Source organism: Gopherus flavomarginatus, chromosome 2 (genome assembly GCF_025201925.1).
Source record: "Gopherus flavomarginatus isolate rGopFla2 chromosome 2, rGopFla2.mat.asm, whole genome shotgun sequence".
NCBI lineage: Eukaryota > Metazoa > Chordata > Testudines > Testudinidae > Gopherus > Gopherus flavomarginatus.
This window is the reverse complement of record NC_066618.1, coordinates 5,735,076-5,879,254: the sequence shown is the minus strand read 5'-3', so window position 1 is coordinate 5,879,254 and position 144,179 is coordinate 5,735,076. Positions and strand designations below refer to the sequence as shown.

General features: G+C 46.6%; 1 protein-coding gene across 6 annotated transcripts; it reads right to left on the bottom strand.

Annotated features, from left to right (window-relative positions):
• Positions 1-47,161: 47,161 nt before the first annotated feature.
• On the bottom strand, positions 47,162-138,536 carry CCDC12 (coiled-coil domain containing 12). Of its 6 annotated transcripts, none has more exons than XM_050942822.1 (9): positions 138,407-138,536; positions 116,133-116,195; positions 86,671-86,741; positions 56,710-56,789; positions 52,629-52,690; positions 52,471-52,505; positions 50,506-50,582; positions 48,242-48,325; positions 47,162-47,540 (listed from the first exon to the last, which is right to left on the bottom strand). In XM_050942822.1, the coding sequence occupies exons 1-8, from the start codon at positions 138,509-138,511 to the stop codon at positions 48,246-48,248; spliced, it is 573 nt and encodes a 190-aa protein (XP_050798779.1). In that variant the 5' UTR covers positions 138,512-138,536; the 3' UTR covers positions 47,162-47,540; positions 48,242-48,245. The 6 variants fall into 6 exon arrangements, with proteins under 6 accessions (XP_050798779.1, XP_050798780.1, XP_050798784.1 ...); XM_050942823.1 differs by having other exon boundaries at positions 47,162-47,535; XM_050942827.1 differs by lacking the exon at positions 116,133-116,195 and adding an exon at positions 99,866-100,010 and having other exon boundaries at positions 138,407-138,453.
• Positions 138,537-144,179: the final 5,643 nt, after the last annotated feature.

Below are 144,179 nucleotides of genomic sequence, written 5' to 3'. Positions count from 1 at the left end.
GGGGTCTTAATATCGAAATCTGTACTCCACCCCGACGAGGGGAGTAGCGCTGAAATCGGTTTTGCCATTTCAAATTAGGGTTAGTGTGGCCGCAATTCGACAGTATTGGCCTCTGGGCGCTATCTAACAGTGCAGCATTGTGACCGCTCTGGAGAGCAATCTGAACAGCTCCTCCTAGCTTCATGGGGGGGCACATAGCATCTCCCAAAATACGCTAGTAGGTGCAAGACCAATTGTAGCAGATACTGGGCCTGATCTGATCTCATTCACACCAGTTGCATGCTGGTATGATAAATACCTAGCTCTTATATAGCATTTTTCGTCAATAGATCTGAAAGCACTTTGCAAAGGAGGTCAGTATTATTATCCCCGCTTTACAGATGGGGAAATTGAGGCACAATGAGATGAAGAGACTTGCTTAAGGTCACCAAGCAGACCAGTAGCAGAGGTAGGACTAGAATCTGAAGGGTTAAAATTCAGGTGCATTTTATATAACAACCTGGTATATGGATTGTGCCAGCTCTTTTCCAGATCCAAAGTCCAGAGTGTGGTCAAGAGACCAGAGGACTAGCAAATAGTGATCAGCTAAGAGAAAGCTAGGGTAAACAGATAATCTTGTTTTGCTAAAATAAGACTAGTCAGCAAATTGCCAGGTGTTGGAGCTAAGAACTAAATAATTGTGTCTTGTTCAGAGTTGCAGATTGAACAAAGAATCCCTGTTCCTATTGTGTTCGTTTCTTCTGTAGGGAGACGTTCTTCCCACAGATCCAACCTTGAGTTTATGAAAAGTGGGCACATGTCAGTATAAGATATGGCATCCTCCCACCTCCCCTTCCAAGGGACCAATGCCTGCCTTAAGACACAAAGAAGACAATCTTTATTGCCATATACTTTCACTGTTTCTTTGTTTTAACCCCTAGGAATGTATCTGCTGAACAATCGGAGGAGCTACCCATTCCTATGGACCCCAAATCAGAAGTCAACATATATATTTTATACTAATAACATTTTATCAAAGTATTAATTAAATGTTAACTTGCTAACTTGAGACCATGGGTGGAGACATTATGTAACCTGTTAACCACTGGCTACTGTGCTATCTTGTCTTGCTGCAAAACCTATCCCGGGGTGTGGAACTGCCTACCCCGTCACTTTCCCCCGCCCATGGAAAATCCATATAGTCCATTGTAATCAATTGATTGACAGTGTCTCTGAGCCTAATAAGCAAGGTGATACTCGGCCAGTTCTGTGTGTATTTATGTCCTTCAAACCCACATTTCCTGAGTCTCTGTTCAGGCCGCTATCCACTAGACCACACTATTGACATCAGCTGGGTTGCTCTTCCCACCATGTGAGATGAGAATCAGGCCAATTGTCTTGAAGAAGCAGCATTATTCAGTGGGCAGGTGGCTCAGCTGGGACCGGGAGACCTAGGTTCTACTGCAAACTTTGTTACCGGCCTTTCTGTGTGACCCTGGGCAAGCGGCTTTGTCTCTTTGTGCATCTGTTTTCCCTCCTATCCTTCATCTGCCTGGTCTAGTCAGATTTTAAGCACTTCATGACAAGAAATGTCTCACTATATGTCTACAGAACTCAATGCTGCAGGATGTTACCAAGGCAAAGAACTTACAAGATGCAGAAGATATTAGCCATCTAGGAAAAAGAATAGCTGGTAAAATCGGATGTGTTTACAAGGGCTATCACTCCTCATGCTTCAGGGCATAAAATGATCACCAGATGGGGTTAGCAAGAAATTGTTTCTCTTTATGTTTTAGTAATACAGTGTTCGGAGCACATGATAAGGGGAAGTGCATTATAATTTGCTGCAAAGCATCCACCAGTAACCAATGTCTAAGACAAGATACCTGAACTGATGGACCATTGGTCATATATATATATATATATATACACCATCACATCAGAATTACAACAAGCTTCCAAGCTGAATTGAAGGAATTAGCTTAGCCATATCCTGTAAGAGGCTTTTAGCCTGGTGATCGGACATAGGTAAGGTCACCTTATATACTTATGTTGCATGCAGGTCAGGGAACAATTGGGTTGTAACTGGATCCCCTGATACAGTTGGATTTGACAGACCATAAGGCAGAGGTTGTGCTATGAATGACCAAGACATGTTGTCATAAACAGATAGCTAAGGGTTAATGTCTCTTTCACCTGAAGCACCTGACCAGAGGACCAATCAGGAAACCGGATTTTTTCAACTTTGGGTGGAGGGAATTTTGTGTCTGAGGTCTTTGTTGTCTGTCTGCCTGCTGTCTCTGAGCTTTGGAGAAGTAGTTTTACTTTCTAATCTTCTGTTTCTAAGTGTAAGGACAAAGAGATCAGATAGTAAGTTATATGGTTTCTTTTCTTTGGTATTTGCATGAATATAAGTGCTGGAGTGCTTTGATTTGTATTCTTTCTGAATAAGGCTGTTTATTTATATTTCTTTTAAGCAATTAACCCTGTATGTGTCACCTTAATACAGAGAGACCATTTGTATGTATTTTTCTTTCTTTTTTATATAAAGCTTTCTTTTTAAAACCTATTAAAGTTTTCTTTACTGGGAAATTTCAGGGAAATTGAGTCTGTACTCACCAGGGAATTGGTGGGAGGAAGAAATCAGGGGGAGATCTGTGTGTGTTGGATTTGCTAGCCTGATTTTGCATTCCTTCTGGGTGAAGAGGAAAGTGCTTTTGTTTCCAGGACTGGGAACGGAGAGGGGGAGTCACTCTGTTTGGATTCACAGAGCTTGTGTGTGTGTATCTCTCCAGGAGCACCTGGAGGGGGGAAGGGAAAAAGGATTATTTCCCTTTGTTGTGAGACTCAAGGGATTTGGGTCTTGGGGTCCCAGGGAAGGTTTTTCAGGGGGACCAGAGTGCCCCAAAACACTCTAAATTTTTGGGTGGTGGCAGCAAGTACCAGGTCCAAGCTGGTAGCTAAGCTTGAAGGTTTTCATGCTAACCCCCATATTTTGGACGCTAAGGTCCAAATCTGGGACTAAAGTTATGATATGAGTGGCAGCGGTTATGGGATAGACAAAATCCAGAAGCCAGTAGGAATATTATTCTTTTCTCTCCTCTGCTAAGGGCTTTTTAGCAGAGAGAAACAGTTTGGGTTTAAAAGAGAATTTTTTTTCTGCTCTCTCTGGCAGTTTGGGGCTTGCATGTTAAGCAAGAAGCCATTACCAGACTGTTAAGGGTCTTTTGTCACACAATAACCCTCCCATTAGGAGGCAAGTACTAGCACTATATACATGCAAATAAAGTGGTTTTTCTAGTTTACGCTAGAGGAAGAAAAGGAAATAAGCACTTGCTAGGCAGACTTCAGGAGGCAACAGAGAACCTGCAGTTCTGAAGATAAACACCGGAGGGCACCCCAACACAAGAAAACAGAAACTATGTCTACCAAGACAAAAATGGAGGCCGAAGAACAAATCAAAGAAGCTGAACACAGGCGACAACTGGAAAAAAGACAAAAAGAGGTGGAGCTGAAAGAAAAGGAAGAAAGCATCAAACTGGCAGCCTACCAAAGAGAACAGGCAGCCAAAGAGGCAGCACACAAAAGAAAACTAGAAGAAGAAGAGGTGGCCCACCGAAGGAAACAAGCAGAAGAAGAGTTGGCCCACAGAAGGAAGCAAGAAGAAGAAGAGGCGGCCCACCGCCGAGACATGGAAAAACAACAAAAAGAAATGGAAAAACAACAAAAAGAAAATGAAGAGAGAATGTTCCTTCAAGGTAGGAGACCAGGTTATGGTCTTCAAGGCGCAACAGGCCCATAAGATGAAAGCATCATGGGAAGGGCCATTCACGGTCCAAGAGCGCCTGGGAACTGTAAACTACCTCATAGCATTTCCCAATTCCTCCCTAAAGCCTAAAGTGTACCATGTTAATTCTCTCAAGCCTTTCTATTCCAGAAACTTACAGGTTTGTCAGTTTACAGTCCAGGGAGATGATGCTGAGTGCCCTGACGGTGTCTACTACGACGGGAAAAAAGACGGTGGCGTGGAAGAGGTGAACCTCTCATCCACCCTGGAACGTCTGCAGCAGCGACAAATCAAGGAGCTGTGCACTAGCTTCGCCCCATTGTTCTCAGCCACCCCAGGACGGACTGAATGGGCATACCACTCCATTGACACAGGTAATGCTCACCCAATCAGAACCCCACCCTACCGGGTGTCTCCTCATGCCCAAGCTGCTATAGAACGGGAGATCCAGAACATGCTACAGATGGGTATAATCCGCTCATCTACCAGTGCATGGGCATCTCCAGTGGTTCTGGTACCCAAACCAGATGGGGAAATACGCTTTTGCGTGGACTACCGTAAGCTAAATGCGGTAACTCGTCCGGACAACTATCCAATGCCACGTACCGATGAGCTATTGGAGAAGTTGGGACGTGCCCAATTCATCTCTACAATAGACTTAACCAACGGGTACTGGCAAGTACCGCTAGATGAACCTGCCAAGGAGAGGTCAGCATTCGTCACCCATGCGGGGGTGTATGAATTCAATGTCCTTCCTTTCGGCCTTCGAAATGCACCCGCCACCTTCCAGAGGCTGGTAGATGGTCTACTAGCTGGACTGGGAGAATTTGCAGTTGCCTACCTCGATGATGTGGCCATTTTTTCGGACTCCTGGCCCGAACACCTACTACACCTGGAAAAGGTCTTTGAGCGCATCAGGCAGGCCGGACTAACTGTTAAGGCCAAAAAGTGTCAAATAGGCCAAAACAGAGTGACTTACCTGGGGCACCAGGTGGGTCGAGGAACCATAAACCCCCTACAGGCCAAGGTGGATGCTATCCAAAAGTGGCCTGTCCCAAGGTCAAAGAAACAGGTCCAATCCTTCTTAGGCTTGGCCGGATACTACAGGCGATTTGTACCACACTACAGCCAAATCGCTGCCCCACTGACCGACCTGACCAAAAAGACCCAGCCAAATGCAGTTAAGTGGACTGATGAGTGTCAAGAGGCCTTTACCCAACTTAAGGCAACGCTCATGTCTGACCCTGTACTCAGGGCCCCGAACTTTGACAAGCCATTCCTAGTAACCACGGATGCGTCTGAGCGTGGTATAGGAGCAGTGCTCATGCAGAAAGCAACAGATCACAACTTCCATCCTGTCGTGTTTCTCAGCAAGAAACTGTCTGACAGGGAAAGTCACTGGTCAGTCAGTGAAAAGGAATGCTATGCCATTGTGTACGCCCTGAAAAAGCTACGCCCATATGTTTGGGGACGACGGTTCCAACTACAAACTGACCATGCTGCACTAAAGTGGCTTCATACTGCCAAGGGGAACAACAAGAAACTTCTTCGTTGGAGTTTAGCTCTCCAAGATTTTGATTTTGAAATTCAACACATCACAGGAGCTTCTAACAAAGTTGCTGATGCTCTCTCCCGTGAGAGTTTCCCAGAATTCAGTAGTTAAAAAGTGTTCTTAAAATGTAGAAGTCTGTTAGTTGTATACTTAGTAGTATATGTAAAGGTGCATGTGTTGTAGTAATCTGTTTATTTTAAAGTTCTAGAAGGAAATCGCCGCCAGTGAGCTTCCCCACTGTCTGCAATTTGGGGGGCGTGTCATAAACAGATAGCTAAGGGTTAATGTCTCTTTCACCTGAAGCACCTGACCAGAGGACCAATCAGGAAACCGGATTTTTTCAACTTTGGGTGGAGGGAATTTTGTGTCTGAGGTCTTTGTTGTCTGTCTGCCTGCTGTCTCTGAGCTTTGGAGAAGTAGTTTTACTTTCTAATCTTCTGTTTCTAAGTGTAAGGACAAAGAGATCAGATAGTAAGTTATATGGCTTCTTTTCTTTGGTATTTGCATGAATATAAGTGCTGGAGTGCTTTGATTTGTATTCTTTCTGAATAAGGCTGTTTATTCATATTTCTTTTAAGCAATTAACCCTGTATGTGTCACCTTAATACAGAGAGACCATTTGTATGTATTTTTCTTTCTTTTTTATATAAAGCTTTCTTTTTAAAACCTATTAAAGTTTTCTTTACTGGGAAATTTCAGGGAAATTGAGTCTGTACTCACCAGGGAATTGGTGGGAGGAAGAAATCAGGGGGAGATCTGTGTGTGTTGGATTTGCTAGCCTGATTTTGCATTCCCTCTGGGTGAAGAGGAAAGTGCTTTTGTTTCCAGGACTGGGAACGGAGAGGGGGAGTCACTCTGTTTGGATTCACAGAGCTTGTGTCTGTGTATCTCTCCAGGAGCACCTGGGGGGGGGAAGGGAAAAAGGATTATTTCCCTTTGTTGTGAGACTCAAGGGATTTGGGTCTTGGGGTCCCAGGGAAGGTTTTTCAGGGGGACCAGAGTGCCCCAAAACACTCTAATTTTTTGGGTGGTGGCAGCAAGTACCAGGTCCAAGCTGGTAGCTAAGCTTGAAGGTTTTCATGCTAACCCCCATATTTTGGACGCTAAGGTCCAAATCTGGGACTAAAGTTATGATACATGTCATGACATAAATCACTGCATCGTGATAACATTATGTCACTGCATCTCTTAATGACAACATTGTGTCAGACCGAAAGACATTTTGGGATTGTTTTAATGCCGTATAAGCCCTACAAACAGAACTTGGAGCAACCCTAAAGAACTGTCGTTCCCCGTTTACTCTCCCCATCCACTTCTGCCCCAATGCCAGTTTGTTAACCATGCACCTACGATGAACGTCGGATCTGCTATGTGATGCCTAAGAAATCCAACATGACAGAATCAAGTTTTAAAAGGGTGTAACAAGCTCCTGTTATCATAAATTTATTTCAATGAGTATTTTCTGCTTTAAACACAAAGAAGAATGGGACAACCATGACGAGTGGATACTTTGGAAGGCCTGCTCTGCTTGGCTAGAAGGACCCAATTGGAAAGGGCTCAAGATTCTGAGTAAGTAAAACTTGTGTGAGTAAAAGGAGAATAAGCCCGGGGGTAAGCTGGTGAAATGTGTCATCGACTCAGCAAGAGGAAAGGCAAAAACAGAGCAGATATTTACTGCAATATGGCAAGTGGAACAGGAAAAAGAGGGTGAGTTTTCAGGAGGGTCCTAGTTTGGTGTGACACCATGAGCATCAGGCCTGCCAGCTGGAGCCAGGCTGCTAGCAGACAAACACAGGTTTCTTGGCATGTAGCACCAGCCCTGTGCATATTCAGTGAGAAGAGTTGTAGGAAAGAGATCTTTGTTGCCACATGTCCTATTGCTGATGAAACACCTACAGGCTTGGAGAGAAAACAATGCAGTCAGTAACCACTAATTGCAAAATGGCCTCCATAGACATCCAGCTGCCTGGCTCTAGAAAATATAAAGACCAGCATCAGAAAGGCATGCTGGGAAAAAACAGGTCTATAAGATGACAACTCTACCCTGGGGAGAATTAGTAGGAGCCAAAAGTTGTTAAGGGTACACAGATACCGGAGCTGGAAGGTGTAACTTCCAACTCAGGTAGACGTTTCCATGCTAGCTCCATCAGGGCTAGCGTGTTAAAAACAGCAGTGTAGCCTCCATGCTGCGAGTGGCAGGAGAAGTCAGCAGCTCTGTGATCTCACCCAAGACCCTAAGTACTTACTCAAGCAGCTAGCCCCTTGCACTGCTGCGGCTACATGTTATTTTTAATGCATTAACTTGCTTGGGGTTAGCAAGGGTATGTCTACTTGTGCTGGAAGTTATTCCTGCCAGTTCCAGGGTAGATACACCCAACGTTAGATGCTCATAGGGAAGGTGCTGAACCTATCACTGAAATGCACGACTTGGAATAGAGAAAAAAATACAGGAACGATATGCACCTTGATTTAGATAAGCGTCAAACCATGAAGAACGACCTACAAGTATCTCAAGCACTGCACAATCCTTCAAAAATGTTATTAGCTGTGGTCGCAAGTCTTAAAAGAAACTCAGCAGCCACTTCATTAACTCCATCTTTCTTCAAGGCTTGCCACTTTATGTTTCTTAAAATATATTGAGTAATAAAATATTACGCTCTGATTGAGAGAGCGACTGCAAGCAAGATGGACGGTGTTGCTGGGTCTTATTTTTTAGTTTCCCAGACCTGGGATGTGAGAAAACATTTTTTCACAACTCCTCTAGCTCATGAGTTTAATTTTCTTCTTTTCCATTTGCAGCCAGAATTTATGTAGCGATTTATGCTCAGCTGAGACACCAATTTGGGAATGGAAAAACTGGAGGGGACGATGGAGAGCTGAGTAATAAAGGAACACTCCTTAAGATGTGTGAACAGCACTTTTGTAAAGTGAATTTAGTGCTGGCGAAAACATGGCTGGTTTGGAAAGCCCTGCAGAACAAAGTCCTCTGTTCATCCACAGAACAGATAGCCGAGGTGCAAGCTTCCCACTACTTCTCCATCAATGTGGGCTAACACTGAGCTGCAGAGATTACCTCCGAGTGACTTGGGCAGTCTCCATAGCCCACGTCACAATACAGGGCAACTGCACCAGTGTTTCTCCTCAGTGGTTCAACAAGGGCATTGACTCTCAGGCTTCCAGGACCCTAGCAGTTGCATTTCTTGGGTGGAGACCTGCATCTCTCCCCATCCTGACTGGGATATTTCCAGGCCGAACAGTTCTCTGCCTACACTGTTATTCTTAGCAAAAGACAGTCTGCCAAAACAGCCCTGCTTGCTTTCTCTTCGGAAAGTAACAACAGTGTGACTGCCACCATTCTAAATTACCACACAGCACTTCCTTCTTAAAGTAGAAAGTATTACAGAGAAAACAAATTCAGAACAATCCAAGAAACTACACGCATGCTAATAAGCTCATCGGAGAACACCACAACCCAGGGGCAGCTCCAGGCACCAGCGCACCAGCGCACCAAGCGAGTGCCTGGGGCGGCAAGCTGTGAGGGGTGCCCTGCTGGTCGCCGTGAGGGCGGCAGTCAGGCTGCCTTTGGCAGCATGCCTGCAGGAGGTCTGCCGGTCCTGTGGTGTCGGCGGCAATTTGGCAGCGGGTATGCCGAAGGCAGAGGACCAGTAGACCTCCTGCAGACATGCCGCCGAAAGCCGCCTGCCTGCCGTGCTTGGGGCGGCAAAATACATAGAGCCTTAACATTGGCTCTGGCAGAAGAAGTCTGTTTGCAAGGCGTTTGCTGGTGGTTTCAAATTCATCACAGCTTCACTTCAGAACCAGCCCACTGATAAAAAGTTTTGTCCATCCTTTATACAATTCAGAGGTCTTTGCTCTGGTTGATTCCAGATGGATCTGTCCTCAGGGCATAGCTTCAAAAGGCCTCCTAGAAAACCACTTCACTCATATTGTGTTGGACCCAGGCTACTAAAAGAAATGATGTGGGTGAGGTGATACCTTTTAGTGGGCGAACTTCTGCTGGTGAAGGAGACCAGCTTTCAAGCTACACAGAGCGCTTCCTAATATTTACATTAGTCAAGTTCCTAGAAAAGTTACAAACAATCCTACAATCGCACATAAACAATTGCATTTCCAATACAACGGACCCCAAAGGTATTAAAACCTAATTCAATAGGGTTTCACTTCATTCAATAAAGTTCATCTCAATTCCATAAGGTTTGTCCAGGATACTGTCCGTGCATCACAGCCCATTCATCCGTTGACCTGAGACTGCCAGCGGAGATTGTGGGTCCTGTGGCATGGACCCTCACCCATTGAGAACTTGACCAAGACCAGTAGGTAAATTTCCAAACAACTCTAAAGATAGTAATGAAGACTCCTGGTCACCCGGCTGAACCCCTGTAGAAGGAGTCCAGCAATGAGGAAGGGGAGCCTTATAAATGTGTGCAACAGAGCCAGCCAATAGATTCCAGCTTTTGGAAAATGTATTAAAGAAAGAAAATTAGAAAAAAGCTTTTTACCAAGTTTTTCCCTGTTTTCTGACCAGCTGTCAAGCCAATTGAAATTTTGAAATGCCAAATTTCAGCCCCGCCCAAGGCCACATCCTCTCTTTTAGAGCCTCCCTTAACCTGGTGATGCCTCCCTCCATGACGGGCAGCTGTACACAGATGTCGGCGTGTGGCCAGGTGGCTAGAAGCAGATTATGAGCATCTTGTCACAAGGTGCTGTAGCAAGGACTTGATATAGTACCCCATTACTTCTTTACAGCTACCCAATGGAGTCACCATGTACAATCGTATTTATATTATAGCCGCATGTATGTTATCCCTGCAAATAACTGACTTTCTTCGCCACTTCAGTTTCTGATGTGACACAAGACCTACACGTCAATGGCTTACAAAAAACAAGAAACCAAACGGACAAAGTAAAAGAGCTAATATCTGTGTGCTAAGTTATTATCTTCCAGCATTATTACCAGCACTGCTGAAGTGTTAAAAGTGTCAGCTATCTCCATTTTCCACTTGCAGCAAAGGGAAAGAAATACATGAAAGCTTGTTTGAGGAAATTAACTGGACCAGTGATGCTGAACGTTAACCTGCAGGAGAGGATGTATGTATTGCAGTTAGAAAAGGAAGGCAGCTGACTAGGATCTAGGCCTGACCTGTCCTTCACTGTTCCTTTTAGAGAGGACTAGATCCAGTCACTTTTACTCAGGATCAGATCAGTGGAACTGCTAGAGCAGTAAGCACTTACTCAGGTCGATATGGGTGACAGAATTAGTGCTACCGTAATTGGAACTTATTGAATAATAGAAACCAATGATAATTTGCAAATAAATGCGGTGAGTCTGTTCTGCTGTTATTCATGGATTCATATTACTCCTCATTCAGGAGTGCTCAGATCACCAGCTGTCTACAGTAGAACCTCAAAGATCTGAACACCAGAGTTACCAACTTACCGGTCTACCGGATACACTGGGGAACCAGAAGTAATCCATCAGGCAGCAGCAGGAGACCCCCCTAAAAAGAAAATACTGTACTGTCTCAGGGCTTTAGCCAGGGGCTCAGGGCTTCAGCCATGAGGGGGTTGGAGCTTCACCACAGGAGGAGGTGTCAAGGCTCCGGGCAGGGGCTCAAGGCTTCTGATTCTCTGGAGTGCTGGGGCTCAGGGCTTCAGCCCTGCGGCTCCATTCCCGGCTTCAGCCCCGCAGGGGTCACCTGGGCTCAGAGCTTCAGCCCCAGTGCTCCCCCCGTAGCTAAAGCCTTGAGCCCTGGTGCTCTCCGTGAGGCTGAAGCCCCAAGACTAGGCATTCCCCCAGCTCTAAAACCCTGCACCCTGGTGCTCCCGGGGAGTAGAAGCCCCGAGCCCAAGGCCCGGAGTCCTGGTGCCCTGAGGGTGAGAAGGCCCATCACACCCCCACCCCACCCAGAGCCCTGACCCCTCCTACCCTGTGACTGCAGCCCCAACCCCCCATGGCTGAAGTCCATAACTTCTTATTCAGAATTACAGAACATTTCAGTTACAAACAATCTCCATTCCCAAGGTGTTTGTAACTCTGAGGTTCTACTGTATTTGCAAAAGTGTCATGAATTTAGACAAACTATTGAAAACTTGTATCAGAGAGTAAATTGTTTGCCGCTATTGTTATATGGTAAAAGTTTCAGTCAACTAATCAAGGAAAGGAAAAATACCATGTGACTTAGAAGACCAATCACATGCCACAATACTGAATAGTCCAGGTGAGCAGTTTGTGAGAGCTATCAGCTGTAATTTGTTTGCACCAAGTTTTTGCCAAATATGTCTGGATAACATATATATTTGTAGATATCAGGATCATGTCACCTATTTATTAAAGGAAGAAACAGCTGAATTCTGCAGAGTTATCTGCTGTGAGTAGTTTGCACAGCTCTAATGCGGATTGTTTTATTTCTGCAGTTACTTGGGGCTTGTTACTCGGGGTCGCTCTAAGATACACAACTTCAGCTCCGTGAATTGACATACTTAGATCTACTTACTGCGGTGTTTTCGCTCCAGTAGGTCAACAGATGATGCTCTCCTGTCGACTCCGCTTGCATTTCTAGTTCTGGTGGAGTACCGGAGTCAATCGGAGAGTGCTCAGTGGTCGATTTATCGCATCTAGTATAGACGCGATAAATCAACTCCCGCTGGATCGATCTCTGCCCGCTGACTATTTTGGGGAGTAATTCAATTGGCTCTCACAAGATAAGCCTGTTTAGGACACCTACACATTAAAGACAAATGCTGCTAGAGATCGCAGCTTGGGAACTTCAGCTGACTTCAGCTGCCATGTTGTAACAAGGACAGAGACAGCCAAAATCCAAACCATTTAGGCAGGGCCGGCTCTAGGCACCAGTGCCCCAAGCACATGCTTGGGGCGGCACTTTGCAAGGGGCGACATTCGAGCGCTTCGGCAGCGACACTCGGAACTTTTTTTTTTTCTTTGCTTAGGGCAGCTAAAAACCTAGAACCAGCCCTGCATTTAGGATGTTAGAGGTTAAAGCCGACCCCTTGAATTGTGCCTGGCAGTGAACTGGCAGCCAGCGCAGATCACGCAGGTAATGCATTCCCTGCAGTGGATACAACTAAGTAGTGTAGGCAAGGGTGTTCTGCACCAGCTGATACTCCAGAGTGTTGTACAGGTGTAGCCCTATGCCGAGTGCATTGCAGCAATCCAGCCTCTAAAGGGACAAAGGCATGGAGAGCTATGTCCAGATTCAGAGCCCAAAGGAGCAGTCAGAGCCCCTTCAACAAACGCAGATGGGAAAAAAGCTGCCTCCACTCTTGCTACCTGGAATCCAGTATCAACTATGGATCCAGTGAGCATGTAGATAAACAAAGACTGGGAACATTCTCTAATTCAAAGGGGTGGACAGAAGCTCTCTCTTCTCTCTCTAACCTACCAGCAACACCTCAGGTTTATCCAGATGAAGCCTCAGCCAACCCAGTCCTCAGCTAGCCAGCAGTGATCCAGACCCAGCAAAACAGACACAGTCTCAATCCAGTCTCGAATGGACAAATGCTCACCTCACGCTCGCAACTAGCAGAGAGACAAAGAACTGAATGGGCTGTGGAGTCTGTACTATCCTTTCATCCCTGCAGGCAATCCCTCCATGTGATGGTGGAGGAAGGTAGATAAGACCGCGTGTGGAAAAGCTTGCCCGGCTAGTCTGTGCTACTCCTGCCCCGTGGCTTCAGTCTCTGGAACTGTCCATCCAGAACTAAAATGCACTGTGGAAAAATAACGATTTAAAGAATGACTAGTTTACAGTCTGCAGATCACAGTGATTTACCCACTTCCCTCTTTCCAGCCTTTGGAGAAACGGCTTCATATTGTCTGTCGGATAGCGCGCAGTTAAATAAAAGCCCTGGTGAGAGGTTAACGGCAGATGGCAAATGCCCCCTGCAAACAGATGTGGAGATGTGCCTTCGCCTTGTTCGCGAGTGATAAAGCTGGACTCATTCCAGAGCCACCAGGACCGAGGTGGAAAGAGAAGCTGTTTGGAGGCAGACTCTGTCTACTGTGAATACTTGGCCAGTGGAACCTGGCAGCTGGTGGGAGGGAGATGAAAAACAGCTATTTAACAGAACAAAAAACCCAGTGGGTAAAAGCAGCTCTGTTTTATGTTCCTAGCTGTGCTTCCCAAAGTTCTTTTCAAGCCTTCTCTGGCGTTTTTCTTTAACCAGCGACTGGAAGCAGCTCTTGTCTCTTCTTCTGGCTCCTAAGGTTTGTCTACACTACCGCACGGGGTTGATCTAAGATACACAGCTTCAGCTATGTGAATGGCGTAGCTGAAGTCGAGGTACTTAGATCTACTCACCACAGTCCTCAATCAATAAATCAATCAATCCCAGCTGGATTGATCGCTGCTGCCAATCTGGCGGCTAGTGCAGACAAGCCCTTAGGAAAATGCTATTAGATATTTCAAAGCAGCTCCAGGCAGGAGCAATTCTAGACATTTCGCTGCCCCAAGCACAGCGGCATGCCGCAGGGGGCGCTCTGCCGGTTGCCGGTCGCCGGTCCAGCAGCTTTGATGGACCTCCCGCAGGCATGCCTGTGGAGGGTCCGCTGGTCCCATGGCTTCGGTGGACCTCCCGCAGGCATGCCTGCAGAGGGTCCGCTGGTCCCACGGCTCCACCGAAGCCGCGGGACCAGTGGACCCTCTGCAGGCATGCTGCCCTCCCAACGACCAGCAGAGCGCCCCCCGCGGCATGCCGCCCCAAGCACACGCTTGGCGTGCTGGGGCCTGGAGCCGCCCCTGGCTCCAGGTTCATCTGGCATTTGGGATACGGGCTATTGCACCTGCAACTAACGCTATGTTTACACTACCACGGTAAGTCAACTTACTCTATGCAACTCCAGCTACGTGAATAACACAACTCTAGTCAACGTACCTTAGGTCGAGTTACCGCAGGGTCTACACTGAGGGGCGTTGACGGGAGACTTACATTATTCTTCTTGTCGGGGGTAGAGTACAGGGATCGACTAGAGAGTGATCGGCAGTTGATTTGGCTGGTCTTTACCAGAGCAATCCCAGACTCACAGAGACAGGAGCCAGTATTGTCAGTGTCAAGCATTCAAAATCTTGAATCAGGCCCTCCCACAATCTTGAGTTTGGCTTAAAATCATGAGATTTTAAAAATAAATGCTGGGGTTCTTTTTATTTGCCTTCTGTGTTCTAAGCCATCAAATATAATAATAGTACTATCCTAGCTCCTATGTAGCTCCCGTCATCAGTAGATCTCAAAGATCTCGAAGGAGGTCAGTGTCATTAGGCTCCAGTTTACAGATGGGGAAACTGAGGCACAGCATTTCCTTACCTGACGGGGTAGAGTGAGGTGCTCAGATGCTATGGTGGCAAAAGCCATATAAATAACATGCGTGTGAGAGAGAACTGCTGACAAGTAGCGTTTGTGCATTCTAAGACAACCAAAAACCGCTGCTCTAAACCTATCATAAACAATAGAATTGGTCTGAAAATGGTCAACTTTTAAAAACCTTGGTTGTCATTTTTTTCAGAAATGTTCATGGGGTTTTTATTCTGGGTTTTCAATGAAAAATTAAAAACCTAAAAGTTTTACTGAAAAATATTCAATTTTCAGTTTTTCCATGGGGAAAAAATATAAATACATTTGGTTTTAGAGGAAAATTTTCTGCAAAAAATTCTTTGGAAAAAAGGCCATTTTTCGTCAAGAAAAAGCTGATGGAATATTTCCAATCCGGTCTAATAAATAAAGAGAATATACACATACTCGTGTCACGCTGTCTGGAATGGCTCATAACTCTGAATGCCTATCTCAGGGCAGACTGCTAGAAAATGAAGCAGACACTCCAAACTGATGGTATGTTCTATAATTAGATTTCACCAAGTCTGTGACAAATGTGAACTCCTGGATCACTACATCAGTCCTACCATAGTGTCACAGACAGTCCCCTTAGACTGTTCAGGTAAAATATATGCACAGGTGAGTCACAGTTTGTAATTCCAAATGATGGCAGTGATGTAATAAACTGCCAGTTTCCCAAAAGTCTTGTCAGGGTTCGCAGATTATCTCTGAGGATCTCCGCTTTGGATCCAGGACACTTCCCTGTAAGAAACAGCCCAGAGATGCAGGATCTCTCCTCAAATCCATATGTATAACTTCTTCGAGTGATGAATGCATTTCGAGTCTTTGCCCTCCAGTCATCACACATAATGACCACTTGCTTTGAAATGAGCTCTTTTCTGTTAGAGGTCCTCATTTGCATTTTTTCTCGTTTGATGGGTTATTTAGTCACAGCGGTATACACACAATGCAAGTAAGATCCCACTCGTTTTCATGACATTTAAACACCAAATACACTCTCAGACATTTAACAATCACTTTGATCTATACTAAGCCACAAGTGAATTGGCCAGTGGCTCTGGCATGAGGTGGCACCTGGTCTGCCAGCATCACAACTTGAAAATGAGAATTTCAAAACTCAGAGGAGCAGTTAAGACAGGACCAAGTAAACATAGACCTATCCCTGAAAGGTGTTTGTCCAAACTGTTCTTAACAATCTCCAGTGATGGGGATTCCACAACCTCCCTTGATAACCTGTCCTAGAGCTTAACTACCCCTAGAGTTAAAAAGGTTTTCCTAATATCTAACCTAAATTTCTCTTGCTGCCGATTATGCCGATTACTTCTTGTCCTACCTTCAGTGGACATGGAAAAAAATGGATCACCATCCTCTTTACAGCAGGCCTTAACATATTTGAAGACTTATCAGGTCCCTCCTCAATCTTCTGTTCTCAAGACTAAACATGCCCCGTTTAACTTTTCCCCGTTACATCATTTTTGTTGTTCTCCTCTGGACTCTCTCCAATTTGTCCACATCTTTCTTGAAGCGTAGCACACAGAACTGGACACAGTTCTCCAGCAGGGGCCTCACCAGTGCTGAGCAGAGTGGGACAATCGCCTCCCACGTCTTACATAGAAAACTCCTGTTACTACACAGGGGCAACTCCAGGCCCCAGCATGCCAAGCGCGTGCTTGGGGCGGCAAGCCACTGGGGGCGCTCTGCCAGTCTCCCCGAGGGTGCCAGGCAGGCTGCCTTTGGCAGCATGCCTGCAGAGGGTCCGCTGGTCCCGCGGCTTTGGCGGACCTCCCGAAGCCGAGCGACCAGCAGACCCTCCACAAGCAAGCCGCCGAAGGCAGCCTGCCTGCCCTGCTTGGGTCGGCAAAATGCCTAGAGCCACCCCTGTTACTATACCTAAGAATATCAATCTTCTTTGCAGCCGCATCACATTGTTGGCTCATATTCAATTTGTGACCCACTGTAACCCCCCCAGCTGTTTTTCTGCATGACTCCTGGGTTGGGCAATGCTTGAAAGCACCTGTTACGTTCCCTCCTGCTTGCACTGAACATACTGCTCCGTGTAAGGCTTTAGGAATAAGGCCATCCTGTGCTGTATCGTCTCCCAGGCGTGCACAACATTTGCTGGCAACAAAGGCCAACGTTTTCAAACTCAAATGAGGCACCTAAATCCACATTTAGACACCTAAAATGGCCTCCGTTTAGAGGAACCAAACATTCCTGGCTTCCATCGAAGGTCAAGTGCTAGGGAGCAGTCATGTGTACTTTACTAGTAGCTTAGCTCCTATTTGTACTGGGACCCAGCCAGTCTGGCTCTGCCCAGCCCTCAGCGTTGTCTTCTTCACTCTGGACACTCGAAACGGTGCTGTTTGCTTCTGAAGTTAGACCTTCGAGGTCTCAAGAGACGCATCCAGCCTGGGGCCTGTAACAATAGCCACTGGAGTTGGTGGACAATGACTCCTTCATTATTATTTGCATTCCTGTATTACCAAGAGGCTCCTGCCCAGATCAGGGCCCCACTGCGCTAGGTGCTGGACATGTAGTGAGAGTTGGTTCATGCCCCAAATAGTTTATCTTCTCAATAGAAGGCAATATTATTATCCCCATTTTACAGATGGAGAACTGAGACACTGAGAGGTTAAGTAACTTGCCCAAGGCCATACAAAAAGCCTGCCGCAAAACTGGGGGTCCTGGGTTCTATTCCCAAGTCCCAGGCCGGAGACTTCACCGTAATCATCTTTCCTGCAGCCCCTTGGCAGCTAACCTTGATCCCTGTCATGTGACTGCATCCAGGAAACAAAATTCAATCTCTCACCAGCGCTCCTGAGTGTCACACCTTATTCCAGCTCCCAGAGAGACAGTTAGCAATGAGAGGTCCGGACTCCATTTGGGATCACTCCTGCAAGTGACACTCTACCCCATTTTCAGAGCCATTTCGCACGGAGGGATAAACCATCCTACTCAGCGTGGAAGACCCTTAAGAAAAGCAATCAGACCTGACCTGACGTTTACAGCCTAATGTGCGCAGAACCCATCATAAAACACTTTGCACAATTAAACTGCCTGAAGCAGCCAATCGCCTGTGGAGTGAGTGGCTGGAAAGAAAACAAAGAGCCCCCGAGTGCTCTCTGAGTGGGCTGGTTTGGGTCTGAATATATGCTCAGTTATTGGCCGTGACAGCTCCAGCTGGTGCTATGAAATCTGGGAGCAGACAGCCTTCTGGCTCGGAGGCACTCACTCACAGATGGGAATGAAATGCAACCAAGCTTTTAGCAGCACTAGCAGAACGTTTACAAACATTGCATCTTTTGGCTTGGACTCGCCAGTCTCCTCCCTCCAAACCCATCCCGCCCCAGACCTCCCAGGCACCTTTTACAGCTGCTCAAATCCTGACGCCGAGCTGTGCTGTCTGCCACTCACAAATGGCCTGTGCGTGTAGAAAGAGACAATAGAGACATCAGTTATAAAGCCAGAAGGGACCGTTGTGATAATCTAGTCTGACCTCCTGCATAACCCAGGCCATAGGGAGTTCCCTAACTTAATTCCTCTTGCAGCGAGGGTTGCCAGGCGTCCAGTTTTCGACCAGAACACCCGGTCGAAAAGGGACCCTGGCTGCTCTGCTCAGCCTTTACAAGTCCGGTCGGCAGTGCAGCAGGGCTAAGGCAGGCTCCCTGCCCGCCCAAGCACGGCACAGCTCCCGGAAGTGGGCAGCATGTGCCTGCGGAACCCAGGCGTAGGCGCTGCCCCTGCCCTGAGTGCCGCCCCCTCAGCACCCATTGGCCAGGAACCACGGCCAATGGGCACTGCGGGGGCAGCGTCTGCAAGTGCAAGCAGTGCACAGAGCCACTTGGCTGTGCCTCCTCCTTGGAGCCAGACAGGCCAGCTGCTTCTGAGAGCCATGTGGAGCCAGGGCAGGCAGGGAGCCTACCTTAGCCCTGCTGCACTGCCGACAGGGAACTTCCCGAGGTAGGTGCCACACGGCTGGAGTCCGAAACCCCTCCCGCCTCCCAACTCCCTGCCCCAGCCCTGAGCCCCCTCCTGGATCCTACACACCAACCCCCTGCCCCAGACCTGAGCCTGCTCCCGCACGCCAACCCCCCCAGCACCAGCCCCTCCTGCATCCCAAATCCCTCATCACTGACCCCACCCCAGAGCCTGCACCCTCAGCCGTATCCCTCACCCCCTCCTGTACCCCTGAGCCCCCTCCCACACTCCAACCCCCTGCCCCAGCCCTGAGCCCGCTCCTGCACTGCAAACCCCTCAGCACCAGCCCAGAGCCCCTCCTGCACCCCAAACCCCTCATCCCCAGCCCCACCCCAGAGCTCACATCACTGGCTGAAGCCCTCACCTCCTCCAACATCCCAACCCTCTGCCCCAGCCCTGAGCTTGCTCCCACACACTGAACCTCTCATTTCTGGCCCCAACCCAGAGCCCTCAACCCCTCCTGCACCCCAACCCCCTGCCCCAGCCCTGAGCCTCCTCCTGGAGCCCACACCCCGCACCCTTCCCACACCCCAACCCCCAGCCCCAGCCCTGAGCCCGCTCCTGCACTAGAAAGCCCTCATCCCCGGCCCCACCCCAGAGCCCTCAACCCCTCCCGCACCCCAATGCCCTTCCCCAGCCCAGTGGAAGTAAGTGAGGGTGGGGAAGAGGGAGTGACGGAGGGAGGGGGGATGGAGTGAGTGGGGGTGGAGCCTTAGAGAAGGGGTGGGGCAAGGGTGTTCGGTTTTGTGCCATTAGAAAGTTGGCAACCCTAGTTGCAGCTAGAGCATGGCTTTTAGGAAACAATAAGGGGCAGGCTTTCAAAGGCACAAACTGCGATGAAGTGCCTAACTCTCAATGACAGTCAATGGGAGTTGGGTGCCGCCTTCTCCTTTGGGCCTTGAAGATCTCCTCTGCAGGCCCCATCTATGCTACAGTTACATGCTGATCCGGTGTGGTGGGGGCGCCTGTCCATTAGGTTGTGCCAAATTCCCATCCTTGTCGCCTTGTGAGGGAGAAGCCTCAGGGAGTCGTCCCCAGCCAGCTAGTGAGCAGGGACCTCTTATTAAAAAGCCAGATAAGGAGTCACCCCCACGCCCCCGGCTAACCCCAGCAGTATGACGATAGGGAAAACAGCAATACATTCCCCAGGCCTCGCTGATAGATGAACTCTAAACCAATAAACAGTCCGAACGGCCCCGCTCCAGCCCTAATCCCCATCTGACACACGCTGCCGGTCCATGACGTCAACAGGCCAGCCAGGGATTCCTCTCAGGAGCTGCTGCGGATGTGGCATGGACCAGCGTCATACTCACCGTCCTTGCCTGCAGCTGTGCCAGCTCCTGCTGGCCGTACCAGCTCTGTGCTCCCCCTCCAAGTCTATCAACCTGGGGCCAGGTTCCTTGGAGGCTGGGCCAGCTTAAGGTACTTCCCTCTATTGTCACCTGGGATTTAGCTGAATCTTAGCCAGCCACCCCTGCTCATTATTGCCTGTTTCAGGTTGCTACATGGGCGGCTCTCTGATGCCCAACCAGGGTCTACCTGTGCATATCTCCCTGCATCCTTGCCCACTCTGTGCTTGGGCTGTTGTGCCCCCATCCTGCAGCCCAAGCTGTCGGCCCCCTCTGTAAGCCCCTGTTCAAGGGCACCTGAGGCACATGCTTCAAGTCAAAGGAGGGATTTCCTGCCAGCTGTCTAACCATGAGACCACTGGTGGCAAGGCCAGGGCCATCACAACCAAGCAGCCGATGCGTGGAGCAAGGGCTCTACAATGGGTGACATCATGACTCCATCCCTGTGGGGCAGGCTGGGTTTTGTTTTCTATACACAAAGGGAAGCCACGAATGAGTTCTTTATTTCAGAGTAAGAGAGAACAACAAAAGCCCAGTCGCCATGGAAGGAAGTGGGGGTGGGGGTGAGCACAGTGGGTGCAACTATCTCTGCCACGTGCTGCCTCTGAACTGAACACAAAATGGCCGCTGTCTCCAGCAGCCAACAGAATCCTACAATTTAAAGGGGCAGGAGAGGCAGAAAACCAAATCAAAACAGTTCCATAGTACTTCTAATCTAGCTAGGATTGGGCAAGTGACTTCGCCTCTCTGCACAACATTCAGCCCTACTTCAAAAGAGTGCTGTGAGGATAAATAGATTAAACAGAGGTGATCAAAGGTTTAGAAACCCTGACCCATGAGGAAAGGTTAAAAAAAATGGACATGTTTAGTCTTGAGAAAAAATCAGGAGGGCCTGATAGCCATCTTCAAATTTGTTAAGGGCTGTTACAAAGAGGACTGTGGCAATTATCTTTACTCCTCTCTGGTGTGGTCTTTGTCACTTTTTTTTATCCATGTGTCCTTCCTCAGGTCCATAACATTTTATGTTCTGCTACTTACCATATGGATGCTGAGCAGTAATAGATGTTGGAGGAGAAATCAAAGTTTTCTTACAGTAACTTGCTTTATTCGCACCGTATACCCTAGTCCTGGAAGACAGGTGGTCACCAAAGCATGCGGGCCAATCCCGACTTTCAGAGATTTCTGCCAAACACCAATGCCTGGTTTCCTGGGAGTGACTCTACTCCAAAGAATTAAATCTAGTTAGATATTAAGGCAGAGAGCAAGTTCTCTTGCTCCTTCACACAGCTGCCTCAATGAAACAATCAGCCAGTGACTCCTGATATAACGACATGAACTTAGGACAAGGGACATTTGGAGGACAGCTGAAAAGGTTTCATTTAAAAGAAAAAAAAAGAAGCAGGCTTGCAAATTTAATTGCCACCAGCTTCTTGGTAAACTTTGGGCCCTACAGCAACGACAGGCACTACATGCCTGCTCTGCAAACTTTGCTTGTGCAGGAAAGTCCAGGAGGGAGAATGCAGCTTGCCTACAGACTATGGTTCACTCAAGTAACCATGGAAATTGTTCTTCATAGGCTAAGCCCCATTTAATGCATTACTCTCCGAGCGGAGTTCTGGAGGGAGCAGTACTTTTATATTCAGTCTCTTCTCCAGTCGAAACGATTCCTTTCCGACTTCCCTGCAGCAAACAACACAACCGACTGGTCTGAGGGAATGTGGTCAAGCTCACATGTTCCGCTCCAAAGGAAGGGAGCGAGATGTTCCGTTCTGTATGAATCTGAGAACACAGCCTGGTAACTAGGATGGCGCACTTGGGTCCTGCAGGACTGTAACAGCCTCAGTAGTTAGAACTATGATTTTCATGGAGTTTTGGCCACAGAGAGCCCTTCGCGGGGCTGGAATACAATCAGAGCGGCTTTTCTTCCACTTGGGTGCTGAAGTTCCCGGAGGAGCCAAGAGCGTGTGTTACTTTAGCCCCACAGAAATGCTTTCTGATAGCATTTAACATAAAAACATAAACCGTCTACACAAATCCAACACAAATACTAGTAACCGCGAGGGTGTTTGATCTCCTCGGCGCTAAGAGAGGTCAAATAAGGAGCAGGGGAGGGGGAGGATGTAACATGTACTTACCAGCCATTAGACAGGGATGTACTCCCTTGCAAAATGGTCCTGCTGTTTGGATTTGCCAAATTTTAAGGGCCAGCTGCTGAAAGGCATGCGGGGAAATCAGTGTCTGCACTAGAAATGGTTACTTCCTGGTCCCTGATAATGAAGGATTTATGGGCTCAGAGCCTCAAAGGCATTCAGGTGCCCAACTCCCTTTGAAACCAATGGCAGGTAGGTGCCTAAATACCTTGGAAGAGCTGGGCCATGCTCTTTTCTCTATGCCATGTATGTTCCTATTGATAACTATTACAGAGCAAACCTCAATCAATGACAGCATAAAGCATTTAAGTGGCATCGCTCATAAAGAAGTGAATCTCTCTCAGACACCAAAGATGTCAGCCTGCCTACATTTTTCCACGTAGCTTCAGAGGGCTACAAAATTCTTTACTTCCTACGCTAAAACTGTTGCTTTTATTGTTATTATTACTGATTATTGAATATTGATTTGTATTACCATAGTGCCTCGGGGCTCTAGATATGGACCAGGACCCCACTGTGCTAGGTGCTGTACAAACACAGTCCATGCCCCAGAGCTGCCAATCTAAGGCTATGATAAGAGACAACCGATGGATACAGACGGATGGGGAGTACAAGGAAACAGTGGGACAACACTGACCAGCGTGACACGCAGGGATCTCCACACACCAGCAGCCTAGTCGTTGTCAAGTTGTTTGTAGGCTTCCTGGCAAAGAAGAATTTTTGAGGAGGGATTTGAAGAAGGGCAGTGAGGTGGTTTTGTGGGTGTTCAAAGGGAGCTCCTCCCAAGAGTGAAGGGCAGCACAGGGAAACGCACGAAGGTGCTTGTTTGACAAAGCAACAAGTGAACAACTGAGGCTGGCATCGTGAGCTGAGTTGCTCTATGCTTGTAAAAAGCTGCTGCAGCCTACCACTGAGATGGCTGCATTTCAGCAGCAGGTGAAGTGACCGGATCCAGTGAACACTAGATTTGGGGAACATGGTGGATAAGCAGCTGAACAGGAGCTCTCACTGCGACGCTGTGGCCACAAGGACTAATGTGATCCTTAGATGCATAAACAGGGGAATCTCGAGCAGGAGCAGAAAGGTAATTTTACCTGTGTGTCTGGCAAATGGTGAGACCGCTGCTGGGAAACTGTGTCCAGTTCTGGTGCCCGCAATTCAAGAAAGATAGTGATAAATTCAAGAGGGTTCAGAGAAGAGCATCAAGATAGATTAAGAGATTAGAAAACCTGCCTTACAGTATCAGAGGGGTAGCCATGTTAGTCTGGATCTGTAAGAGCAGCAAAGAGGCCTGTGGCACCTTATAGACTAACAGACGTATTGGAGCATGAGCTTTCGTGGGTATCCAACAAAGTGGGTATTCACCCACAAAAGCTCATGCTCCAATACGTCTGTTAGTCAATAAGGTGCTACAGGACTCTTTGCTTGCCTTATAGTGATAGACTCAAGGAGCCCGATCTATTTAGGGTAACGCTAGGGTGACTTGATCACAGTCTGTAGGTACCTATATAGCAGAGGAAAGTACAACACAATCCAGTGGCCGTGTGCTGCTGGCAGACTAGGTGCCAGTTCATGCCAAGGTCTGTAGCGGTCAAGCAAACACTATCACATGCGTAGCTGGAAACTGGTCTGGCTCACCTGTGGGTTAATGTTGCTAAAATAGATCTTAGCCTTGTAACAATGTGTTTAGACTTTATGAAATGATTGGAAATTGCTACATGCCTCAATCTCACTTAGACTCTCTGCAGCGCATGCTAGACAGTAATATAGTTCTGGAACCGTAAAACTGTTTGCTCTGAAACTGTAAATCCAATCAAGACAGAAACATCACCCAGTGTGAAATACTGGTTTGCACCCAGGAGGAGGGGTTAGCTCCGGCCCATCAGGAAGGCCTATTGAATCCAAACGGGCCATTGTAAGCCATCAAAGAACAAGGAGTTTGCTGATTGCTTCCTGGACACCCATGAAGAGGGGGATGTGTAGAAGCACTCGTCCTGTCAGTTTGGACTTTAGGGAGAGGGGATAAAAATCCCTGACCAGAAGGAATCGGGGTCTTTTTATGCTGTTTGGACTCTCAGGGGCAGAGATTCCTAAACATAAGCATGAGATCCCCAGGATGAACGGTGGTTAGCACTAAAGGATGCATAGAGCTGGCATATTTCAGCAGCTCTATCACCATCTGAAACCATTTGTGTGTGTACGCTTATCACTTAACCTGGTACATAACTCTCTTTTTTTTTTCCCTAGTTAATAAATCTTTAGTTTACTCTAGGATTGGCTACAAGTGTTTGTTAGTTTTGGGATGTGAGATCTAAGGTGCAATTGACCAGATGCAAGAGACTGGTCTTTTGGGATTGGGAGTAACCTGAATATTGCTGTGATTTTTGGTGTAATCACAGAGTCAAGTTTGCCTGGGTGGCAAGATGGATCAGAGTGCACAATGGGGCTGTCTGTGACTCCACATATAAAGCCACGTGTTGTGCCTGAGGAGTTCACACTTGGTTGGTGAAACCCAAATATAGACCTCACAACCAGTTTGGGAGTTGTGCCCTGCTTCTTGTCAGTCTGCCCCGAGGGTGGGTCTCTCGCTCCTAAGCCACTCCAGACAGTGTGACAGGTCGGAAGTTGAAGCTAGACAAATTCAGATGACACATCAGGTGTAAATTTTTAACAGTCAAAGTAATTAACCACTGGTACAATTTACCAAGGGCCGGGGTGGATTCTCCATCACTGACCATTTTTGAATCAAGACTGGATGTTTTTCTGAGATCTGCTCTAGGAGTTATTGCGGCGAAGTTCTATGGACTGTGTTATCCAGGAGGTTGAACTAGAGCGATCCCTTATGGCCTTGGGATCAATGGATCTAGGTGTTGTGGGAAGCAGTTCTGGAGATGCAGCTTCCCTCGGGCAGCTTGCCCACAGAAGTCAGGCAAAGGGGCAGACAGTGCAGCAATTGCTCCTCTCCTCTTTCCCCTCACTGGGCAGAGATCCTGGCATGAGGCTGTGGGTGAGCTCAGTCAATCAGTAAACTGTGGTGCATCCGTCTGCGGGCCCTGCTAATTCAGCAAAGGAGCTGGGCGGGGGAAGGGCTATCTGAGCTTTGCCCCTCTCATCCTTTCCGTTCACTAGCATCTGACCGAGGAGCCAGCCAATTTAGCAGGGTGGCTGTGGGGAGCCGGCATTTCACCACCGCCCCGTGATGCTGGTTAACTAAGTGCCAGCAACGGCCAAGCCTGTAGGCAACTGACAAACTCATCGCCGGAAATCAAACGAGCTCACCTGTATGTTAGTTTTGTTGGAAATAGGTATTCGTGCTAGAATCATAGAATCACAGAATCTCAGGGTTGGAAGGGACCTCAGGAGGTATCTAGTCCAACCCCCTGCTCAAAGCAGGGCCAACCCCAACTGAATCAAGAATGTGTTATAAGAATGTATTTAGTGTTTAGACTTCAACATTTCAGCTTGGAAGTAGCTGTGTGCACCCGTCTCATGAGTAGTGTCTGGATTCTGCGCTATAAGGAAATAGCTGAGTTTTGCTTTATAACTTTGACAATGTTTGCTCTGACTGTGTGAACCCAGGCACGGGAATCACCCCTTGACCCCCGCCCCCGCTTATCCTGGAGGACTATCAAAAATTAAGTGGGCCATTATCAGACAAAAGCTTTCTTAATTGCCCCATCCCCCCATGGAGAAGTACAGGCAGAAGGCCTCATCCCATTGGCTTGAGTGCTGGAAGAGGGAAATAAAAATAATTGTCTGCACTCTCATAGGGCCAGTGGCATTAAACTAAAGTGGAGATCACCAGGGGTTACCCCTGAGTCTGCCCTAAAAGACATTTTGAATTTACAGATCACTACAACTCTGTGACGCTTAGGATTTAAACTCATTTGTGTGCATGCTTGCTTGCTTGAACCTGTAACGACGTCTATTACTACTTTTTCCTAGTTAATAAACCTTTAAATAAGGTCTTACAGGCAGGGCTGAATTTCTAATGAAAACGTTGCCGGGGCTCAAACAATGTATTTACTTTCATAACTGAGGAGGCAAATCAAGAGGGTTGCCAACTTTCTAATTGCAGAAAACCGAACACCTTTGCCCCACCACCTGCCCCTTCCCTGAAGCCCCGTCACCCACTCACTCCACCCCCCACCCGCTGTCACTCGATCTCTCCCCTCCCTTGCTCACTCGCTCATTTTCACTCTCAGGCCAAAGTAGGCACCAGGAGAAGGCCAGGAGCTGCAACAATTTGACTGTGGCAGATGGATCGTGGGATTCAAATCCCTTCACCTCAACGGGGAGAGATTTTAAACACTATTGTAAAATGAATTGCTCCCCGAAAGAGTCCCACTCGCTCGCAATGAGAGAGACTAAAGAGACTACTGCAGGAGCTTGATTTTTCTTGCTTTCACCCAGCTGTCCTGGCAGGGAATCCACTAGTGCTGCAGCCACTGACTGACTCCTGCCCTACCTGACAATGAACAGCATAGCGGGGGGGTGGGGGGAGGTGATGCTGCTCCATGTTTAATGACTAGTTAAATTGTTGACATGTATGGTTTAATAGACAATAAAATGTCATTCATGCTGCAGAAACTGACCCCTCCCTATTTTCCCATCCTGCTAACCAATAGCATTGGCCTCTTTAGCACTACAAAAGTACTTTTCCCTCTCTTGATATTCACCCCTTCTTGACAACTGTTGCGAATAGGCCACTTTCACCTTAATTGAATTGGCCTCGTTAGCACTGACTCCCCACTTGGTAAGGCAACTCCCATCTTTTCAGGTGCTGTAATATTTTTACTGCTTACTGTATTTTCCACTCCATGCATCTGAAGAAGTGGGTTTTATGCTTATGCCCAAATAAATGTGTTGGTCTCTAAGGTGCTACAAGGACTTCTCATTGTTTTTGCTGATGCAGACTAACACGGCTGTACCCCTCTGAAAACTGGTCTCTGATAATTAGAGCTGAAGCACAAGGTCTAATAGACCTTCCAAAATTGTTATCATCCTTATTTATAACAACTTGGGCTATTCTTAAACTCATTGTCAAATCTTGCTACATTATTGGTCTCAGTGACATACCATGGTCATGAGTTCCACAGTCTAATCACACATTGCATGAAAATATATTTTCTTGTTCTGATTTTGCCACTTATTAATTTTATTGACTGTCCTTTGTTCTTAGGGAGGGGGACCAGAAACTCCAGATTTACCTTCTCTTGACCATTATTTTATATATTCTTATCTCCTATGTGATATTCTTATCACATCTTACCTTCGTCATTTCTTTCCTAAAGTAACAATCCTCAATCTCTTCATACGAGAGTTTTTCCATGCCCCTAATTGACAAGGTCTAGAACCTACACCTGCCAGTCCTTGAGTGACTCAGAATCATCACCAGTAATGAAAATTTTGCAGGGCAGATTAAATCCTCGGTGACAATTGGGCAATGCAATTAAAGAGGATGAATTTGCAGCCAACACAGACCCTGAATTCGTAACTTAATTAACAAGTCTGCTTCTGCTGTATGAGTCAGAGGAGAATCCAGCTCCTCCGCTCAGAGATCTATAAATTGAATAGGAGTAAGAAATTTTAAAAACCAACTTATTATTGTCACTACGGTAATACATTTATGACTGTAAAAACATGGTAGGAGCAGATATGCAGAATACAAAGAGGCTGGCGATTCAGACACTTTTTAGAGCCGATTGGAATTTCAGTATATTAATCTAACCTTTTTAAGTCAATGAATCATATTTGTTGCTCATTTAGATTATGGCAAACCCTTTGACCTCCATGGGACTGCACCAGTGAAAGAGCAGTGAATTTAGCCTACTGCCTGTGAATTTGGGATCTCTGAGCAGAGGTATGTATTTGTTTATATTTTATAACACTTCCATGCATTTAAAATCCTGAGGGAATCAGCTCATGAAAGTGTCAGTCTTCCACCTGAAGGTCAGCCCTGGACAGAGGAGGAATCCGGTTTAACTGTACACCTAGAGTGAGTAAGTAGGTTAATTGAAGCATGTCAATATGCATAATGATATGACAGCCAGGAGAAAAGATTCCAAATTCTCTCCAGCTGCCTCTTTTCAGAATTCAGTCTTCTGCATACAGAACTGGAGACATCTCCAGGATATTCTACTTAATCACACGTATAAGTTTAAAATGAATATATGATAATGTTCCAGACCAGAGGTGGGCAAACTACAGCACTCAGGCCACATTCAGCCTGCGGGACTGGCCTGCCCGGTCCCCGAGGTCCTGGCAGGGGAGGCTAGTCCTCAGCCCCCCCTCTGCTGTCCCCCCTCCTCCACAGCCTCATGTCACCGCGTCACCAGAGCTCTGGGCAGCACGGCTGGCTCTGGCCGGGCCACACGGCTATGAGCTCCTGCCACTCTGAGCAGCATGGTAAGGGGGAAGGGAGTGTGGGGGGGTGAATAAGGGGCAGGGGGTTCCGGGCGGCTGTTAAGGTACAGGGGGGTGGTTGGATGAGGGGGCAGTTGGAAAGGCATGGGATTTCAGGGGGGGCTGTGAGAGGGCGAGGGTGTGGATAGGGATCGGAGCAGTCAGGGGACAGGGAACGGGGGGGTTGGATGGGGGGTGATCAGGGATGGGGAGCAGGGGCAATTGGATAGGCATGGGATTCCAGGGGAGGGGATCTCGGGGGGGGGTGGATAGGGGTCAGGGTAGTCAGGGGACAAGAAGCAGGGGGGGTTGGATAGGGGGTAAGATCCTGGGAGGGGGCGGTCAGGCGACAGGGAGCAGGGGAGGTTGGATGGATCAGAGGTTCTGAGGGTGGCAGTCAGGGGGCACATAGGCAGCAGGGGCCAGGCTGTTTGTGGGGGGCACAGCCTTCCCTACCAGGCCTGCCATACAGTTTTGCAACCCCAATGTGGCCCTCAGGCGAAAAAGTTTGCCCACCTCTGTTCGAGACCCTCTTCTCAGCATTTGAAGATGCTAGTTAACATAAGAACGGCCATAGTGGGTCAGACCAAAGGTCCATCTAGCCCAGTATCCTGTCTACTGACAGTGACCAATGCCAGGTGCCCCAGAGGGAATGAACAGAACAGGGAATCATCGAGTCATCCATCCCCTGTTGTCCATTCCCAGCTTCCAGCAAACAGGATAAGGACACTCAGAGCACGGGGTTGCATCCCTGCCCACTCTGGCTAATAGCCATTGATGGACCTATCCTCCATGAATTTATCTAGTTCTTTTTTAAACCTGTCATAATATTGGCCTTCACAACATCCCCGGGCAACAGTTCCACACGTTGACTGTGCGGAGTATGAAAAAGTAATTCCTTTTGTTTGTTTTAAACCTGAGGCTTAATAATTTCATTGGGTGACCCCTAGTTCTTGTGTTATGTGAAGAAGTAAATAACACTTCCCTAGTCACTTTCTCCACACCAGTCAAGATTTTATAGACCTCTATCATCCCCCCTCTTAGCCCAATCTTTTTAATCTCTCCTCACACAGAAGCTGTTCCATACCCCGAATCATTTTTGTTGCCCTTTTCTCAACCTCTTCCAATTCCAATATATCTTTTTTGAGATGGCGCGACCACATCTGCACATGGTGTTCAAGATGTGGGCGTACCATGGATTTATATAGAGGCAATATGATATTTTCGGTCTTATTATCTCTCCCTTTCTTAATGATTCCCAACATTCTGTTAGCTTTTTTGACTGCCGCTGCACATTGAATGGGTTTTCAGAGAACTATCCATAACAACTCCAAGATCTCTTTCTTGAGTGGTAACAGCTAATTTAGCCCCCATCATTTTATACGTATAGTTGGGATTATGTTTTCCAATGTGCATTACTTTACATTTATCAACACTGAATTTGATCTGCCATTTTGTTGCCCAGTCACCCAGTTTGGTGAAATCCCTAGGTCATTCTTCACAGTCAGCTTTGGACTTAACTATCTTGAGTAGTTTTGTATCATCTGCAAATTTTGCCACCTCACAGTTTACCCCTTTTTCCAGACCATTTATGAATACATTGACCAGCCCTGGTCCCAGCACAGCCCCCCAATGACACCACTATTTACCTTGCTCCGTTCTGAGAGTTGACCCATTACTCCTACCCTTTGTTTCCCGTCTTTTAACCAGTTACTGAGCCACCAGAGGACCTTCCCTCTTAGCCCGTGAGGGCTGTTTGCTTCAGAGACAGCAGCCAGGCTGGATTATAAAACAGTGTATTAGTGACACCTAGTGGTTACTTCTGGATTCTTAAAAATTAGGGGTTTTCTACACACCAAAGTTGTGTTGCTTTAACTATACTGATGCCATACAACCATCCGGCGCTTTACACTGGTATCGCTACTCCCATACAAGGAGAAGAAGCAATCCCAGTGTAAAGAACCATTACCACTGTGTCCACCCTATAGATGTACCAGTATAACTTGACTGGCTTAAAAACACACACACACACACACACACACACACACACACACGCGCGCGCGCGCTGACAGTGCTCCCAGTACAAAACCTGTGCGTAGACCAGGCTTGATGTACTCAGAGCCTCGGAGGTTTGACTCCAAGTTAGAACTAGCTGTCCCCCAAGTCTCTTGCAGAATCAGCTCCAAAACCACTTGGCTCCCATGGGTGACGGGAAGTCACTAAAATAAGTATTACAGAATTCACATTCCTCATGGAGGCATATTAACCACGGCAGCCAATGAATTTATGCTGCTCTATCTCACCCTGCCAATTCCCTTGGTCTCACAGGCCTGTTGCCTCTTCTCTTTTAGGGTAGGTCTACACTGCCATCGAAGGTGTGATTTCAGCACAGGTTGCCGTACCTGCATTAGCTTTACCCACACTAGCAAGGCTAAAATCAGCCATGATGACGCAGCAGCACAGGTTTCAGCCCCGGTTGGCAACATGTGTATGTAGCCAGGGTCCCGGGCAGGTTCGTACAGCCCAATGGTCACGACATCTTCCCTGCTTCTATCAGCCATGCTAGCTAGAGAAAAGCTAGCAACAGCTACACCCAGGCCCACCGACAGTAATTCCAGGCCCCAGGGCAGCACAGGCAATGGGGCCCCTGGAAAGGGGTGGCTGCCACTGCCGGTACTACCCTGCTCGAGCGATTTAAAAAGGCCCAGGGCTCCTGGCCGCTGCTACCATGGCAGCAGCGGAGGCTGGGGACCCCGGGACCTTTTAAATTGTCCAGGCCCCTGAGCAATTGCCTCCTTTCCCCCCACCTCACCGCCATCAGTGGGCCTGGCTACGCCTGCCCGTGGTGCAGTCATGTCTCCAACTGCACTGTGGACGATCCCATGGGTTGGAAGCTCCTTTGGATAGGAGCTGTCTCTTACTACATGTACACACCCAAAAACACCAGGCCCCCTCCTGTCCAACACCTCCAGGTGCAGCTGCACTATAACTCACAGAATATTCCTCTCTGGCACTAGTGCATGCAGACGCTGGGGGATAAACGCACAAGACACAGGCCGCTATAGATTGCACTGGGAGGCTTTATTCTGTTACAGAAAATAAATGATTGTTTTTTCATGGCCCAGGCCGCACTGAGGCTAGTCCTGGCCTGAGCCCAGCACATCTAGGAAGAGCAGGCAACCTCATCCTCACGTAGCCAGCAGCAAGCAAGCCTTCCACTAAAGCCTGGGGCAGCTGGGAGTAGTAGGGGATCTTCTCAGACTCCCTCCCATCATCCGCGAGAGCTTTCAAGACCAAGTGGACGTGGCTAGCAGGATGGCCACCTACTCCTTGGCCGAGATGCGGCCTCATCCTCTCCAGCCTTTGGGTACAGCTGCTCCAAGAGCGGTGAGAGATCCTGCGTTCCACCGGCCCTTCTTTTTCCTCTTCCCAGACCTCCGCACTCTTCCTCCCTGAAATAGACAAACAGGAGATTTAGAGACCAGGGAAAGAACAGGGTCAGCAAGAGCCTGGGTCTGAATTTGTGTCTGCTCCAGGCAGTTTTATTGCTATGCAGCAGGAGGGTCAAACTGAGCCATCTGCAGTCACAGAGCAGTGGGTAGCTTTGTGCATAGGCGGCAAGTTATATTCTTTTGTGGTGCCCGGGCTCCAGGAATATTCAGGGCCAGGGGCCCTGCTCCAGCAATATTTGGAGCTGGGTCTCTCCCACGGCCCTGCCTGGAGCAGGCCCCAGCTCCCGCCTGCTACTCATCCACCCCCCCGGGTATCCCCCCTTCCCCGCCACGTCCCTGCCTGAAAGAAAGCGGTACATGCCTCTCCCATGCCTGCTTGTGCTGCCGTTGTAGCACATTCCTATGGGAAGCGGTATCCTACACTACACTGCACCCTCTCCTATCCGCAAACTCCCTCCCAGAGCATGCACCCCTCACCCCCTCCTAACCCCCACCTCTAGCCCAGAGCCTGCACCCAAACTCCCTCCCAGAGCATGCACCCCTCACCCCCTCCTAACCCCCACCTCTAGCCCAGAGCCTGCACCCAAACTCCGTCCCAGAGTCTGCACCCCTCACCCCCTCCTACGCCCCCACCTCTAGCCCAGAGCCTGCACCCAAACCCCATCCCAGAGCATGCACCCCTCACCCCCTCCTAACCCCCACCTCTAGCCCAGAGCCTGCACCCAAACTCCGTCCCAGAGTCTGCACCCCTCACCCCCTCCTACGCCCCCACCTCTAGCCCAGAGCCTGCACCCAAACCCCATCCCAGACCCTGCACCTCTTCTGCACCCTAATCCCCAGCCCAGGACCTGCACCCCAGCCCTCCTCCCCCCACCCAAACTCCCTCCCAGAGCCTTAGACAGGTGGGAGGCAGAGTTGGGGGGGGCGGAGTGGGGAGGGCAGGTTCTGGGCACCACCAAAATTTCTACAGACCTGCTACCCATGGCTTTGTGCAATCTACAGCAGAGGTTCTCAACCGTTTTCCTTCTGAGCCCGCTCCCCCCCCCACCCCCCGCTAGAAAAACTCCACAGCCCACTTCTGCCACAGCTACTGTTTTTCTACACAGCCAGTAGATTATAAGCCAGGGCCAGCGTTAGGGGGTAGCAAGCAGGGCAGGGGCCACAGGGGGCCTAAGCTGCTCGGGCTTCGGCTTCAGCTGGCACGGCAGGGCTCAGGCCTCGGCTTCAGCCTGGCTTGGCGGGGCTCGGGCCTCGGCTTTGGCCTGGCTTGGCGGGGCTCGGGCTTCGGCTTCGGCCTGGCTTGGAGGGGCTCGGGCTTCGGCTTCGGCCTGGCTTGGCGGGGTCGGGCTTCGGCTTCGGCCTGGCTTGGCGGGGCTCGGGCTTTGGTTTCTGCCTGGCTTGGAGGGGCTCGGGCTTCGGCTTTCTGCCCTGGGCTCCTGCGAGCCTAACGCTGGGTTTGCTCTTTGGTTTATTTTGGAGGCCCCCGTGCAACCTGCTCACGGTCAGACTCCTGGATGAGAACCTCTGATCTACAGGGTTAGGGTTGGTTTTAATATAAAACTTAACAGCTCTCCCACCTACGTAGGAACAGGCTGGGTCCGAACATAGATGGAGGCCTCAAAGCCCACCCGGAAGTGGCATACTGCTGATGATTCAACATCAGGCATTCTTCCGTCTGGGTCAGCCCTGAACCAATGCCCCATTGTAGTTCTAGGGAGAGTGGCTGTTAAAGGTGTCATGTTTCAGCTGAATAGAAGTGAGGGCCTGACCACTGGTGGTCATTAAATACCTCATGGCATAGCTCAGCTGTTATCCCTGGTGTCCTGACCAAGTGACCAGAGAGGTCATTACATTATAGTGAGGACCTGGGAAATATTTATATTTTGATGAATATCATAGGCCCTCAGTGGATCTATGTGATACGTCCCTGCCTGGGTCAAAAGGAGTTGTTAAAGAAACCAGGCAGGAAAAGTAGAACCATGGGCTAGGTAAGGAGCATCCCTTCAGGGCAAGAAACCTGACCATGGTGTTTGAAGACAGTGACTGTTTAAAAGACCTGCCCTCCGGAGTGGGAGTGGAATGGTCAACACACCTAGGGTGACCAGATGTCCCAATTTTATAGGGACAGTCCCAATTTTTGGGTCTTTTTCTTATATAGGCTCCTATTACCCCCCACCCCATCCCGATTTTTGACATTTTCTGTCTGGTCACCCTAAACACACCTCTGAGACTGACAGACAGGCTGGCTGGGAGTCAGGGTCCCCTGGGAGATCAGGAGACACCAAGGCTAAGTCATGTCTAGCTAGGGGCTCAAGGGAAATGCCACGCACGGCTCAGGCAGCCTGCACGGAGGTGGCTTTGTTATTTTACATCCACTTCTCTAAGCCTTTGGGGCCAAGTAAGTAATCCTTTGTTTTGTGCTTGTGTGTCACTGCATCCTGGTGCTGGCCAGGCTCCTGAAGGCAGAGGGGATGAAAGGGGAGGAAGGAGTGAGCAGAGATAAACTGCTGACAGCCTGAGAGGTGTAACCCAGAGAGCCAGCCAGAAAGTGGTTGGATGGCAAGATTTTAACCCTAAAAAGCCGAGGCAGGGGTGCACTCGGGGGATTGGAAAAGGGTCTCAGCAGAGGCAGCCTTCCCAGGGCCTGTCACAGTTATGCCCGCTTTCTTCGGAGCCACTGCTCTTCACTTTCTGTCGTGAACTGTTGTAGAGAGGTGGTCACCGCCCCTTCTCTCCAGTGTCCCGCACTCCCACCACCTGGGTGTTTTGAGGAGAGTAAAGGAGCAGACAGAGGGGTCTGGTCTCATGTCGAAAGACGGGGAGCCAGAGGAGGAGATATTGGAGCAAAGAATGACTATACCCCATCTTCAGTTCCTCAGCACCATTGGCAGGAGATAAGGAACCAAAAGGTTAATTCAAGGTGAGAGGAGAAAATGATTAAAAAAAAAACCCACCAGATCTGAATTGTGTTTTTATGGAGGGAGGTTCCTTCATTTTCAAACTTCCTGTGGAGATTGTTAGTGTGTCCAATGGGGGTTATGGGAAGTAAAACTTGGGGTTGGTCGCAGTGACGTAAAAGGTGAGGTTCCTGCACAGAGACCTTTTGATCGCTAGGAGGCACCATGGAACGTTCATTCGAATTCCGGCAAGGGGGCAAGGAGTGCTGGGAAGGAGAGCTGGGTTGTCCTGGGGCTGGCTGAAGGCACCAGGAAGGGACTCTAAATGAGTTCTTTCAAGGAGTTTCTTATAGATAACAGAGTGTTTGTTAAGCAGGTCGGGGTGGAGCTGCGGTGAGTGGGAAGAGCAGCTGCCCTGTTTAATCAGACATCAGGTCACTCCCGGGGACATGGTCCTTATCTCACGGGAGCAGAGCGAGGGTGCCACAAGGTACAGTTTTTAAGTCCAAAGCTCAGCAATGACAGCAAACTGCCTGCGCCCAGGGCACAGGAAATGCAGGGCTGTACAACTTCTACTTTTACATCTCCCAAGATTTTGTAATTGTCATCAAACTGCAGCAAGCCCGAGCATGACAGACACCTGGTTCCCCCCCATCCCCACAGTGAAACACATGGCAATTTTCCAAGCTCCTCGCCCGTGAGTCCACCAGCACTCAGTCCCCAGTTCCTTTCCTCTGCTCAAACACAATCCAACCACTCAGCCCCTTTCACCCTCCCAGCACTGTTCTCTAGCTCTAGTTTGCCGACTAGCAAAACACCCCTCTGAGGTAGACAGGTGATATTTCCCCACTTCACCCAGCTGCAAACTGAGGCACAGAGAGGTTAACCCAGCTAAGATGACACAGCAAGGCAGAGGCGGGAACAGAACCCCTGACACCAGACTCCTCCTCTCCTTGCCTTTGATCACTAGGGATAGGAACACAATGCCTGGACACTGGAACAATTCAGCTTTGGAGCAGGCCTGACCAGGCCAGCCTCCACTGAAGTCACCGGACAATGCTCTGACAGAAATGCCACAGGTGAATATTCTTTGATGCTGCCCCCAGGGGAAAAGAAGCCTGTCTGTGTGGTTACCTGTGGGTCAGTCTGACACCAGGAGCCGAGCCATGCTGCCGATGCATCTGCAGCTTGCTCGGGGAGGCACGCAGAGAGCTTGGATGCTGGGGAGTGTGGAGATGTTAGTCTGGGAATAGCAGAAAATCACAACTTTTACCTAGAGTGAGTCCCACCTCCTCTCTGCTAGAAGCCCTGTGTGATCCCTGCATTCGCCTACCAGTACAGTAGTCTGATGGGTGTTCTGCGCTCTGGTGAGCAGCACGGGAATCCTCACACCACCCGAGATCTTGGGGGAAAAGCCTTTCAGTGAACAGGATTTTGCCAGCAAAGCTTCGCTAGCATTTCACAACAGCCCTTCGCAGAAACGGGAGCCATGTAGCCCCTGATCGTCCTGAGGCAAGTCCCAGTCATTATCCCTGTTTTGCAGATAGGGAAACTGAGGCAAAGAGCAGGGAAGTCACATGCCCAAGGTCACACAAGATGACACTGGGCATGTCACATTACATGTTACATTCCTGGCTCCCGGTCCCATGCTTAGTCCACACAACCCTACAGCAAGGACAGGAGCAGGGGAATGACCCATTCCACTTTCTTCTCCAAGCTCAACTTTTCATCAGCGAGGATTACATAGTGGATCTCATCCTGGATGTCCCCTCTCCTGCATCTTCCAGCAGATCCCAAGAAAGGGCAGACACAATGCAAACAACTTCCCCTCCACTCCTTATCCCTCCTGCAAACCATACCTTCAGCTGTGTCTGGAATCCATTCTCCTGGGTTATTGTTCTGGCATGTGGTCCTACTGCACCCAGATCTTCCACAGCCAGCAACTCCTGAGTGGTGGGACTAGCCATGGTGGCCGCAGCCAGCACCGCAAAAGCCAAGAGAAGCAGCAGGCGTCTCATCATGGTCTTAGTCTCCCTCTGGGGAATGCACAGACTCTCTGCTCGTAATCTCAGTTGGTCTGGAAGGAATGGCAGATGGAATCTGGCTGTAATTGGGAGAAGGGTTGTTTGACCAGATGATGCAATTGAAAGGGTTTCTTTACACAAAGACCTTTTTTGGTCCCATCCCAGAGAGGCTCCATCTGACCAATCACTTCCCCACCCCCAGCCCACACAATGTGCATTGTGCAATGCTAAGAACAAACAGATCAAGAACATGAACCCCAGCCGTGATGTCTGGCAGATTATCTACTGGGGGCTGTGTAATGTTTAGCAGGCACTCGGGAGGCAGATCAGAAGGTTGGAGAGAAGTCACCGACTTTGTTATTTCTTGCGGAGTCTGCTTAGGCCTCTGCAAACATCTGGTTCATGAGTCATACTGGGTCATAGCTGGGACATTATGAGCATAGCTTCTCGGACACGAACCGAATGTGAAATCATTTGCTGGTGCACCCGCTCCCTCACTGGCAGAAGTTGTGCTAAAATAGCAAGTAACGTGCTCCACTGCTCTCTCCTGGCTGGAATCGGAGCTCCTAGCGTCTTTGGTTGTCTTCTTTGGAGCGGACACACAAAAGAAAACAAAGGCAGTGATTGTTGTCAGCTGGACAGAGGAGAAGACACGCAGTCCTTCCCAGCGCTGCGCCCAGATTTAATTCTGTTTAGCACCCAGGACAGGGAGTCTCCAGTGCTTAAGGCACATAACAACGTAATTAACACAGTCAGAACAATGAAGCAGGAAGGAAGGAGGAAGCCCTTTGTTGGCTTCAGAAACAGAGCACCCCGTTTCTGCCAGCCCCCGACGTGTGGGCATCCCTCTACCAGTCCGCCAGGGAGAGAAAATCTAGCAAGCGCTTATGGGAAATCCACATTGAAAATAACAGTTTTACACTCTGGACTCAGAACAGGAAACATCATATTTATGACATTCTTGATAGCAAACAACATCCCACCAGAGGAACCCTTTAGACATTTCGATGATGCTCCCACAGTGAATTGATTTGAACAAGATTCCTCTCCATGAAACTATGAAAACAAAAGGGAAATCCCAGGCAGACTTTTAACAAGCACAAAAGTTTTCTGTAACTAGATGGTTACCCCGATGGCCATTACTGGGAGGAATTGCCAGGCAGCTGACCTACAAGCGAACTAAAGTTACAACTAATCAAGAAGTACTTTTTAAAAAGTGCTCGATGCTTGAAGAACCCAGCTGACAATGGGCAAGCTGTAGGGAATTAACAGGGTGACCGAGCGAGGGGTATGTCTGTGTTAGACTGTGAACTCCATCGTGTTCTGTGAACCCTGTTTGGTTTCCAGAGCTCTACTCTCCGCTGTGACCTTCGTTTTGGAATGTGACCTTCATGCTGGATTGCACTCTCCTTTGTGGGCTACAGCCTCCATTTTGTTGCAGGTCTTGATACCTAGCGGCAAGACTGTCTGTGTCTGGAAAGTTATGACAAAGCCCTCAAGGGCCATCGTCACTGAATGATGCTCCCCTCCTTGGAAAATGGGTTTTCCACCAGTGGGTGCCATTGACTTTAAAATGTCTCTCTACACGGAAGCTGACAGGGGTGGGAGACCTGTAACCTCCTGTCTGGAAGAAACCCAATTTTCTCTTTGGTTGGTGACAGATTTTAAAACCTATTTTCAGACATACAATAGAACCTCAGAGTTCTGAACACCTGGGAATGGAGGCTGTTCGTAACTCTGAAACATTCAGAACTCTGAACACAACGTTATGGTGGTTCTTTCAAAAGTTTACAACTGAACATTGACCTAATACAGCTTTGAAACTTTGCTATGCAGAAAAAATATTGCATCTTAATTGTAACCATCTTAATTTAAATCAAACAAGCACAGTCAGAGTTTCAAGCTCCCTCCGCACCCCAAGTGCCACCTGTGCCTGGGGAAGCAGGTCATTGCTCAACAGTCCTGTTGGCTGTGTCTGTGTGACAGACTGCGCAGTCAGAGATTTATCTACACGAATTAATCACTAAACCGCCAAAATATCGACATTGGCTGCAGCTACCATGAGACGGAAACTGGGACTTTAGTTTCCCACGCAGGGGTCCGCAGGAGCTTCTTGGTTGCTTGACACATCTTTTCTTCAACTACTAAGATACTGTTTCTATTGCTGTAGCATCAGCCCCCAGCTGGCACCTCCAGAGGCACTGATTCCCTAATGGCCTTATTTTTGCAGCCAAAATCCCCAGAAAGGGGGTCACCAAGGGTGGTGGAGGGAAAGACCTCCACATTCTCTGACCCTCAGGCCTGTCAGAGGCTGAGAACAAACAAAGATGCCGACAAGAAACTGAGACCGACTTGCCAACCCCAAACATTCAAAAAGTACCCATCAGGCTCCAAAAATTCTTGTCACCTCATCACAGGCCTCCAGGAGCTGGCACTTTAAGAAAAATGCCAAATATCGCAGGAGTCGTGATAAAAGCGTGAGAGCTGGCAACGCTGCAGAGAACTGCTGCTTTTGTCTCAGAAATGGAACTGAGCCGTGTTTTCCTGCCAGAAATGGGAGAGGCCTTTCAAGGCTCAGGCAGGGGTTTGGGCCGAGCCGGGCACTTGGGGAGCTGCAGTGACTGGGAGCATGGAGAAGCCAGTCTGGATGGAGGGATCAGAGGTTAGGGGCTGGCTGAGCAGTGGGGAGCCTGAGGTTTATTTGGGGCAGGGGTAGAGTTTGGAGGTGCTGCTGTGGGTCAAAGCCTGGGGCAGCCCCCCATTCATCCCCCACTTCCCATTACTCCCCATTTCCTTCCCCCCACAGCCCCAGCCATCCTGCCCCTTCAGCCCCCATTCACTGCCATGCCCACCCCTTTCACCCCCATTCCCTCAGCCTGCCCATCTCCCCCCCCCCCATTGCTCCATCTCCCCCAATACACTCCCCCCACAGCCAGTCACTGGGGCTGTCAGGCTGCTTCCTCCATCGACCCCAGGCTGCCTGGGTGACAGCTGGGGCCATTGAGAGCACAGGAGAGACCATCGCCAGCCTCAGGGCTGGACCCAGCTGCCCCATCAGCCAGGAGGAGGACACCTTGGGATGTGTCTGTGTGTCCCTGGCACTGAGTGTCCTGGGCTCTGAGATCCTCATCGCTTTGCAGACAGCAGCATGGGGGACAGGGGGGGAGCAGCTGCTGAGGGTCAGGAGGTGGGACCAGAGGGACACAGATGCTGTGCTCTCTCCTCTGGGGAGGAGGCAGCAAGAGGGGACACAGACCCCTTGGAAGAAGCATTGTCCAGAGGCCCCTGAGCAGGGGCAGATCCCACCTCTCCTCCCTCTCCCAGAGGAGCCCTTGGCACAGCCCCTGGGGCTGGGTGGCACCTCGCCCCTGGCCAGCAGGCTGAGAGGCTTACACGGCACCTCCACCCTGCACCTCCCCAGCCCAGTGCAGGCTGTGATGCTGATGCCAGCTCTGATCAAAACAGTGGGCTGAACTGAGAACTGATAAACTCGCTGCTGGGAGTCAGGCAATTCACTTGTGTATTAGCAGAGGATCAAAAATGGCTGCTAGATTGATATGAATGTATTTGGTTTTAAATTTCAAGACATGAACAAGATTTTGCATGGATCATTTTCACTTATCTGTATCTTGTCACTATTTTGCATTGTCTGCCCCCCTGCCCCCCACCTCTTCTCTAAATCCCCATCCCAACGTGAGGAAAGCCTTGTGCAATGCACATGAAGGATGCTTTGCAGAAAGGTTACACCTCCTGCGTACTTTGGAGCGAGTGGTCATGGTATATTGAGTTCAGACTCCCAATGCATTTCTCTCTCACAGCCACCAAAGCAGAAACCACTCATCTATCCTGTCCGATTGTCCTACGTGATCAAATATCAATATGTATACAAAGGAAAACCCTGCATCTCAGGAGGGTTTGGACTCGGTCAGGGCAGAACAACTGAATGAGAAGATGGAGAGCCCCAGGGGTAGCGTGGGTAGCCCTGAGCCACTTTTGGGAAAATAGCAGATGACGACCTCTCTGCTCCCATTTGGAATTACAAACTGTGATTCACCTGCACATAGGTTTTACCTGCTTTGACCTCTCAGGAAGTCTCTTTTTTTTAGCTAATAAACCTTTAGATTATTACAGAATTGGCTGCCAGCGTTGTCTTTGTCTGAGATCAAGGGTGCAGCTCTACCTGGGTGAGTGACTGGGCTCTTGGGCCTTGGAGTAACCTGGAATATTTGTGATTTTTGGTGTCCGTGACCATTTATCACATGGTCCAGTTTTCCTGGGTCGCAAGACAGGCTGGAGTGCCTGAGGGGACTGTCTGTGAGGCCATGGTAAGACGATTGCAGCACTTCAGGAGTTCGCATTTGGCACTGGGTTGGTTAAATTTAATTTTAGACAATACCTGCGGGGGGAAGGGGGGAGATCTGCCCTGCTTTTGTCAGTTGTCCCAGAGTCAGGCACTCGCTGTAATAAGCTGCTCCAGAGAGCATGACAAAGGCCATCTCCTCCCGCTCGCTGCCTCTCCCCGGCCCAGGCCATCTCCTCCCGCTCGCTGCCTCCCCCCGGCCCAGGCCGTCTCCTCCCGCTCGCTGCCTCCCACTGGCCCAGGGGCTGAGGAAGGACAGACGGGGAAGGGGAGGCTGGGTCACGCCGACTCATACCTGGGAGGAGGGGGGTTCTCTGCCCCGGGGGTGGGCTGGGCAGGGCACAGGCTGTGCCCACCCACCACAGGCTACGCCAGTCCTTGGAGTCTTCGTCCAGCCCCACGTCCCTGTGGGCACAGCCCCTTCCCGGCAGTGCATCGCCTCGTGGCCTGGCTGGGAGCCGGGGAACCGGCCATTCCCAACAGTGTGGGGACATAGAGTGGGTCCCAGCAGTCAGAGTGGAGGCCGGGGAAGGGGCTATAGTGCTGCCCATGAGCAGGTGGGAGGAGACTTACTCCCCACTGGAGAGGGATGGGGATGGGGTTACGGCAGCGGCTGGGAGCTCTGGGCTGCCTACGGGACCCTGCCCTGCGCCCCTTGGAGCCAGGCCGTTGGGAATGAGGGAGCCAGGCTCAGAGGTTCCTGCTTTTATTGGTGCAAGTGAATAAATACAAAATACACGAGAAACTCCAGGCTCAGCAAAGCAGGTTCATCGTCCGGCATGGAGGGAATGAGCCTCCCACGACCGACATGGCCCAGTCCTGGCCCCCGCCTGCAGCGCTCAGCAGGGGGCTGGGAGTTTCTGTACCCTGCAGCCAGCAGCAAGCTCACTCCTCATGTGTAACCTTTGCAGAAAGCTCAGCAGCGCCGGGGAACAAGTGCGGGAGGGGAGGCCGGCTGGGCCCAGCCAGAGGGGAGTGACCGGTGGTGCCGTCCCCTCCCCAGCTGAGATGCCTGTTCAGCCTTTCCATTTTCCACATACAGTGACCATGCCAAAGACTGCCAAACTGCCTGGATTCCAGGAGCTGCAGTTCTGCAGCCACGCGGCCCGTCTCACTCTCGCTCCCTGAAACACACACGGGCGAGACACGGCGCTCGCTCGGGGCTGGAGGAGCTGGAGGCACCGGCCTGCTCCATGGCTGCCCCCTCCAGGCTGGCACTAGGGAGACCCGGGGTGTGGGTCCCAGCCCACCCAGGCTGCGAGGCAGCAAGTCTGGAAGAAGCACAGGGCCTGCTCATTCCGCCCCCCTCCCTCTGTTGCTCCCTCTCCCCCTCCCTCGCTTGTTTTCACCCAGCTGGAGCACGGGGTTGGGGTGTGGGAGGGGATGCGAGCTCCAGCTGGGGGTGCAGGCTCTATGGCTGGGTCATAGGGGACCTGGGTGCAGGACGGAGGTTCCAGATTAGGGCTGAGGGGTTCATTGTGGGAGGGAGCTCTGGACTGGAGCAGGGGGTTGGAATGTGGGGTCTGGGCAGGAGTTTGGGTGCAGAAGGGTCTCCGGGCTGGAGCAGGGGGTTGGGATATGGGGTCTGGGAGGGAGTTTGGGTGTAGAAGGGTCTCCGGGCTGAAGCAGGGGGTTGGGATGCGGGAGGGGGTGGGGTCTGGGAGGGAGTTTGGGTGCAGAAGGGTCTCCGGGCTGGAGCAGGGGGTTGGGATGCGGGAGGGGGTGGGGTCTGGGAGGGAGTTTGGGTGCAGGAGGGTCTCCGGGCTGGAGCAGGGGGTTGGGATGTGGGGGGGGAGTTTGGGTGCAGAAGAGGGTTTGGAGCTGGGTTAGGGAGTTGGTTTGTGGGACGGGGTGCAGGGCACGGGCTCTGAGTGGTACTTTCCCGTGGAATAGCGGCCGGCATGTCGCTCCAGCTCGGGGGCAGCCAGGTGATTCTGTGTTCTGTCTCTGGTGGCAGGCGCTGCCCTCACAGCTCCCGTGGGCCGTGGTTCCTGGCCAATAAGAGCTGCGGGGCCCCTGTGGCTGCCTGTACACCCAGGAGCTGGAGGGACATGCCAGCTGCTTCCCAGGAGCTGTGCGCAGGGTTGGGCAGGGAGCCTGCCAGCCCTGCTGCGCCACCAACCAGACTTTTAACAGCCCGGTCAGTGGTGCTGACCGGAGCCGCCAGGATCCCCTTTGCATTGGTCCCAGCTGAGCCCGTCTCTTCCCAGTGCGGGCCGCGCCCACTGCTCTGCTGTGCCCAGGCCCTGTGCGTATTGCAGTGGGGGGCTCGAGAACAGGCCCTGCTCGGCCTCTGTCCCCTGCAGCTATGACTGGGCCCTGGTCAGTGTCTGGGCTCCCAGCGTTTAGGAGTCTGGGGGCAAAGCAGGAAACTCCCAGCTGGGGCTGGGCAAGGGAGACAGATTTAACCACATCTGCCGGGAGAGTGACGGGGGCGGGGGGAGAAGCGGGAAGGCATTAACTCACCACGGCAAACTCTCATTGGCCTGGGATTCAGGCCGGGCGCTGACGCTCCACAGGGACCGAGAGCGAATTACCCCTGTGGTGGGGTGACACTCACCGCACGCCCAGCAGGGGGTGCCCTGCAGCCGGGACGTCTCACACTCCCCCTGGCTTTTCCGGGCAGGTTTCTCCCCATTGTTCCCCCTCTCTCAACCCTTTGCCTCCTGCCCCCTAACGCTCAGGCCTGAATCAGAGTCTGGCTCGGGTCCCGGTTCGCATTTCCTGCTCTGAAGGGAGCCCCTTTGCCTGGAGCTGATGAGGAGCTGGCGGCCGATCCACCGGCTCACCTCCCCAGCTACAGCTGCCCTGTCCACAGGGAGAGGGCAGAGGAGGCTGGGTCTGCCCCATGCAGAAGGTTCAGCTGATCAGGGCAGGGGTCAGTGGGAATCTCCATGGGGCAGGGTCATTTCTGGGGAGCCGGGGATCCCCTGGGTGGGGAGATGTAATTCCCACAGTGGGGACAAGGGGAGGGAAGGTCCCTGCCAGAGCGACCCTGTATCCAATCCCATCCCAGTCCCTGGGGATTCCCAAGAAGCAGGATGAGGTAAAGAGCCTCCCTGCAGGGACGTGCTCAGGGCCCTGGGCGCGGGACTCACCGGCTGCTGCTGTTGGGCTCCATCCACCTGGGCTGACGCCCCATCACCCGCTGCCACCGCACCAGGATCCTCCACGCCCAGTGGCTGCTGCAGGATGAGCCCAGCCAGAGCAGCCCCGGCCAGCACCAGAACCAGCAGCATCACCAGCCACAGATGCCTCATCGTCCCCTCGGGCTGAGTCTCCTCCTGGGACTGTCGAGCTCTGCTACCACTTCCCCTGGGAGAAGGGCCTCGGTCTCGGGTTTGTGTGAGCGTGAGGATTTTAACCAGACCTTCTCTACTCAGAAATTCCTCCCTCTCCAAGGGAAACAGGAAGGGCCTTGGTGCAATACGCTGAAATCCCTTCTGGGTTTCCTCACCCCACAGATGCCTGAGGCAATAGGCAGTTACCAGCACTGACCCTGGCCTCTGCCCAAAACTGCCCTTTGTGGGGTTTTGTGTATGGCACAAGAGGGGCACAAAGGGTAGCAGGACAGGCAACGGTCACATGCTGTTACACAGGATCCTGCCTTTCCAACTGGCCTGTGTCTGACCCTACACCTCCCAGCACCTCTGTTCTGACTGAGATTTTCCCTTTCTGTCCACTGAAAGGCATGAGTGGGCACCAAGAACACCCGGGTCAACCATCAAGTCATCGCTTGAGAATGGGACACAGGCCTTTTATATCCACACCACCAGCACAAGTATGGTCAAGCTCAAGTGACCGGAAGTTACCAGTGGATGGATGACTCTGACGTAGCCTAGAGTGAACTGAGTTGGGGGGCACAGTCCAGTTTCCCCCAGAACAAATGGCCACATCCCAATGACACTCTTGGTAATTCTGTTTGGCAGGTGTTACCGGGTGGCGCTCTCATAGTCTCCTAAGAGTCTTTTCTTAGTGTGCGAACAAGTTTTCAGCTTTGGGAAGACATGCTGTGTGTGAGTTTTGTGCTACGTTAGCTTTTGGTGTAAAAGAGAGCTGTGTGAGCAGCAGGAGAATTTGCTCTCTGCCTTGGACTCTGATTAGAGAAAATTCTGGAGAAAGAGTGGCTATTTGGCCATCTCCATTTCAGGATTGGTGTGTGCATGTAAATAAAGCACGTTACACTTAGAATATACCCAGATTGTCACTGATTTCTCCTCCACTGGGAAGCCAACCTGCAAAGCCCCACACAGCTGCTATCGCTCGGCTGAGGGGCAGCCCTGGTATCAGAAGAAGGGACAAAACTACTTCAATATCCTTGGATCAAAGGCCCAAGAAGAGCCTCAATGTTTCACAAACAAACATCAACCATCTGCAAGGTAGGTGACACCTCCCAGTACTGAACCAGTCCCCTCTGGTGTGCAGAGAGGCACCACACAACAGGACCAGCCAGGACATGGAGAACACCATAGCCTTATCCGAGGGGGAATGTAAGTAGCTAGAGCGAATTTACCAGTTTGGGAAGTTAGCCAGGATTTTGGATTCACACGCTCCATCTTTTCTACAGCGTCATGGAAATTTTAGTGGCCCCAAATGGTCAAAAACTTGGTTTTAATCCTCATTGGAATGGCAGTGCCTCCACCAGTACAGCAGCCTCTCACCACCTAGGCATGGCATTCCCACAGCCGATGAGAGGAGAGCCACCGACTGAACCAGAGCCACTTCCTGCGGAACCTCGTCTTCCATGGAAGTTGGCCCTCCGAGCCGGCACTGACCCAACCCTAGTTCACTTGTGAACGGAGACAGGACCACAGCACAAAGTTCAGTAACTGGGCTCAGAGTAATCAGGGCTGCAGTGGGCATGAATGCTGAGCCTCTTGCAAATAAAGGTGCCTGCTGCAGGTCAACGCCGAGGCACACCCATGGGATAGCCCTGAAGAAGTGTGAATCCCTGCGTTCCGTTCTGCACCTGAACTGCCGACAGAAGACTGATCTGGAGATTTTTAACCCTGCACCTTTCCCCAGGTGCTAGCAGGGACACTTATCTGTATCCTGTGTAAACTCTGCTCTAAAGATCCCTGTTAAATTTTTACACACCAGATATTGCATCTCAGGAACTCCAATGCTTTTAAATGTATATAGGCTGTTCAGCATATCCCATGATGATGTCACGGCATCATGTCTGTTCTCTTGTGGCTGTTTAGTCTGATCAGTGAATAGCAAAGTCACAAACTGATGGGAAAGTGCAGGCTCCCACTGAGGATTTGGCATGTCACTTGGCCCTGTTTTTCATGTCTGTCTTCCTCAAAGTGTTTACAACCTTCATCAATAGCTGCTCTCTGGGATAGGTCTGTCCTTGACAATGTCTCCAAAGTGACCAGAATTTCTACCATACAAAGTGAGCTTTTAAATAAATCCCACACTTATGGGAATGCTGCTACCACAACTGTGATTCAACCAGGAGTTGGCTAGCCTGGCCCCGAACCCAGAGCCAACAGCTCACCATGCTCACAAAGGGCACCTAGGAATGCACCCCGACGTTCTCCAGGCAGTTTTGATGCTGTGGGGACCACTGAAAAGGATTCATTATTCAAAAAGAGCCAAAGCCAAGCTCCAGCAGAGCTGTGAATATCGACACAGGTTTTAGAAAACCACAGTAATAATCTGACACCGAATAGGGCGTGTTCACCGCTGCTGCTCCTCACCTGTGTGCTCCTGAGCTGATGCTGCCCGGGCACCACTCCCTCCCCACAGAGCGGATGCAGCCGGCCCACAGCCTAAACCCACTGTGAAATTAACTGCCTCTGCAGCACATGCTCTCGTGGCCTCCTCGCAGAAGTGATGCACCCAGCACAGGAAAGGGACATTTTGCACCGTTGCCAGGTCATTTTATTATGAAAAAAATACTTGTTGCAGCCCAGTTTTACCTATAACAAAACCCACCGATACAGCACATGCTCCACAAGCTCCTGTATGTGGGGGGATCAGAAAGTAAAAGGGAACAATATGAATCGTACATGAATCTGTCTGCTAGAATGCAGGCGAGGCTGTTTTTAGTGACCATGCAGAAAGCTCTCCAGCTGCACAGCCATTTCGGGATTCTTTTGTACAGTCATTGGTTTCTTCTTGCCCTCCACAAAGCCTCCATGCAATGGGAGGCTCCACCCCCCATCTGTTTAAGTGACGACAGCTCACCAGCCCCTCTTGTATATTACATAGTTCTGCCATGTACTCAGCTGTACTGCAGGAGAGATAAAAATGGTCAGCAAAGGAGTTGGCTCTATAGACACCCACCCACCTCTGCACAGAAACACGCTGTCTGTCCTGGCCAAAGAAAGCATTTGCACCTCTCCAGCACACTGCTCTGAGACACGGCTTGAGCTAGAGAGATGCTACATCATTCCCTGACCAGTGTGGGTAGGGCCACAATTCTCACAGGATTGCTAAGCACAGGGCTTTTCTTCTGGCTGTGTGGTGTTCCACATGCCACTCATGAGCGATTTGCTCCTTCAATCTGCTCCAGTGCTTCACCTGAGAACTTTTACTTCATCAAAAGTCCAGAAAAGCTCAACTGGACACCCCTGCCCTGCCCGCAATGCCAAACCACACACTGCAATGATCACCCCCTGCGAGGCTGAGCCAGAGAGCCAGGCACGCTCTCCAGGGGATGAGAAGGCAGTACACAGCATGCACATTGCATGGAGCATTCCCGTGTGAAATGCTCACACACAGCAAACACATGCTTGTGGGTCTAGAATAGAGTGAGGGTCTCCCCATATCTGCCCCTTTAGGAGCTGCTGTGCTGTGGCTAACGCATTCCCATCTCAGAGACAGATTCCCCTCTACCCAAGTCCAAGGGAGTTAAGGATTTTGTTAGCAAAGAGTGACAAAACCAATGTGACAAGCCCCAATGAGTCTGTGCTCTGAGGCAGCCAACCAGACCTCTTTAATCAGAATCACTTCCTTCCTGCTTTGCTGATCCAACAGCTGATGCCAGTTCTTCCTCTTGGCCTCTCAATCGCTCTCCTGTGCGGGCAACAGAAAAGCCAGTCAGTGATCATTGTGTAACCGGAGTTTAAAAGGGCACATGACGGGGGTGATCTGAACTGTGCTACCCAAACTTCCAGCATATCCACCAATCTTGCCAGCAAGTTCCCCTGCTCAGGTCCCAGTTATTTCTGGAGTGGACGTGAGTGTCACCCAAATGGTTGGGCGAATCTGGATTCTACTGTACAACTCGTACCACTAAAGGCTCTGGGCACATCCCACAGACATGTGTATCTGCCCACGGTGGGCAGCAATATTACCCCTCCCCAAATCAGCCACCTGCCCATCAAGGAAGCAACCAAGGGGAACTAACAATGGTTTTGACATATCCGGGGAAGGCTTGACTGGAAGCGTGCTCTGAGGACCAACACGTTCTGGCTGGCTGACTGCCAGAGGGAGGCAGCGTTACTCTCCACCCTAGACACCTCCTCGATGCTCCTAGAGAGAGGGCGCCCGGGGGGTGGAGAGGGGCGGCTCATTCCTGACACTATTCCACAGCCTTTCGTTTTAAAAAGTTAGACCGAGCTCCACTGAGCTTGCACTGGAGATCGCTCTCAGCCGTGAAATTGCTGGAGAACCCAAGATTCAGAGCAGAACCAGAAACAAAGGTATAGCATCAGTGCTAAGCGTTGTCCAGAGAGAACTGGCAAGTGAGCGCCAGCTCTCTACAAGTCCAACATGTTAAAAACACCCTCTCTGTTCATTTCCACTCATGTTGGAAAGTCTTTTCTGTGGCTTTTTAGACTGTGACCCTAAGCCCCGCTCTGTTCACTCTACACACGACTGTAATATGCTTTGTACAAAACACGCCTTGTGCAGCATCATTTGAAAATTAATCACTCACTGATCATTAATAGGCTTGTGTGATGAATGAGTTCTGGATACATGCTGGAATTATGACTGAAGTGTGTTTAAAGCAGGCATGTCCAGGGGAGTTGGTAAACAGGTCTGTCCTAAACAAAGGAATGGGCTTTTACCCCAATTGACATATAAGTAGTAAACGGGGCCATCAAACTAACAAGGGGAGGCGATCACAGGAAAGAGAACACTTTTCATTTTAGCAAACACCTGGAAGGGAAGAAAGAGCAGGGAGCTTCCTTCTCCACCAGACTCAGTGTTACCTTTCTCATAGCTTGAAGGAACTGTACTTGGAGGGTAACCTTCAGAAGAATCCATTTCAAGATTCTCTGGACTATAAAAGAAAGGGGCAGAAAACCCAAATTCTCTCTCTCACCTAACATGACACAGGAACCAGCACTTTGGGTTCTGGAGGAGATCCTGATGGGAGGAGCGAGGGGGGTGGTAGCCCCCATCTTGCCAAAGACTGGGCGAGAAACGCTATCTTGAACAAAGTCTGTATCTTAAGTTTTAGACTTTTAGATGCACGTTTTCACTTGTAGTTGCTTGAAATCAATTCTAACTTTCTTTCTTACACTTGAACTCACTTAAAATCCTATCTTCTTCTGTTCATAAACTTATTTTACTTTTAATTTAAACCCGCAGTGCTGTGTTCGATTCAGGTGAATGTTAGCTGCAGTTAATGTGGCAAGCTGTTTGGTTTTGTCTCTTTAAAGGAACAAACAAACCATATTATTTCTGTGAACATTGCAGGAGAGGGCTGACATGACAGAGGGCACGGGTTTGCGGTCACCTGCTAACATGAACCAAGCCTGGTAAAGACGAGAGTGTATCTGTGATAACTGAGGCCGGCTCTTGGATTCAGAGTGGTTGAATCAGAGCCGTAGAGCACACAGAACACGGCGTGCAAGCTGGCTGTGTGTGCGTCCCAGGCAGGGAGCATAAGCAGCGGAAGCATTTTGGGGCACTCGGGATTGCAATACAAGTGGTGACCCAACCTCCCACTGGAGTGTGACACTGACGATCAACAATATTTAATGCCTGAAAACGAGGCCACGATTTTCAAAGATAAATATGCGGGCACCTAAGTAAGTAGCCTGCTTCTCAAAGGGCCGAGCTCCCCCGCAGATCCCTCTGAGCTCAGGAGCAACTGCTGGGAGCACTTATACAGACGCATACAGAGCAATTGAAGAGCCTCATTTTTGTCTCCTGCCTTTGAAAAATCTTGGCTCCAGTCCTTCCCAGCCTATCACCATTTCCACGGCTCCCATCCGTTAGTTCAACAGCAGCAGTGCACTTACTTATCAATTCAGCAATTGCCCTTTGTGTTCTCTTCTCCAGTTTTTCCAGTTTCTTGGCTACGTCTCGCTTTAAATCCCTGGGGGAGAGGATGGTCATTTAGCAAGAAAGCCCAACACACAAGCACACACAGGGTACATCTACACTACAGGGTAATTTCGAATTAACTTAAACCAGTTTTATAAAACAGATATTATAAAATTGATTGCACGCGGCCACACTAGGCACATTAATTCGGCGGTGTGCGTCCATGGTCCGAGGCTAGCATCGATTTCCGGAGCGTTGCACCGTGGTAGCTAACCAATAATAACAACAACAATAACTTCGATTTGCGGCCACGCTAACCCTAAATCGATATGTTAATATCGATTTTAGCATTACTCCTCTCGTTGGGGAGGAGTACAGAAATCGATTTAAAGAGCCCTTTAAATCGATATAAAGTGCATTGTAGTGTGGACGGGTACAGCGTTAAATCGATTTAACGCTGTTAAAATCGGTTTAACTGCTTAGTGTGGACCAGGCCACAGACACAAAGCTAGCCCACCAGCTAGCCCAGCAGAAAGGATCCATGCATCTATTCAGAACCAGTCTGGGGTCTTGGATTAAGAACAGCCACAGAGACACTGTAAGCTCCTTGCGGCAGAGATTGTGTCTTACAGAGCAAGCTGCTGGCACTTTAATCACCATCAGAGCCAATGCAAGGGCCACGCAGACCAGTCGGATGGAATACTCCTGCCACAGGTGTCCCTAAATACCACTGCCAGAGCAGGGGAGCAGCAGCAATCCATCCAATTCCTGTTTTAAGGGAAAGGGTAAGAGAAGTGCCAGCTTCTCGGGGAGGGATGAGAGTCACCTCACTGGGGGAAGAAGGGGAATGAAGAAATCCTCGGCTCTGCCCCTCCCCACAGGGCAATTCTTGCCCTTCCTAAGTGAGAGAAGACAAGCACCATCCACGAGACCGAGAACTCCCTGAGATTCCTGGTGGCCACAAGTCTCTCTCAACTGCTGACACTATGCAAGACCCACAACTCGCATTAGTCCCTCCTCAACGCCCGTGCCCGGCAATCCATGTGGCCCAACACTCACACTCAAAGAGAAGCCAACTCCCCAGCCAAGCACAAAACACCAACACTCAACCAACAAGGAGAAAATGTCTAATGCACCACACATGCCAGGCCTGTGTGATTTGTGATGTATCTATCGGGCTTCAGAACAGGAAGATGTGAAAATCCAGCTGAGGAGCACAGTGGGCCAGGCCCTTCTGTGCCCCTCATTTCCATCGGGAACCTGCCACATACTCTTTGAACACAGATGCTCTTGGCTTCGGAGGCCCCTGTCAGTAACAGATTCCTTTGCATGTTATCCTGCGCCCACTATTCCAGCTGTGCGTGTGAAGCCTGGTGCCTGTGCCTGCCCACATGCTGAAATCAAGGTGCTGTCATGCTATGGGACCATTGCTCACTATGTGATTGTACAGTACCTAGCACACCAGGGTCTTGATCCCAATCAAGCCTCTACATGCAAACGCAGTGCAAAGAATACAAGCATCACCAGATCCCTTCATTATTAGCCAAACAGAAACAAAACCAATTGTATCCATCCTAGAAACTCCCAGACGGTGGAGATCAGCACCACTTATCTGTCCCATCTAGCCAATCCCCCAAGAGCCAGAGCCTGTTCATTTTTTTACAGGATATTGACTAGGGTTTTCTGCAGTGGTGTCCAGGGATGGGGATTTTAGTTCTCCCCTTGGGATACTGTTCTATACTCAGATCTCACTCCTGGGAAGTTTCTCTTGATCCTGAACATAAGTTTCCCAATTTCTTGTCGTCCCAGCTGGTACAACCTTAACAGGGTTAAAGTTATGGAAATAGCTGGAGCGCGTCCCTGCTACCACGAACACACATGTGATGCTTAGGACTAAAAGGACTGAATCAACGTAAGCTAATTCCTAAGATAGCACTTACCAGTCTGGCTTTCTGGGGGCGAGGTTTGCCAAATCCTAGTGGAAAAGGAACAAGGGAATTCTCATTAAGAGCAGCCAAACTAACGTAACGGAAAAGAGTGAGTTTACAAGTGTGCACAATTATATTTCAAAGCAGGTATTGAAGATCAAGACACATACCACTTCTTCAATGATAGGCTCTGGCTTCGCGGCTTCTAGTTGGTCTTTCACCTTATCTTCCACTAGAGGGAACAACAGAACAACAAATGTTAACCGAGTGTCTCATAAGAAAGCCAGCACGAGGACGATGCTTCACTTTAGTATTTAAGAAGGTTTTACAAAACCGAACCCCAACAGACATGTGCTGGAAACTACTTCTGTACAAAAACATTCCCCTGCAACTTTTGCAACCCAAACATTGCACTCCAGAAGCAAAACTGACCATAAACCACGTGAAACGGACATCCATTGTCTGAACTTAGAGACATGTGAGAAGTGAGCAGCAGCAGCAGCACTGAAGTCAATTGGACTCAAACTGTTTTAATATAACCTCTGCTGCTGTAACACTGGAAAGAAAATGGATTTGCTTATAACATATGACCTGAGTTGACAATGTCAATTTAAAGCAAGCAATGATGCACAGGAGTGAGCTTTCCTGCAGAAGTAGCATTTTCTACAGCCCTGTCTCTCAACCTTTTTGATACTAGGGACCAGCTTGATGCCTTCCTAGGCTACAGTAGGGAGATCACGGGGACTGGCACCGATGTACAGACTAGTCGTTGAGAAACACTGTCTTAGAGGAAGGACAGAGCCCCACAATCTGAAGAACTGATAAGATGACTGGTAAACTTTATTCCCAACTATTACTGTATTTAGTGTAATCATGGGAGCCTTCCCACTCCATTGCTCTGTGGCAAATTACTTTAAACTCCTTATCATAACTCTTTACATTATCCACCTCTGAACTCCCACTTACTCACAGCATATGACACCTTCTTCCCTCCTGCAATGGGCACATCCACCACTGGGAATGAGACACCCCAACCGGGAGAGCTCTGAACTCAGAGAAGTATCAGAACTAGAGTAAAATCCCTGCTTCAAAACTAATGTAAAGCCCCAAGTGGAACAAGAGACAAGGAGAAACTGCCGGCAGAATTCCGTCTTTCCTTCTGCTCAGACGTTGCAAGAAGGAGAGGCCTGGTCCTGAACACTTCGAGAACAGCAATATTTACTGGAGGACACGACTCTGCACTCGAGAGTGCTATTTCTATCACATGCCCCCTCCCCCGGGTGTTAGAAATCCATTGACGAGTGGGAAACTCTAGCCCGTTGGTTTAATTTGGATCTGTTCTGTGCTTTCATGGATGCTCCCGGCCGGAGAGAAAATGGCTTTGAATGATGAAAACAAACACACAGAAAGAAACATGGACAAGATGAACTATGATTAGTGAAGGGTGCTGTCTGGCACAAATCGAGGGCAGGGTAGACTCCATTCCCTTGGCAAACTCAGGCTGGGTCTATAATATGTTAGAGCCCAATTCTGCTTAGACCATGGTTCAGTTCAGGCTACAGGAAAGAGCTCTCTCTGTACCTGTGGTTCTCAACTTGGGGCCTGCGGGCTGCTTGCGGCCCACTCAGCACACGGCTGCGGCCCACGTGACCTCCTCAGGGCCAAAGAGGACGTATATAGTGTGTGCGGATACGGCCCACATAACAGAGAGAGCTGCATATGCAGCCCACAACGGTAAATGGATTGAGAATCACTGCTCTGTACTGTAAGACGAGGCTGTGAGAAGGGATGACTTGCAGTGGGGAGATCCTCTCTATTTTGTTACCTGACCTCTACGTCAAACGATGCGGTTACTTCTTATGCAGTTTTAAATGAATACACCCTCTTCTGATACCTAACAGGAGTCCTGACTTATCTCTGCCCCTCCCTCAACAATCACTGATTTTAAACAAGCCTACAACCCAGATTTCCATGTTTCAGTTACAGAGCAACTCCCCTCCCAAGGCATACAACACCACGCAACACTTACAGAGGGAAGATTGCTGAAGCAGCGTTGGGCTATTACAAGCCACTGGCATTCTCTTTCAAGGAGATCACAGCTCTGCGGAGGGGCTGGTAAAGATGACCAGTTCTCAGACATCACTGGAAACAAATCGAGGCAGCTATGCCCATTTCCCACTATTATAATTGTGGGAAAGTGCCATCATTGTTTCACAGGAGGGCAAACTATGAGATTCTGCCCACAGCTGAGATCCACAGAGGCCCCAGTATTTCTAATTATAGTCACCGCTCCCGCACTCAGCACTGTAGGGTATTCGTCATCCGTTCCAAACTAATTCCTGACACTCCCATTATTTGGCACACATTTTAAAGAGCTCTCTTCTGCGAGGGTTTAACACCACCATGCTAGCGGCAAGACAAATAGGGATTTTTGTTTTACGTTAATTAAGGGTAAGTGGATTTTCAAGCTGGAGAACAGGACCAGATTGAAAGCCCTGAAGTTATGGCTAATGTTGTCAAACATGGTTGCTTAAAGTTAGGTGCCTGAATAAAAGTGGCCTGGTTCTCGGAGGGTGCTGAGCACCCTCCAACTCTCACTGACTTCCAGGAGAACTCTGCTCCTCTGAAAATCAAATGACTAATTTACAGGCCTGAATTTGGCTTTCCAGACCTAACTTTAGGCACTCACGTTGGGAACCCTTGGCCCGATGTTGTCTGCCCACAGAAAAGGTTTGGCATGGGCAGTCGCAAGGCAATCTCCTCCATGCTGCCACATTGATATGCCTCCACCCCGACCTCAAGGGAACCGCCACTGGAGGGCAGTCTCCATGCTCCTTCAATCCCTGGCACATCTCCGGACTCACTCAAGGGGCCTGTTTATGACACACACAGACTGGCTTAACGGAATTGGCTCTGAACCTCACAGACTCATTTCGCACAGGCCATCCGACTGCCGCTAAGTAGGAAAACCCTTTCCATCACTTCTAACCCGAGCTGGAGTCAAACCCATGAGGAGTTAGAGAAGAAAGGATCAATTGCCCTGTTGAGATGCCTCTGGCCCATTCTTTGGAGACGTAAGTATAAATGACTTGGCAGTTATCTCTGCTGGGAGGTGAAGCTGTAGTGTTGTCCCTGCCTATGCAGTCCCTACTCCTGCTCATTTCCTGCTAGTAATGGCCATGGCCTGTGGGAGAGGTTTATATGAAGTGTAAAAACCCGGGACATGAGCACTGAACCACTCTAGTCTAGTCTATATAGGACCAATCCACGGTCACACTCAGATGGCTTCTAGACTATAGGGACTATCTGCTCATTTCTCCGATACTGCTGGGAATGATGATTTAATTCATCCTCCGAGCCATTCGAGGTTCCCCAACTGGGAACTGTGTACCACACAGCTGAGTTGGACCAAGTTCGAACGAAGACTGACAGACCATGGGAGGAGCAATAACAGTGTAAATCCTGAAAAGAGACTCGTTTAGACTAATCTCTTCAGAGCAGGGACTGCAGCTTGTTCTAAATTCCCAGAGTGGCAGGCACGTGCCCAACACCATCTAGTTTATAATAATAAATTGCACAGAAAATATAAATCAGGCAGGTGTCCAATAGCTGGTTTGAACTGAAAAAGAAAGGACTGGGGATATGCAACTGCTCACCTCGAGGTCACCGGGTCAAAGGCAGTGAAAGCAGGGCCGGCGCTTTCATTAGGAGTTTTGTGCGCTCAACAAGTGGCGCACGGGAGCTTCCAGCTGCGCTCCAGTCACACCGCGGAAAACAGCGACAGGCATCTGGGCAGCTCAATGACTACCGCTGTCGCCTGCGGCAGTGCAATGGGAGTGGAACCGGAAGCTCCCGCACGCCCCGTGGGGAACGCACAAAATTCCGCCCCCCGAATTCTGCCTAGGGCGCCAGAAATCCTGACGCTGCTCCTGAGCGAAGGTCAGTGGCTTAACTGATGGGCAGCTGTTTGGCGACCAGCGTCCAATGAGTATGGTGGATCTCCCCCCAGTGCCTAGATGAAAACTGTAACTGGCCCCTCGCTGGCAGCTAGAGCAGAGGCCAAGGACTGAAGCATTCCTGCTACAGCACTAGCAGAGATGGTCTCTCCAGATAGGGCAATGCGGAGGAAATTGGACATGTTGCTGACCCTTCACTCTCCAGGGTGATCAATCCAGCATCTTTCACATCTTCTAAGTTTTGTTTTTTAAACATCATTCCCAAACTCTCAAAAACTCCCTCTCCAGCACCTACCTGAGGCTGGCTTGGCCTGAGGCACCTTCCTTTTCTTGAGATCTTCATCTTCAGGAACATAATTTCGCAGCTTGAGCTCCCTAGAAAGTAAGGGGAGAAAGCAGGAGAAGTGTAAACACCTGCACATTCCCCCTCACCAGCTTAACTGCTACCAGCTTAACTGACATGCACAAGAACAGAGATGGCAGCAAAGAATCCTGTGGCACCTTAAAGACTAACAGACGTTTTGGAGCATGAGCTTTCGTGGGTGAATACCCACTTCGTCAGATGCATGACATGCATGCATTGACATGCATCTGACAAAGTGGGTATTCACCCACGAAAGCTCATGCTCCAAAACGTCTGTTAGTCTATAAGGTGCCGCAGGATTCTTTGCTGCTTTTACAGATCCAGACTAACACGGCTACCCCTCTGATACAAGAACAGAGATGAAGAAGTCAAAGTTCTCACTTTCTGTAATCGATAAATAAGGAGAGAGACTTTGAAGTAGATGGACACAATTGAGGCTGGTTGACCTGCAAAGTGAGCCAATTCAACAGATCGGCCACCTGCTCAAGCATTTTCTCTGTGGCGAACAAGCCTTCAATAGGGAAGTCCTGGCTGTGGAGGGGCCCATATTTCACTGCTTCGATACACATGGGATTACACTGGAACAAGCGGGTCTGATTCTCCCAGCAGGAAAGCCAGAATGAGGTCCATTGCCTGTGGCGTAATGCCACTGCTGACGTGACTGAAGCCAACAGAGTCACAGCACTTGCATCGGGTCAAGGTGCAAGAAGGTAATGGTGTATTTCAAGGCGAGATAATTTAAAGGTAATTGGAATTGAACAGCCCTTGTTCGCCTCATATCCAGGGTGTTTAGACTTAGGGCTTGTCTACATCAGAAAGTTGCAGCGCTGGTGAGGGAGTTACAGCGCTGCAACTTAGGAGGTGTACACATCTGCAGGGCACCACCAGCGCTGCAACTCCCTGTTTGCAGCGCTGGCCGTACTCCCGTTTTGTCTCGGGTGTAGAGGATCCAGCGCTGGTGATCCAGCGCTGGTAATCAAATATAGACACTTACCAGCGCTTTTCTTGACCTCCGTGGAATAAGCAGGTATCCCAGCATACCTGAGGAAGCCTCTGGTAATCAAGCTGGTCTCCTTCCCCGGTTTGCTCTCGCGTTCCCCGAACCCCGAGCAAGCAGGTCTCCTTCCCTGAGGTTTGCTGGGTGGTTCCGGGAACGCGAGAGCAAACCGGGAAAGGAGACCAGCTTCGCCGCGGTTTGCTCTCGCGTTCCCCGAACCCCGAGCAAGCAGGTCTCCTTCCCTGAGGTTTGCTGGGTGGTTCCGGGAACGCGAGAGCAAACCGGGAAAGGAGACCAGCTTCGCCGCGGTTTGCTCTCGCGTTCCCCGAACCTCCCTTGAAGCCGCCCAACAGCGCTGCAGTGTGGCCACATCTAACACCACTTGCAGCGCTGGTTGCTGTAAGTGTGGCCACTCTGCAGCGCTGGCCCTATACAGCTGTACTAATACAGCTGTAACAACCAGCGCTGCAAAATTTTAGATGTAGACATGGCCCCAGCTACTTATGGAAGGAGAGCTGCAAAGCAACATGCAAAGAGAACACGGTGTGGATTTCTGTGCAGAGTTCTTCCACTCGGGCTGCGTGGAGCTGGTGGGCAGGCGGAGGGAAACTATGCTCAGCCCAGAGATGTGTGTTCATTAACCCTTTCCAGGCCAGGATGTGAAGAGTTCCAGAGATGCTGCTGAGCCCCTCTCCTGTTGGGTCCATTTTTTTGGTCCTTTTCATAATCTCTCTCTGGTTTAAGTCTGTTGTTTTTAGGTGTTTCTATGCTAATGAAGTCCTGACCCTGCACATACGTAACTCTACTCATGTGTGTAACCTCATTACTTCGGTGGGATTACTTGTACATCAGCTCACACAGCAGGGAGTTCCCTGGTGCCACAGTCAGACAAGTAACCACAATAAACAAGAATCTGCATATGCTTTTGCAAGATCAGGGCCTTGAAAGGTGAGATCTCAGAGCAGGGACCCTGTCTCATGTGCTTGCGAACAATGCTAAGCAACAGCTGGTGCTATATAATAGTATTTTAGCCCATAAGGCAAATTAAGAAGATTAAACTAATCTAACACTTTAGATTGGTTTATCTGTTCAAGATGCTCTAAAGCTTTCAATTGGTTTAAGTTGTTAATGCAGCATTAAGGCCCTCAGTTTAAACTGCAAAATACATTAAAAATTGTGGGGGAGGGGAGATGAACAAGAGGGTTAGAGAAAAAGCCAAGAGGTGGGAGCCAATCATGCTGTTCTCAAAACTGTTTCTTAAATGATGCACCAGAGAGTAATTCATACCTAGAAATTCATACCTACCCTGCGATACTTCAGGGGCCGCGGGATTTGTAATGAACCTTGGAATTAACTCACTTCTTGGTCAGGCACTTGCATCAGTCAGAACTGCCCTGGAAGAGCATTTGACTGCTGCTGTTCAGCATATTGCATGACAAACCATTTTCATCTAGATCCTGTGTAAATAGTGAATAGTATTTCTTCATTTAAAAAAAAAATAAATCAGTGATGGAGTAATTTGGGATTTTGCAACTTTTAATGGCCAGTTTTAACACAGAAACCATTTCCCACTGGATTCTAGGGCCTCTGTCTTTAAAGGCAAGTTATATGCGAGGTATGTTTTATGTTTATGCCTGTTTTAATCTGAAATCTTTCTTGTCACACAAAAAGGGGCAGCATTTCACTTGCTACTGTATGAATTCCTCCACCTAGACACCCAGCCAGCAGTCAATAGTGTTGGTCTGTCAGTTCTGATGCTGGGAACCAATTTCTGGTGTTTTTAATAGAAACAAAACAGATCCCACTAAATCAGCTGCACTGCACAGATTCAAAGTATCAGTTTCTTTTGAAGTCCCACTTTTGTTCATATTTTGGTAGCGTCAGGAGGCCCTAGCCAACATCAAGGCCCCGCTGGGTTAAGTGTCGTACATACATATACTGAAAGCCGGTCTCTGCCCCAGACAGCTTACAGTCTACGTAAACAAAGCGGGCAGGGGGCAAGAGAGAGGGGCAGAATCTACCCCCTACCCCCACGGCAGCAGGAAAGATAGTCCAGTGTTTAGGGTGCTAGCCTGGGATTTAGGAGACCCAGGCTAAATTCCCAGCTCTGCCACAGACTCCATGTCAGCTGCTTGGTCTTTCCATGCCTCAGTTCCCCAACTGCGTAGGGATCACAGTACTTGCAAGGGGACTGGGGGAATAAATGAAAATTTGCAGTGCTCAGATACTACAATGAGGGGGTCACGTAAATATCTAAAATAAGCAGAAGAGCGGGAACCAAGCCCCAGAGCAATTTAGTGACTTACCCAAGAAGTTTGTGATAGAGCCTGGAACTGAGCCCACATCTCAAGTCCCCCCCACTCTGACATAACACCATGAACCAGACCAATTTTCCCACCACTGGGCAGACACTGGCAGAACAAGGGTGATTAAAAGAAACCCATTCCAGCAGAGATTAGCATGGGCCTGAAATACAAATGGACGCCAAACATTTCTCCCTTTGTGTCAAATGCAGGTCAGAGTTCATGGGATTCACTTTTAAACACAGCAATTGTGCTTCTTATGTAGTGCACTTGGCGCTGGGAAGAAATCTTTTACTAAGCTGGGCTTATGAAGGAACGACAGAGGGGGGGATGGGAAGCGACTGATTAACCTTACAGGACCAGGTGTGTTATGACGACAAGAACTGCTCCCCTGAGCAGCACCTTGGGGATTCCCAAGGGTGCAGTCCCAGGGCCTGGCGTGATTAGTGGGTTTGCCAAGATTTCTAAGGTTAAAATGAAGGCAGCATTGGCCGATTGCTCTCATCTAGGAGGGTCAGGATACTCAATACCTACTGAAGTCAGCGGGAGTGGCCAGGTGCCCCATGTCTCACAAGAACCAGCCCTTTGTGCTGCAGAGTAACAATCACTAACAGTGGTGGCTTACCATGGTTCACTGATCACCTCCCAGAGGGCTTTCCAATCTTCAATTCCCTCCCCAGGGCCAGGGGAATTACAATATACTGCGATTTATCCAAATAGCACAAGGAACATGGATTCTGTGTGGATAATGAAGAGAGCAGCCCTTCACCCCAGTCCTCTCCCTCAGTCAGAAACAGCTGGACAGGGTGCAGACTTAGCTGTTGTCACTACACATGCACAATAACAGTGTGACAGCCGACTCCCAGGCTCCTGCAGCTGCTCGGCTCGGCTCGGCGCGCACACGCCCCAGCACTGGCTCCTTTGGGCTGCCCAGGGAGCACCACTGAGGCCACGTCGAAGAGGAAGCTGGGCACCTCGGTTCTGCATAAGCCAGGCCAAGAGCAACAACACTGACCAGGTGAAGAGCAACTCCATGGCAAAGGGGTGGGGAAGAGGCGAGGGAGCGGTGAATAGGGATGTGCACGCACAGGTGGCGGGGGAGGTCACGCCAGCAGCTGGGTTGGGGGGATCACTAGGGGCTTGCATGGCAACAGCTGGGCAGGATAGTACATGGGCAGTGCCACCAGGTCATAACATATTTCCCAGATTTGGACCTTAGCGTCCAAAATATGGGTGTTAGCATGAAAACCTCCAAGCTTAGTTACCAGCTTGGACCTGGTAAAGCTGCCACTACCCAAAAAATTAGAGTGTTTTGGGGCACTCTGGTCCCCCCAAAAACCTTCCCTGGGGACCCCAAAGACCCAAATTCCTTGAGTCTTACAACAAAGGGGAATAAACCATTCCCCCCACCTTCTCCCTTCCAGGTGTTCCCTCCCTGGGTTCCTGGAGAGATACACAGAAGCAAGCTCCGTGAATCTAAACAGAGGGACTCCACCCTCCCCGTTTCCAGTCCTGGAAACACAAGTACTTCCCTCTTCACCCAGAGGGTATGCAAAGTCAGGCTTAGTAAATCCTAACACAAAGAGATTTTCCCCCTGACTTCTTCCTCCCACCAATTCCCCGATGAGTTGCAGACTTAATTCCCTGGAATTCCCACTAAAGAAAAACTCCAACAGGTCTAAAAAAGAAAGCTTTATAAGAAGAAAGAAAAATACATTAAAATGGTCTCTCTGTATTAAGGTGACAAATACAAGGGCAATTGCTTAAAAGAAATATGAATAAACAGCCTTATCCACAAAGAATACAATTTAACACATTCCAGCAACTACACACATGTAAATACAAAAAAACCAAACCTATGGTCTTCCTATCTTTGTACTTACAACTTGGAAACAGAAGATTAGAAAGCTGGAGATAGAAAAATCACTCTCATAGCCGAGAGGGTCGGACACAAGACAAAGAACAAAGAACTCCACACAAACTTCCCTCCACCCAGATTTGAAAAAGTCTTGTTTCCTGATTGGTCCTCTGGTCAGGTGTTTCAGGTTACTGGTGTTACCCCTTTACAAGTAAAAGAACATTAACCCTTAGCTATCTGTTTATGACATTTAGCTTACAGTAGTCCACGCAAAAGCGTATTTCCCCATCTGGTTTGGGTACCAGAACCACTGGAGATGCCCATGCACTGGTAAGCTATTGGAGAAGTTGGGACGTGCCCAGTTCATCTCTACAATAGACTTAACCAAGGGCTACTGGCAAGTACCGCTCGATGAACTTGCCAAGGAAAGGTCAGCATTCGTCACCCATGCGGGGGTGTATGAATTAATGTCCTTCCTTTCGGGCTGCGAAATGCACGCGCCACCTTCCAGAGGCTGGTAGATGGTCTACTAGCAGGACTGGGACAATATGCAGTTGCCTATCTCGATGATGTGGCCATTTTTTCAGACTCCAGGCCCGAACACCTACTACACCTGGAAAAGGTCTTTGAGTGCATCAGGCAGGCCGGACTAACTGTTAAGGCCAAAAAGTGTCAAACAGGCCAAAACAGAGTGACTTACCTGGGGCACCAGGTGGGTCGAGGAACCATAAACCCCCTACAGGCCAAGGTGGATGCTATCCAAAAGTGGCCTGTCCCAAAGTCAAAGAAACAGGTTCAATACTTCTTAGGCTTGGCCGGGTACTACAGGCGATTTGTACCATTCTACAGCCAAATCACTGCCCCACTGACCGACCTGACCAAAAAGACCCAGCCAAATGCAGTTAAGTGGACTAATGAGTGTCAAAAGGCCTTTACCCAACTCAAGGCAACGCTCATGTCTGACCCTGTGCTCAGGGCCCCGGACTTTGACAAGCCATTCCTAGTAACCACGGATGCATCTGAGAGTGGTATAGGAGCAGTTCTCATGCAGGAAGCAACGGATCACAACTTCCATCCTGTCGTGTTTCTCAGCAAAAAACTGTCTGAGAGGGAAAGTCACTGGTCAGTCAGTGAAAAGGAATGCTACGCCATTGTGTACGCCCTGGAAAAGCTACGCCCATATGTTTGGGGATGGCGGTTCCAGCTACAAACTGACCATGCTGCGCTAAAGTGGCTTCATACTGCCAAGGGGAACAACAAGAAACTTCTTCGTTGGAGTTTAGCTCTCCAAGATTTTGATTTTGAAATTCAGCACATTTCAGGAGCTTCTAACAAAGTAGCTGATGCACTCTCCCGTGAGAGTTTCCCAGAATCCAGTAGTTAAAAAGTGTTCTTAAAATGTAAAAGTCTGTTAGTGGTATATGTAAAGGTGCATGTGTTGTATTAATCTGTTTATTTTAAAGTTCTAGGAGGAAATAGCCACCAGTGAGGTTCCCCACTGTCTGCAATTTGGGGGGCGTGTCATAAACAGATAGCTAAGGGTTAATGTTCTTTTACCTGAAAAGGGGTAACATCAGTAACCTGAAACACCTGACCAGAGGACCAATCAGGGAACAAGACTTTTTCATATCTGGGTGGAGGGAAGTTTGTGTGGAGTTCTTTGTTCTTTGTCTTGTGTCCGACCCTCTCGGCTATGAGAGTGATTTTTCTATCTCCAGCTTTCTAATCTTCTGTTTCCAAGTTGTAAGTACAAAGATAGGAAGACCATAGGTTTGGTTTTTTTGTATTTACATGTGTGTAGTTGCTGGAATGTGTTAAATTGTATTCTTTGTGGATAAGGCTGTTTATTCATATTTCTTTTAAGCAATTGCCCTTGTATTTGTCACCTTAATACAGAGAGATCATTTTAATGTATTTTTCTTTCTTCTTATAAAGCTTTCTTTTTTAGACCTGTTGGAGTTTTTCTTTAGTGGGAATTCCAGGGAATTAAGTCTGCAATTCACCAGGGAATTGGTGGGAGGAAGAAGTCAGGGGGAAAATCTCTTTGTGTTAGGATTTACTAAGCCTGACTTTGCATACCCTCTGGGTGAAGAGGGAAGTACTTGTGTTTCCAGGACTGGAAACAGGGAGGGTGGAGTCCCTCTGTTTAGATTCACGGAGCTTGCTTCTGTGTATCTCTCCAGGAACCCAGGGAGGGAACACCTGGAAGGGAGAAGGGGGGGGGAATGGTTTATTCCCCTTTGTTGTAAGACTCAAGGAATTTGGGTCTTTGGGGTCCCCAAGGAAGGTTTTTGGGGGGACCAGAGTGCCCCAAAACACTCTAATTTTTTGGGTGGTGGCAGCTTTACCAGGTCCAAGCTGGTAACTAAGCTTGGAGGTTTTCATGCTAACACCCATATTTTGGACGCTAACTTCCAAATCTGGGAAATATGTTATGACAGGGGGGTGCAGACAAGGAAGAGGTTCAGATAATAGGGTTCCAGATAAATGGGAGTAGATTGTGTCTAGGTGGGGAAACCAAAGCGGAAATGTGAAATGAATTACCCAATGTCACAGGGTGGGTGTCAGACATCGGCATAGGGATCGAGAGCACCTAGCTTCCCATCTTATTTTCAGCCCACTGAAAATTGCAATGTATCTTTTTGTGCCTGCATGGGAAGAAGAATTTAATCAATAGAAGTTAATTTACTATCCTCGAGTCCTACCAGGGGAGTTCATTCCTTTCAGCAACTGCTAGCTGGCATGCTCCTTTCATTCCTTCTGGTCTCAAATGATTGATCAATTTTTATTTTCAGCATAAGGCCCCAGTGCTGTTCACACAAACATCTCAGGGTTATTTATGTTTTCCTTAACAGTCCCCACTAAGCTGAATTCTGTTGCCAGCCTGGAGAAAACATCAGTAACTAATTCATCCAGAAGGTAATTGGATGTCAGGCAGTGCTGTTAGACCCTCGGCCAGCAGGCTGGATCTAGTATGCTGAAGGGGTTTCTCTTACTAAGACAGCAGAGTCAGAGCCTGCAGAATGGAAGCATTCATTTAAAAAGTTCCTATTCGCTTTAGTTCATGTCAAGAAGGTTTTCCTGTGAACGGAGTGTAAGCCAATGCAGACTTCCAGAGTTCAGCCACTCCAAAACAATAGCTCAGAGCAAACAAGTCAATGAGGTGGTACCATTAAGCCTTACTGTGACATCTGACAAGCTGTATTTCCAAATAACTATGTGGAACGTTGTGCCTAGTTGCGTATGCAGTTGCCACAGCCGGGTGCTCGGACAAGGAAACTGCTTGGACAAGTGGCCAAACAAAGGGCAGAAAATAGCAGCAATCCTAAAAGCACTCTGCATAGTATTTTCCCCTGCGCCTCACTTCCTAAGGCTCTGTAAGCTTCTTTAGGCAAGTGAAAGGGTCAGCCCATGCAGAGCCACCTGCAGAAGCTACATGAAGACCATGTTCTATGGTCCTTGTGCAAACCTCCTATTGGCTGCTAGATTTCGAGAGGCCTCTGCGACCCTCATTTTATAAACCCACCTCCAATTTAACAGAGTTAAAACCCTAATTTGAAGTAAAAGGGGGAATCCTGGAGAAAAACAGACCTTTCCCAACCGTGTCCAGGAGAATTTCAGCCTGGCCTATGGCTGCCCAATCCTTGTGAACACAGTGAGGACCAAGGTGATCAGCCTGTAGGGTTTTAATGCTGGTGAAGTTTACACAAACCATTTCTATTAATACCAATATCAACCCAGGGCCGGAGAATTGTGTGTTAAGTGAACTGATCTGCTGACAAGGCAGAGCCAATTGGGCTCCTGCAGTCCTTGGTGTTGCAAGACTTTGACAGCCTTAAACCCATTCTCCATTTGGGGATATGCAGCATATGGACCAGGTAGAGAGGAGGCTCCAGCACAGTAAAGAGAATAAGGTTTAAATCTGATTCCCCAACAGGCAGGGATAAGAACATAAGAACGGCTGTACTGGGTCAGACCAAAGGTCCACCCAGCCCAGTGCCCTGTCTGCTGACAGTGACCAATGCCAGGTGCTCCAGAGGGAGTGAACCTAACAGGTAATGATCAAGTGATCTCTCCCCTGCCGTCCACCTCCACCCTCTGACAAACAGAGGCTAGGGACACCATTCTTTATCCATCCTGGCTAATAGCCATTAATGGATTTAAGATTAATGAATTTATCTAGTTCTCTTTTAAATCCTGTTATAGTCCTAGCCTTCACAAACTCCTCAGGCAAGGAATTCCACAGGTTGACTGTGCGTTGTGTGAAGAAGAGTTTCCTTTTATTTGTTTTAAACCTGCAGCCCATTAATTTCATTTGGTGGCCCCTCGTTCTTAAATTATGGGAACAAGTAAAATAACTTTTCCTTATTCACTTTCTCAGATTAGTAATGCAGTTTAGTAATAAAATAGCTTTTTGCCCATTGACGCTAAGCTGAATTCAAATCCCATGTCAGACTACAAACAAAAACATGAGGGTTTTATCACCGTTAGCCTCTGATGGAGATTTATCCCAGAGACAGAACAGCAAGTACAGAATTTGTTTGGTATCAGAGGGGTAGCCGTGTTAGTCTGGATCTGTAAAAGCAGTAAAGAATCCTGTGGCACCTTATAGACTAACAGACGTTTTGGAGCGTGAGTACATGCATCTGACAAAGTGGGTATTCACCCACGAAAGCTCATGCTCCAAAACGTCTGTTAATCTACAAGGTGCCACAGGATTCTTTGCTGCTTTTACGGAATTTGTTTGGTGCTGCTCAGGATTGAGATAGCAGCAACGCTGTGCGCCAGGACCGAGTTGCACCAGCAGAGCCATGTAAGGGGCCTGGGATAAGGATAGCAATGATGCTGCAGGTGCATAAAACTATTCAGTGCCTAGATGTACTACAACTAGTTCCAGCCATGGCTTTTTGTTCACCAAATTCACGCATGACTGTTTGAAACAAACAAAAAAGGATCTCTTTAATTGTTCAATATAAGACAATGCCACACACACCTGCCTCCTGTAATTAGCCGTGCCCACTGTTCCTGGCAGCTGCCTCCCTGAGGTGCCCATGGATTACGGAGTTAATCCCCAAGGCTCCAGCGCTCATTGGGAAGAGACAGAGCTGGTTTAAGTTAGTCTTTCCCACTCTCTGACTTCTTGCCCACCTTCATCCCGTGGTTCCTTGTTGATGATCTGTAATGTTTTATTGCAAAGAGGTAGTGTGATGCCAAATCAAACCTAGTCATTTATTGTAGGAGATGAGGGATTAAATGTGCTATCTTGAAAAGCAAAGGCTTACAGAGCCAGGAGAGAGCGAAGTCAAGGTAACTGATTTCTCTAGCGCTCTTTCATCCCCCAAAACAGATCACAAAGCACTTCACAGATGATGAGTTTGATCCAAATCTGGCTGAAGTCAACAGAAAGACACCCACTGATGTCAGTGGGATTGGGATCATGCCCTGTATTTGGGAGCCCTCCAATGCACGGCAGCCTCTTCTGGGACGAAAGGCAACACTGGTTTAAGAGCACACAGCAATGCTACGTGGCCATTTAGATGCTACAAAAAAGTTATCATTCATTCTGCCAGTTACTAAAAAAAGAAACCCCGGTTAATGCAATGTTAAGGCCACAGTGTTAAGGAATCAAAGTCAGACAATAAGGATGTTTAGACTGAATTAATCGCCTTATCTTTTCCCCATTTACCTTATTTCTGCCCCTTCCCCCATAGGCCCAGGCACCGTGATACATTTAATAAATGTGATCACGTATTTCTCAGATACCACATAAGACACCTCAGCAGCTGAGTGGAGGCCTATCGGCAAGACTGGCCCAGATCCTCCATCACTCCCAAACAAGGTGCAGCTGGGTACGGCAAGCTCTTACTGACTGTTACCTGGGGTCCAATGGAACCCACAGTGGCGTATTGTCCTTTTAACGACATCTCTCTCTGTTTTTAATCTTTTACCATTTTTTGTACAAATGGTTTTGTAGTTCAATAGAAATACAGCATTATCCAGAGAACACAGCTTCCTACCTCATGACTTCACAAACCCCACATTTGGAAATGCACAGGTGAGCTACTACAACCGCATGCACAACTGCAGTAATTGAGCATCCAATTGACCAGCACAGTAACGAATGGGACAACAGCACACGGCACGGCATTCTGAAAACATGGTTCTAGATCATTTGGTTCTAGGCAACAAATTCGCCCATTGCATTTATCTGCATTACAGAGCACAGACATGGAACCGCAGTTACGCCTTTCCACTACAAGTCCCCTTTTCGACACTCATTGTACTACATCTAGCATCAGTTCTACTGGCACCTCCACTGGGAAAGGATTTCCTAAAGGGGTCAAAACCTCATATTGAGGCATCAATCAGTCATCACCCGGGTGTGATGCAGCTGGTACTTGGTACTGTTGCACGGTAAAAATGCAGTCGGCATTTGCAACCAATACAGAGTTTGAAGAGTAATTCCTATGAGATGTGAAGAACTAGCTTGATGCAAAACAGAGGATACTTACAAGGTGCTTAAAGCTTTCTCCAGCTTGTTTGCTTTTCACTCTAACAGTGCTGGGTGTTTCGCACAGTCAACACTGTTTCCCAATTAATAAATGGGCTTTCAAAGTCTTCTGGTGATGCTTTTTTCACACTGTCTCCCTCACGCGTGTCCGAAGTGTGCTGTTATTTGCCAAGAAATCTTCTGAGAGCAACCTCCTCAGATGCAGAGCTCATCACATGCTCCAGCTGCTATCACAAAGCAGCCACTTGTACTCTCATTAACTAGAATGCTTAAAAAGGCAATACATTCGCATCTGGGAGAGGACGAGGTTAGTAGCGAGGAACAACAGTCTAGAACACTCAAGTGCACTCTTTCAGGTGAAGAGTAATTTTTGTTAGCATTTTGAAAGGCAGGACGGGCAGAAGGTGCTGAAGTACTTCTTACTGGAGGGAAGGCAAGGGGAAGCTTGCAGTAGGAGGTAGCAGTTATACGGACCTTGTAAATATTGCAAGGGCTCTGCTCCTGCATAATTTAGAAGCCATCCCTCACTAGCTTGCCTTCCTGCCAACCACCCATGCGCCTCCAATTCTGAAAGCTCACAAAACTTTAGACATTTATAGATTCTTTCCAAATACTCATTCCCTCAAGTCTTACTGCTCTAGATGGCAGCTGAAGACTACAAGCAAGATGGTGCATCGTCTGCCCAAGCCACAGCCAAAGCTCAATGGTTCATAATGCCCAAGATGCCAGCTGGCTCCTATTCTGAAGCACAAGTGTTGTTAGTGCCTTTCTGTTCTTGGGAAACAGTTGTTATGTTTAAGGAAGTCCTGCACGTCCTCCTAAGTATCTCAGCTGTTTCTGGTCATTTCCATCAGAAGCCTCAGAGAAATACCATCTGGTTTTGATTATTCACTGCACTTTAACTTCCCAAGCTACTCCACAGCTTCATTTTTATAGTCTTCAATTTCTGTTACAGCCACTCCAATTTGCTTTAAAAAAAAAGTGCCCTTGAAATGGAAACTCTTCACTGTCCTCTAAAGAGAGACTGATATAAAAGAATACTCCTCTGCTACTTCAACATCCACTTATCTTTGGGTAGTCTAGGCCAGTAGTTCTCAACCAGGGGTCTGGGGCCCCTTCGGGGCCCTCAAGTAGGTTTCAGAGGAAGCCTCCAAGCAGGGCCAGCATTAGACTCGCTGGGGCCCAGGGCAGAGAGCCAAAACCCCACCGCATGGGGCTGAAGCCCAGATCCCTGAGCCCCACCACCCAAGACTGAAGTTGAAGCCTGAGCAATGTAGCTTTGTGGGGGCCCCTGTGGCAAGGGGCTCCAGGCAACTGCCCTGTTTGCTACCCCTTAACACTGGCCCTGGCTTTTATATGCAGAAAGCCAGCTATTGTGGCCCAGGTGCGCCACGGAGTTTTTATAGCATGTTGGGGGGGGCCTCAGAAAGAAAGAGGTTGAGAACCTATGGTCTAGGTGGCGCACAGTCACACAGACTCTTTGTTTCAGCATGTTAAGAATTTATGTACATTACCTTGATCTCTTTACCTGGTTCTCCTGGAGTCTCTTTGACCTTTTTTTACTTCCAATTTGAACCTTTAGAGGCACAGTTGTTTAATATGTCCATGGCATTTGGACAAAGATTTCTGTATTTCTGAAAGAAGAATTTGCAGCCTTACATTCTTGAACTTTTCTGCTTTTGTCCATTTCTACAGACAGTTCCACCACCAACCTGCTGTGTGTGATCTTGGGCAAGTCAATTTACCTCTCTCTGGTTCAGCTTATCCATGTATAAAATGGGAATGCTATGTTCCTATCTCTTGGGGTGCTGTTTGTAGGTCATAGTATGGAAGGTGCTAAGATTTTCCTCCCTATCTGTTGTTGAACTTTCCCATGTTTTTATAACCCATTTCCCACATAATTTTCAAGGTTACCCTTTCATATCTACCACCATCTACTTCCTTTGATATTTCTGGGTCTAGCAGCCATCCATCCATCCATCCTTGACCCTCAATCTCAGCGAACTGGCTTGGAATGAAGGGTTCTTACATTTTCAAGTTACTCTATTTATCATCCTTCATATTCTCATGCACAGAATTTGCTGTATTTGCTCTGCTGTTGACATAGCAACCAAGAATTTTTTTCTGAGAGTATATTACCCCACTGTTAAAAATAAAATAAAAGATCTCTCATCTGGCCGAGACCACCTCTTGTCCAATCACAAAGAGAAGAGCTCTACCACAGTACCACCTCCTGGGGCAGGAAGCAAATGCATCTCTAAAGGACCTGCCAACACAGAAGCCTAGAAACTACTGTCTGCTTAAAATGGTGCAGTTCTTTCCCATCATGCCTGGATTCCTTATCCAACGAAGGGCAGAAAAGGAACAAGAAACAAAGAGAGGGAAAAGTAGCTCCCCACTGCCTTTTTCTCAAAGACAATTTAATTTCAGAATCAGTGTGTTGCCATGCATTGTAGGTTGGCTGCTTTCACTAAAATAACTGAGCGTGTTGAAGCACATTCTATCTTCCCCAAGCCGCTGCCTAGGGCTCCTTTAGGCACTTTAGGAATGTCAAAAAAAACAAACACATCATTAGCCTGTCAGACCCCAAAACAACACAGGCTAGAGAGGTGTCTGGTTTCTCAAGAGGAATTCCTAAGGGACCACGTGAGCAAGGGGGAAATGGCCAATTCTGGATGCTGCTAAGCACAGCTGAAGTAGAAGAGCTTCAAGCACATACATGCAGGTGTCACGTGCCCATCATGTCTCACATGATGCCTGCCCAGATTACTGGGCACATTCCAACTGGATACAAATAATCTAACCATCAATTACAAAACAGATTTAGAACTACCCAAAGAATCACAGAACCTAGGGCCAGCCTGGCAGCACAACAGAATGAGCTCCCCTGATAGACAAAATCCAAAATCTGACCTTAGCTAAGGCATGTGTTAGCATTGCATCTAGGGGCTATACTCCCAAGTTACGAATCGCAGCAATTCCATCTGGAAAAGGACCACATATCCTCCATCCCTTACAACTGCTTCCTTACTTGGTTGTCTCAGACACACACTACCAACCATTCTGCAGGCATGGAGGAAACCTTTGTGCAAAGAGACTGCCCCCGTCGAACTCGAGTAGCACGCCAGCAGTGACAAGACCGGCAGATCATGAACTGTGCTGCCAAAAGTCTGCTGTCAAGAATTTGCAGGGCTGGCCGAGAACGCTTTCACACTAGGGTCTTTCAGCTGCACTGTCCCTGCTGATTGCAGCTGTTGTGGTGGATATGGGAAGAGGGCTTTAAGACAGACTGCCTTGGCACAGCAAGGGCAGACTTTGAATTGCTAATGCAGTGCGAAGCACCAGTGCAATGTGCAGTCAATCTCTGTTTAGCAGGTGAACCACTGTGTGTTGGACCAGCTAATAATTGTGTGGAGCCTTCACCATAAAATCCAGGTAGACTCTGTTGCAACAGTCTATTCTGGATGGAAGGCAGTATCGCTATCACTTGGTGCTCAGCTGAAGGAAGGGGGCACATCTAGCTAGCCTCAGAAGTGAAGCAGCACTGCTGGTTACTGCTATTGTAGCATCAAGGAGTAGCACTGAATCCTGTAGGACATGAAGTCCAAGCTCCACCTTGACCATCGGAGGATAGGAGTCTTCAGAGGGAGAGATCAAAACTCCTGACAGTTCCTACAAGTGCGTCTCCTCTCTGTTAGCCTCACTTTGGTTTTACCCAGGTTGGGAAGAGTCAGCTGCTTTTTATCCCCCTCTCTAGCCACTCAGGGACTGGGACAATTGCTTAAGTAGAATTTAGACTGGAGTCTGTCCTCACTTCCAGGAATGGCAGCAGGTGGGAGCACTGTGGAGGTGGCACATGCTCAGACCGTGGCAGCAAAAGGATGAAGAGGATGTCAAGATATCAGTCAAGGACATCAGGCCACATCAGGATGACATTAACAGGCTCCACTCTCACTACCAGGACAATGGGCGACTAACAATGTATCTCCACAGGGGTAAACAAACACAGACCATCATTAAGGGTCAGGTATTACCCCTGCATATAGCAACAGTGGTCTCTCCAGTAGAAAAGTAACTACAACAGCCAAGAAATAGTACCACTTTCCAAAGCACAAAGGCACTGTATTTGCATAGAAGTTGTTTCTGGTATCACCCTTGTTGTTCTTCCTTTCCAATCTATTGCTAGGCAGGTTTGCCACCTTATTTCTTGTGTATGGAATCTGAAGACTAGCTGTTTCAACCTGACCCATGACATCCTGCCATAAGCCAGGGGAGAGTGCACTTCACAGCCCTGGCTTCCTGCAACTCCTCCCAGGAAATAATTCTCTGCAAGCAGCACTGTGTGGAGTTGTAATTCTTAAGGATGACTAAGTGCTGAAATGCTAGCAGCGGATTAATTACAGCCTTGTGAAGTTTAATTGCTAGCATGGCTGGTTAAGTCACAGGTCACGCCTTTCACTCTCCTCCACCCCTGCCATGCATTCTCTGACATTCCTCACAATCCACAAGCCCAGATTGCAGAACTACAGTATAATTTCCAAGCTCAGAGCATTTCCTTCATGGGGTGGAGGTCTAACTCATCAGTGAATGATGGTTTATGGGAATCTGAGGCATGAGATCAGTAGTCACAAGAACAGCCCTACCTTACGTAAGTAACCTGCTTTCTCCAAATCATAGAAAGCAATCAACAGGAAGGGCCAGAGTCCACCTGCACCCATCCTTTGCAGGACATCGTCCATGTGAGTGACAGCACACAATTGATCCTAACGGTTGTTTCTGATCAAGAGTCTGGAGAAAGTGGTAAATAAAGCACACAAGCTCCATGCCACTATGTTCAAGGTGAATCACCAGAGTCAAGTTCGGTGATTAAAGATGTATGGGAGCAAGAATTGCCATGGGTTTGACACTTTCGTAGAGAGGCCTATTCAGCACTCACTTTTGTGTTGGTATCTTGCAGCTCAAAAGCTTGTGGAAAGAGGAGGAACAGAAGGTTTCTTAGGCCTTGGCTACACTTGCGAGTTGGAGCACATTAAATCAGCCCTAACTCCTGAGGTGTCCATACTGGCAAGGCATGTAGAGCGCCCGGACTCTGCAGCTGGAGCGCCCCTGGTAATCTACCTCCATAAGAAGCACAGAGCTTACTACACCTGGGCTGGAGTGCCACGGTGCCAGTGTGGACGCCTTGGTCTATTAGTGTCCCACAATGCCTGTTCTAGCCACTCTGGTCATCACTTTGAAGTCTACTGCTCTGTCCTCAGGTGACCAACCATCAAACTCGCCCTTTAAATTCTCTGGGAATTCTGAAAGTCCCCTTCCTGTTTGCTCAGCAACGCATGAAGTGCTCTCAGCGCATCTTTCCACATGACCCGTGACCATGCCTCCATGTGCCAGGCGATCCCCAGTATGGAGCAATGGAGAGGTACTGACCTCATCAGTGTTCGGGGGGAGGAAGCTGTCCTGTCCCAGCGGCGCTCTAGCCATAGGAATTATGATACCTACAGGCAGGTATCAAGGCCATGACAGAAAGGGGCCATGACCAGGACGCAGCGCAATGCAGAATTAAAGTGAAGGAGCTGCAGAACACCTACCACAAAGTGCGGGAGGCAAACTGCCACTCTGGTGCTGCCTTCACGACCTGCCAATTCTACAAAGAGCTGGATGAGATACTGGGGGGGCGACCCCACCTCCACTCCGAAGAGCATCATTGACACTACAGAGGCCACAGCAGCCCAGAGTGCAACAAGGCAGGAGGAAGAAAGAAGGAGTGAGGGTGCTGAGGAGGAGCGGGGCCCATAGCCAGAGGATGGCCCGGCATCCCTAGATGCATGCAGCCAGGAGCTGTTTTCAAGCCAAGAGGAAGGTAGCAAGTCGCAGCAGATGGTGCTTAGGGAAGAACAAACAGCGGAGGAGGTGCCTGGCAAGCAGCTTTTATTTTGAGAAGGGAGTTGTTGGGTGCAGACTGTTGGGGCAAGTAGGGTTGCAGAAAGAAGGATTAGGGCTACGTGCATGCCTAGATGTGGAATAGGGCTTTGATGCGCTCTCTCACATCGCGGTAATAGGCCTCAGTTATCTCACTGAGGGTCTCAAGCCGAAGCTGCGCAGGTTCCTTGGCAAAGCTACTGTGGTCCTTGTCCCAGTCAGGCTAACGTGTCTGTGCCTCTGTGCCGTGAGGGGCAGGGGGACCGTTGCTGCACACAGGCAAGCAGCATATGGGTAAGGGCGGAAGCTGCATTGTAGTAGAAGACCTTCCCTTGCTTCCCCAGGTCACCCTCAGCAGCGAGATAACTTCCAGGACTAACCCATTCTGTGGAAAGTGTGGGTATAGCAGCTCCCTGCAGCTGTTGGCTTTCCCCAAGACACAGGACCCCAGAGGACGGTACAGCCCTGGAACAATCAGTTCCCCCTGCCCCTGTGGTTACTCACCATTTCAGGGTTCTTGCGGGTTACGTGCGCTTGGGACAGGCAGTTTGTGTTGTTGTGTACAATGTGCTTGTCTTTAAGATCAGCCGAACCGTTGCTCTGCCTTGTGTGAACAATGCTGCCTCTGTTCAATGTTGCATTTTGGCTTTACAGGTGCATCCTTGAGATCCAAGCCGTCCTTGTTGTCAAAGGCCGAAAGGCTGCACAGACTCAGGAAGCGGCTGTGAAGAAGCAAGGAGGACCTTCTGCATGAAGTCATGCAGCAATCCCTTACTGAAAATCAAAAACTACAGGAGTGGTGGGAGACCGAAAGGAGGCTCCGCTAGGAGAACGCAGATCGCTAGCAACAAACCACGGAGCGGCTCCTAAGCATTATGGAGCGCCAAGCGGACTCGACGCAGGTGCTTGTAGCACTACATACGGAGCAGATCCGTGCCCGCCCCCTATTCCCCTTGTCCCAAAACTCTTTCCCTTGTGACCCTATGTCACCACCAACCCACTTTCCCCAACATTCGGTTTCTTATCACCACCAGCTGCCTCCAACATGAGGCGGTTACTCACCTTGTGCAGTAACTGACGTTCTTCGAGATGAGTGTCCCTGTGGGTGCTCCACTCTAGGTGTCGGTGCGCCCCTGTGCCTTTGATCGCAGATTTCTGCAGCAGTACTTGTACCAGCCACGCACGCTCAGAGCCTGGCCCCCGCTCCGAGTATACCTCTAATGAGCATGCGCGGCCGGTTCCCTCAGTTCCTTCAGGCTACCCCAACTCCGAAGTAGAGGGGAGGAGGGTGGGTAGTGGAGCACCCACAGGGACACTCATCTTGAAGAACGTCAGTTACTGCACAAGGTGAGTAACCTCCTCTTCTTCGAGAGAGATGTGGGTGCTCCACTCTAGGTGACTTCGAAGCAGTGTATCTCAGGGAGGTAGGGACTTCAGGTCTGGCAGAAATGCAGTAGATAATACTGCCATGCCTAATCGAGTGTCAGAGAGAGGGCCCTGAGTAAGGGCATAGTGTTTGTCAAATGTGTGCTCAGAGGACCAAGTGGCTGCTCTACAAATGTCAGACAATGGTACTTTACGTAAGAAGGCTACAGAGGTAGATACAGATCTAGTGGAATGTGTTCTGATCAATGCTGGAGGTGTAACGTTTTTTATCTGATAGCAGAGTCATATGCAATTGGAGATCCATTTCGAAAGTCTCTGGGTAGAGATAGGCATGCCTTTGGAGCGCTCCGCGATGGAGACAAAGAGTCTAGGAGAGTTTCTGAAGGGTTTGGTTCTGTCCAAATAGAAGGATAAGGCTCTGCGCACAACAAGTGTGTGCATTGTAGCTTCGAAGGAGTTTGCATGTGGTTTTGGAAAGAAAATTGGTAGATGTATTGGTTCATTGATGTGAAAAGAAGTGTGAACTTTTGGAAGGAATTTTGGGTGTAGGCGTAGAGTAACTTTGTCCTTGAAGAAGAGCGTATATGGTGGATCTGCCATAAGGGCTGCTATCTAGCCTGCCCGTCTGGCAGAGGTAATCGCCACCAAAAAGGCTGTTTTCATCAAGAGGTGCAAGAGGGAGCAGGTGGCTAAGGGCTCAAAGGATTGATGAGTTAAACAGGACAATACTAGGTGAAGATCCCATGGAGGGGTAGGTGGCTTAATTTCTGGATATAAGGTTTGGAGTCCCTTCAGGAAACGCTTGGTAATGGGATGAGCGAAGACCGAGGTATTGTCCACTGTGCCATGAAAGGTCGTGATGGCAGCTAAGTGGACTCTGATGGAGTTGAAGGAAAGGCCGGATTGCTTAATGTCCAATAGATAGTCGAGTATGCAGGGAAGAGGTGCCAAGGTAGGAGACAGTTGTTTAGTTGAACACCATTTTGTGAATCGTTTCCACTTTCGGAGATAGGTGGTACGGGTGGATTGTGTTCTGCTGTGTAGAAGTACCCTCTGAACTTGGTCGGAACAGTCTAGTTCTCGTTGAGAGAACTATGCAGGTACCAGGCTTTGAGATGAAGCATGGAGAGATTGGGGTGAAGAAGCCGGCCATGTTGTTGTGATAAAAGGTTCGGGACGAGAGGCAGGGAGATTGGTGGTCGAATTGACACTCTGGTGAGGAAAGGGAACCATGGCTGTCTCGGCCATGAAGGTGTGATCAAGATCACCCCGACAAGATCCGTTCGTATCTTTATGAGGACCCTGTTGAGCAATGATATTGGGGGAAATGCATAAGCTAATTCCCGGTGCCACGGGATCATGAATGCGTCTCCGAGGGAGTGTTTGCCCAGTCCCGCCCTGGAGCAAAAATTGAGGCATTTCGTGTTTTTCGCTGTTGCAAAGAGATCTATGGTTGGGTGACCCCAAGTGCAAAATATGTTGCAGATGATTTCCTTGTCTATCTCCCATTCGTGCTCCGAAGGGAAACGTCTGCTTAACTCGGCAGTGGTGTTCACCACCCCGGGAGATAAGCAGCTGATATGCGGATGTGGTTCGCAAGGCACCAATTCCAGAGTTTTATGGCCTCTGAGCAAAGAGAGTGGGAACGAGCCCTTCTTCGTCTGTTTATGTAGAACATGCAGGCAATGCTGTCTGTCATTATGCGTACATGCTGATTCTTGATTAGTGGAAGGAAGCAGCGGCAGGCATTCCGTATAGCTCAAAGTTCTAGAACATTTATGTGCAGGGAGATCTTGGAATGAGACCATAGCCCGTGGACTGTTTGGTGAGAGATGTGTGCCCCCTAGCCCGTGAGGGATGCATCGGTCGTCATTATCAGAGTTGGGGAGGTCTGGAGGAAGGGGACTCCAGAGCAGAGGTTGTAGGGGACTGTCCATCATATGAGAGAGTCTTTGACTCGTAGGATATGGCCAGGTGTTTGTTTAGTGAGTGCACGTTTGGTTTGTAAACCGTGGCCAGTCAAGCTGGAAGCACCTCATGTAGAGACGTGCGTTCTGGACCACGAAGGTGCATGAGGCCATGTGCCCTAGTAGTTGGAGGCAGTCTCGGGCGGTGACCAGGGGGTTGTTGCGAAGTCTCGTAGCCAGCAGTTTTATGGTATTGAATCGGTCGGGTGGGAGAGATGTCAGTTCAGTTGTGGAGTCGAGGCTCACTCCTATAAACTCCAGGTGCTGGGTAGGACTTAATGTGGATTTGCTTTTGTTTATTTGCAGGCCCAGGGATTGGAAGCAATCGATGGTGAGTTGTGTGAAGCGGAGGGCCTCGTCGAACGTGGAGGCCTTCAGGAGGCAATCATCGAGGTAAGGGAATATTATGACTCCTTTTTTCCTGAGGTAGGCAGTGACTACCGCTAGGAGCTTGGAGAAAACTCGAGGGGCAGTGGAAAGGCCAAATGGTAGAACTCTGTATTGAAAATGCGTTGAGCCGAGGGTAAAACGAAGAAAACGTCTGTGGGCTGGGTGGATAGTGACGTGAAAGTAGGTGTCTTGTAGGTCGAGGGCTGAAAACCAATCGCCCTGTTCCAGGGCTGGAATTATGGTGGTGAGAGTAACCATCTTGAACTTTTGCTTTTTGACAAATTTGTTGAGCCTCCTGAGGTCGAGCATCGGTCGCCATCCTCCAGTTTTCTTTTCTGTTAAGAAATAATGGGAGTAGAACCCTTTCCCCTTGTGGCATTCGGGAACAAGTTCAATAGCCCCCAGGTGAAGGAGATGTTGTACTTCTTGCTGGAGGTGTAGCTCGTGAGAGGTGTCCCTGCAGAGGGACGGGGAGGGTGGTTGGGAGAGAGGTAAGGAGAGGAAGGGGATAGAATACCCAGTTGTGATGACCTCTAGAACCCACTTGTCGGTGGTAATATTCTGCCATTGGTGCAAAAATGGCTGTAGGCGGTGTCCAAAGATGGTTGTAGGCAGTGCATACGCTGAAGTTGGGGCGATGTTTACGAGACCCTCGACCAAAGGTTCAAATCTGCTTATTAGTTGGAGGAAGTTGGGGCATCCCGGAAGAATTGGGGCGACGCCGCTGGTGTCTGGATCTCTGGCATTGGTGTTGCTGTTGTTGATCCTGAGATCTTGTGAAATGCTGAGTATATGGGGGGTAGCGTGGATGGTGGTAAGGTTGATATCTGTACTGTCGCCTTCTGGTTGTAGGGGTTTGGATGCCTAAGGATCGAAGAGTTGCCCTTGAGTCCTTCACTGAGTGGAGCACCTCAATCGTGGTGGAAGCAAAGGGTTTATCACCATCAAAAGGGAGGTCCTCTATGGTGCTCTGAACCTCGCAAGGAAAGAGGGAAGAGGAGAGCCATGAACCTAGGCGCATGACCACTGCCGTAGCGGTGGATCTTGCTGCGGTATTGGCTGCATCCAGAGCTGCTTGAAGAGCCGTGCGTGATATGATTTGGCCCTAGGAAACTAAAGCTGTAAACTGTTGTTTCTTCTGGTCTGGAATGTGTTCAATAAAGTCCATTTACTTGTTATAGTTTCTATGGTCGTACTTTGCCAGAATTGTGGTATAATTGGCAATTCAAAATTGTAAGGTTGAAGTGGCATACACTTTTCGGCCCAGCAGGTCTAAGTGTTTGCCTTCCTTGTTGGCTGGGGTATGGTGAAAATACTGTTGTTTGTTCCTTTGATTGGCTGCGTCCACTACCAGTGAGTTTGGCGCAGGATGTAAGAAAAGGAATTCAGAGCCCTTAGAGGGAATGAAGTATTTATGGTCCGCTTGTTTGCAGGTAGGCTGGCTTGTGGCTGGAGCCTGCCAGATGGACTTAGAAGGTTCCAGAAGGGCTGCATTGATTGACAATGCCAGTCTGGATGAAGAAGAGGGTTGCAGGATGTCCGTTAACTCATGTTGTTGGTCCGATACTTCCTCTAGATTGATTCTAAGCTCGCTGGCAACCCTTTTAATGAGATCCTAGAATTTCGAAAAACCGTCTGAGGACGGTAGAGGGGAGGGAAGTAAAGCTTCTTCAGGCATTACTTCAGTTAGTACTGGGTCAGGAGCAGGAGTTAATTGATCCTGAGAATGGGAGGGTGCCGCCAAGTGAGTCATATCATTTGGACGTTCGCGTCTCGTCGGATTGGAATAGCGGGTGTGCTGCCGAGGGAAAGGTGCCCCTGGGGCCCAATACTGCCATGGTGGTGGAAAAGGCATAGGTGGTGAGATCCAGGGGTTAACACACCAGGTGGCAGGGTCTCGAGGGTAGTCTGAGACAATTTTCCTGTGCCCGCGGGTGACAGGACTCCGAGGATGGAATTCTGATTGTACTGAATCACCACCTTGTAGTTCAGACTCCTCCTCACTGGAGGAAGGCTGTTCAGACCCTGAATCATTCGTAAGGGAGAAGCAGTCTTTAAGGAAGGGTGGTTGCAGCGTAGGTGACACTAAGAGGTCACTTGACTGGGTAAACGGCAGCGCTGAGGCAGCTGAAGGTGAAGGCTGATAGAATTGCTGTGAGGGAACCCAGGCCTGCACCGGAGTTCTTAGTCTTGGCTCCGTGCCAAGTAGCGCTGTTAATACCGGTGCTGTAGTTGGTGCCACGCTATTAATAGCAGGCTGCGGTGCCTCGGGGGGGCCTGATTTGTCAGCATCGTGTTCATCGCAGTGCCAATAGGTGCCATAATCGAGGCAGGCAACTGAAAGCCTGTCACCTTGGCACCGGAGCCTCACGCTGCCGCCGAAAGCACAGGCGGGTTTAACACAGTGCCGGAGGAGCCCGGCTCGTCGAAAGTGCTCAGGCTGGGGAGCACCAGTAAGGAGACAGTGGATCTGACCGGAGAAGGTTTGTGTCTAAGGGCTTCTTTTGAATTTGACAGAAGGTGCCCTTGTTTTGCTGCTTTCTTCTGCTTTTTATAAGTGGGAGAGCTGTGTCGGTGAGCGGAGACAGAGTCTGCGCCAGGGTCTGAGGCGGACCCTAGGGATTTTTGAAGTAGAATAAGTTTAAGTTTTAGCTCCCTAACTAAAAACTAACTAACAAGAAACTGTCTAACTACAAGTTATTTTAAGATGAGGAAAGAAATTCTTTAAGGAGTCTGCTGAGCTCCGTCTCAAGCCGGGGACGGTAGAGAAGGAACTGAGGGAACCGGCCGCACATGCTCACTAGAGTGATACTCAGAGCGGGGGCCAGGTTCTAAGCATGCATGGCCGGTACGAGTACTGCTGCAGAAATCTCCGATCAAAGGCACAGGGGCGCACCGACACCTAGAGTGGAGCACCCACAGGGACATCTCTCGAAGAAGAACTGTAACTTCACCACTCAGCCCTGCAAACTACGACCCTTACCCACTGCACTCAACCCCCATCACCAAGCATTTTAGCCAGACTGAAGTGCAGCACTCATTGCATGGCATTCCAGACAGAAACGGTGAATATGATAACAGGACATATGCAAATCTGTGATTGTTCCATTCCCCACCCTGCCCCCCTCCCTCCTCCCACACAGCACAGATGTGTCATGCCATGTTTGTTTCTCCAGCAGTTGTGTTTCTTTTCAATAAATGTTTGGGGTTTTTTTTTTTGGTTTTGGAAACATTTGTTATTGCATTAAGTAAAAGATATCATAGCCCAGGAAAGCAACAGGCACTGTTCATCAGTGCATCATACATAGCAAACAAATATGCCTGCTAGCATTGGAATCACAGCATTTCACTCCCCTGCAGAGCACCAAACATTATTGGTGGCTTTCCGCATCGAACTGCTCCCTCAAGGCATCCCTAATCCCTATGGCCCTGCACTGGGTCCCTCTAATAGCACTGCTCTCTGGCTGTTCAAATTCAGCCTCCAGGCATTAAACTTCAGCAGTCCATGCCTGAGTGAAGCTTTCACCCTTCCCTTCACAAATATTATATAGGGTACAGCACACGGCTATAACCATGGGGATGTTGTCATCGGTCAGGTCCAGCTTCCCATACAGACAGTGCCAGCGGGCCTTTAAATAGCCATTCTGCACCGACTCAGCCTGTTGCTGAACGGCTCCTTGCTGCTGTCAAGGCTCCCTGTGTAGGGTGTTATGAGCCATGGAATTAAAGGGTAGGCAGGGTCTCCAAAGATCATGATGGGCATTTCGACTTTCCTGACAGCAATCTTCTTGTCTGGGAAGAAAGTCCTGCTTGCAGTTTCCCAAACAGGCCTGTGTTCTGAAAGATGTGTGCATTATGCACCTTTCCAGACCAGCCTGCATTAATGTATGTGAAATGCCCACACTGATCCACAAGCACCGGGAGAACCATCAAGAAATACCCTTCCAATTTATGTACTCAGAGGCAAGGTGGTCTGGTGCCAGAATTGGAATATGCGTGCCATCTATCGCCCCTCCACAGTTAGGGAAACCCCTTTGTGCAAAGCCATCCACAGTGTCACGCACGTTGCCTAGAGTCACGGTTCTTCTGAGCAGGATTCGATCAACGGCCTTGCAAACTTGCATCGACACCATTCCAACAGCAGACTTACCCACTCCGAACTGATTAGCGACTGATCAGTAGCTGTCTGGAGTAGCCAGCTTCCAGATTGCAAGCACCACATGCTTCTCCACTGGCAGGGCAGCTCTCAAGCCTCATGTCCTTGCGTCGCAGGGTGGGGGCAAGCTCAGCACACAGTCCCATAAAATGGCTCTCCTCCTCCAAAAGTTCTGCAGCCACTGCTCGTCATCCAAGACTTGCAGGATTCAAGGGGTGGGTTTACACAGTGGCATTATGGTATTTTCTGTTTTACTATGTAGCCCTTTCCTAATGGCTCTTAACAGTTTGCTACCATTTTCTGGACTGCTACTGCTCATTGAGGCGATGTTTTCCAAGAATTATCCAGTGACTCCAAGATCTCTCTCTTGAGTGTTTACAGCTAATCTAGGCCCTATCATCGTGTGTGTATCTTTGGGATTATGCTGTCCAATGGGCATTACTTTGCATTTATTAATTCAGCCACATAGCAACCTGGTAGGTACACTGTCGGCAACATGTAATCCTCTCTCCCACTCTCAAGTGTAGCAGGAGGCACAGCTGGCCAGAGACAGCCAGAAGCAGCTTAGCAAAGCTGGTGAGGAAGCGGGCAACTAAATAATTTTCTTCTGATGGTTTTCACAAGGAAACCAAAGCTGGCAGCTCTGTTCCCTTTTTTCAGACTTAGGTCAGTCACGTTGGTTAGACGATATATCCAGGCTGTAAGCGTAGGTCACAAGATTATTTAGTGGACAATTACAATTCATTTGCCTGGATCAAGATTTTGGTTGTCTTCAACTCCAGACAACAAGGTTTTTCTTAGCCTGCTGCATAGCCTCTGCAGTGCTACAGAAATGCTGCTGCAACCTTAACTATGGTACAGTTAGCAGCTGTCCCATAAGCTTTGATTTCTAGAGCCTACTGTTTCTAAACTTCAGGATCAACCTGATCAGCCTACCTTTAGGACTAGCCAGACTCACAAGTACTATGGCAATACACACACTGGTCCCTGTTTCAAGGGGCTGGGGGAGTTCAGAGACACTACTGGAAGATGCACATGCAGAATGAAAGCAAGGTACCAGTTTCCTGGAGTTGTAGGCCACTCCTGTTTTCAAAAGAATTTTTGTCTGGTAAAGGAGTGAGCTAATAGTGAAATTCTTAAGTACATCAAAGTTTAATTGCAGAGCTAATGTCTCTATCAGCTGAACAGTAAAAACTGAATTTGAGATTCAAACATCCACTACAGAGAAGGGACTGTTCTAATTTGCCTTGCAAAGTTACATTTGGATCCTGACAACACAGCAAGTAGTTGGACAGACGTACACAAGGGTCTTGCAATCTATTGGGTAGTAACTGCTACAGAATGCAAACTTGACTCTTTTTACAACAAATTGTGCCTAGCCCTGAGCATGCATCTGTGGGCAGAGTTAGGCCCATTGATACAAAACTGACTTCTGACAGAGAGCAGCTGGTGTCACGCTTAAAGTTTTCTTCTCTCGTACAGCTGCTCTGAAGTTTCAAGGACTCTGTACACAAGTGGAAAGACCCTTTGGCCTTTATGGCTCCAGCCAGAGTTCAGGAGATTATGAGAGTTTCCAATACTCCCTGGAGGAGAAGGTGGTTTGCCAACTCCAGAGGACACAGGCTGAAGATTTCGTATGAAACAATGTGACTTCTGGCACAGTTCGAGCTCCTCATTGTGCTGCTTGACAAGACATCAACATTTAAAAGGGAGGAACTATAGGGCTGAAAGAGAGTAGAGGCTGTTTTTACATCACTGTTAGGGCTCTCCAAAGAGAACATGGCAAATATCATTATAAACCAGGGTGTGGATGTAAGGACGCATCCCTGATGGCACAATAATGCCATCTCGTATGGCAGAGATGCCACACAGATTCATAGATTATTAGGGTTGGAAGGGACCTCAAGAGATCATCTAGTCCAACCCCCTGCTCAAAGCAGAACCAACCCCCAATCCCTTAATGGCCCCCTCAAGGATTGAACTCACAACCCTGGGTTTAGCAGGCCAATGCTCAAACCACTGAGCTATCCGTCCCCCCGGTCTGACACATCTCGTCACCGCGTCACAATATGCATCATCTTGTTGCTCACTCAGTATATCAAGTGGCAGAGGGCTGGAATGTAATAGCAGCTCATTCATTATTCACCAGGCTCTATACCTTCACCTCTTGGCATGTCAGCTCACTTGCCTTCTGCAAGGCCCTGCGACCCTTTCAGGTATATGAACAGTTTGATACACAAGTTTGCCTCTTCACCCTACTCCATCCCAGGAGCCGCTCTCAGCACCAGTGCAGAATGACACCCGGGCAGTCCTTGCACACACACTTCCGCAGCAGAATTGAAACAGACCAGGGACACAATATGTCACTCTGCTCCTGTCAGCATCGTTGAGCAAGTGTTTATGTGCCAGAAGCAGCCGTTCAAATGCAGCTCTCCAGCACGGGGATTTCTACACTGCCAGATGGTGAGGAAGAACGTGAAATTCCCTTGATCGCACACTAAATTCAAAGCCCCTGCCTCCTCTGTTGGGACCCGCAAATACTTATTGGTGGCAAAACCAACTAATGAGTCAGCAGATTTTGCCATCAAGAAAAGCCTGTAATTGATCGACTCTGTCTTTACACCTTGCAGCTACAAGGAAAGCACAGCAGCAGGCCACCATTAGCATGAGCCCCATTTGGCCTTTGGGTCTTCACTCATGGGTGCCAAAAATAATTCCATGCTTAAAGCATGGCAGGAGGAGACAAAGATATAACCATGGAAGAGGCTAAATTGTGTTCAGATTCTGATAATCCTCTGTCTGGGATGGCCTTCCCCTTGTGTGTCAGTCCCTAAGGGCCAACTCTTTGGGCCGAGGGCCACATCTAGGTGGGGAAATTGTATGCAGGGCAGGGGGTTGGGGTGTATGAAGGAGTGCGGGGTGTGGGAGGGGGTGCGGTGTTAGGAATGGGCTCAGGGCAACGGACTAGGGCAAAGGAGGGGTGCAGGGTGTATGAAGGGGCTCAGGGAAGGGGCTTGGGATGCAGGAGGGGTGCAGACTGTGTGAGGGAGCTCAAGGCAGGGGGTTGGGGTGCAGAAGGGGTGTGGAGTGTAGCAGGAGGCTCAGGGCAAGGAGTAGAGGTGCAGGGTGTGGCAGGGGGTTGGGGTGCAGGAGGGGGTGCGGACTGTGTGAGGGAGCTCAAGGCAGGGGGCTGGGGTGCAGGAGGGATGTGGGGTGTAGCAGGAGGCTCAGGGCAGGGAGTAGGGGTGCAGGGTGTGGCAGGGAGTTGGGGTGCAGGAGGAGTGCGGACTGTGTGAGGGAGCTCAAGGCAGGGGGCTGGGGTGCAGGAGGGCTGTGGGGTGTAGCAGGAGGCTCAGGGCAGGGAGTAGGGGTGCAGGTTGTGGCAGGAGGTTGGGGTGCAGGAGGGGTGCCAGGTGCAGGCAGGAGGCTTAGGGCAGGGAGTTGGGGGCAGGATGCAGGAGGGAATCGAGCTCCGGCCCAGTGCCGCTTACCTAAAGCAGTTCCAGGGTGGCAGTGGAGTGCACCAGGGCCAAGGCAGGCTCCCTGCCTAGCCGGGCCCCACGCCGCGCTGGGAAGTGGCCGGAACCACAGCCCTGCACAGTCCGGGGGGACGGGGGGGGGCATAGACGGGACAGGGTTCCGCACGCTGTCCTTGCCACGCCTCCAGGTACCTCCCCCGAAGTTCCCTGTTCCCGGCCAATGGGAGCTGCGGAGGGCGGTGCCTGGAGGCAAGGGCAACACACAGAGCCCTGTGCCTCCCCCACTCCCAGGCCACAGGGACGTGGTGCCGGCCATTTCTGAGAGTGGCGCGGGGCCTGCAGCGCCATAGGGGGCAATCCTGTGGGCTGGATAGTTTGCCCACCCCTGCCCTAAAGGTATGTCTACACAGCAACTAGACACCCATGGCTGGCCCGTGCCAACCAACTCAGGCTTGCAGAGCTCGGGCTGTGGGGCTGTTCCACTGTTGAGGAAATGTCTGGGCTCAGGCTGGTACCCAGGCTCTAGGACCCTGCCAAGTGGGAGGGTCCCAGAGCTCCTGCTGGAGCCTAGAAGTCTTCATGGCCATGAAACAGAGTCACACTGGAGCCAGCTGGCATTGGCCAGCCCTGGGTTTTCCTTTAGTGTGTGGACATACCCCGAGAATTATTCCCAAACAGAAGGGCTGTTTGCATTTCCTAAAGTGTCTGAAATGGAAAACTTCTTACTGATAATTTCATTTTTGCTAGGGCTGTGTGGTTTTTCACTGTATTCCCTCAATGTCAGATAATCTTCACTGAGAGAGTAAATTCACAGTAAGATATCTGGGTGCTGGAAGCCACAGAAAGATCCTAATTAGCAAACCATGGAAAGCAGCACTAAGACAACACACAGTCAGAGACAGCTGTCTGAAAAATAAACAAATTACTTGTGTTTGGTGCCATCCTCTTCGTCGTCTTCTCTAAACTGCTTATTCTCAGGTTCACCATTGTCCTTATTCTGAAAAACAAAAAAAGTTTCTGTCAAGCTTCTACTTTCCAGAATTATGCACAGTAACAAAAGAATGGAGTAGCACCAGAGCCACACTGAAAAGAGGACACAGGACCGATATGAACACCAGTGTTCTGTACAATTTAAATCTGACTTGCTTTTAGGCAAAGATTGAAAATTGAAGCTTTGTCTCTAGCTTGCACCAAAGACAAGGAAAATTAAATTATCTTCTCCTTAGAGGCAGCCATGACACTCAGAACCCATATTCTCCTTATTTCTGGATGTCCAAGCCAATTTGGTGAGCGAACAAGCAGACATGGTAAATTCTAAGCTACGAGACCCGGTCTGCGGTATAAGTACAACCTTGTTTTAAACAACAGAGTAATGTTGAGAGTAGGGCATTGTAGGGCAAAGGACAGTGCAGTAGATTGGTAACAGCTGTGTACAGCTTCACCATGTCACAAGGTTGGGGAGGAGAGCTGAGTTTGGATCCTGAGTTCCCTTGGCTAGGAGGGAAGGCTGAATTCTATTCTGGCCAACAACTGAAGTGATAGTGACTGGATCTGAAGAGAGCCTCATGTTGATATGAAGAGTCCTATTACATCCATCTCCCTGTGAGTGCAGGATTATTCCCTAGCATACAACCAGGTTATGTTTACACTAGCCTGCTTTCTGAAACATATCCCATGTTTGCTAGCAATGGGACAGCTACAGAGTGACTGCAACAATGGGAGTGTGCTGCTTTTAGACAGGGATCCAGGCAGCTGGTGACTTCTTTATGATTTAAAATAACTACGAAGAAAGTTTTAACAGGTTTACAAATCATTACTACATAAATTAATGATTACAACACTGAGCTTATCTTTTTCAGAGAAACATTACGCAGAAATAGAATAATCAAATCTCTATTTAGTAGGGTGTTACCATATTCGAGTGAGTCACTTTCCACTAGCCACGCTGTATTTGCTGGTGATTGTAGTGAGTGCAACTCCTGACTCTACTCATATTTATCAGACCAGCCACGTTCATCAACCTTAATATTAAAAAAATCAGATACGTATGCTAGGATTTATGTGCAGGGGAATGTACTTTGAATAATCAATAAATGGTAACCAAACATCTAAGTATTTACTGGCCCTCTGTTTTGTTGAGTATGGAATTGATACATTATTCTTTCCATAACAATGCCCCATATTTTTTGGAGCCATTCCTCTAATGTGGGGCTTCTTCCCTCCCAATGAGGCACTATTGGAGCTATTAGCAGATGTGAAATTAATTCTTTGAACCTGTTCCACCAGCAGGATTATCAAAGCATCATTTGGTAATCCTCTTGGTGATTTTTGGTAATCATTTGGTAATTGTGACGTGATCTAATTAAAATATGACCATGCAAATCACTGCTGCTGCCACTGTTATATAACTGCAACGAATCTTATACAAAGTGTAACACGTGGCCAGAAAGGGTTAAGCATCCTGCAAAATAATTGACCCAGGTTCAAACTTTAGAGACATGTTAGAAAGGTATGTAAATGGTAATTAAGGCCATTCCATGTTATATAGGCTAGAAATGCAAACTCTGAAATGCAAACCTATATTGTTAGAAATTAAAAGTGATACTAATTGTGTTTACTTATATCTTGTTTAATGATTAGCCATGTAAACAGACAGTGCCTGTCTGTCACTATAGCTATTAATTCAGAAATCAAAAGGGAATATTAACATTTAGATGAATCTTGGGTGTAATAATGTCATTGTCTATATGTCACTTTAAAGTTTCTGATAATTTATCCATTAGGCAGTCTGTCTTATGTAAATCCATGTAGCTAATTACCGGTGACACTTAAGAAACAGGTCCACTTCAAAGTATCGTTGATTGCCTATTGTTCGCCTAAGGACGCCGAACTATATAAAGATGCCTTGGGTCCCAATCCTATTTATCTCAGACCTGCCTGATGCTTCACACAGAGGAAGCTTAAGTCACAAGGCTGAGATCCCAGACCTGACTGGACCACCCTGAATATAAACATTTGGACTACAACCTATGAACTATTTCTGAAAGAACTCTTTGCAACTACAAAGCTCACCATCTCTGCTATGAATTCAATCTCAAGAATTGAACTCATGCCTGTATGTATATTGATCTTTTAACCAACACTCTCTCTCTTCTTTTTTAATAAATGTTAGTTTGGTTAAGAAGAATTGGCTATAAGCGTGTATTTGGGTAAGATCTGGAATATTCATTAACCTGGGAGGCAATGTGTCCAATCTTTTGGGATTGGTAGAACTTTCTTATATGATGAGTAAGATTTTCAGTAATCCTCATCATATTTGACTTGAGTATCTGGGTGAAGGCCTAAGGCTGGGTTACTTTAAGGAACTATGTTGTTGGCTTCTGGGTAACCAGTGAAGAATTACAGAAGCTGTTTTCTGCTGGCTTAGTAAATCTAAGTATTCGAATATCCACCAGCTTTGGGGATTGTCTGCCCCATTCTTTGCAGTTCACCTTAATTGAGTGACCTCAGTTGGCTCCCCTGGGACTCTAGTCACAGTAATAATTATCCAGCATTTATAACATTTCATTATGAAGCATATCCCAAAATTCTCTGATAACCGGACAGGTGTACCATGCCTCTTTCAACACAATGTCACCAACTTTTATCCCTATTCACTCTCTATATCTATTTTTAAACCTGACTGATATGAGGTACCATTGAAATAGATATTAAGGAATTTTATTTTATTTAGGTACAGACTGAGGTTGCTGACTTTTTTCCCAGACCAAAGCCAGTTCCTCTGGGGTAATTTGTCTATCGAATTCTTTTTTTCTTTATTAATATGTAGACTTTTTTTGTTAGGAAAATCATCAGCAAAGATTGACATTAATTTGTTATATATTTTTTTTCTAATCAACAAGAAGTCATCACTTCTACTAACGTTGGGTTTCTATGGAAAAGTTTTCTAGGAAACTGGGAAACATAATGCCTAACTTGAAAGTACTGGTACCACAGGAGAGTGGGCCAGTTAAAGCAGGTTTTGGTTTCTAAATGAGTTAGAAAAGTTTCTTTGGTGAACAGTTGGCCGAGCACATGTATTTCATGGCTCTCCGAAACTTCAAAACTCTGCTGTATGATTTGGATTAAAATTTGGATTATTTGCAATGGGTATAATTAGCAAAGAAAATGAATGTATTATCTCTAGTTCTGTCCCAAACCCATACAGTAGCCTTTGCCAAAGGATTTATATAAATTGCATGAAGACATGTACATAGGTGAATTTGGTTTGTTTTAATCCATGCTATCCTAGCAATATTTAGACTGCCACAATTTTCCTGTTCAATAAAGACCCAGTGTTTGCTTGAGCTGCCTGGCTTGATGGTACCATGTAACATTTAGAACTAGTTCACCCTGTTTAATGGAACTGTAGAGTATCTGCACTCTCTCTCTTTTCTTATTCTATATGAACTCTAACATTCTTTGTATTCTTGCTAGAGCTTCCCCAGAAGATTTTGAAACAAGAAGGATATCTTTGGCAAAATATTCAATTTAACGGTAAATATTCTTCCTACCAAGAAACTGTGCATTTCCCTCAGCATGCAAACTTTGTTCATTTGCTGAAGTAGAGGTTTGACATCTTCTTCTGCTATCCCTCGATGCGAGGATGACATCTGCCAAGGGGGATCATTGGTGAGTATTTAAGTGTCAGAGGAACCCAATTTGTGCCCTGCAGATTTTCCCACAGAAATGGAATCTTGGAGGAGACATACTTGTTGGCTGAACTGTTGTGCCCTTTCTTTCCTCCTTTGTCGCTTCTGTCTCATGAGCACGTCTGTTCTCCTCAAAGTGGGCTGTGGCTTGGTGTATGGTGTGACGCCACTGTGTTCTGTTTCACGCCAAGTCCTCCCAGTGTGTTGGGCTGATGTCTCCCTTTTTAAGATGTACTTTCAGTATGTCTTTGAAGTGCTTCGGATGCCCTCCGCAAGCCCTCCTTCCTTGATTTAACTGAGAGAAGAGCACTTGCTTCGGGAGGAGAATGTCAGGCATATGTACACAGTGGCCAGCCCAGCAGAGTTGGTATTTAAGGACCTGCGCTTCTACACTGCTGATGTTGGCTGCAGAGAGAATGCTTATGTTACTGTGTCAGTCTTCCCAGCTGGTCCTGAGAATCCTACTGAGGCAGCATTCCTGGAACCCCTCCAGCGGCTTGAGATGTTGTCTGTAGGTTACCCAGGTCTCACACCCATAGAGAAGGGTGGGGATGACAACTGCCTTGTAAACCAAGATCTTAGTATCTGTTTGTAGATCCCTATCATTGAATACTTGTTTGAGTAGTCTTCTAAAGGATGTGCTGGCACAGCTGAACGTGTATTCAATTTCTGTGTCAACGCTGGCTGGTTAGGAAAGGTGGCTGCCATGGTACAGAAAATGGCTGTGATCCAGGCTGTGATAGGCATCTGAAAAAAGATTTAGGGTGCTTTGCAGGTCGGCCTGTGTGTGTGCAAGAATGACACAGGAATCTGCATACTGAAGCTCAGTGATGCCAATTCTCGTGATCTTAGATTTTGTTTGGAGACGTTCAAGATTGAGGAGTTGGCCATCCATATGATCCTGATTCCCAATTCCATCAGGAAGGTGGTCGCAAACGAGAATCAGGATCACGGCAAATAAAATGGAGAAGAGTGTTGGAGCAATGACACAGCCTTGCTTGACACCGGCGCGAATGATGAATGGTTCGGTCTCTGAGCCATTGCACAGAATGGTGGCAGTCATCCCATCATGGAGTAGTCTGATGATAGAAATGAATTTCTGTGGACAGCCAAACCTAAACAGCACCTTCCATAGGGCATCACGGTTAATAGAGTCAAAGGCCTTGGTTAGGTCAATGAATGGCATGATAGTTCCGGGTGTTGCTCTCTGCACTTTTCCTGAATCGGTCATGCCATGAAGATCATGTTGGTTGTGCCTTGGGATGACCTGAAGTCTCGCTGTGATTCAGGGAGGAGTTCCTCAGCAAAGGCGGGAGGCAGTTTAGTAGGATCCAGGCAAGAATCTTCCCTGTGATGAAGAGGAGAGCAATACCTCTGTAGTTCCAGCACAAAACTGACATCTTACAGCTGCTTCAGGTTGTTTGAGATTCAATTCCAAAGCATCTTATGGAATTTGTTGCCCATTTGCACCCAAATGTTTTCTGGAGGGACAACTTCTCTGTATCTGGAAAATTACACATAGTGATGTCTGACCCAACTCACAGCAGCTTTACATGACAGTTCTTAAGGCATGTCTACCCTACAGCTCCTACAGTGGCACAACTAGAGTACTGCAGCTGTGCTGCTGTAGTGCCGTTGTTCCTTACATCGACAGACAGGTTTTTCTGTCACTTTAATTAATCCACCTCTTTCAGAGGCGGTAGCTAAGTTGATAGAAGAATTCATCCATCAGCTAAGCTGCGTCTACAGTGCAGGTTAGGTCAACCTAACTACCTCATGCAAAGCATGAAATTTTTCACAGCCCTGAGCGATGCAGCTAGTTTGACCTAAATTTTAGGTGTAGACCAGGCCTCAGAACATTTGTGGCCACTGGCATCTGATCTACACTAGTGCTACCACTGCAAATACCTAGCTATACCTCCTTCTACTATGGTCAATGATTAGATACAATGTGCTGAGATAGTACGACAATGGGTGCAACAGAATCTCTCTCTCTGGTGTCTTCCCTGATGGGAGGAAGAGCGAATGAGGCATTGTTCCTTTTTTGGGTGAGAGTGAGTAGAGTAAAGGAGATAATGGGGATTGTGGCAAGTAGGGAGCATAAGAACGGCCATACTGGGTCAGTTCAATGGTCCATCTAGACCAGTATCCTGTCCTCTGACAGTGGCCCGTTCCAGATGCTTCAGAAGGAATGAACAGAACAGGGAAATTTCAAGTGATCCGTCCTATCATCCAGGCCTAGCTTCTGGCAGCTTCAGCTTTAGGAACACCCAGAGCATGAGGTTACATACCTGACTATCTTGGCTAATAGCCATTGATGTACCTATCCTCCATGAACTTACCTAATTCTTTTTTGAACCCAGTTATATTTTTGGCCTTCACAACATCCTCTGGCAACAAGTTCCACAAGCTGGTGTGTTTTATGGGAAGAAATACTTCCTTTTGTTTGTTTTAAACCTACTGCCTATTAATTTCATTGAGTGACCCCTGATTTTTATGTTACGTGAAAGGATAAATAATACTTCCTTATGCACTTTCTCCACACCACTCATGATTTTATAGACCTCTATCATATTCCTCCCCCACCCAGTTGTCTCTTTTCTAAGTTCAACAGTGCCTGTCTTCTTAATTTTAACTTGTTTGGAACCTTTTTCATGTGCCTAATCATTACTGCTGCCCTTCTTTGCGCCTTTTCCAATTCAAACATATATGTTTTAGATGGGCCGACCAGAAATGCATGCAGTATTCATATGGCATTATGATATTTCTGTTTTATTATATATCCCTTTCCTAATGGTTCCTAACATTCCGTTAACCATTTTTGACAGCCGCTGCACACTGAGGGGATGTTTTCAGAGAATTATCCACGACTCCAAGATCTCTTTCTTGAGTGATCACTCATTTAAACCCCATCATTTTGTACATATAGCTGGAATTATTTTTTCCAATGTGCATTAATTTGCATTTATCAATACTGAACTTCATCTACCATTTTGTCACCCAGTTTTGTGAGATCCCTTTGTAACTCTTCACAGTCAGCTTTGGACTTAACTATGAGGAGTAACTTTGTATCATCTGCAAATTTTGACACATCACTGTTTACCCCTTTTCCAGATCATGTATGAATATGCTGAAGTCCCAACAGATCCCTGGGGGACCCTTCTATTTATCTCTTTCCATTGCGAAAACTAACCATTTATTCCTACTCTGTGCATCCTATCTTTTACCCAGTCACTGATGCATGAGAGCACCTTCCCTCTTAGCCCAAGACTGCTTAGTTTGCTTAAGAGTTTTTGGTAAGGGATCTTGTCAAAAGCTTTCTGAAAGTCCAAATACATATATTAACCTGATCACCCTTTTCCACATGCTTGACTCCCTCAAAGAACCCTAATAGATTGGAGAGGCATGATTTCTCTTTACAAAAGCCATGTTGACTCTTCCCCAACATACCATGTTCATCTACATATCTGATAATTTTGTTCTTTACTATATTTTCAGCCAATTTGCCTAGTACTGAAGTTAAGCTTACCAGCCTGTAAATCCCAGAATCACCTCTGAAGACTTTTTTTTAAATTGGCATTATATTAGCTACCCTCCAGTCATCTGGCACAAAGCCTGATTTAAGTGATAGATTGCATACTATAGTTAGTAGTTTTGCCATTTCATATCTGAGTTTCTTCAAAATTACCGGGTGAATACCAACTGGTCCTGGTGACTTAGTACTAATTTATCCAGTTGTTCCAAAATCTCCTCTATTGACACTCAATCTGGGATAGTCCCTCAGACATGTCACCTAAAAAGAATGGCTCAGATGTGAGGATCGCCCTCATGTCCTCTGGTGAAAAACGATGCAAAGAATTCATTTAGTTTTTCCACAACGGCTTTGTCTTCCCTGAGTGCTCCTTAAGCATCTCCATTATCCAGCAGCCCCATTGAATGTTTGGCAGGCTTCCTGCTTCTGATGGACTTAAATAATGTTTTGCTGTTAGTTTTGTGTCCTTAGCTAGTTGCTCTTCAAATTCATTCTTGGCCTGCCTTATTATACTTTTACACTTGACTTACCAGAGTTTATGCTTCTTTCTATTTTCCTCAGTAGAATTTGACTTCCAATTTTTAAAAAATGCCTTTTTGCCTCTCAACTGCCTCTTTTACTCTGTTGTTTAGCCAGTGGGTGGGGGTTTGTTTGGTTTTTTTTGGTCCTCATACTTACTGGGGTGCAGAAGTATACATTTAGTTTGATCTCTATTACGGTGTTTTTCAATAGTCTCCAGGCATTTTACTCTGGTGACAGTTCCTTTTAATTTCCATTTAACTAGTTTCCTCATTTTTGTGTAGTTCCCCTTTTAAAGTTAAATGTTACTGTGGTGGGTCTCCAGCATTTTCCCCCCTACGAGGATCTTAATTTTAAATATATTATGACTCCTATTACCAATCGGTTCAGCTATATTCACCTCTTGGACCAGATTCTACATTCGACTTAGGACTAAATCAAGAATTGCTTCTCCCATTGTGAGTTCCAGGACTGGCTGCTCCAAGAAGCAGTCATCAATGGTGTCTAGAAATTCTATCACTGCATCACTTTCTGAGGTGACACATACCCAGTCAACAGGAAGAAAGTTGAAATTCCAGTTATTGCATTTTCTGCCTTTATAGCCTCTTTAACCTCCTTGGGCATTTCACAATCACTGTCACCATTCTGGTCAGGTGGTTGGTAGTATATTACTATTGCTAAACTCTTATTATTCAAGCATGGGATTTCTCTCCACAGAGATTCCATGGCACAGTTTGATTCATATAAGATTTTTACTTTATATGACTTTCTGCTCTCTTTCACATATAGGGCCACTCCCTCACCAGCACAACCTTCTGTCATTCCTATATACTTTGTACCCTAGTATCACCATGTCCCACGGATTATGCTCATTCCACCAACTCTCCCTGATGCCTCTTATATCAATATCCTCATTTAATGCCAGATACTCTAGTCCACCCATTTTAGTATTTAGATTTCAAGCATTTGTATACAAGCACTTGTACAGTTTCTCAATATTCAGTTGCTTGCCTTCATATGTTATATTTCAGTGAGATTCTTTTACATTTGACTGCTCCTCACTACCTCCTACCTCTACTTTACCAACTTCTTTCCTATCTTTACTAGGATATAGAGAGTTTCCCTTTTAATAAATTCAGCCTGATGTTTCCACAAAACTGTGTGCTCCTCCACACTGGTCAGCCTTCCCCCAGTGCTTAGTTCAAAAAATCCTCTACAACCTTTTAAATTTTAAATTCCAGAAATCTGGCTCCATTTTGGTTTATGTGGAGCCCATCCTTCATGTATAGGCTCCTCCTTTCCCAAAAGGTTCCTTAGTTATTAATACATGTAAAACACTTCTCCCTTCACCATCATCTCATCCACACATTGAGATCCTGCAGTTTTGCCTGTCTTCCTGACTCTGCGCATGGAACGGGAAACATTTCAGAAAATGCTACCATGGGGTTATGGGTTACAGAAGAGGCAGTAAGCCTCAGAACCTGCACATATGCTGCTACAAGTTGCTCGTCACTAACATAAATACCTGTAAACTGCACTCCCTTCCTTCTGATTACCTGCTGCTAATACAGCTGCACCAGACAGAACAAAAACAGAGTAGACCTGAAACCCATGTCCTAAAATTTAGGTCTCTCTCTCTCAAGAGAAATTAATGCTGGTTCCTTCTTTGCAACAATGGCTGTTAAACAAGATTTCAGGTTTCATTAGCAGGATCATTCAAACCATGTGCTAATGTTCCCAGTTCCCAAAGTCAGCCTGCAAAGCCAGGAAATGCTGAGCAGCACAGCTTCTCTGAAACCAAACTAGGTAAGAAATAATCATGGCTTTACAGTTAAGTGTTCTTTTGTCACTGAGTCTTTTACAGAAGGGCCTTTGTTCAGTCTGTTTTCTCATAGAGCCATGGTTGCTTAATCAATAGATCAATGTGTGGATCATACTTCCTTTTGAGACTGCAGAGAGAAATCCTTTTATTTCCCTCAATTCCATTTCCAGTCACCCTATAAATTATAAAGTAGGGCTCTCAGTGTTGCTCTTGAACAGTTTAGCAATACATGCTAGCTGAGTAAAGTCAAGTTACCAGTTAATAGTGGGTTACGGAGGTGCACTAGGAGAGGGTTATGTGTTTTTAAAAAATATAAACTCTGTCTTCCAACGTGTACCTGATTCATACTGCTCCTAGTCAATTTCATACTGGAGCATGTCATAAGGTGGGCAGCAAGAGGACTGCCTATTGAGTAATGCCTAGGAAGCTGAGCTTTGAAGACACATCATATTTGTTTCTCCACCCACCATCCACCCTGACAGGACTGGAGCTTCATGACTCTGTTGCATAGGAAAACAAATTATTGGATCAATGCAACAGAAAAGGGCCCTGAAAATGCCTGTAGCCCCATGGAATTATTGTGCACAAAGACAACAGCACAGAGGGGAAGGGTAAGCAATCACAGCACAGCGTCAATAACCATCATCTTTGCCTGCGGACAGCAACCTCTTGACACACCATGGCTCTTTACACAGACTGACTCCAACAGAAAGTCACTTCAGACACACAGTACAAGCTGGGACCTACCTACACAACAGCTTAGGTTAGAAGATGAAACACCAGCAGATTCTTACAGGAATTTTAAGAGTGTCACATTTCTGAAGGTGTTAGTTGCTGTCCTTTCAAACTAAAGCAATGTTTGTTTCTGAATCATAGAATATCAGGGTTGGAAGGGACCTCAGGTGGTCATCTAGTCCAACCCCCTGCTCAAAGCAGGACTAATCCCCAATTAAATCATCCCAGCCAGAGCTTTGTCAAGTCTGACCTTAAAAACCTCTAAGGAAGGAGATGCCACCACCTCCCTAGGGAACCCATTCCAGTGCTTCACCACCCTCCTAGTGAAATAGTGTTTCCTAATATCCAAACGAGACCTCCCCCACTGCAACTTGAGACCATTACTCCTTGTTCTGTCATCTGCCTCCACTGAGAACAGTCTAGAGCCATCCTCTTTGGAACCTCCTTTCAGGTAGCTGAAAGCATCTATCAAATCATCCCTCATTCTTCTCATCTGCAGACTAAATAATCCCAGTTCCCTCAGCCTCTCCTCATAAATCATGTGCTCCAGCCCCCTAATCATTTTTGTTGCCCTCCACTGGACTTTTTCCAATTTTTCCACATCCTTCTTGTAGTGTGGGGCCCAAAACTGGGCACATTACTCATAGACTCATAGGTCAGAAGGGACCAATATGATCATCTAGTCTGACCTCCTGCACAAGGCAGGCCACAGAACCCTACCCATCCACTTTTATAACAACCCCTAACTCAGGACTGAGTTATTGAAATCCTCAAAATTGGTTTGAAGACCTCAAGCTGCAGAGAATCCACCAGCAAGCGACCCATGCCCCACGCTGCAGGGGAAGGCGAAAAACCTCCAGGGCCCCTGCCAATCCGCCCTGGAGGAAAATTCCTTCCCGACCCCAAATATGGCGATCAGCTAAACCCTGAGCATGTGGGCAAGACTCACCAGCCAGCACCCAAGAAGGAATTCTCTGCAGTAACTCAGTTCCCATCCCATCCAACATCTCCCCGCACACCACTGAGCAGACTTATCTGGTGATAATCCAAGATCAATTGCCCAAATTAAACTATTCTATCATAACATCCCCTCCATATACTTATCCAGCTTAGTCTTAAAGCCAGAAAAGTCTTTTGCCCCCACTACTTCCCTCGGAAGGCTGTTCCAGAACTTCACTCCCCTAATGGTTAGAAACCTTCGTCTAATTTCAAGTCTAAACTTCCTTATATCCAGTTTATACCCATTCGTCCTCGTGCCTACATTAGTACTAAACTTAAATAATTCCTCTCCCTCCCTAACGTTAACCCCCCTGATATATTTATATAGAGCAAGCATATCCCCCCTCACCAATGTCGAATAGAGGGGAATGATCACGTCCCTCGATCTGCTGGCAATGCCCCTACTTATACAGCCCAAAATGCCGTTAGCCTTCTTGGCAACAAGGGCACACTGTTGACTCATATCCAGCTTCTCATCCACTGTAACCCCTAGGTCCTTTTCTGCAGAACTGTTTCCTAGCCATTTGGTCCCTAGTCCGTAGCAGTGCATGGGATTCTTCCTTCCTAAGTGCAGGGCTCTGCACTTGTCCTTGTTGAACCTCAACAGATTTCTTCTGGCCCAATCCTCTAATTTGTCTAGGTCCCTCTGTATCCTATCCCTACCCTCCAGCGTATCTACTACTCCTCCCAGTTCAGTGTTATCTGCAAACTTGCTGAGGGTGCAGTTCACGCCATCCTCCAGATCATTAATGAAGATATTGAACAAAACAGGCCACAAGACTGACCCTTGGGGCATTCCACTTAATACTGGCTGCCAACTAGACATGGAGCCATTGATCATTAGCCACTGAGCCCAACAATCTAGCCAGCATTCTATCCACCTTATAGTCCATTTATCCAGCCCATACTTCTTTAACTTGCTGGCAAGAATACTGTGGGAGACTATAACATAAGCTTTGCTGAAGTCCAGGAATAACACATTCACTGCTTTCCACTCATCCACAAACCCAGTTATCTCATCATAGAAGGCAATTAGGTTAGTCAGGCATGACTTGCCCTTGGTGAATCCATGCTGACTGTTCCTGATCACTTTCCTCTCCTCTAAGTGCTTCAGATTTGATTTCTTGAGGACTTGTTCCATGATTTTTCCAGGGAGGTGAGGCGAGGCTGACTGGCCTGTAGTTCCCCAGATCCTCCTCCTTCCCTTTTTTAAAGATGGGCACTACATTAGCCTTTTTCCAGTCATCCAGGACACCTCCCCCAATTGCCATGAGTTTTCAAAGATAATGGCCAATGGCTCTGCAATAACATCTGCCAACTCCTTTAGCACCCTTGGATGCAGCGCATCCGGTCCCATGGACTTGTGCTCGTCCAGCTTTTCTAAATAGTCCCGAACCACTTCTTTCTCCACAGAGGGCTGGTCAACTCCACCCCATACTGTGCTGCTCAGTGCAGCAGTCTGAGAGCTGACCTTGATTCGCTCACCAGATGACACTATCCTGATTATTTACGAATACTGGGAAAGAGGCCCTTCATTGTGGCATTTTAGCCCAGCTTATGGTTCTGTTGTGTTTTTTGCAGCCACCTGTCTGTCCTTTCCAGCATACTCTGAGTTCCACCAACCATCTGGGATTCCTATCTGAACATGTGCATTTTCTAACAAAGCAATCATACAATTAATACAGTGTAATTCATTGCAGCCCCGTTGTCTGCTACTTCCCCCCTCTGTCTTCCCTGCAGCTTCTTCCTTGGCAAGCTGCCTTCCACCATCATCTTCTCCAGATGGTCTCCACTTCTGCTTACTGCCCATGTACAACACTAACTTTCATTTCTCAAGCTCCAGGAGAGGAAACATTTCTCTTCGCAACACTGCAGTGCCCAGCTATTGGATTCTATTTCCAGTAATAGCTCCACATTTCAAATGCTCCAGTCATTTTCCTTCCTTGGAGGTGGTCAATTTCCACAAGTCTGTGGAGCAATAAGTCAGTTCAAGGCACTAGCCAGAGAGGCTTCACCTTTGTTTTCTTGTATTTAAACTGAAAGCAGCAGGAGGAGCTGAAAACAACCCTTGTATTGCTCTGCCCTTATTTCTAGCACATCCTCTTTCTGGTATGCCCTGTGGTGAGACTCCAACAATGCTGGTTATTAGCAATAGTAAGTCACACCACTGGAGGTAGCTGTATAGCTAAGGCCTACAAAACTGCATGCTAGCTGCCTGCAAATGAAAGTCTCTCTCATATCTCAGTCTGCTAGGCATAGACAGCCCTTGGATGAACTACCAGGATAAAATATATATATATTTGGATTGCAATGTTTGAGAACTAACTACCAGATTGTAAATGAGCAGTGTGTGTGTGTGTATGTGTATATATATATACACACATATACACACACACACACACACACACACAGTAGTTACTTAGTTCTCAAACACTGCAATCTTCATCCATTACTTTTGGCCTGAAGCCACCAATATTAAAATTACTTTTGGGTGGATAAGGTAGGGCATTAATAAAGCAAAGAGGTTTAAGATAAAAAAGGACTTTGTTTTACAAAGATGTTAAAGGGGACTAGACTATTTCCGGATAAAGACACAACTCCCCTTTCCCCTGTCCCAAAGGCTGACGCTGAATTATTCAAAGAGGACTAGCATCCTGATGCTACACAATGCTAGTGGCAAAGATTCACAAAGAACAAACTGGTAATAGCCCAACTTAAAAGAATATATGTGGACACATAAGACTGCAGAATTTGGGCCCTGCAAGAATGTTTGATGGAAGTTAGGGTATAGTCAGTGTCCAAGTGTTATCTTCTTATTCCCTTAGCAAATGCCAGATGGCAATAAAGATACATTTGGCTGCAGTACACTAAGCAAGTGCCAGATGGCGACACTACAGAAAAATACATATGGTGGGTGTAGGCAACTGTCAGCAAGAAACTGCACCCTGCTTTTCTTCCAGCCTCTGGGCCATTGCTGTCCCAGCACTCACCATCTACACCCAAAGAGCTGCCTTTCCATGCTAAGGATTATTGGTAGCATCTAAAGGACTTTGCTCAGATCACAAGGTCTATACTCTCCATTGCAGTATCAATGTCCCCAAATGCCTGTAGCATTTCTGGGGAAATCATCAGGTTATGTACCACATCAGCTTCCCGAACTCAAGCATGAACGGCACGGGACAGTACGCCTTGTTGGTCAGCAGGAGGGAATGTGGTCTCAGCAGGTGCTTCAACCTCCTGCTTTTCCCCTTTATACAGTTTAGTGTTACATCTGAGATTGTGTGCCATGCAACACGGGTATCTTTCTTCTCACCTGATCAGCAGACTAAGCCCGATCCTGTCAGATGCAGCAGTGATCTGTGGGTTTATCACAGGGGTCGGCAACCTTTCAGAAGTGGTGTGCCGAATCTTCATTTATTCACTCTAATTTAAGGTTTCGTGTGCCAATAATATATTTTACCATTTTTAGAAGGTCTCTTTCTATGAGTCTATAATATATAACTAAACTATTGTTGTATGTAAAGTAAATAAGGTTTTTAAAATGTTTAAGAAGCTTCATTTAAAATTAAATTAAAATGCAGAGTCCCCCGGACCGGTGGCCAGGACCCAGGCAGTGTGAGTGCCACTGAAAATCAGCTAGAGCGTCGCCTTCGGCCCGCATGCTATAGGTTGCCTATCCCTGGTTTATCACCTCCCAGCTGGATTACTGTAATGTCCTAAAACTGGGGGACAGTGAAGGCTGCAAAGCAGCTCCACTTAGTTCTGTGTGCAGCCCTGCATCTTCCAGCTAGAGCAGAGTATCAGGAGCACATCATCCCACGGCTCCATGTTTCTCTGGGCCACTCTTCAGTACCAACATATTTCAGTGTCCTAGTCCCAATCTACAAAGGCCTCAGTGGACAGGCCTCGACTACCTGAGGATATTGTGCTTGTCATCATGAGTACAGACCGGCACTGTCATGACAAATACAAAATTAATAGAGCCAAGGCAAGGCTATAAGGCTTTTTCAACAGCAGGACCTTATCAATTAACTATACAATCCTATCCCCTTAAGAGCTAGAGGAGAGCCATCTCTTTGCATTTGCATTCATAGATACATGCAGTAAAGCCAAGAGGAACTTAAGTCACCTAGCCTGACTGTCTGTCAGTCACAGGACACAGAATTTCATCCAGATACCATAAGAACATAAGAATAGCCTTACTGGGTCAGACCAAAGGTCCATCTAACCCAGTACCCTGTCTTCTGACAATGGACAGTGCCAGGTGCCTCAGAGGAAATGAACAGAACAGATCATCAAGTGATCCATCCCCTGTTGCTCATTCCCAGCTTCTGGCAAACAGAGGCTAAGGACACCTTTCCTGCCCATTCTGACTAATAGACCTTGATGGACCTACCCTCCATGAACTTATCTAGTTCTTTTTTGAACCCTGTTATGGTCCTGGCTTCACAACATCCTCTGGCAAGGAGTTCCACAGGTTGACTGTGTAGTGTGTGAAGAAATACTTCCTTTTATTTGGTTTTAAACTTGCTGCCTATTAATTTCATTTGGTGACCCCTAGTTCTTGTGTTATGAGAAGCAGTAAACAACACTTCCTCTTTTACTTTCTCTACACCAGTGATGATGTTATAGACCTCAGTCATATCTGCCCTTAGCAGTCTCTTTTCCAAGCTGAAAAGTCCCAGTCTTATTAATCTCTCCTTATACAGAAGATGTTACGTACCCCTCATCATTTTTGTTGCCCTTTTCTGAACCTTTTCCCGTTCCAATATATCTTTTTTGAGATGGGGCGACCACATCTGCACACAGTATTCAAGATGTGGGCATACCATGGATTTATATAGAGGCAATATAATATTATCTGTCCTATTATCTATTCCTTTCTTAATTATTCCCCTGCATTAAGCCCAAAAACTTGTGTATGACTAAAGCAGATCATCCAGAAAGACATCTAGTCTTGACATGAACATATAAGGAAACGAAGATTCCACCACTTCTCTTGGTAGTTTGGTCCCGTGGTTAATCACCCTCCCTGTTAAAAATTTGTGCCTAATTTTTAATTTGAATTTGCCTGGTTTAAACTTCCAGCCATCATTTCTTGATATGCCTTTCTCTGTTAGTTTAAAGAGTCCTTTAGTGCCCAGTATTTTCTCCCCACAAAGGTACTCATGCACTGCAGTCAAATCAACTCTTAGTCTTCTTTTCAATAAACTAAGCAGATACAGCTCTAAGTCTCTCACTGTGATGCTTTTTCTCCAGTCCTCAAATCTTTTTTGCGGTGCTCTTTTCTGCAACCTATTCAATTTTTCAACTTCCATTTTAAAAGGTGGCCACCAGAACCGGATGGAGTACTGCATTACTGATCTCACCAATGCCATACACAGAGGAAAACTCATCTCTCTCCTCCCAGTTTATACATCCAAGGATCAAACTGGCCCCTTTCGTCAATGCAAGGTCACATTGATTTTCTTATCTACTACAACCCTTAAATCCTTTGAGTCCCTGCTTTCCAGGATACATTCCAACATTCTGTAGGTATGGCTGGCATCCCTTGTTCCCGGATGTGTAACTTTGCATTAGGCTGTATTAAAACACATTTTGTTTCAATGACCCGTTTTACGAAGCAATCCAGATTACTCTGTATGACTGCCTTGTCCTCTTCATTTACCACTCCACCGATCTCTGTGTCATCCACAATTTTTTTAATATCAGCAATGATTTTATATTTACTTCCATATCACTAATGACAATATTGAATGGTGTCAGACCTAATATTGGGGGAGGTTTAGGTTGGATATTAAGAAAAACTTTATCACTCAGAGAGTGGTGAAACACTGGAATGGGTTACCTAGGGAGGTGGTGGAATCTCCTTCCTTAGAGGTTTTTAAGGTCAGGCTTGACGAAGCCCTGGCTAGGATGATTTAGTTGGGAATTGGTCCTGCTCTGAGAAGGGGGTTGGACTAGATGACCTCCTGAGGTCCCTTCGAACCCTGATATTCTATGATTGTTGCAGAACCCTACTAGAAACATCCCCATTCGATAATTCCCATTGACAACTACTTTGAGATCTGTAAGTTAGCCAGTTTTTAATCCATTGAATGTGTGCTTCTTTGACATTGTATTGTGCTAATTTTCTAATGAGAATGTTGTACAGCATTAAGCCAAATGCCTTACAAAAGTCTAAGTTTGTTCTGCCTATAACAGTGATGGGCAACCTGCAGCCCATCAGGGTAATCTGCTGGCAAGCAGCTAGACAGTTTGTTTACATTGACCATCTGCAGGCACAGCTGCCTGCAGCTCCCAGTGGTCGTGGTTCGCCATCTCCAGCCAATGGGAGCTGCAGAAAGTGGTGTGGGCCACAGGGACATGCAGATTACCCTAGCAGGGGGCCTCATGTGGCCCATGGGCCACAGGTTGCCCACCACTGATCTACATAGTTCACTTTATCAACCAAGTTTGTAATCTTAAAAAATGGTATCAGGTTTGTTTGACAAGACCTGTTTTCTGTAAAAGCATGATAACTGGCACCAATTATATTCCAATCCTTTGATTCTTTATTGACTGAATCAGCTTTTCCAATATTTTGCTGGGATCGATGCCAGACAAATCAGACTATAATTATTCAGGTTACCCTGCTTATCCTTTTCGAATACTGGAAAGATAGAAGCATTTTCCAGTCTTCTAGAATTTCCCCAGTATTCCAAGATTTATTAAAATCTAACTTCAGCTGGCCAGTGATCTGCTTCATCTTTGAGGACATTTGGGTGCAAGTTATCTGGGCCTGTAGATTTTAAAATGTTTATCCTTAATAGGTGTTGTCCAACATCCTCCTTAGTTTGCTACTAATGTCCTGGACAGTAATTCATTCTCATGTGTCAAGTATCAGAGGGGTAGCCGTGTTAGTCTGGATATGTAAAAGCAGCAAAAAGTCCTGTGGCACCTTATAGACTAACAGACGTATTGGAGTATGAGTTCTCATGGGTGAATACCCACTTCGTCGGATGCATGTAGTGGGTGATGCTAGTGCAGAACTCTACTTCTTTCCAAATAGATTTATTGAACATTCTTCCTTTTCTGTACCATTCTTAACAATTTTCCCAATTTTAGGATTTTTATGTTCCAAATAAAAACTCATTTTTCTCTTTGGCTCTGCCAGCCATGGATTTACACCTGATGTTTTTAGCTTTCCTTACCAATTTTCTACACTTCATAATTTATATTGATAGCTGTCTGCCTCCCCTTTTTTATTTAATTGCAGCATTTACTTCCCCTCTAAACCCTGTTGGGCTTTTACCCTGAATTGTCCCCTTTCTTAACTGCAGAATTGTGGCTTTTTTGCCCTCTAAAACTACCAATTTTCATTCACAATTTTCTGTCTAAATATTTCCTCCCACTCAATTCCACTCAGAAGTTTCTTCATTTTTGAGAAATTAGCCCTTTTGAGGCACCAGGTATATGTATTACTGGTTAGGACCATCCTGTTTGCCCATCCTAACTGCAATCAGGTCATAATCACTGGCCCCTAGACAACCAACTACTTCCTTTCCGACAGTGTCTTCAGAATGGGCCAGATCGCACCTCCTCTGTCTCCCAGGAATCAATATGAACTTTTCCTTTCCTTGGAGTCTCAGTGGAATGGTGGAGAACACAAATCCCCCAGGTCAAATTTTGCTTACACGGTTCTGCTAGTGACCAGACACCAGTCTGAAGGGTGCAATATCTAGGTAAATACACAGACATGAGTATTACCCAGGTGCACAGAGTAATTTGTCCAGCAGCAATCAATGTAGATTTCCCCATTTTGATAGTGTTCTTGGCTTAAGGCTAACAGCAGCTGGTTGGACACAGACACATTCAAAAAGCTGGTTCAATGAAGAGTGAGGAACATAAGATACAACTTTGTGTCTCAACGTTAACAAGCAGAAAGGAAGATCACAAGCAAAAATTAATATAAGAAGTCACAAGCAGTGGAGGAAGAAAGCAGAGCTATAGTACATGGAGATGCTGAAAATTTTTTGTTTTTAACAAATGAAGGAAATTAAATGCTCCAAAACTTGGTTAACACGGAGTTAAGGTTGCCCAGTGGTGCCTTGCGCTGTTTCCGAACGTGAAGCATGCCTAACGTCAAGTCCCTAAAAAATTAAGGGACAAGCCAGCTCCTCGGTGCAATCTTAACCCTGCCCCCACCCCAGCCCCCCGGAGCTGGGAATGGTTCAGCGAGGGTGGTGCAAATATTAAACCACCAAGAAAAGTGGCAGGTTCTCCATTTCTTGTCATGTTCAAATCAAGACTGGATGCTTTATTGGAAGATGCTCTAGTCAGTCAATCACAAGTTATTAGGCTCAATACAGGAGCAACTAGATGAAATTCTCTGGTCTGTGGTATACAAGAGGTCAAATTACATGATCTAGTGGTACCTTCTAGTATTAAAATATGTGAATCTAAAGCAAATAGCTATGAGGAAGGACTAAGAATGTGCCATTGTTGATATTCCACAGATTTGAATTTCAGCACTTCTCTGCAACCATTCCAGCTGTGTTAGCTGGAGCTGTACTGAATACTAGAGGGATTTGTTGTAACAGCTTGGCAGAGCTGTCTCTATGATATGAGAAGAGGGGCATGTTTACCTTGAAAGAGCAAATATGCCTCATTTCAGGGCTGAATTTTGTAGGCTGTGTCACTAGATGTGCATGAGGGGGTGTCTTCTTGCAATGTGAACTGTCAGCATTCTGGGGGCACAGATGATAGAGGTCTCCAGGGCACAGTGAGGGGTAAGGAAGGCAATGTGTCAGAAGAAATCCTCTGGCCAAGGTTGAAGATTTGCTAACAATTAGCAGGACTGGGGTGGTTTGTATGGGGTAGGCCAGAGGTGTAGGTACTGTAGCTCCTGTTTGCTACACCTGACCTAACCACAAGTTTTGCCTTAGCAAAGAGAAGGTGTTACAGTTAGACTGTGTCCTGCAGTGCTTATATGCTCTGTTCCTGGAGCGTTCTGTAGCATCTGTGAGGGACGAGTGCTATTCTGTGTGTTATTGGCATGGGGGACTTCACTTAGAGAAGGGAGAGGAAAGGTTGTATTGGGGGGGAGGGATAGCTCAGTGGTTTGAGCACTGGCCTGCTAAACCCAGGGTTGTGAGTTCAATCCTTGAAGGGGCCACCTAGAGATCTGGGGCAAAAATTGGTCCTGCTAGTGAAAGCAGGGGGCTGGACTCAATGACCTTTCAAGGTCCCTTCCAGTTCTAGGAGATTGGTATATCTCCAATTATAAAATAAATATAAAATAGAAACAGGTGGCATGTATCCTAATTTTGTATTGCCTGGTTTTCAGAAACATAGTCAGTCTCCACATTCGGGAAGGGCATGAGGCACCACTAGGTAACCTTAATTCTGTGTTAACAAAAGTTTTGGGACATTTAATTCTCTTAGTACCACAAATAGAAAAAGCAAGAGGATCGTTAAGTGCCATCCACATTACAACACCATTGGGTAGCTAAGCTTCCATTGGCGACCTGTGAATTTTTACACAAATACCAAAGGATCAAGCAATTTTAATTCCCTGACTGGGTGGTTAATATGAATAAAAGCAAGTAGTAAAAAAGCTTCATTTTAGTATTTACAGAGGAGAGCCAGAAAAACATAAAAATTCATAACTACATATTCAGGTCTTAAAGATCCATTGATACTTTGTGACAAACCACTATTTAGAAACAATTTTCTTATATCCACCCTGTTTATTAAAAGTATTTTAAAAAGACTGTTTTTAAGAACCTCTGTGTTCCTGGTGCTTATGCCTTATTGAAGTCATAAAAACCTGTTCAATCACAGTCGGTTGCTATGGAAATGATTAAATCACAGACAAAACATTGTGACTTCACATGAGGAACAATCAGAAGGCGTGGAATAGGCTCCAAAAACTAAATATCCTGCTTTCACATCAATACCTCTAAAAATGCAAAGCAAATAGCTACAGACGCCAATTCTTACATGTCCTACCTAATCAACACGAACACGTTTCTCATACATGTATAAAGAAATACAATTTTCATCACAATAACCTTAAATTCATGAAATGGTGGGTTTGCTATTCTAAATATACTTGTATTATCCAAATGTCAGTGCCTAAGTATTTTCTTTCAACAACTACTGTTAAATGTGAAGTATCCATGGATGTATTTTGCAATTGACAGCACAGTTGCTATCACAACTGAAATTAATGGCACAGAAGTTCCGCAGAAACCAAAGCTATACACAGAGATTAATAGTTTTATTTACCAGCTCTACCTGCAGAATCAGAGTGCAGTCACATGAACTTGCAATGAGATTTAACTATATGAAAAATACGAAGGGGGCAGAAACAAGTCACTTTTGAGCTGGAAGGAGATAAACAAAAATGAAGATTTTAAATCAGGGTTCATCTATTGTTTTTAAATAGATTAGTGAACCAATGCTCCAAAAACATTACCCTTTACCATCCAAGAAAGTGTGGCATTATCTAGGCCAAACCAAAGTTATAAGGGGGTGGAAGGTGTAAAAATAGCGCATAACAATGGCTCACCCTTAACTATTCAGAGGCTATAATCTCTCTGTAATAGTTCAAGACTTTGGTACAATGGGTTAGCCAAGAACCAATCCACAATTTTAATTCCAAACTTGCTCTGTCACCTTAAGTAAAGTCCTTAATGATCTCTTGATAGGTTGTTATTGTTTTATTTTAAGTACTTAAAATTCTTTTTCAAAACGTTTTTCCAAACGCCAAACCTCCAGATCCAGTCATTACGGAACCACTAGAGTTCCTGACTGTGCGGTATGATACTCTAACAATTCCCTTTCCCAGTAAGTGATTTGTATAGATTTTACTTGTAATGATCAATGCTACTGTATTATTCTGTGGCATTAGAAGTTGGCACTTCCTTCAAATGTGTTGAGAGAGGACTGCTATTAAGAGAATCTTTTTGGCAGGTGTTTTTAGTATTCTCGTCTCTTATTACTGTAAGAAGTGTTCCCATGAGGTTTTTCAACATCTTCAGAGGGGCTCATGATCCCATAATGAAACAGCTTTGTTTAGGTCAACACAGAATGCTGCTGAGAAATGTGATACACTCTTCACAGCAGGAGCCAGTAGGGAGCTTTGTCTTTGCTGTTGGGAAAATGCTCTCACATGAAGATGGTCACAGCTGCCAATTTGCAAGAGCATCAAAAAGCAAATGTGTAATATTTCAGAGGTAAACTGGTGTTTGTCTTGCATCTGAGCCTAGATACTTTCCCTGAGGAAATCCCCTCTATCATGGCTAGTGCCTTAAATGAAACAAGCCCTCATAAGGGACTACCTAGCTCAGTGGTTTGAGCATTGGCCTGCTAAACCCAGGGTTGTGCGTTCAATCCTGAAAGGGGCCATTTGGGGATTGGTCCTGCTTTGAGCAGGGGGTTGGACTAGATGACCTCCTGAGGTCCCTTCCAACCCCAATAATCTGTGATTCTTGACATCTGCAGATAGCAGAAAACCATCCCATGAATTAACCTAGATGAATAGTAGAATCTGGCAAGTACAATCATCGCACAATGATTTATTCAATTAAGAATGTGCATCAGCTCTCTTAAAATATGTATCAGTATCAGTTCCTGTGATATATTCATTTTGGCATAGGATTCAAAACTACATAGCAATGTGTTCCCACCTTTGAGTGGGCAAAACAAAACTAACTTCTTATATAGACAGTGAAGACTCATCTTCTGAGTTTGACAAACTAATAGCTTGCAAGATGCATTCCTTCCAACATATGGTAACCAATTTACAGAACATCATGCGCTACGACAATCTCTGCATCGTTCAACACAATTTATAAAACCAAGAAATAATCCTCAGTGCTGTATTTTAAAGAAATTGGAAACAATTTGCTTGATGTGGTCCCAGATCACTTTCTACCATACAGACTGCACACTTCCTTTCTATCACCCAGAACAGAAACTCTCCCTTGTGTTTCACACTGAGCAAACAAACAACAAGAAACTTAGTTGCCAAAAACTCCAGAGCAAATTTTACTAAACCCGGGACCATTTTTAAATGATCTTGGATAATGAGAACTGTTCTTTTTCCTAGGGTTGGGGGAAAAGACTAGTTGGCTTGTTCAGTTTTTAGAAACATTTCAGCTAGACTGGTACCTTTGTTGTCTTAGGGCAAAAACAAAAATAAATGCCACACATGGCCGGTTTCACTTCTCTGTCAACAAAAAAAAAACAAAAAAAAAAAACAGGGAGGTTTGTTTTTATATGCAAGGACCTGTTAAGAGAAAAATTTTAGCTAGAACCAAGCAGAAACTTCTCTCAGCAGATGAACTTTCCCCATCCCCGCCCCTATATTTACAAAACAGGTTGGTCTCAAACTATACAGGAAGAATTTCACAGCTTTGCACACAGTAATTAAGCATTGCCGCTTGGGTGCAAGACATATCTAATTCTGCATTTTTGGAGCTGATGATTAACCTATTTTCTGGAGTTTCTTTTTCCCTTCCTGAATTAAACAAAAAAGCCAGCTGAAAGGCAGTGCCAGTCAGCCATGCAAGAACATGAGCCTACTTCCCCAGCTACGCAGCCATGGGTTTTTCTTTTTCTTAAAAAGCTCGTATGCATTCAACTTTGTTCTTCCAGGCAGAACATTTCTGGAGAAACCTGTTTGTTCACAAAGAGTTAAAATCTTCTCATCTTGTCATTATCTATAAAGCTCTGAAGCAATATAGGAACTAAACTCAAATTGGAAAGCCTACAGTGAGAATCACCTAGCAGTTATCTAGCTAAATGGATCTCAAATCACTTTACCAATTGCATGCTTAGGCTTTGTCTACACTAGCACATTTGTCGGTGGGGGTGTGAAAAAAACCATACCCCTGACTAAGTTTCACCAACAAAAGTGCTGGTGAGGACAGTGCTATGCTGACAGGAGAGCTCTCTCCTACAGGCAAGAAGCATCGACATGGGAGACCTTACAGCAACACAGCTATAGCAGTACAGCTTTGCCACTGTATGGTCTGTAGTATAGACATAGCCTTAGTTAATGGGATAGGAAACAGCGAAATATTGTCATATAAATCATCATCTCATCATACAAATCAATGGGATAGTATCAGAGAGGTAGCTGTGTTAGTCTGGATCTGTAAAAGCAGCAAACAATCCTGTGGCACCTTATAGACTAACAGACGTTTTGGAGCATGAGCTTTCGTGGGTGAATACCTACTTCGTCGGATACATGTACTGGAAATTTCCAGGGACAGGTATATATATGCAAGCAAGCTAGAGATAACGAGGTTAGTTTAATCAGGGAGGATGAGGCCCTGTTCTAGCAGTTGATGTGTGAAAACCAAGGGAGGAGAAACTGGTTTTGTAGTTGGCAAGCCATTAACAGTCTTTGTTTAATCCTGAGCTGATGGTGTCAGATTTGCAGATGCAGAAGCTCAGCAGTTTCTCTTTGAAGTCTGGTCCTGAGGTTTTTCTTTGCTGCAGTATGGCCACCTTAAGATCTGCTATTGTGTGGCCAGGGAGGTTGAAGTGTTCTTCTACAGGTTTTTGTATAGTGCCATTCCTAATGTCTGATTTGTGTCCATTTATCCTTTTCCGTAGAGATTGTCCAGTTTGGCCGATGTACATAGCAGAGGGGCATTGCTGGCATATGATGGCGTATATTACATTGGTGGACGTGAAGGTGAATGAACCGGTGATGGTGTGGCTGATCTGGTTAGGTCTTGTGATGGTGTTGCTGGTGTAGATATGTGGGCAGAGTTGGCATCGAGGTTTGTTGCATGGATTGGTTCCTGAGCTAGAGTTCCTATGGTGCGGTGTGCAATTACTGGTGAGAATATAATTCAGGTATATCTCCAGATCAGTGGTACCGCTATGGGCATCCGCATGGCCCCACAATATGCCAATATTTTTATGGCTGACCTGAAACAACACTTCCTCAGCTCTCGTCCACTCATGCCCCTTCTCTACCTACACTACATTGATGACATCTTCATCATCTGGACCCATGGGAAGGAGGCTCTGGGAAAATTCCACCATGATTTCAACAGCTTCCACTCCACCATCCGTCTCAGCCTGGACCAATCTACACGGGAGGTCCACTTTCTAGACACCATGGTGCAAATAACACTGGTCTACAATTTTTGAGAAGTCGTCTGCTTCAGAGATAAAATGTGATATTTATTATGTATTTTGATGTGCTGAATTCAAATATGACAATTAAAACAACTGATTGGCTACTGTTTCTAAGATATTTAAGTTTTTACATTTTATGTCTATGTATATATTGTGTAGATAGTAGAGTTTTAATCATAAATTGTAAACCTAGGTCTTTTCATGTGTTTATGGTTGCTTTACATGATAATATTTCACCTGTCCTGTTTATGTAACACTTTAAAAATCAGCAAAAGGGTTATATAGATAAAATTTATTATGAAACAAAAGGCAAAAAACTATTATGTACATAGTTTAGTCCTATTCATGTCTACTCGGCGCTTCTTGGCCTTGTCTCTTGTAGTCATTAAATGGAGCATCTCTTGTCACTGTCCAGCAATAGTCTGCAAGCACTGATGGGCTCCATTTGCCCTGATAGCCTGCCAGGAGATTCCACTGCTGTAGTCTGGAGCCCAACAGCTCTGCCTTACTCTTGGGTAGTTCCAAATCCCTGACAAGGTCATTCAGTTCACCTTGTGTTATGAGGTGCGTGGTTCAGAGGAGGAGGATGGGAGAAAATGAGGGTCCTCTGACATTGATGGTTCAGGACCAGAAGTTTCATCCTCTTCCTCGTCTGACTCAAGTGAGAATGATTCTGGTGCATCAGGAACCGGCAGTCCTTCTCCGTGGGGTACTGGGCGTATAGCTGATGGAATGTTTGGATAATGCACAGTCCATTTTTTCTTCTTTGACACATCTTTCCCAACTGGAGGCACCATGCAGAAGTAACAATTGCTGGTATGATCTGTTGGCTCTCTCCAAATCATTGGCACTGCAAAAGGCATAGATTTCCTTTTCTTGTTCAACCACTGGCGAAGATTTGTTGCACAAGTGTTGCAGCATATGTGTGGGGCTGACCTCTTGTCCTGCTCTCCAATTTTGCAGCCAAAATAAAGGTGATAGGCTTTCTTAACCATAGTGGTTATACTGCGCTTTTGTGATGCAAAAGTCACTTCACCACAAACATAGCAGAAGTTATCTGCACTGTTCACACAAGTACGAGGCATCTCTGCTCACTTTGGCTAAACAGAAATGTGTCCCATCGCAAAATCAAACACTGACAAATAAGAGAGCACGACACTGTATGATTTCTAGAGCTGATATAGGGCAATTTGTTCAGCAGAGTGATGCAATCATAACGAAGCTTACATCATCCATGACTTCTAGGAAGAACATGATGCAATTCATATTATGTATGACGCAATACCAGCTTCAGATTGCATCATTCATTGTTTTGCCTCAAAAGCAAGTACTGTCCAAACCCAGTCATAGATTTATTCATAGATCCAGTCAAAGATGTATTTTAGTCATTTCTGGTTTAAATTGAGATCCCTTCCCTTTATAACTCATTTATCCTTCACCATTCCCAAGTCAAGGGTCGTATATACTGACCCAATAGCATATCTTGAAAACTAGAGCCAATCAACAATTTTAAGCATCATTTTCGTTCTCAGTGACCCAGAATTAGTAAAGTTGGACTACATTTATTTCAGAAGCATTTTGGCTGTAGAGCAGTGTAAGTGATGGTCACATTAACACCACCCTATATCGAAAACCTGCCGACTGCTATGCCTACCTTCATGCCTCCAGCTTTCATCCCGGGCAGACCACATGATCCACTGTCTACAGCCAAGCACTGAGGTACAACCGTATCTGCTCTAACCCCTCAGACAGAGACCAACACCTACAAAATCTCCACCAAGCATTCTCAAAACTACAATACCCGCACGAGGAAATAAGAAAACAGATCAACAGAGCCAGACGTGTACCCAAAAGCCTCCTACTGCAAGACAAACCCAAGGAAGAAACCAACAGAACTCCACTGGCCGTCACATATAGTCCCCAGCTAAAACCCCTCCAATGCATCATCAGGGATCTACAACCCATCCTGGACAATGATCCCACACTTTCACAGGCCTTGGGTGGCAGGCCAGTCCTCGCCCACAGAAAATCTGCCAACCTGAAGCATATTCTCACCATTAACTGCACACCGCACCATAGGAACTCTAGCTCAGGAACCAATCCATGCAACAAACCTCGATGCCAACTCTGCCCACATATCTACACCAGCAACACCATCACAAGACCTAACCAGATCAGCCACACCATCAGCGGTTCATTCACCTTCACATCCACCAATGTAATATACGCCATCATATGCCAGCAATGCCCCTCTGCTATGTACATCGGCCAAACTGGACAATCTCTACGGAAAAGGATAAATGGACACAAATCAGACATTAGGAATGGCACTATACAAAAACATGTAGAACACTACTTCAACCTCCCTGGCCACACAATAGCAGATCTTAAGATGGCCATACTGCAGCAAAGAAAAACCTCAGGACCAGACTTCAAAGAGAAACTTCTGAGCTTCAGTTCATCTGCAAATCTGACACCATCAGCTCATGATTAAACAAAGACTGTGAATGGCTTGCCAACTACAAAATCAGTTTCTCCTGTGGTCATGGCCCCTTTCCAGCATGGCCCTTGAGATCTGCCCATAGGTATCGTAATTCCTACGGCTGGAGCACAGCTTCCTCCCCCCAAACACTGATGAGGTCCATCAACTCGCCATTGCGCCATGCTGGGGCTCGTTTGGCGTGTGGAGGCATGGTCACTGATTGACTGCACTCCACGCCTGGCTGAGTAAACGGGAATGTTAAAAATCCCCTTCCTGGGGCATTTGAAGAGCGGGTCACCTGAGGCCAGGGCAGTAGAGTGTGAACTGATGAGCAGAGTGGCTGAACAGGTATTCTGGGATACCTCCTAATACCCTGGAGGCCAATTACAGCGCTTTAGGTGGCCACACTTGTAGAGCAGCACTGCATCACCAGCGCTGCAATCGTTATACCTGAGTCAGAGCAGGATTACGGCCAGCGCTGCAGCCAGGGAGATGCGGCGCTATATGTGCCTTGCAAGTGTGGATGGTGAGTAAGTTGCAGCGCTGGTGGTGGGTTTACAGCGCTGCAACTCTCCAGTGTAGCCAAGCCCTTAGTCTGTAAGGTGCCACAGGATTCTTTGCTGCTTTTACATCAATGGGATAAACTCATGTTGGGCTCAGAGGTCTGCAATCATCATCATAACTCATTTTTGCACATGGATGTCTGTTCACCTAGCACTCCTATGCCAATAGTAATAGGATTGCTCAGTGCCCCATATGTGAAATAGGGATAGTACATATTTATCTGACAGAAATGTTGGGAGACTAAATGAACACCATGCCTGAAAAGAAAGTCAAGTGCCTAGATGGAAGGTGTGACATTTATCCAATATGTTTAGAAAGATTAAATCGTTCTAGTAATTGGATGTTACTGAAGAAGAATGTTTTAATTATAAAGTCTCTCAGTACATCTCTTCAGCGTTAAGTGACTTGCCCAAAGCCACCATGCAAGTCAGCGACAGGGTAGGAAATACAGCTGTTTGGAAAATGGGGTTCCCCCGTCCCAGCAGAAAATTTCTACTTTGCAGCAAAAATGAAAAACCAAAATAGTTAAACTCAGAAATACTGCCGCAGCGCCTCATGATCCCATTCTCCTTTATAGGACAGTTCGCCGTGGGAGAGGAAGCCTAGCTAACAGAGGAGAATGTGGAAATGAGGGAACTGAACACCTCCTCCCACCTAAATCAAAAATATTTAGAATTTTGGTTGAAAACTTCACTTTGTAGGGTTCAATTTTTCAGTGAAAAAAAATCAGAAGAAGACTTCCAGAGAAAGCAGATGCTTTTTATGAAACATTCCATTTAGGCAAAAGCCCAACTTTCTGTCAAAAAACAGTAACAATGGAAAATCTTCTGTCAACCCCAGCAGTGAATAAAACTTGAGGTCAGCATAGTGTAACAGGGAGGGCAAAGGAGTCCAGAGACCTGGATTCTATTCCTTGCTCTGTGACTTCGGACAAGTTGCTTTCTGTTCTTCAGTTTACACATCTACAAAACATAAGGATGATACTTACTCACTTTTGCAAAGTGCTTTGAGATTTACTGATGAAAGCTGCTACATAAGCACAATGCATTAGTATTAAATGAAAAGAGCTATATATAAATACAAAATTGCACAATTTGGGTTGAAGAGTAGTTCAAAGTTCAGAGTTACAAAGCTGCTTATCATTTGTTAAAAAAAAAAAAACTGCCAAAAATGAGAACTCTCCTAAATTTGGATGTGATTCTCTAAAGATCTTAACATCCTTAACAGCTCATCAAATATTCAAACACCACATGATAGCATTATTTTGCCAGCTACATTTCAGTAGTGACCTGGTGGCAACAGCACACAGCAACAACACACAAGTTTAAGGACAAAAATGAATAACGCAAAGAACAACGTATGGCAAAATTAGGGAGGCAGAGTATAATTATACAACACAGAATTTGGCCCACATACTGAAATTAGCACTCCTCATCTTGCAAAGAGAGTGTCATGGGATCTGCAAAGACCACAAGAGGTCAGCAAGAACATTAGGCTTTTCATCTCATCGGAAAGACCAGACCCCACAAACCCAGCATTCCCTGATATGCTAGGGCACTGCTACAATACTTCTAGGGGAAGTGTGTCCTCTGTGAATGACCAAAGCCATTGCTTACAACATTTGGGTGTTTTCTTGGTCTCCTAATCAAGTACAGATCAATGCTACCTTATCTTATGAAGCTGGATGAGATCACACTGTGAAGAGCTCTGACTGCAGAAACCAAGGTTTGGGTGAAGTCTCTATAATTCTGACCCTACTAAGCATATTTCCTCAGAACAGGGGACAATTTCCACATGTAAGTCTTGAGGAGGGAAAGTGTGAACATAGCTTTGACCTGAATGAAGATGAAGTAGCGTATGTTCCATTTGAAAAGAAATAATTAGGTAATAAGATAGGGCTAATACAGAAAAAAAAAAAATCTTTAGCCAAAACTCCTGGACCAGCCAGAGAAATTACAATAGGAAGGCATGTGGAAAGGATTTATAGCTGTATTTTTACAAATGTTAAAACAGATGGGAAAGGAATCTAAATGTGAATTTTAGGGGAAAGAACTGGTAAACAGTATGTGTGTATTCTCAAAAGGAAGTGGCAGTAGATTTGACTGATATTTCTCCATAAGGCATCCATTGCAACTGTAACACAGATTTAAAAGAAGCTTTTAAAAAAGACCACTATTTTACAGTATCTGACATATTAACCAAGAATCCAACTTCCATCCGGAGTAAGACTATCACTAGTTATTTTAAATTCTAGAATATTTAAGTTTTGCATAAAAGAACAATTATGCCATCCGCCTACTGCTGTCTTTTGGAGAGGCTGGAACATCTGGTTAAAGATTCAATTACTTTTGTGCAATTCTTGTTAGTTGGTAACTAGGAACAGAATTGCCTGATTCAGAAGGAGAACAGTTCCTCTGTTGAACATGGCAGAGGGGCATTGCTGGCACAGGAATCAATCCCTGCAACAAAGCCCATTGCCAACTCTGTCCGCATATCTATTCTAGGGACACCATCATAGGACCTAACTACATCAGTCATACTATCAGGGGCTCGTTCACCTGCACATCTACCAATGTGATATATGCCATAATGTGCCAGCAATGCCCCTCTGCCATGTACACTGGACAAACCGGACAATCTCTACGCAAAAGAATAAATGGACACAAATCAGACATCAAAAATTGTAACATTCAAAAACCAGTACTTCAGTTTCCCTGGAGGCTCAATAGCGACTTAAAAACTGGCCATTCTTCAACAAAAACATGTCAAAAACAGACTTTAACAAGAAACTGCAGAACTGGAATTAATTTGCAAACTTGACACCATCAAATTAGGCCTGAATAAAGACTGGGAGTGGATGGGTCACTACAAAAAAATTATTTTCCTTCTGTTGTACTCACACCTTCTTATCAATTGTTGGAATGGGCCATCCTAATTGAATTGGCCTCATTAGCATTGACCCCCCACACACACTCATTAAGGCAACTCCCATCTTTTCAGGTATTGTGTATTTATACCTGCCTACTGTATTTTCCACTCCATGCATCTGATGAAGTGGGGCTGTAGCCCACAAAAGCTTATGCCCAAATAAACGTGTTAGTCTCTACGGTGCTACAAGGACTCCTCGTTGTTTTTGCTGATACAGACTAACACGGTTACCCCTCTGAAACTTCTCACCAAGTAGTGCACTTCTATTCACCTGGCTCCATTTCCTAGAACTTGCCCTGCATGCCTGTGCAGCCACAACTACTGGAGTGCGGTCTAGTGCAGTGGGTCCCAACCTGCGGTCGTACCCCTGGGGGTACACAGAGCTCTTCCAGGTGGTACATCAACTCATCTAGATATTTGCCTAATTTTACTACAGGCTACATAAAAAGCACTAGCAAAGACAGTACAAACTAAAATTTCATACGACTTGTTTATATTGCTCTATATACTATACACGGACATGTAAATACAATATTTATATTTCAATTGATTCATTTGATAATTATATGGTAAAAATGTGAACGTAAATACATTTTCAATAATAGTGTCCTGGGACACTTTTGTATCTTTAGGTCTGATTTTGTAAGCTAGTTGTTTTTAAGTGATGTGAAATTTGGGAGTACGCAAGACAAATCAGACTCCTGAAAGGGTTACAGTAGTCAGGAAAGGTTGAGAGCCACTGCTCTAGTGGTTAGTCCAAGGGACTTGGAGGTAGAACCCAGGACCCCTAATTCCAATTCTGCCACTGATATAGCGCAACCTTAGAGAGACCAAACAACTTGCCTATGCCTCAGTCTATAAATGGGACTGCTACTTACTTACATCACAGGGAAGTCGTGAAATTTAGTATTCACAAAGCAGTTTGAAAGCCTTAGGTCAAAGGTGCTACACATATGCAAAATATGATTTACTTAGAATGGACTTTTTTATTTTTTATGTTAGCTCTTTTGCCAGGTTGTGTTCTGTCTGAACTCTTGGAATAAAGACATTTGCTTAACTGTCATATAAATGCTTTGGCAGACATGCCCAGTCTTGAAAGGATTAACTACTACAAACACTCCGCCTGCAAATGGCATTATCTAAATTGACTAGCGAGATAGAACAGCTAAGTAACATTTCTTCGTGGTTTAGATGAGTAACAATTTGTCATTGCGAATTGTCTTGTACATTGCTGGTGAAATAATTTTGTCTGCAGGTTTCCATATCTAAACACTTGAGCTTTGCAGTGATAGCATATTATTTTCTTGATAAGCCCTAAATAGAAAGAGCTTTGGCTAGCCCTGAAGTGTACATTTTTGTCTCCTTGTAATGTAACTTTACTATGTTGTGTTGTTACCACAGCAACTATTTTCTCAGCCACTTTGTTCTCCGCTTTGGAGAACGCAAGCTGCTGCTACACTCTATCTTCTAAAATAAAAGGAAGAGGGGGAAAAAAACACCTTTGAAGAAGGCATGCTGCCAGTCTCCATGCTATGCATCACTCTCCAATGTGGAGAGATCCCCAGGTTAGAGCTTAGATTGGTTTAGTTAAGTTAGAGTTTTCCACTGCTACAGACGTGCTGTCTGTTTAGAGCTGCAGTGAAAGCGTGACGTAGTATATAAATGGGCTAGAGAAAGAGAACTCAGCTGGGAACCTGTCATAGCACATGGACGGCTCCTAGTTCCCTTTGCTGGTTGATATTTTCTGGCCAAAAACAAGATAGCCCCATAATGTTAGCTAGCCTCATGTTCCTACCATGTGTGCACTTTGCATTCTTCCGTTACTAGCAGTCAGTGCTGGGAATCTGGTCCTGCTCTACTCAGGATGTAACACCACACCCATCGCCATGGTGTGAGTAGCGGTTTAAGAGCATACACGTTCCTGCTACTCTCGCTCCACCTTGATATCACAACCTGTCTGTAATACCGGTGGCAGCTGCTTTTGGACTGGAGCTGGAAGACTTCCCCGCCCAGCAAACCAGTTTCATCTACCCTGAACAGGTTCAGAGCATGGGGTTTATTTACTGTACACAATTTGGAAAAAGTCCCACTCTAGTATTCAGCTGGCTCTGTAACTGCAGTTTAACGCTGCTCCCAGAGGGTTGGACGGGAGCAATGTTGGTGCACAAATAAGAAAAAGCTATATTTGGAATATTCCTGCACAAGAAATGTCTATTTATAATGCACTATCCTGTTGTGTCAGTAATACGTAGCATGTACACAGCATTTTCCATACAACTATACCCTCAATAACCATGAAAAAAGCATTCCTCTCCATTTTACAGGTGGGGAAACCGGAGTTGGGCAGTTTGCTTAAGGCCATGCAGCAAGCCAGAGTTGGAATTTGAACCCACAAATTCCCAACTCACATGCATAGTTCACTAGATCATGTCTCTTAAGACTTATAATATTATGCTTCTACACCACTACCTCGATATAATGCGACACAATATAACATGAATTTGGATATAACGCGGTAAAGCAGCGTTCCAGGGGGGCAGGGCTGTGCACTCCGGTGGATCAAAGCAAGTTCAATATAACATGGTTTCACCTATAATGCGGTAAGATTTTTTGGCTACCTTGATATAACGCTGTCCTTGGGAGAGGTGTATATGCACATTTTATATACTCGCACTCACACTAACTCAGAAACTGAATCAGATGCTGGAGACGGACGGGATCTAATAAGTTATCTAGTCCTTTGGCCTGCCAGTGCAGAATTCTTCCCTTTTCCAATATTTGCTACTGTCATGGTACGTTTAAAACTAGACTGGACGAATAACGGTGCTTCCACCATTCTTTTGGAAGAGTATTCCACAGCCAATGGAGATGCGATTAGATACCAAAGCAATGAGTCTCTTATAAATACTTAAAATAGTGCATTGTACAGAAGACTTTTTTTCACTGATATTAAGCGCCCCTTTTCCCCCTTTCTCCTAGTTGTCGATACTCCTGTCACCTTAATTCCTTAAGCCCACCTCTAGTCTGCTGTAACTGAGTACATCCTCTGTGCATGTGGGAGAGGACCATGGAAGTGACACATTACTGGAGAGGAATTCTTAGTCTGTGCCCTTTGACAGAGAATCCCCAAAGGGCTGGGGCCAAACAGCCTTATTTCCCTATCTTTTCTTAGAGGCTTTGACAGTTGTTTCATCTCAGACAGCAAGCATGAAATTCCCAGACAGCCCCAACCCAAAGTTTAGTAAAACAAGATTTATTTAATAAGAGAAAATCTTATTAGAAGAAGGACGGTCTGGTGGCTAAGGTATTGATTGGGACCCACAAGGTCCAAGTTTTATTACCAGCTCTGCCATAGACTTCTTGTGTGACTTTTCTGTGTGCCTCAATTCCCCATCTATACAATGGGGTAAATGCCTCACAGAGGAGTTGCAAGAATAAATCTATTAGTGCCCGTGACGCAAAAAAGGAATGAACGCAATGGTAGATAAAACAAAAGAACCAGCACACACATCTCATTTTAACTGCTGCAAAAGCTGATCTAGACAGGTACCTTTTGTGTTACAGTGAATAAACAAAAATTTATACTTCTAGAGAATGTAACCTCCTATTCCAGCTTGCCCCTTCTGCTATGACCCTTTGCAAAGCGGTACATCTCAGACCCAGCCTGTAACGTCAGGCATCTCATGTCATGCTCATGGCGTCTCTCTGTAGTCACTCCATTACACCTCTTTGTGATATTGCTTGGCCCGCCCGTGATATCCCTCAAATGGCTCTATCCAAGGAGGGTAATTCTTTTATGAAACATCCACTGCAAGTTTCCTAAATCCATTCAGATGGTATTCACCGCTTAGGATAATCAGTTTTGGTTCCCAATTTTCTGTACCACTTTCACAGCCGAAGGAGGCGCCTGAAAGTTCACACACACATACACCCCTACCTTCCAGCCACTGAATATCTGTGTTTCAGATTATTTTTCTGCGGCTGTAAATACATAACCTTTGAAACATTCATGCTGTGGGCGAGACATTTCAAATAGCAGAATGATGTGCATTGGCTGTATTTAGGGAACTAAGATTTTAAAGAAAACAAATGTTAAGCCCTGTTAACAAGAGATAGTGGACTGTCAAATGGAACCTAACCAGATCTGAAGCCAGACACATTTTCAAGTTTCAGAGAAGGTGTTAGAAAAAGAGAGTCAAACAAGTGCATGGGCGGGAGGGGCTCAGATCGTGTTTTAACCACATTATTCTCCAACAGACAGCAAGCTATTCAATTCAAGTGAGTCAACTTCAGGCGATTAACAGCAAGGGCCCAAAACCATGTTGATGTTGCCCCTAGATTCACTGCTCACTTCCTTCAAAAAACAAGGTAGTTTAAATTCCAGTTGAAAAAAGGTGCCCTGATTCTCCCACACTAGGCTATTTAAACAAACTGAATAAAAATTTCTGATGGGCCGGAAGCAGGTGACATCATAAGTTTCATTTGAAGCAAAGGGGTAGAGGATGTGTACCATAGGAGAGCTGTCACACTCAGGTTTAGTATTAATTTCATAACTTGTCTGCCTTTGCATTACCCTCTGGAGCTTGTGTCCATTCACTGCGAACATACGACCAGATGAAAAGATGCCTCATGTCAGTCATCTATTTCCATGGACCCCACTCAAAAGCTCCAGCAAAAAGAGTTAGAACGCACAGCTGGGACCACTGAGCAGCAGATTAAAGGAGCCAAGGTTTTAGTGCAGCACAGTTTGTGTTGAAAAGGAGCAGTTAATCTTTTTTATGAGTACATCTGGAAAAAAGGAAAAACGATGTAAAAACTCTCTGCCCATTACCATGGCAATGCAAAAATAAGTCAAGATAATGAGTATCGTGAAAATCCGATCCCATAAACTTATTGGCAGTTTCTCATGTGAAAATTAATCCTCATTTACAAAATAAATATGGGATATCACCGGGTTTTATTATATTACAATTTTTTTACACTGGGGAAAGGGAAGATATCCAAGTGAATTTGCAGCAGTTTTCAAAGATTTGCCACTAAATGCCAGTGTGTTAAGATTGCTTTGCTGCTTTTATTCAAAACTGGAATGCAGCATCTTATGGAAACTGCGAAAAGCATCAACACAGGAAAAAGTGTTAGTCACGTTTAGTTTGCCATTAGCATCTATTTGTAGTAACCTAGTTCTGTTAAATACTCACCTCAACCAACAACAAAGCTGCTTTAAAAATTAAAAAGCAAAGAGCGTGAAAACACCTAGATAGCAAGAAATAGAAATGAAATGTGGTCACGTGCTGCCATACAGAAGGAAGGAGACAGCCACCTTGGAGGTGTGTGGACTTGTAGTCTAAAGGTAGAACTAGGAGCCAGGGAATTCTGAGTTCACCATTCACTTGTCATGTGACCACAGGCAGGTGACCACCTCTCAGCTTCAGTTTGCCCATCAGTAGGAAAGGAGGATGTGAACCAGCCTCTCTCTGGTTTTCCTAAGCTCTATACCAGCGGTTCTCAACCAGAGGTATGCGGACCCCTAGGGTTATGCAGAGATCTTCCGGCGGTACATCAACTCATCCAGATATTTGCCTCGTTTACAACATGCTACATAAAAAGCACTAGAGAAGTCAGTACAAGATAAAATTTCATGCAATGACTTGTTTAAATATTGCTCTATATACACTGAAATGTAAGAACAGCATTTATATTCCAATTGATTTATTTCATAATTATGTTGTAAAAATGAGAAAATAAGCAATTTCTCAGGAACAGTGTGCTGTGACACTTTTGTATTTTTTTTCTCTGATTGTGTTAGCAAGTAGTTTTTAAGTGAGGTGAAACTTCAGGGTATGCAAGACAAATCAGACCCCTGAAAGGGGCACAATAGTCTGGAAAGGTGGAGAGCCACTGCTCTACACCACATCTGTCTCTCAAAGGAAGTGATGGAAGCCCCACGATTCCTCGGTCTAGTTTGACTATGTCTTCCTATGTCAAAAACACAACATACAAGTTAGATATGATTCAAAGACAAAGAAACAAGTACATAAAGATAAAAAACAACCACTTGTCTGAAATTTTACCTACTTTTGTTAAAGTAATTATTATAAATTGATAGATCACTGGAAAATATCCCCCATTTATTTCCTTCGTGCATTTAGGAGCACTATGTCTAGTCATTTTCACTGTTTCCCCTGTATAGTCATTTTCCCGTTTGTGTGAGTCTTTCAGACAGCAATGGCAGAGAGTAACTCATTTTAGAAAATGGAGAACAAAAATTAAAAACCACAAACACTGGACGGGGAAACAGCACAAGTGTAGAACCTAAGACTGGTTTTAGATTTGTTTGAAACCAATCAGCTTACAAGTTAACAGCCTCCCTCTAAAACAGATCTACTACTTTTGTGCTTCGCATTTGTGCTGCACTGCACATGCCTTGTATCTGTATATTCGTATGGAGAGTTTGATCTCTGCACTAATAAAGCTTTTTCTCTCTATTCCAACCCTCCTGTCATCCAAATCTTTTAGAAGGAACCAACTAATAGCACGCAGATGCAAATACTCAGTAATTCACCACACAGTGAGGCCTCACAATTTTCAGTGCTTGATTTTAATAAACATCCTCCCTCTCTCAAGTAGTCTGAATTAACAATACGGTAGCAGCTTCCTCCCCTAGCAACAGCAAGCCACAGACTTTATCACACCAGCAGCGGCCAATGAACATTTCCTCCCCCATTTCAAAACCTAAAGGTTACACACACAATTATTTCAACATTAGAGATTAAGCAGTAACTCCCCAGATTACAAAGCAGTGTTTAAGACAACTGCACTGTTCGAAAATATATTGCTAAAAATATTACTAAGTAACTGGTTGTGTGAAAAGGGCTCAGCTCACAAGAAAGGCAAAACAGCTCAGTTGATTCTTTTATATGGATAATTCACAGACCCGCAGCTTCACTATAGTACTAGCAGTGAGGAAAGAACTAAATCATACTTTGTTATGTATTGTAATTAAAATCAAAATGCCCCCCTACAGCGAACCTAACTATTGGGACCACACATTGGCACATCTGTGGTATCCAACAGCAACTAAGAAAAACCATTTTACATGCTCAGTTTTCAAAACAGTATATGGTAGATGGATTCCAAATGGGTGACCAGATGTCCCGATTTTATAGGGACACCTCCCGATATTTGGGGCTTATTTTTATATGGGCTCCTATTACCCCCCACCCTACCATCCTGATTCCAAAATCTCTGTTTAGAATATATTGAGGCATCAACAATTCTAAAGAATGCATGCTCCAGTTTACAGAGTGTTTTCATCTACTTACAGATGTACCACAGAACATGCTCATAAAGTAGCCCTTTGAAGAATCCATTTATTGCCGGAAGGTCAAAATCCTAAAATAGACGGATGCAGATGTACAAATAAGGTGGTTTCTCAAGAGCAAATCTCTTAGACACCATCCTTGCGACCACGGATTTCACCTCCCTATACACCAACGTTCCTCACAATAACATCAGCGTTGCCTGCCTCAAATATTTACAAGATAATGGGCAACCCTCATATCGTTCTTGTCATAAACAGATAGCTAAGGGTTAATGTCTCTTACACCTGGAAAGAAGTAATCTGAAACACCTGACCAGAGGACCAATCAGGAAACAAGACTTTTTCAAATCTGGGTGGAGGGAAGTTTGTGTGTGAGTCCTTTGTTCTTTGTCTTCTGCCTGTCTCTCTCTCGGCTATGAGAGGATCTCTGTTTCCTGCCTTTCTAATCTTCTGTTTCCCAGTTGTAAGTACAAAAGATCAGATAGTGATTTATATGTTTTTTTTGTATTTACATGTGTGTAGTTGCTGTAGTGCTTTCAATTGTATTCTTTTTGAATAAGGCTGTTTATTCATATTTCTTTTAAGCAATTGACCCTGTATTTGTCACCTTAATACAGAGAGACCATTTTTATGTATTTTTTTTTCTTTCTTATAAAGTTTTCTTTTTAAGACCTGTTGGAGTTTTTCTTTAGTGGGGAACTCCAGGAATTAAGTCTGTGCTCACCAGGGAATTGGTGGGAGGAAGAAGTCAGGGGGAAATCTGTGTGTGTTAGATTTACTAGCCTGACTTTGCATACCCTCTGGGTGAAGAGGGAAGTACTTCTGTTTCCAGGACTGGAAATAGAGAGGGTGGAATCCCTCTGTTTAGATTCACGGAGCTTGCTTCTGTGTAACTCTCCAGGAACACCTGGAGGGGGGAAGGGAAAAGGTTTATTTCCCTTTGTTGTGAGACTCAAGGGATTTGGGTCTTGGGGTCCCCAGGGAAGGTTTTTGGGGGGACCAGAGTGCCCCAAAACACTCTAATTTTTTGGGTGGTGGCAGCTTTACCAGGTCCAAGCTGGTAACTAAGCTTGGAGGTTTTCATGCTAACCCCCATATTTTGGACACTAAGGTCCAGATCTGGGACTAGGTTATGACAGTCCTCAAATACATCATCACACTCATCAATTTCATCCTCACGCACAACAATTTTATATTCAACAGCAAACACTTTGTCCAAACCATGGAAACAGCAATGGGTACTAGGATGGCATCCCAGTATGCCAACCTCTTCATGGGTCACCTTGAAGAAGAATTTTTGGATAAATGCACCACAAAACCAATGATACACCTGAGATAGATAAATGATTTTTACATGCTCTGGACAAATGACCTAAACTCCCTCATAGATTTCCACTCAACTTCAAAAACCACCACACATCCGCAAATCTATCTCTGGAACACTCCCACACCTTCCTGGACACCACTATCAGCTTCAGAAATGGAATCCTACAGATAACTATATACACAAGAAACCCACAGACCACCACACCTACCTGGACAGATCCAATAACCACCTAAAATACATCAAGAAATTTGTTATCCACAGCCAGGAACTCTGATACCACAGACTATGCTCTGAGTAGAAAATCCAGCATATATATACATTAACACACTTAAAACTGTCTTTACCAAACAAGGACACTCCACCAGAGAAATAGTTTGCATCATGGAATGGGCCACCCAAACACTTTTGAGAGAACCTGCTTCAATACAGAAATAAAACCACCTACAAACTCACACCCCTAGTTGTCACCTGCTGCCTCACACTGGAATCTATATGGGGTATCATTAAACAATTGCAATCCATATTTAATGGGGAACTGTCATAACATTTTTTCCAGATCTGGACCTTAGCGTCCAAAATATGGGTGTTAGCATGAAAACCTCCAAGCTTCGTTACCAGCTTGGACCTGGTAAAGCTGCCACCAGCCAGGAATCTATTCAGTGCCTGGCGCACTGTGGTCTCCCCAAAACCTTCCCTGGGGGACCCCCAGACTCAGATGCCTTGAGTCTCACAACAAAGGGGAATAAACCATTTCCCTTCCCCCCTCCAGGTGTTCCCTCCCTGGGTTCCTGGAGAGATATACAGAAGCAAGCTCCGTGAATCTAAACAGAGGGACTCCACCCTCCCTGTTTCCAGTCCTGGAAAACACAAGTACTTCCCCCCCTCACCCAGAGGGTATGCAAAGTCAGGCTTAGTAAATCTAACACAAAGAGATTTTCCCCCTGACTTCTTCCTCCCACCAATTCCCTGGTGAGCTGCAGACTCAATTCCCTGGAGTCCCCACTAAAGAAAAACTCCAACAGGTCTTAAAAAGAAAGCTTTATATAAAAAGAAAGAAAAGGACATAAAAATGGTCTCTCTGTATTAAGGTGACAAATACAGGGTCAATTGCTTAAAAGAAAAAAATGAATAAACAGCCTTATTCAAAAAGAATACAGTTCAAAACATTCCAGCAACTACACACATGTAAATACAAAAGAAAACAATATAAACCTTATTGTCTTACTATTTTTGTACTTACAACTTGAAAACAGAAGATTAGAAAGCCAGGAGATAGAAAAATCACTCTCATAGCCGAGAGGGTCAGACACCAGACAAAGAACAAAGAACTTACACCCAAAACTTCCCTCCACCCAGATTTGAAAAAGTCTTGTTTCCTGATTGGTCCTCTGGTCAGGTGTTTCAGGTTACTTCTTTCCAGGTGAAAGAGACATTAACCCTTAGCTATCTGTTTATGACAGGACCACATCCTGAAAGAAATCTTTCCTGAACCCCATCTTCTGGCCTTCAAACCACCCCCAATCTCTCCAAGCTCATCATCAGAAGCAAGATCCCCACAGATCAGGATATGCCAACTCAAAACAACACTTGACCCTCCCAGAACAACAGATGCAAAATCTGCAGACATAACTCCACTGCTACGATGATCAACACCCACCACAACATACCTTTCAATATCCATGAGCCCTACACACGCCTATCGCAACATGGAGTGTATCTCACACATCTTCTTTAGGAAAAGAGCCACCCGAAGAAAGACGCATTTACGGGATTGGCTTTGCCATCAAAAATAAGATTGCCAATCAGCTTTTGGAGCTTCCCGTGGGGATCAATGAAAATCTCATGACTCTTCAACTCAAGCTCAGCAACAACCAATATGCCACAGTCATCAGTGCATATGCCTCAACACTTGATGATAAGGAAGACAACAGGGAGCAGTTTTATAGTGGCAGTCTTCACAGCCACACCTAAAGCAGACAAATTCATCCTCCTGGGAGATTTCAGTGCCAGAATCAGACAGGACTCCCAACTCTGGAGCAGCACAATAGGCAAAGAAGGGGTGGTAAATGTAAGCCCCAATGGTATTCTCCTCTTCACCAAAAGTGTGGAGCATGACCTGCTCATCACAAATACCATCGTTAGGCAGAGTAACAAATTTAAGACCACCTGGAAACATCCTCGATCCAAACACTGGCATCTCCTTGACTATGTTATAGTCAGAACCCGAGATTTGACTCCATATAACACAAACCACAAGAGGTACAGATCACTGTTGGACAGACCATCTATTAGTAAGATCACTCATGTACCTGCAGCTCACTCCACCACACTGCAAACACCCAAAGACTAAGCAACAGCAGTACAACATCAAAACACTTCAAGACCAAGCCAGCTGCAAGACATTCCAGCAACACTTGTCTTAGAAACTAACTAACTTGCCTGATAACATCACTGACATTCAAGAGCACAGGCATCAACTTAAAAATACCACTCACAGTGCATGTGCTGAAACTGTAGGATATTCCACTTATCAGCACCAAGTTTGAGTTGATGAAAACAACGAGGAAATCCTGGCATTAACTCAAAAGAAAAGAACTGCATTCTGTAACTGGCAAAACAATTCCTCTACCAACGAAAACATGAGGCTTACCACTTGCTCAAAGCCAAAGTAGGCTATGTGACATCAAAAATAAGTGGTCGCAAGAGAAGCCTCTGAGATCCAGGGTTTTTTGCAGACCAGGATGGCATGAGAAGCTTCTTTCAAGCAAGAAAAGCTACATATGGGCCAAGCTCCAAAGGTCCAAGCACCTTATATTCCCAGGATGGCTCCAACCTCCTCAAGCACAATGTGGCCATTAAACAACGCTGAAAGGAGCATTTTGAGAGCCTACTAAACCCCGAATCCATGGTCTCTGAAGACACCATCAAGTCTATTCCACAACGCTCAGCAATGGAACACCTTGTTGATGTCCTATCTTCTGGCATGCCATCACTCAGACAAAAAAAAAAAAAAAAAAAATCACAAGACACCAAGCCGAGATAGCATCCCAGCTGAGGTTTTTAAAGCTGGTGGAACAATGCTCCAGCAAAAACTCTGCCAACTCCTCGACAAAATCTGGATCTGCAAAGAAATTTCACCTGACTTTAAGAACGCCAACGTTGTTACAATATTTAAGAAAGGGGACAAATCTTTGTGCTGGAACTACAGAGGTACTGCTCTCCACTCCATCACAGGGAAGATTCTTGCCCGAGTCCTACTAAACTGCCTCCCCCACCCCTTGCCGAGGAATTCCTCCCTGAATCACAGTGTGGGTACAGGCCATCCCGATGCACAACTGACATGATCTTCGTGGCACGACAGATTCAGGAGAAGTGCAGAGAGAAACACCAGGAACGGTTCATGGCATTCATCGATCTAACCAAGGCCTTCGACTCTATCAATCATGATGCCCTATGGAAGGTGCTGTGTAGGTTGGGCTGTCCACAGAATTCATTTCCATCATCAGCCTACTCCACGATGGGATGACTACCACCACTCTGTGCAACAGCTCAGAGACCGAACCATTCATCATTCGCACTGGTGTCAAGCAGAGCTTGGCATCACTGACTTCAGTATGAAGATGACTGTATCATTCTCGCACACACAGAGGCTGACCTGCAAAGTACCCTAAACCTTTTTGCAGATGCCTATCACAGCCTGGGTCTCTCTCAACATTGGGAATACCAAGGTATTCTATTACCCCTCACCTGCACAAATTACTCTTCATAGTCTACAAATCACCACCAGCGGAGAACCCCTGGAAAATGTGGACCATTTTCCTTAACTTGGCAGCCACCTTTCCCAACCAGCAGGCACTGACACAGAAACCTTGAATGGTCCCTTGAAATGTGTTAACTACTTGTGCTAAACAATCTGTTCCACCTTGTATTTAGCTCTGACATGTGCTGTTTCCCAGGCCTGAAGAAGAGCTCTGTGTTTGTCTCTCTCATCAACAGAATTTGGTCCAATAAAAGATATTACTTTACCCACTTTGTGTCTCTAATATCCCAGGACCAAAATGGTTACAATATCACTACATACAACCTCTTAAACATTTGCAACAGAAAAAGAGATAACACTAACAGTTTATAATGTCAACTAGCTTAATGGAAAATTGTGGTAAGTGGGAATAAGACTCTCTGTGTACTAAGGATGGAATTTTTAAGTGCTTACGTGATTTAGATTTACAAGTCCCATTGACATTCAACAGAGCTTGTGCTCCTACGTCAGTTAGGAAGTCCAACCCTAAAGGTTTTGATGTTGGTTCCATGCAAGTGTGCCCATTTAACACCAGTGGCCAACTTCTGATTTGGGGTTAATTGTAAAAGAGTTTTCCCTGCTCCAAACGGCACTTTGGACCCAATCCTGCGTTTCTTATATAGGTAAAGCTCTCCAACAACTTCAATTAGGAACTGCAGTACCAGGATCTAAAGAGTCAGCTGAATCCTGCAGTGCAAGTGGGTTTTTAATTTTCCGTGAGGAATGATACAACTACCCTCCATCTTACTTTCATTTACTGTAAACGAATGATGTTGAAGCGTATGCTTTACAGTCCCAATCCTGCAAACACTTATATGCGAGTTGTCCCATTGACAATTCGACTGCTGAAGTACATGAAGTTAGACATGTGTCACTAGAAGTCATCCGAAGAAGTGAGCTGTAGCCCACGAAAGCTTATGCTGAAATAAATTTGTTAGTTTCTAAGGTGCCACAAGTCCTCCTGTTCTTTTTACTAGAAGTCAGGTAATCACACGCCTAAAAGCTGTAAATAAATCTAAGAGACCATATTCTCTAATTGTGTTCCAAGATTTATAATCAGATAGTGATGCTGCACTCAACAGATAAGTGGTGGCCACTGACAGCAACCAGGCATGTAGTATTAAACTTGAAAATGAGCCTAACTTAATTCTTTAGCACTAACAACCTTAACAAAGGGTGAAAAACAGCACTCGATTTAACTATTTGATTTTAAGCTGTTTAATGGGAAAAAAGATAGGTCATATGAAAGAAGCGGACAGTAAGTGGTCTGGACTACACGGTACTATAAGAGAAATGTTAGTATATTAATTAGAATTAACATCATAAGATTTAAGCAAGTTGAGAAAATTATGATGCAGCTACAGTACAAATGCAGCTGCTGCTTCTAGTACTTATCATGCAGTTTTACACTTTTGTATAAAATGCATGCAGCGTCAGATTCTTCCACCCCACTGCTGTGCCGAATGACTAAGTGATAAACTTCTCCCCAAGCGTTGTCTCTTATGTTCACATTTGGGAGAGGCTTGCTCTCATAGCTATAATATGACGTACACTCAGTTACTTAGGAGAACAACCCCTGTTTTTCCCTCCAAGAGCTGGAAGCACTTCTCACTCTGTTTCAAAATTAAAATTCTTAAAGTTAAAAAGACTGATCAACATCATTATGTGAGCGTTACCAAGGCTGGCATCAGAAAAACTAGTGCTGCTTTCCTCTTAATTGGACGTGGCACCAAAAACATCAGCTAAGTGCCAATTATATAACCAACCTCTTTTAAAGATATTTAAATATCCTAAGCCTGCAGAAAAATGTGCAAGGCCATATTAAGCATTACAACACTGTCCTGTGCATTTCCTCCTCTACAAAGAAACAAAAAGAGGAAGTTTATTCTTCAAAAAGCACTGTTCCCATGTTGTCCCTTCATTTTCGATACTAGAAAAAGGCTATTTAAGCTTTTATCAGTTTTACATCTTCTCCAGTTACTCACAAATACATCAACTTTCAGGAAAATTGTGTGGTATAATCAGGTCCTGGTCCATGACTGCAGCTCCCTTAGGCACCATCACAACACAAATAATCATACAGGGTTAAAAGCACCTTCCATGCATGCTAGCCACTTAGCTTGACGCGATCTTCCAGCTGGGGAAAACTCCCTGTCCCTAGAAGCCCAAGACAAGAAGTAGCACCCTCTGAGTTAATAGAAGTGTCAGGTTTCCTGCCCATTGGAAGAGAACAAGGGAGGATGAGTGCAGGATCTGAGCAACAAGCAAACTGAGCTGCCAGTTAGAGGGGAGGGTAACCATAAGGGCTGAGTGGTAGTGAACCAAAGAACTTAGTGGTAAGGGGAGAAGGGGCAGAGCAGAGCATAACTACTGAGTTGCCAGTAAGAGGGGTGATGAATGAGCCTCACTGGTACCAACTACATACAATACTTTGGGAGAAGGTGATAGCATCCTGGAAAGAACCTCTGCTGGGCCTCAGCTTGAATGTGTTTTTTAGTGCACTGATCAGGGGTCTATGGTGAGTGGAGAACCAAGAGATGTGGTTTAGATTTTTCTGCTACAGTCAGGTAGTTCAAAGGCAAGCAGCCGTTTAATTTTCCAGCCAAGTTGAAATAGGCTGCATAGCAACATCTAGAGCCTGGTAAGTTTACCAGCAGCAGCTTTGGCCAGGCAGACTTTGATTTGATCCTAAGAGGGAGAATAAAGCGTGCATGCTAAAGGCTACAGTTGGAAAGTGGCTACCATTTTCATGTCAGAAAGACAAAACGTTGTGTACTTTGCAGAAAGCATGAGAAGCTTGGTCTTCAAGACACTCTGATTGTAAGCAGGTGTAGGACCGTTAGAACTGGCTTCCTAAACATACACAACCACCCCTGCTGCTCACATGAAATGCATGGAAGCATGAAACATGTCACTTTGCCCCCGAGAAGCTCCCATTACCGACTGCTCCATAAAATGCTTCATGAGAAGACCTTAAACTTGGCTACCTTGTTGAACACCAGTTATAGAGTCGTTAAACATGACTGCAGTTTGAGTGTCTGAAATACACTGCAACTTGCAAGCCAAAGATGGCCTTCATCTTGGCGCAAGCTATATTTAACAGCCACAGAGGGAAATGCTTTACAAAGAAAAACAGGGTCTGAGAACAGTTTCTCAGAAATACTGTCAGAAAGCTAGGTTTTATTACCATACTTGCTGCTGGATCCACTGACGGGTCTGTAGCTGAGCCAAGAGTCTGCATACATCAGTTTTGTGTAGGATAGAAACCTTGTACTACAGTATCTTTGTGATACAGTACACTTGGAACCTGGGACAGCTGATGGTATCACACAGGGAACAAGATCAGCTTTAGCAGTGGCACGGACTGAGTCAGAAGAGTTCAGACCAAATTTCAGATTGCACAGCAACGACTACGGGCTTTTCAAAAGTTGTACAGGTCAAGGTAATTATGCTGTGCACTGCACCAATCACAACCACCTCTACTGTGTAGCTCAAAAAACATTATCCCTTTCTTTAAGAGGGAGTTTGTTTTGGAATATGTTTTCCAATTTTACTATTTAAAGTGGCAAATAACAACAACAGTTTCAAGCTCTGGCTGATGACCTTGATGCTCCTATGAGCTACTTCAGAAGCATCCACCATGTACACTCAGTTGTTGGTCAAGCCCCAATAATGAAGGCAGTGATAAGTCATCATTTGGTCCACACCTATTATGAAAATACAACAGAAACAAAGTCAAGCACCGATACAACCCAACTTACAAGAATTCTTAAGGACACCAACACAGGTAAATTTAAGAGCATACCTCTTTACTTTCCAGGGAAAGGCTCTCTTGTTAATGTGTAGCACCACGATTAACTGGGATCCAACACGGCCTCAAAAAATTATCTGGCCACACATTACATTTGTTTACTTAATTTTGAAAACAACCCAAATGAAGAAACAAAGTAAGCCACACATTACACTCACCCAGCATGAAGCAACTGTTTCCTACCCAGAAAGAGGTCAACACATTTATTTTGCGTGTTCCTGAGCAGCACAACAATGGAAGCTTTCACTCTGTAGCTCGCCTGAGAAAACGATTTACATCATGAAGTCTAAGCCAGCAACCGAATGAAAATGTGGGCCAAGTTCACACCTGGTGTAAAGCCTATGACATCAAAGGCACTACAGATGTGTAGCGCAATACAGGTTTTTCTAGAAAAGCCCAAATTCTTAACTGCATGGATTTCTTCTGAACTTCCAAAGACTCTAACCAGCCTGAAGTGACTCAACACCCGCGGAAACAGAATGCAAGTCTCAGAATTAGCCTCTTTCTCGCTAGATGGACACTACAGTTGTAGCTCACTCAATTCCTAGAGCAGGGGTGGCCAAACTGTGGCTCCGGAGCCACACGCGGCTCTTCAGAGGTTAATATATGGCTCCTTACCAAGGAACTGATTCCGGGGCTGAAGCTCTAGGTGCTAACTTTCCCATTTGCTGCGAGGGTGCTCACTGCTCAACTCCCTGCTTTGCCCCAAGCCCTGCCCCCACTCCACCCCTTCCCCCAAGGCCCCTGCCCCTTCCCCTGAGCCTGCCATGCCCTCGCTCCTCCCCCCTCTCCCCATAGCCTCCTGCACACATGAAATAGCTGATTGAAGGGGGAGGTGGGAGTAGGTACTGATTGGTGGGGGCTGCCAGCAGGCAGGAGGTGCTGGGGAGTGGATGCGGGGGCTGCTGAGGCATTACTGTGGCTCTTTGGCAATGTACATAGGTAAATTCTGACTCCTTCTCAGGCTAGCCACCCCTGTCCTAGAGACATGACAAGACTCCCACAGTGTAAGCAGAGCCTCATCTGTCTCCAAAGGACAAGAGACAAAAGAACAGGGCAAAACATGGTACCATGTACAGGAAGGGGATTTAATAGAGGGAAGGAAAATATACATCACCTTTTTTAAATTACCTAGAAAAATTACAAAGGCTCTGTGTTACCTGGTTCCTTATCTTATGTGCCAGTCCATATAGGCCACAAACTAGAGTCTTATTTTCTGCAACCCCCATTAAAGACCAAGGATAATAAAAGAAGTGGAACTAATAGTTTTCAAGAAGCCCCAGGTAAACAAGTTCTGTATGTGTCTCCAAAATGACTATAAAACTGTCCTAAAGAGACTCAACAATTGCACCCCTCCTTCCCACAATCTTCCAGTTCCACCTTTGGGGAGAAAAGAGAATGCCCTGACCAAAATTGACTTAACAAGTCATTTTGTACGGTCATCCTGAATTTACCTGCCAAGACACTTATACAAACCCCACCACCTTAGTACCTATACATCAATCCAGAGTGATGCAGCAAGCAGTGATTGCAAGGCCATTTTTAATTATCCCAGAAATAATTACAGGGTAGTAAAACACCAATTATTAATACAGTAATACAGGCCTAGAAGGTGCAGTCATGGACCAGAATCCCATTGTGCTAGGTACTATACAAAGGTGCAGTTACTATTCCATACAATCTAAGGCTCCAGGTATGTTGACTACATACTATTTTCTGTTGTGTTCAGCAGTGCTCTGTAGTGTACCTGCTACTGATTTTAGGCTGATTTTTGTAGCCAAGACCCATTATCCAATTGGTACAGATCATCTACTGTACAGGAATAAGTACAGTTACAGCGCTGTAGTCACCTCATAATGTGACAATATCAAATCTCAGCATCATGAAGTAAATGGTTTTTCCCTGAAGAACAAAATCCATGACATGGTAACTCTGTCTACTTTACACACAGAGTTCAGGCACTGAAAATGAAGTTCACTGCCCTCTCCTCAGTGATTGTTGAGTAAGTTCTCACCTCTCCATAGGACTCATGCCCAACTTTCCTCCTTCTTCAAAGGGCTCTTTCTCCCCGCACCAAACCAACCCGTTCTTTCATTTACTGTCCTCTTGCGAGGTGTTTCCACACAGCTGATCTGGGGCTGGTAGTCTATTTTTCATCATTGCAAATTTACCATCACAAAGCACAAAGTTAGGAAACCAAGGTGATAAGCAATGAACACAGGACTGAGAGCCATGAAACTCCCAAGTCATAATCATGGGTCTGACATGTGAATGGTCTGAGCAAATCACACACCCATGTCTCATTTTCCCCATCAGTACCATGCAGGTAACACCCTCCTGATAGATTGTTTGGAGGATTAATTAAGATTTGTAAACCCCTCCCCCCAACCAACAAATCAGAAACTGCTATAAAAATACAAAATATTTGAATATGATAGAATTAATCGCCAGTTTATTCTTAACTCTGACCACTGATCCCCATTTGTGCACTTCATATTGGGGCTTATTTATTATTTTAACACTAGCCAAAACTAAATGAGCTACGTGCCATCCAATACAGACAGCAGACACGATCCCATGGAGCTTACAAGCTAAAACACACACAAGGCAAACAAGGTGGATGACAAGTAGGGTGATCAGATGTCCTGATTTTACAGGGACAGTCCCAATTTTTGGGTCTTTTTCTTATATAGGCTCCAATTACCCCACACCCCCATCACAATTTTTCACACTTGCTGTCTGGTCACCCTAATGACAAGACAACAGCCAAGAGCAGGAACAGAAAAGTAGAGGTGGAAGAACAAAGTTCATACATCAATAGGGGTACATGGTTATCCAGCAAAGGGTAATACACAGCACCATGGAGCAAAGGTAACAATGAATTAACAATAGCAGAGTAGGGCGCTGATTCCACAATTCAATCCACACAGGGGATCCCCTACAAGCATTACAGAACTTTTATGAAATCAATGGGATGGAGGAGACTGTCCACAGAAATCCAATTATGGATCGGGGCTCAATCAGCAGGTTACTGGTTGGTTGAGTACCATGGGTAGGTCCCATTGGGGCACACGTCCTTCCTGCCACTCCTGAAAGGCTCCCCCAGACACCTCCCAGGCTTCTCCCAACTCCCATGCGCACCTCCCCATTACCCAATACCCTGCTCCTCTATGGCCACCCCAGCAATTCATCAGTATCCCCCACCGTCCGTGTGCCCCGCACAAATACTGACTGCACCTGTCTCCCTCAGCTCCTCTCACCCCAGATAGCCTCAGCTGCCCTTCCCCCCCCCCAGCCACTCAGACTCCACCCCCACCACTGGGTATAGTCACACCCCATGAGACCCCTGCATTCCCCCAACACCAGCAGCTCCCAGTCCTCCCCACGCCACCCACCCCTGGGTGACACTTGGTGCTTCCTGATCCCATTACACCCACAGCTTCCCCCGCGCCCCTGCTCCTCGCACCCCAGGGTCCGACCGGGTCGCCATCTCCTCCTGCTCCTCCCCCACTGGGCCCCCCATCTCCCCCACAGGGCCCCCGCCAGCTCCTCCTGCTCCTCCCCCACTGGGCCCCCCATCTCCCCCAGCCCCACTGGGCTCCTGCGCTCCCACCCCGGGGTGACACTTGGTGCTCCCCAATCCCACTACACCCACAGCTCCTCCTCTGCCCCCGCCCCTCCCCCAGAGCCCCCATCCCCCACAGGGCCCCGGCCAGCTCCTCCTGCCCCTCCCCCACAGGGCCCCGGCCAGCTCCTCCTGCCCCTCCCCCACTGGGCTCCCGCGCTCCCACCCCGGGGTGACACTTGGTGCTCCTCAATCCCGCTACACCCACAGCTCCTCCTCTGCCCCCGCCCCTCCCCCAGAGCCCCCATCCCCCACAGGGCCCCCGCCAGCTCCTCCTGCCCCCCCCAGGGCCCCCGCCAGCTCCTCCTGCCCCCCCCCCACAGGGCTCCCGCGCTCCCAGCCCGGGGTTCCGTCCGGGTCACCTTGTGCGCCCCCGTCCGGCTCCGCAAGGCCTTGAGCCGCTCCCTCCGCCGCAGCGCCTCCTCCTGCAGCCGCCCCACGCCGGAGCCGGCAGCGGGAGCCGCCATCTTCCCCACCGCGCGGGGGAGGGGACAGGCCCGGCCAATCGAGCGGCTCCTCAGGGCCAGGGGGAGCCCCGAGCGCATCGATCGGAGCCAGAGCGCCGCGGGCGGGGGCCAGGAGGAGGCTGGGGCAGGAGGAGGGAGCAGGCTGGGGGAGGGGAGCAGAGGGGCTGGGGTAGGAGGAGGAAGCAGGTGGGAGGGGAGCAGAGGGGATGGGGCAGGAGGAGGGAGCTGGCTGGGGGAGGGGAGCAGAGGGGCTGGGGTAGGAGGAGGAAGCAGGTGGGAGGGGAGTAGAGGGGATGGGGCAGGAGGAGGCTGGGGGAGGGGAGCAGAGGGGCTGGGGCAGGAGGAGGGAGCAGGCTGGGGGAGGGGAGCAGAGGGGCTGGGGCAGGAGGAGGGAGCAGGCTGGGGGAGGGGAGCAGAGGGGCTGGGGCAGGAGGAGGGAGCAGGCTGGGGGAGGGGAGTAGAGGGGCTGGGCCAGGAGGAGGCTGGGGGAGGGGAGCAGAGGGGCTGGGGCAGGAGGAGGGAGCAGGCTGGGGGAGGGGAGCAGAGGGGCTGGGGCAGGAGGAGGGCGCAGGCTGGGGGAGGGGAGCAGAGGGGCTGGGGCAGGAGGAGGGAGCAGGCTGGGGGAGGGGAGCAGAGGGGCTGGGGCAGGAGGAGGGAGCAGGCTGGGGGAGGGGAGTAGAGGGGATGGGGCAGGAGGAGGGAGCAGGCTGGGGGAGGGGAGCAGAGGGGCTGGGGCAGGAGGAGGGAGCAGGCTGGGGGAGGGGAGTAGAGGGGATGGGGCAGGAGGAGGAAGCAGGTGGGAGGGGAGTAGAGGGGATGGGGCAGGAGGAGGGAGCAGGCTGGGGGAGGGGAGCAGAGGGGCTGGGGTAGGAGGAGGAAGCAGGTGGGAGGGGAGTAGAGGGGATGGGGCAGGAGGAGGCTGGGGGAGGGGAGCAGAGGGGCTGGGGCAGGAGGAGGGAGCAGGCTGGGGGAGGGGAGCAGAGGGGCTGGGGCATGTGAAAGTAGAATGAATTATATAGTAAGAATAGAAAGGATTAAAGAAATGCTGTCTGTACCTTTAAGAAAAACTGTTGGAATGCTGCAATCCAGGTGTCAGGAATACAGACATTCACATAGAACAATTGCACCATTTAAGGGCAATTGGTGAAGTATTAGCCTCAGATCCATAAAGAGTTAGTAAGGAAGTAGGATATGCATGCTGTGCCCCAGGTGAATTTTACAGTTTTGCTTTCTTTGTTCCTTTGTCTGATTCCCGCTCTTTTATCTGTATAAATAAGACTGTTTTGGCCTTGCATGGCCGCTCACATATTCTGAATGTTATTGGCAGAGCGCTGTGCTAATAAAACAGAGTGGTCTGACAAATTGTGAGTCCTGATTCTAACTTTGACAATTTGGAGGTTCCACCGAGATGGCAAACGTCTTCACTGGGGCTGTGTGATTCCTGACTGTTTTTGTGGGATGACCGTGGCAGCCGGCACCTGGGCATTTGGCCCAAGCGGTCCCCCACTAGAGCGGAAAGGTGCACAGCCACAGTGAGGTCTACGCCATCGAACCTGTTGGTTCCCACTCTGTTCTGGTAGGGATCCCGGGATCTGACATCAGGAATCTGGTCAGGTAATTATTTCTGTGTTTTGTCCGGACTGAGGACTGTCCTGTCTCTGTGTCTATCTGTCCTCTTGTGGAGTGTTTGAGTCTGGGTGCCGTCTCTGTCTGGGGATCGGCCGACCAAGGGGTTCCTGTCCCCGCGGTCTGAGTGAGTGAAATCTGCACAATTGCAGCCGCACCACACCTTGGGTAAAACCCTTAGTGTGAAAGCAAGGGCAATTGAGGCAGTAGCCTGTGGGCTCCTTTTATGTGTTGCAGCAGGCATCGCTCTGACAAACCTGAATTTCCTTCTTGTGTGATTGGTGTGTGAAAGTCCTCCTGTACTGGTAACCAGACGTCTAAGTCGGGACAGTTCCCTAAATGAACGCCGGCTCATTTTATGTATTTAGGATGGGTCCAGACTCCTGTAAAAAGGGTCAAGACTCCTGTAAATTTCTGGGAAAATGGTCTAGGCTAACTCAGGGGGATCCCAAAACTCAGTGGCCACTGTTAAAATCTTGGAACAAAGACTGAGTGGACGTCTTAAAGGACAAACTCGGCCAACCTAAAACTAAATTGGCTAAAGGAGAGGTTAATTGTTTCATGCAGTGGTGGGAAGAGGCAAATCATAGGTGGACAAAATCAAAACTGGCCTCTCTCACTTATTCAAATAATAAGTTAAAAGCTTTATTAAAAGCCTCCTCTCCCACCACTAGACCGAGCGCTCCCCTTTACCCCGTTCTCCAAACCCCGGATCGATCCAAACCCCTTCATACTCCTATCTCATTGTAAAAAGGACAAAAAGTCCCTTGTTCTGTTCCCCTTTGTTGTCTGCCTCAGAAACTGATTCTTTATAGTGTCCCACTACCAATTCAGCAAGGTTGGGGGCGGGGGGGGGGGCTCCTCAACTAGCCCCCACCCTTCCTGGTCCCTTTCCTTGAACATTTCTTTCAAAATTGTGAAATGACCACAATATCATTCACAAACGGTTCATTGAAAAAAGCAGGATCGGGCCCAGACAAGCAGGCAAGCAACAGAAAAGAAACAGGTTGAAAGCCCTAAGGGAATAGTGTCAGGAGTAAAAAAAAGTAGTAAGTGCAGGCATGAACCCCTGGAACAATACTTAAAAGGGTGAAATCTAAGGTGATAAAGGTGTCATTTTGGAACATAAACAAGTGATTTAAGAAAAGAGAGTGAAAAGTTAACTATAGAGGCTGGACAGAATTAAGCAGTTAAACTTTGTGGAAAATGTTAAAAAGGACCATGTTAAAGAGAGAGAATTCTTGGTTTCTTTGCAGACATTCTGAAGGGAAAATGGGCCCTTTTCCAGAAGAGTGCCTGTAAATAATCCTTATATATATACAGCTATGCAAAAACAAAGCAGTGTAAAAAAAAATGTTAAGGAAAAGAAAATGTGTATGTATCTATTTGTCTGTGTATGTAAAGTTCTAAGAATCTAAACCAACACATCTGGTTTGTAAAACTACTGTTTTGTAGGTGTAAGATAAATTGATTTTGTTTTTGTTTTTAATGCCACTAAAAATTCATTTGACTCTTTGATTCAAAGTTGCAAAACTGACAGACCTTTTTGCAAGACACAGGTAATTAGTGTTGTTTGGCTTTGGGATTTAGCATTTAACCCTTAAGGGGTAACTTGATTCTTTACAAAAATTAAAATGTTTTTAAATAAAGACTAAGTCATGGCTGCAATAGGGCAGTCAGAATCAGGAGAATAGGTAGAGATTCTGGAGTCTTTTTGTTTGTTTGGTTTGTTTTTTTTTGTAACAATAGCAGATAAGAGCTGTAATGACAGAATAAGAAGTTAACAGTGACCCTCTGAAGCAACAGCAGAGGTGAGGTGCACAAAACAAAAAGAAGCAATGTTAAAAACACTGAGCCTTAAAATGACTATGTGTAATCAGACTGTCACTTTAATAAAAGTACATGAAAACTCTGTAAAAACAAAACAAAGTTATACCTTATGTAAAAATTAATATGGCTAATGTTTTTGAAAAGTTATAGTATAGAAAGAATGTGCATTTTCCGTAGGACATGTGCAGCGTATATTGTAGAAAGGGATGTAAAAAAAAATGCAAATGAAACATGCTGCTGAATTAAAATCCTATTAGGGCTCCAAAAAGAGCCGCAATAGGCTGTGTTTTCTTTTTCAGATCCCTGTGTGTTAAAACAGAGTCTCTGAGCTCTGCTGATGGCTTTGAATCCAAAAGCCTAGCCTGTGTTGATGCAAATTACCTAACTGATAAAGAAAGGTGAAAACTGCCAGCACAAATGAAGCTGCAAATAAAGAACATACCTGGTCAGCAAACAAACTGCCTACATAAAAGGCATGGTATAACAAGATACCTTTAATAAATTTGATGCTAATGTTACTGTTAATATTAAACATTAAAATAACTTTAATGTTAGTGAGTACCCCTGTAACAACTTGTAGTGTGTATGATTTTTGGAAAAATCCTTTAAAGTAATATGGTAATGATGCTTCTCAGCTATTACCTGTGAATAAACTTAAAGCTTAACACAGCAGGGAAAACATTACAAACTTGGTCTGCTATATAAGAGGCAAAACTTGAGGTACACCACCTCATGAATTTAATAACTAAACAGTGAAATAATTTTTGCATAACCCTTAAAATGTAGAAGCCATTAAAACCTGGCCTGCCTTAAAAAAAAAAAAAAAAAACACACAGGAAAATATGGGGGTAATTCCTCTGTTTTGCCTGCAGTCAGGAAGGGTATTTGTAAAAGAATGAAATCTTTAAGCAATAATCAATGCCACCCCAAAAGGGGTAGAAAACTGTTCTTTTTGTCTTTCAGATAATCCAAAGTACTGTATAATGGACTATGTGTATGTGTTAATTCTTGGGGAAAAGTGTTTAAAAAGTGCTAGCAACCCACCAGAAGACAAATGTAAATGTAATGTAAGTACTGTGTTTACCAATAATCACATTTACTATTTGCCACAACAACAACAACAAAAGAGTCTCCGCTTATTGTAAGCACTGATTTAGCTGAGTTCTCTATCAACCTTGGCATTAAATGGCAAACAGTTACCAATCATCTGTTAAAAGGTAAAAAGGTAACATGGCTCCTAAAAAAAAATAAAAACAAAAATGTGGAAAACTGAACTGTTCATATTATACACGCAAATGGGGACATGTTAAAAATTGCCACTGCATAAAAGCATAACAGCTTACCATTGGTATAACATTTTCTGGATGGTCTCCCACAACTACTGGCATACTAATATTACTACCCTAATTGTTTTTGGTTTTACATTGTATGTGTTTAATTGAAATGTTTAAAATGTGCTGGTGGATAAAACAAATGTATGTAAAGCTAAAGCCACAGGCCCAAATCACCTCCCAGTATTTTCTATTACGTGGACTAAATAAGAAGTGACACTGGCGATTAATAATCTTAGTGTCAAAAGGGGGATATGTAGGAGCAGGATTTTATAATATCCCATAAGAATTAAAGTATAATTTGATTTCATCCTGCTAGTCACTATTTTTAAATAGCAGAAAGAAATGACCCCCTGGGACTATAGGATTCTGTTTTCCCATATGCATTACAAATTGGGCCCTCTCTAACTCTTTGTTTTAAGATTTAGGTAGTAAGAGACAGGATTCTCTATTGTGTCTGTGTTAAGTAAATTAGAGAAACATTGAAGGCCTGGGTCTCAATGTAAATTGTCTTAGTTATCAATTGTAAAACTTAGCAAGGTTTAATTTGCAATGCTTTTTTTGTTCTATATAAAATACTACTGTTTGTATTCTCAAATCTATTTGTGTGAATGAGGAATGTATGCATCAGGAAAAGATAAGGTGTGAAGGCCATTGTTACAGCCAGAGTCAAGGGACGGCTGTTAAACTGTCTGGCATCTCAGAGTGGATACATGCTTCGCAGTGTAAGAATGCACAGACCCCAGTGAACCAATCACCACCTCAGGACCACGCAGAGTCAATTTTTTTGACTCCAGAAGAAGATGTAGAGGAACAGCCTGCAATACCTTACAATCTACGCTCTCGTAAGGGTTGCCAGAAGCAGATGACTACATAAAGCA

Excerpts from the sequence above, each read along its gene's own strand:
- CCDC12 (XM_050942822.1), bottom strand. The coding sequence starts at position 138,511 with ATGGCGGCTCCCGCTGCCGGCTCCGGCGTGGGGCGGCTGCAGGAGGAG. Across the intron at positions 86,742-116,132 it reads GAGCAAGGAATAGAATCCAG|AATAAGGACAATGGTGAACC; the intron begins GTCTCTGGACTC and ends TTTGTTTTTCAG. Across the intron at positions 52,506-52,628 it reads AGCCTATCATTGAAGAAGTG|GATTTGGCAAACCTCGCCCC; the intron begins GTATGTGTCTTG and ends CTTTTCCACTAG.